Source organism: Pinus tabuliformis, chromosome 7 (genome assembly GCF_031772625.1).
Source record: "Pinus tabuliformis cultivar Carrire ecotype Pingquan chromosome 7, CPIR1, whole genome shotgun sequence".
Taxonomy (NCBI): Eukaryota; Viridiplantae; Streptophyta; class Pinopsida; order Pinales; family Pinaceae; genus Pinus; species Pinus tabuliformis.
In genome coordinates, this window is record NC_142293.1 from 1,735,546,986 (window position 1) to 1,735,691,164 (window position 144,179).

At 40.8% G+C, this 144,179-nt stretch overlaps 1 pseudogene; it reads right to left on the reverse strand.

Moving 5' to 3' along the window:
- Positions 1-26,416: 26,416 nt before the first annotated feature.
- On the reverse strand, positions 26,417-88,024 carry LOC149255280 (very-long-chain aldehyde decarbonylase GL1-1 pseudogene; annotated as a pseudogene).
- Between the last annotated feature and the right edge of the window lie 56,155 nt (positions 88,025-144,179).

Here is a 144,179-nt window from a genome sequence, read left to right on the forward strand (position 1 = left end):
AGGAGGGGTAGTGTCAACAACAGACAAGGGCAGTCAGAAGGCACCCCCTAAGACGGCCCCGGACGAACCACCAGTAATAGGCACGGATCCGCCTTTGAAGTGGCCAGTGACATCAGAGCGGTTGAAACCATGCAAGAAGGCAAAGGCATCTAAAACAGACAGTGGAGTGACCACGTTAATTGAAGGAGACCTAACTGACATCGAGAACACCGTTTGAGACGCCGCTCAGGAGGCAGTCGATGAAGCCATGTCGGAGTAGCAGATTGTATTGGGGGAACTCCACACACAGTTACACGAATTGGGAACAAGAATTGTGCCATTAGGCACTAACGCTAATCTGGGGGCCTCTAGTATCACAGCTACGGAACCATTTTTAAAAGCCCAAATGGTTCATTCTATCCCAATTCCAGCAGGAGCGTTGATCACCACATAGGCGGAGGACCGAGCTGTGATAGAACGGCTTACAAGGCTGGGACTAAATGTGGCTACTCTACCACGTGAAATTTTGCAACAACTCCATGCTAGCGCCACAATCGAACTCTGTGCCAGAGCCGGCCACGCCGATCAAGTACTCCAAGAGCAGAAGATTCGTATTGAACAACTGCACTTCCAATGGGATGAAGCAGTTACGCAGAAGCAATAGGTGGAACAAGTAGTAGCAGAAGCCTACTCGAGTGCCCGTGAGCTAGTGATTGTGGTGGAATTTCCTATTGAGGCATAAATCCATCAATTGGCTACTAGGTTCCGAGATGCAGAGGAGACCGTGCGGATCCAGCTGGAGCTCAGCTCGCAGATCGTGGACTTAAAACTATAGGGTCCACCATGTTACACAAAAATATCGTCACCATGATTATTTGCAAAATATCGTCACCATGATTATTTGCAGTCAGTATGGGTCTATCATCACTTGTACTGTCCTCCTAAGCAAGTCTTAGACCTCAGCTCTTCAAGTCAAGCTTTGAAAATGAGAGAAAGACATTGAAAATCAACGAAACTCTGGTTCCGCACTTTCTCTCACTGTTTCCTGCGGTCCCACACCTTCTGTTTACAAAAATTGTGGACCTGCCCACTCTATCCCTAAAGGTGTGGGTGCGGACCCCTGTGAAAGTCAAAAAGGCGCAAGTTTATTATAAAAAACTCACTTTGGGTTAATTCTAGATGATTCTAGAAGGAATTTTGACGTGGATTGGCCGCTCTTAGGTGGTTCATGCATCCCAAAAGAGAAGGAGCTAATCCCTTGATGAGAGGAGCTATCCCTTTGAAGGAGGGCTTTATCCCTTTGAAGGAGGACCTAGTAACTTCCCTCCATTGCACTATAAATTCAGGCATTGGGCTGGTTGCTAGGGAGGTTAGAAGCTGAACATTTTTGAGGGTAAATGCTGGTGAAATTAAGACTTCCTAGTTGAGCTTAAGAGGAGAGATCACATACCTTTTTGGCTTCATTGGGAAGTGAGTGAAACTTGTCAAAGTAGAGGAGACTTCTTGCTGGACCCTGGGAGGAGCTTGTACAGCGTCAAGGCACAGGTTGTAAAGTTCTTCTTCTTTTGAATTAATACAATCAAACTCATTTTTCTCAACAAGTATCTCATGTTATTTGTTTCATGAACTCCTTGACTTTCATGTTAAATATGTTTTATGATATTGGCTTTTTAGGTGCTATTTAATTTGTTTGCTTGTTTGTGTTTGTAGATTCGCTACAAAGGAGCTCATTTGGATCGAAGGAGTGAGGGCATCCACAAACTTGTGTTGGACCTAAGGTAGGCCCTAAAACACTTGTTTGCCTTTGTTTATAAAAGCATATTTAGAGAAAGATAGTGTCTGGTTGGTTTGCTTGTCATTAGGTCTTCTTTAGATTCTAGGAAGGTCTATCTTGTCCACAAGATCGACTTATTCCGTGTGACAAAATGGCGACTCCGCTGGGGACTTGATTTTTTCCTTGTTTTTACTTTGACCTGAGAAACTGTATTTTTGTTTCTGTTTTTGGCTTGTTGTGTGTAAAATTGGGTAGAGTTTGTAGATCTAGGGTTCCTTTTCGTTTTTCATAGCTTTGGGAGAGGACCGCACCCTAGCCTTTTGACACAGTGCGTACTTATCCGCACCTTTTCTTTTAGCACAGAGCGGGACCGCACCTGTGTTAACTGTGGGCCTACGGACCCTATCAAAATTTTGAAAAACCTAAGATTTCCTCTGTTAGTTAGCTTAGTTTTTGTTTAGAAGTTATTATCTACTACCCAGACCTGCATATAACCTGTCAGAAGCTTTCCTTAGGTTGATTTCATTAGTGTTAGGGTTTTAGGTGAAATTCCTAGGAGTTTTGCTTGTTGGGCTTGTTTTTCATTTTGGTCTTGTAGTGGCTGTGAGCTTAGAAGCTGTAGGGACCTCAGATCACCTTGGTATCTACTAGCCTTCTTATGAGTCTGACCATTTATGAAATCTCCCCTTGTTGAGGAATCCGCTTTGAGTTCTCTCTTTACAAAACTTCGAAAAGCTTGTGTTTAAAAGTTCGGATTTTCATTTTTAATAAGAAAACAAAATTGGTTGTTCTTGACTGATTTGTGATTCTACATAAATTGGTCCTTAGCTTACATCTAGCTAAGTAAAACATCCTTAAAAAATACATCTTGTAGGCTTTGACTTCAAATAGGTTTTTATAGTTTATAGATCTCAAAGTTAGTCATTTACATAGTTTTAAGTGTTTTATAAAAAATAAAAAATAAAATCTCTTTTGAAAAAAGTTTGTTTTTTGTAGTGGTTGAGTGCTTTGAAACGAAAAAGGGAAATTTTTGTGAAATAACTAGTTGTCTCGTTTTGAGTGCATTGGAAAGAACAAAATCTCTTCTTTTAATTTGTTTGATTAAGAAAGATTTGTGTTTACAAAGTATTTGCATTCTCAAACTCTTTCTTAGTTTAGGAGTTCATCGAAGAGAAAAGATTGTTTAAATCATCTTAGGTGCATTTTTAGTGATTTTGAGTCGAGTCTTCATACCACGAGTTTCATCTCCGCACCTTTTGACTTAAACAAAAACCAATAAAAAATAACGCTTAAAGTAAAATTCATCTAGTAAAATTTTTATTTCTAGGGCTCTGATACACCAACTTAGCTTAGGCTAGTGTCTTGGAGTAGGAGAGTAATTAACTCTCCAAGACAGTAAAAACAAAACAAGTAGCTGTATATTGTGGTAGGGAAGAAATCCAATTGTTGCATTTATGCTCTGGGAAAGCTCTTCCTAAAGGAGAAGCACGAGATCGTGTCCGAACCAGTGTGGGAATCAATCCTTCCTCATTGGGAATGACACCAGATATTCACATATTAAAAACGGTAAACCTCGGATTAACCATTGTTGAGGAGCCTGGGGTCACTTGTTGGTAAACCTTGGATTATGTCAAGGAGCCTTCAAGGGGATTGAGCTTGCTACTCTACCCTTGCGTGCGTGTCGGATCGTAGACTGTTCCCCTAGGTATATTTGTTTCAGTTGGTAACCTTAGTGGCCATATTCTTTAGGATTCTTCTTGAGGTGACAGTGGTGGGAAGATCCCACTGTACCTGGAGCAGACGTCGGCTAGACTCACTTGGATTTTCTGGGGGGTTCTCTTCACTCGAGACGGTTAAGTGGAGGAACTTGTGCCAGTCTATTCATTAAGCAGGTTGCTGGGGTAACTGTTCCAATCGCCATTTCTGTATTGAACTCTGCGACGTTGGATTTCATCACCAACTAGTGTTTTCAGTACTGAAAGTTACTGTTTGTGTGTGTTTGATCTCCTAGATTCTTTAGGCGTGTGATTCAAATTTGTTTGGTTCTTTAGAGGCTTTAGGTGGTTTTCATTGAGATTTTACTTTGTTTGCGTGTGAAGTAGTTAAAATTTTAACCGTGGCTGAATTACTGAGGAAGTCCCGTAGACTTTGGGGCCAACCTCCTGAGTTTTCACCGAGCCAGCTTGAAGGCTTGAAAGTCCTCGTAATTCCTAGAGACAGTAGAATTGGGTCACCTGAAGAAGGAGAGTCTTATTTGGTAGTACATCCCGATTTTCAAGCATTAGTAGCAGATTATAATCCACTGTCAGTGTCTGTTTCTGAAGTTACTGGTAGATTTTCATCTACTAGTGATATAGGTGAGGAACCTGAAATATCTGAGCCTGAAAGTGAATTTGCAGCTACTCCGACATCGGGGTTTGCTTCTCCAGCTTCTAGTGGTCCTGGTTCACCCAGGGTAGAAAGAGTAATCACCCAAGATCTTCCTTCTGGACTTATAGCTATTGAAGAACTTGCTACTCCGGAAGAAGAAGTAGGCATCTCTATCCCTGAAAATCAACCTGTTATTGAACTAATGGAGCGTGAATCAATTTTTTACAGTCCACCTAGGAGTAGTACTTGGTATCTTTCTTTGACTAATTTCTTAGAAAACCCAGGGTTAAGTTTTTCACCACCTCGTGTTCCTTATCACCCAACACCTAGAGGTTATTATCCTCCGTTAAATATGTCAAGACAGTCATCCATGTTTACTCAATTGCCCGAATCCTTATTGTACGGCGGTCCTTCTGTTCCCTCTGGGTATCAGTCACTTTCTGGTACTTTTTCGGGAGCATCTCCTCAACCCATTGAGCAGGGGTTATTAACTGGAAGCAATGGTACTAAGCCATTGAGCGTAGAATACATTTTCATGATGTCAGGTTCTATTCCCAATCCTCAACCTCAAGGTGGCCAGTTACCGCCTGGGGGGCAGCCTCAATTATCGCCTGGGGGGCAACCTCAAGGTACCCAATTTGCATCTATGGGGCAACCTCAAGGACAGTACATACCTACGGGATAGTACGTTCCTCAAGGTCAACCCCGGACTCAATATGTACCCCATGGTCAACCCCAGTATCAATTTATACCTCAAGGTCAACCCCAGTATCAGTACGTGCCTCAAGGGTATCAACCCCAAGGTCAGTACTCGAACCAAGGTTTCCAACTACCCTCCGATCCAACGTATGTTCAAGGAATGGGAAATGTACCTTTAAATTATCAATCCTACCCTCAACCCAGTTATGGTCCTCAATATTCTCAACTTGTTATGGGTCCGTACCCCGAAATGAATATAGTGTGGGATCCATCGCAAACTCAACAAGTGTTGCAGCCAAATGTATAGTTGTCATCTCAAACTGGACAACCCTTAGTTTCTGGTACACCCCAGCAACCAGTCTAGTCTAACATTCAAACTTCTGTACCTTCGGTAGTTTCTCAGTCTGGGCCTAGTACGCCTTGTACTCCGCCTCAAATGACTGCTACAACTGCCACAACATCTGTTCAATCTACCCCACCTACTTCTGGAGTATCGACAACTCCGGTTTCTACTGTTACTATATCTACTCCTCAGACATCTTTACCACCATCTGGATCTACGATTCAAACTTCGGTTCAGATGCATGTAGGAAAACCTGGTTCAAGTTGGTTGTCACAAGTGAACCACAATTTACTTATCAACCGTACCAGGGACAGTACCAATTCGGTCCTGCTGTGCAGCAGCCAGTCTATCAGTATCAACCGTACCCTCGGTACACTTATCAACAACCTCAGCAACCCCAGTACGGTCCGATTAATCCTGGTTTTCTGGGAGGATACAATATCCCAAATGTAATTCCTATTCCTAGTTATCCTAGATATCCTCCTCCTGGGGCTGGTCTCATGACCCAGAGTTTTAGGGACCCTAATCGTCAGTTACCATTTATTGCAACTTTGGACTTGCCTGACTTGTCACGCCTAACGAACGATCCCATTAATTATCTTCCGTTTTGGCCGCCAATGCCGAATAAGTTGCCTAGTGACATTCCTAAGTTTGAAGGTAAATCAGGAGAGGACCCGTCGAACCATGTGATGACTTACCATCTCTGGTGTGCGTCTAACTCATTTCAGATGATTCAATCCATCTAAGACTTTTCCAACGCACTCTAATTGGTCTCGGGGCCAAGTGGTACATTGAGTTACTGCGAGGCACTTTTTATAATTTTAGTCAGTTAGCTACCTCATTTTTAACTCATTTTCAGTTGCCAGTCTGATATGACAATGGCACGGAATTGGTAACTTCATTAAAACAATCGACGTCCACTTACATTTCAGATCATATTCATGAGTGGAGACGTCGATGGCGTTTAGTGAAGGTTTTTATTCCAGATCAGATCTTGGCTGAGTAGTTTGTAAAATCTTTGTTGCCAAAGATCATTGAAGATGTAGCTAAAGCCGAAGTTGTTACTGAGGAGCAAGTAATTGCTCAAGCACAGTACCTTGACTTGGTCTATACTCAGTCAGGTACGTTACACGAGAAAATCCCCGATCTTCCCAAGCAAAATCAAATCGTTGCAGCTCCTTCGGGATCTCATGCCTCCGATGGTATGATTGGTACAGTTAACACCAAAAGTAAGAAGAAGTCTTCCAAGAATTCTTCTCCTATCATAACCTTGCCTGATTCCCCAACAGGAAATTCTTCTGCAGAGATTTCCGCTGATATTCACGTTGTAGAGTCATCTACAGCCAAATCAAAATCCGGTGGGAAGAAGAAAGGAAAGAAGAAGAATAAAATGGACAAAAATTCAAAGGCGAAACCTGAAAAATCGGAATCCAATGATGAAAAGTGCAAACCTTGTTATCCTTGTCTCATTTGTGACGATGAACATTTTACAAGAGACTGCCCTCTTCGTGCAGAGGTTGCGAAGATTGTCAAAGGTTCCCAAACTCCTGCTGTTTTGAAGGATCCTTTTCCAGCTCAAGACAGTAAGATGATAGGTTCTTCCTCGAGTGCCAATGAAGAACCCATCCTGATGATGTCCCATGTTAGGATTGCGACTCGATCGCAAGATTATGGTAGTAAAAGTCCTATTGATGGTAAAGAAGCAGAATCTTCTCATTCTAATCCATCAACCTCAGCTCCCGGTTCTGATCCACTACAGATCGAGAAACCTAATCCAGACTTGGTAATCAAACTGCCCGCCAGGGGTATACTTCGAAAGTCAGCTTTCAATCCACATGCGAGAGCGGCTCAGAACTATAACATTGTTGAGGATTTAGCTGTTTCACCCTCAGCAATGTCGGCTTTGGAAGTGCTGCAATCATGTCCAGCACAGTGTAAATTACTTTTGTCGGCTATAGGAGCTGTTGACGTTCAGGACTCGAACCTAATAATTTTCGATCTAGAAAATAGTACACCGCGTTTGCCTCATCAAATGGCTTTCCAAATTCCAGTGATAGTAAAAAATAGGCCTATTCATCGGACTGTAATTGATGAGGGAGCCTCAACGTGTATTATGTCGATACAGTGTTGGAGATCACTTGGTTCTCCTTCGCTAAATCAATCCCCGACGATTCTAAAGACCTTTGATGGCCGTGGGTTTCATCCTTTTGGCATTCTATAGGATTTACCTATAGCGGTTGAAGGAAAAACCATTAATCTAGATGTGGAGGTGGTTGATGCCCCTCTAGATTACAACCTTCTCTTGGGTCGAAGTTGGTCTTACGCTATGACAGCGGACGTTTCATCGGTCTTTCGGGTTATAAATTTTCCTCATAATGGAAAGATCGTAACAATAGACCAGCTGTCTTACTTTTCATCCGACCCAGCCTCTTCTAAAAGTATTCAACATGTCGGTAAAACGACTATCCCGTATAAGGATGTTGGAGTAGGACTAGTTAAAGATCCCGGTTTACTGGGAACTTTTCCTTTTCCTCCAATCAACACATCGTCTTCAGTTGCAACCATTCATATGATTACATCAGACACCATTGCTTATGATGATCCTTGGATCATTCCTTCTCAATCTGAGATAGACTCATTTGGTGATGTCATGCCTTTGAGTCCATATGAAATTGCGTATGAGGCCGTGCAATCATTTACCGACCCATCTTCAACCGAAATTGACTTCATGAATGTGGTCTGTGAGGAATCACTTTTCACATCAAGCTTGGATTTAATCACGTTTTCTGAACTTGTTCACTCTGATGAACAAATTCGTGAAATCCTATGTGTAGATGATTTACCATGGGAAGATCTCCATCACAGATCTTCGTTTTTACCCGAGAATGATCGTTTTGAAAATGATTTTTCATCAATTTTTACAACTAAATATTTCAAGGAACCTGAGAATCCAATGAAACATCCCGATTCTGAGTTAAATTTGGGGAACATCTCTCGAACTATTCCTATTGACATTTCGGTTAAGCCTGGAATTGTTGAGAACATTCATATAGGTGCCTCGTGTACAGATAACGAAATTCAAATATATAAGGCCCTATTTCAAGAATTCCGCAATGTGTTTGCCTGGTGCTATGAGGAAATGCCAGGAATTGATCCCGCGATTGTTGTTCATGAGATCAAGACTTACCCGGACGCTAAACCCGTCCGACAACGTTTGCGTCAGATTCACCCAAGAAAAGCTGCTGCAATTAAAGCACAAGTTGAAAAATTACTCAAAGCAGGTTTCATTTATCCGATCCCATTAACGGATTGGGTATCGAATATTGTTCCGGTTAAAAAAAAGCAGGGAAAAATAAGAATATGCATCGATTATAGGGACATTAATTGAGCCTGTCCAAAGGACAATTACTCAACTCCCTATATCAATCAAATCATTGATGATTGTGCCGACAGTGAAATATTCTCCTTCATGGATGGTTTTTCCGAATACAATCAAATCAATATTCTACCTGCCGATCAACCAAAAACGGCTTTCATTTGTCCATGGGGGACATTTGCTTATTGCAAGTTACCTTTCGGGCTCAAGAATACCGGAGCAACTTTTCAAAGGGCCATGTCTTATGCATTTCATGACATCAAGCACATTGTGCAACCCTATCTCGATGACTTGCCTGCTCATTCATTACATCGAGCTGATCACCTTGTCCATTTACGAGCAATCTTTATGAGGTGTAGGCATTATCAGATTTGGTTGAACCCACACAAATGTGTCTTCTGTATAGAAACTGGTCGATTGCTGGGGTTTGTAGTTTCGAAAGCTAGCATTCGCGTCGATCCCTCGAAAGTCGAAGCAATTGTCAAATTGCCTCCTCCTTTGAGTCTTCGCCAACTCCAAAGTTTGCAAGGGAAAGCAAAATTTTTACGACGATTCATTCCTAACTACACCGAGGTTACAAAGGGTTTTACTCGGTTGTTGAAATAGAATACTCCATTCTATTGGGATGAGATAGCTCAGAAATCTTTTGATGCACTTAAACACGCGTTTACCCATGCACCGTTATTGCATCCTCCCAACTACAACCAAGATTACTTCTTGTATCTCGCCGCCTCTCATTCCACCATTGGGATGGTCTTAGTTCAGGAAGATGAATTCGAAACTGAGCATGTGATATATTACCTTAGTCGAACCTTAAATCCAACTGAGCTAAAATACTCACATGTGGAGAAATTGGCATTGGCAGCTGTTCAAGCTGTCCAACGTTTTCGTCACTACATTTTACTATGTAAAACTACAGTAATTTTGGATTGCAACCCTATGATCTACATTTTTACCAAGAAATTGCTATGGGGCAAGTACTCTAAATGGATTGTTATCCTGCAGGAGTTCGACTTGGAATTTGAGAAATCTAAGTCTAAGAAATCTTTAGTCTTTGTGGAGTTAATGTGTGACTTCCCGCGTACTGATACGGAAACTGTGGCGGAGGAGCCCATTGTGGACGAATCCTTGTTTCTAATCAGTACTTTAGATCCGTGGTATGGGGATATCATCGTTTATCTCCAGACCCAATCCTTTCGGCCAGAAATTTCAAGGTCAGAACGTCGGAAAATACGATTCCAGTCCCAACAATACAGGATTATTGGAGATACTCTTTATCGTCATGGGGCAGACTCTGTTTTTCGACGTTGCTTAACTCACGAGGAAGCTGAAAGGGTTTTAAATGACTGTCACTCTGGAGCGTGTGGCGGTCATATGTCTAGGTATGCCACAGCCCAAAAGATATTGCGCGTTGGCTACTTCTGGCCGTCTTTTTTTAAAGATTGTATTCCTGCGGTCCGAAAATGCCACAACTGCCAAATATTTGATCGAAAGATGCGCGCTCCACCTGCTCCTCTCCACCCTATAATTGCCGTTGGTCCTTTTGCAAAATGGGGTATCAATTTTATTACATGTAACCCTCACTCGGTCGGGGGGCATGCATATATCATCCTTGCGGTAGATTATTTTACCAAGTGGGCCAAGGCGATGCCTACATTTGAGGCAGACGGCAAGACAACTGCAATTTTCATGTTCAATCATATAATTGCTAGGTTTGGTGTCCCGCAAGCGATAATCACTGATCATGGGCGTCATTTTTGAAACATTATGATGACTGAACTTACAGGCCAGCTTGGTTTACGTCACGATAGTTCAACCCCTTATTATCCACAAGCTAACGGTCTGGTTGAATCCATCAACAAAGTTGTAGTCATCATGATCCGACGTATCATTGGGATTCATCGGTCAAATTGGCAAAACATGCTATTTCAGCGCTTTGTGTGTACCGAAATTCAGTAAAAACATCAACAGGGTTCACTCCTTTTCAACTAGTCTATGGTCTGGAAGCTGTGTTACCCATTGAATGTGAAATCCCGTCACTGCAAATGGCCATCGAGTTACTTCCAGCCACTTCCAAAGAGGAAAAGCGTTTGTTATACTTGGCTCAACTAGATGAGAATCGACATGATGCTGCATTGGCGATCGAAACTCACACAAAACGTATGAAAGCTCAGTATGATCAAAATGTGACCCCTCGAAATTTTTCGGAAGGAGATCTAGTCTTAGTTTACGATCAAGCTAATGATAAATTAGGCACTGGAAAATTCGTTCCTATGTGGCATGGTCCCTATGTTGTCAAGCGAAAGCTAGCAAAAGGGGCCTATGAATTGGTAGACTTTGATTGGGACTCTTTAGGTAAACCCAGAAATGGTCTTTACTTGAAGAGGTATTATGCTTAAAGAATGGGTATGGAGATTTTTAATTAGGATAGTTTCTTTCTAGCTGGTGTGTTTTAGTTTAAACATTGTGCTTAGCTTATAGAGTGCTTTTTCGTCATTATTCCTTCTTATCTTGGTTTTACTCTTGATATTGCAGATGTTGATGCCTCTCCAAACATACATTGGTTTCGCTGATGGTGCTTGTCGTAATACACGGAACATTTCTTCCGCGGCTTGGGTTATCTATTCGCCCTCTGATGAGTTAGTATCTATGCATGGGGTAAGCCTCGGTCAAACAACGAACAACATTGCCGAGTATAGTGCAATGATTGAGTTATTATCTGAATCTATTTCATTTGGGATTTGGAGTTTGATAGTGATGTTAGATTTTGAACTCGTTGTATTACAACTTAATAGAGTGTATGCCATTAGAAATCCAGTATTATTAAGATTATTTTTGAGAGTGCGTCTCTTGGAACGTGAATTTGATTATATTGAATATCAGCATATTCCAAGATCTTTAAATACATTAGCAAATGCAGTTGCTTCTCGAATGTTAAGTAGACATTTGCAATAATCATACATGTAGATTTAAAACCATTCCATAACATGATTTACAAGATAAGCCGGTAATAGTGATATATATATATATAGGAGTGTGTCAAAAAACACATCGTCCTCAGTCATAGGTGAAAAACACCTTATGATCGGCAAAAATGATAAGTACAAAAAACAAAAATGTCATATGTGCTCACAATAGGCGATCATCCTATCACTAGTGATGATCTCGATAAGAAACCACTGCACGGGCCACCTTGCAAAGAAACCTCCTAAAAGGTCCTGGGACCCCAATCACATAGCACTGAAGTCGACGAGGAATGTCATCTATAGTGGTCTCCGGAATATCTCCTGTCAAGCGCTCGAGATGACCCTCCAACTCGGCCAAAACCTCTGCTGATTCGTCCTGTGGGGCTAGCGCGGCTGCAACTGGTTGTTTCCTCTCGTAAGGCCGGAGAGCGGCTGGTCGCTGTGGACCCACATCTGCATTTGAAACTTTTGCTATTATTTTTTAGATGATGGAAAAATAATAAAAGAATTTAAATAGGAAAAATGTTGAAAATGATTTTACCTGAGTCATCCCACTGCTCTCCAGTGGAAGAGTCATGTCTGGGTCACCACGAAAATCTACCCCAGCGTAAGGGAAGTCCTGAATAGAAAAGACCTGGTTTTCCAACCATTGGAAATACTCAGGTTTGAATCGAGCAACCTCTGTCCTCTCATCCGAGTGACGGGCTATAACTGCGACCCATCGCATCAGTTTGGGGTCTCGAGGAAGCCCAGCTCGAACAGTAAGGTGCTGCGGGATCAACATGGGAACGCTCTCCAGACCAAAACTCACAACCAAAACCCCATAACCAAAGGTCTTTAGTTGCCCGTTCTTCGCCCTGGTCAGTTGGCCTTTCACATTGGCCAACACAGCATCGCACCAGTTGAAGATGGTGCCTCGAAAAAAATCAACTGCCATACGCAACTGAGATCCGGTGGCAATATGTAATGCGGCACTTCCGCAAAGGCTGGTGACAGTAAACGCAATCACCATGAGTTCGGGACGGGATATGTTTTTTATGTCTATCCCTTTGTCTCTAGCCTGGCTATTACAGAACTCTAGCCGGAGGCTATCGACAGACTGGCCACCTGGCCTAGCCCCAAACAGAGTCAATTCTTCGCCTCTCTTAGGCAAACTAGTCAAGAAATGTATGTCTGCCGGCTCGATTTCGAGATGGTGGCTGCCAATGAAGAAGCACTGGTCCTGTATGCTCCATTTGTCAACCAGCCACTGTAAGAAATCCACCTTACCCCTCATGCCAGGAATGGCCCAGAATTTGTACAAGCCGCATGCCCTCAAAGCATCAAGTGAAGGTTGATGGTTCCATGCGGTAGCATCCATGTCCTCATGCTCTCGTTCATGCCAATTTAGCATGATGTACTCTCTGCATCAAGTAAAAAGATAAATTAAAATGCTAGAAATTATTTTTTTTGGTCCAATTTTGAGAACTTTTGGGTTAAAAACCCTTGCGGCGGGGACTGCATCCTCCAGGTTAGACACAGTGCGTGGGACCGCACCTTGTCTACATGGAAGGTGTGGACCCTTGACTTTTTCCCAATCGAGAAAAAGTCGGGGTCCGCAGGCCAGCAGTGGTACACTTGCGGGCCCCCACGCGCTGGTTTTAAGCCTAAAAACCCTCCAAAAAATAAAATGAAAGACTAAAACAAGAAATGAAACGGTTAAAAATGAAGAGTAGGATGATGTGGATTACCTGGAGAAGGCGGCGCTCGATTCCGACGGTTGGATTTTCCGCAATCTTCATGGGAAGTTTTATGAACAAAATCACTATTTTCTCACCCAAAACTCAAACAGTAAAAATGAATTGACGAAGGCCCTTTTTATAAGTTTTTTGAGTAAATAAATTGCAAGTTTGTTTATGTTTCACTTTGAAAAGGTATTTTTGTGACATTTTTATCCATTTCAAACAGGTATGAGTAATGTTTTCATTTTGTTCAGGATAATGGATTATTCAGGCGAAATCTATCATTTTCGACAGAAAAAACATTTAGAGTCACCTTTAAGCTCTTTTTTGACTCCTGAAACATGAAAAGATTGCCGAGTTTTTTTTTTAAACTCGTTAAAATGGAATTAAAAGATGGTCCACTTACAGCTCTTTTCCGACCATAAAAACATGAAAAGATTGCCGGATTTTTTTCGTTTCAAATTCGATATTGGTTATAAAACGACGTGTCGTTGAACATTTTTTTACTTTTTCGGGTCAAGGGCACTAATGACGAAAAGTACTCCTTGTTCATAAAAGATCAAGCGGTTCTCTCAAGTATTATTTTATACTTTTTCGGGCTTGGGAGACACAAATTTACGAAAAAGGTCAACCCTGGAGTTTTCTTAAGTTTTTTCAGACTCTCTAAAATTGAAAAACGCCGAGTTTCTCCTATACTGGACTTGTTAAAATTTCACAGTAAAGGACCTGTTCAATTACAAACAGGAACAAATCACTCCTTCTTAGGGTTCGAATTTAAACTAAGTTGGACTCATCCGAAGGATGAGCTTATAATCAAGCAAATGTTATCCTCCTCAAGCTTGTCAAAAATAAAGAGTTACTTGCCAGAAATGGTGGGGGAAAAGAGAGAAAAATGAGCCTGTTTGTCATACTTTGTAACCACTTTTGAACACGACACTTTTATTCACCTGGGTTGGGAAATCCTTTGCCTAACAGTTGATCAAACCACATTGAAATTCTTCAGCCGGTTTCTGGGTATTAACTTTGGGTTAATTTTCACCAAGCCATCTGTCGTTTCGTTATGTGTTCAAGAGGTCACTGCCAATAAGCCATTCATCTGCAAAATATCTATCATCCATATTGACCATCCCTGAGTCAGTCCTTGCAACTAAATTTCTTCAACTTGATCTATGATTTCGTGTTGTAGGCTTGCCTGCGATGGATTGCTTTCTATCGACTTCAGCTCATTATCTAGAAAGATGATCTAGAAATCGTCAGTACCTTGGGATCTGCATGCCTCAATGGCAGGTTTCTCGCCTTTGGCGACAGGTTGCATCATTGACCTTTGATCAAAGGATTCCGTGACATGTTCGACATCAACACATTTATTCACATCTCATGGATTGTACTGGGTACTTTGAGAGCCATTGACATCACTGGTGGTTTCTCTCACACTTGTTAACAGTTTACATCATTGACTGCTAATCAAGTGGTTTCTACCATGTTCGACATCAACACATTCATTCGCATGGATAGAATCGTACTGTTTCGGGAAGTAGAAATGAAGACCCTGGATCTAGTTTCCAAAATCCAAGCTGCGAGGAATTTTGTATTCATTATATAATGGACTATTCATAAACAGATGGCTGCGCCCATACTGTGTCCACATGAGTCTATACTTGTGATGTTTTACAAGATCATTCCTGTATCAGAGCAGTAGTTAGTTTTCTAAGTTAGTTTTGATCTGAGTATGGGAATGCCTACCTCAGCGATGATATGATCTCATATATATATCTTGCATTGAATGTTTTTACAGGTTCCAACCGAGCTCTCCACAAGATGATCCTCGAAATGATAAAGTACTTCACTCTTCCTAAATGATAAATGAAATCCTCATCTACTACAGACTTCGCACTTTAGGGGGCAATCTGTTACACAAAAATATCGTCACCATGATTATTTGCAGTCAGTATGGGTCTATCATCACTTGTACTGTCCTCCTAAGCAAGTCTTAGACCTCAGCTCTTCAAGTCAAGCTTTGAAAATGAGAGGAAGACATTGAAAATCAATGAAACTTTGGTTTCGCACTTTCTTTTACTGTTACCTGCGGTCCTGCACCTTCTGTTTACAAAAACTGTGGACCTGCTCGCTCTGTCCCTAAAGGTGTGGGTGCGGACCCCTGTGAAAGTCAAAAAGGCGCAAGTCTATTATAAAAAACTCACTTTGGGTTAATTCTAGATGATTCTATAAGGAATTTTGACGTGGATTGGCCGCTCTTAGGTGGTTCATGCATCCCAAAAGAGAAGGAGATAATCCCTTGATTAGAGGAGCTATCCCTTCGAAGGAGGGCTTTATCCCTTTGAAGGAGGACCTAGTAACTTCCCTCCATTGCACTATAAATTCAGGCATTGGGCTGGTTGCTGGGGAGGTTAGAAGCTGAACATTTTTTAGGGTAAATGTAGGTGAAATTAAGACTTCCTAGTTGAGCTTAAGAGGAGAGATCACATACCTTTTTGGCTTCATTGGGAAGTGAGTGAAACTTGTCAAAGTAGAGGAGACTTCTTGCTGGACCCTGGGAGGAGCTTGTACAGCGTCAAGGCACAGGTTGTAAAGTTCTTCTCCTTTTGAATTAATACAATCAAACTCATTTTTCTCAAAAAGTATCTCATGTTATTTGCTTCATGAACTCCTTGACTTTCATGTTAAATATGTTTTATGATATTGGCTTTTCAGGTGCTATTTAATTTGTTTGCTTGTTTGTGTTTGCAGATTCGCGACGAAGGAGCTCATTTGGATCGAAGGAGTGAGGGCATGCACAAACTTGCGTTCGACCTAAAGTAGGCCCTAAAACACTTGTTTGCCTTTGTTTATAAAATCATATTTAGAGAAAGATAGTGTCTAGTTGGTTTGCTTGTCATTAGGTCTTCTTTAGATTCCAGGAAGGTCTATCTTGTCTGCAAGATCGACTTATTCCGTTTGACACACCACCAACGCCACCAGAGATCCTAGAGCAATGCAGGAACATTATTACTATGGGGCACGCGATGCTCACATGTTCAATGGTGGAATGTACCGAGCTGCTAACTCAGTCGATTGTTATGCTCACCGCCCTTCAGGAGGATCCAACACTTCACTGATTGGAAACTGAGGCCCGGGAGCTCCAGAAAGCTTACGATCAGCTCAGAGGAACCGTGCAGACCATTTCTATTACGCAACACTTGGCTAAGGTGTGAGAGGCACAGGGCCTGAAAATCCAAGCTGATACTACAAGACAAAAGGAAGCAGTGGTTAAAGCCCGTCTCCAGCCGTGGATGGATGAGGCATTTGCAGTTTCAACCATCGTAGAGTGCAAGGTAGCCCACATGCAGGCTAAGTATGCCACTATGGAAATAACAGTGACAGGGAATAAGGTGTCGGCGACACACGTGGAATAGATGCAGCGCATGACAGAAGAGTTTGCTGCTAGCACAAGCGATGCACAAAAGCTGCTGACCGATCTCCACGCAAAGTTGGACACACCAGCTGAGTGACTCGAGATGAGTCACGATGATTGTGTTGGGGGACTGTTGGGTAGCGGAAGCCCTGTGCAATAGGTATGGGGCGCGAAGCCCACAATTTTGGGTAAGAGTAGGGTAAAGACTTCGCGAGATGCGCGGAGCGTGAGTTGTAATAAGTCAAAGTCAAAAGGGTAGTCCGCCCAAAAATAATGTAAAGAAATGTAAGTTGAGTCGGCCCGCCCGTGGATCGCAGGCCATAGAAAGGTATAAATAGAGCAAGGCTCTATGGGTAGAATATCTAAGTCTTTGGTATGATTTTGAGATCTAATATGTAATGGGTGTCTGAGAAGAAGCATTCTAAAAGAGTCTATAAGTCCGAGTCAGGGGTTTGGGTAGGAGGTAGAGACTCTGCAGCTGTGTGCGCAGAGGCCTGGAAGAGTCTACAGTTGTGTGTGCGGACCCCTGTAGCTGAGTGCACAGGGCAGATCTGGATGTAAGTGTGATAAGTGGAAATAAAGATAAGTTTCTTCTGAATTCTGTGTTGAATCTGAATTATCACGAATCTGGCATTTTGTATGGTTAATAAGATTGTTTGATTTATGTGCACTGCTTATTGAATACTTGTGAATCTGGGTTTAAATCTTAATCTACGAACTGAATAAAAGTGATAAATGTTTGCTTAAATACCACTTTAAAGTAGATCCGGGTTGCAGTACTTCCTCCTATAGATTAGATCTGTAGACTGCGCATTAATAGACAATAAAAGGCATTCCAGATTTGCACAAATACAATGCGGTGCAAAGTTGCAGAATGGGGCACGAAGCCTCCAAACCACATCTAGACATCCCAAGGGTGTGGAAACCTGGTTCCAGCACCCTCCCTTGCTACCTCGAGCGAGACCTCAGTCCGCACTTCGCGAGCTGTTGCCGAAATGGCCGGTAGCTGTAGGATTTGCTTGGCTAAATAATTCTTCCAAACCTGGGTCAGGCCCATATAAGCCAATAAAACCTATACTCTGAGGTGCTAGAAAATTATATATTACAGAGCAATGGAACACATAAAATATTGCAGAAATATAAACACAGGAAACATATAAAACAAGAGAGACACAGATATATGTGGTTCACCCAATTTGGTCTACGTCCACGGAGAAATAGCCAGTCCTTCCTTTTATATTATCCAGAAAACTGAAGAGATACAACCTAGAACAGATCCACTATAATTCCCTCTTCTCTCTTGCTCAATCTCCTCTCTCTTCTCGCTCTGAATACAAATCTACATAGATGCAATACAATTCCCTCATATATAGCAAGGGGTTTCCTTCTAGGGAAAAAAAACCCTAAATTAAACATAACTTCTACCGTTAGATCTCTACCTAATGAAAGACCCAGATTGACTACAAAATTACAACATTCTACAAGGCAATTGTACCCCCCTGCAACGTATATTTTACAGGCAACATTGCCGCCACATTACGAATGGAGGTCCAATGTGGCGATACCTCTAAATAAAGAAGATAATTAGGCTCCACACCCAACATGAGGCCCAAATTGGGCTCTTCCTTTTCACATACATGATGATGCCTTTGACAAAGCTATAGGAGTAGATCTGGGCCAGATAGATGACAAGCTACCTTATGTCATTTACTTCATCAACAAAAATATGTCCAAAGTCGAGTTGAAGTACACAGTGAGTGAAAAGGAGCTCCTAGTTGTTGTCCATTTCTTGAATAAATTTAGACATTACATTACTGGTTACCAGAACTTTGTACATACTGACCATGCCGCCATTAAATATTTGATGAAAAAACCTGATGTGAATGCTCAAATTATTATATGGTTACTTTTGTTACAATAGTTTGATCTAAATATTATTGATAAGCGTGGCAAAGAAAATGTAGTTGCCGATTTTTTGTCCAGTTTGGCTTTGCCTGCAGGTGAGGAAGGAATGGTTGATGACCAATTGCCAGATGAGCATTTATTCACCATTTTAGTTATCTCACTGTGGTTTTCTAACATAGCCAACTAATTAGTAGTTGCGCAGTTCCCTCCAAATCTGTCCTCCAAGGAAAAGAGTAGAATTATAAGGAAAATCACCCCATTCACTTGGATTGGGGGAAATATCTTCAAGTTGGGCCCATATCAAATTCTGATAAGATGTGTTAGTGAGGAGGAAGATTTTGACATCCTTCTGGCTGTCATGATTGGACTTGCAGCCAAAAGGACAACCTTCAAGGGACTACAAGCTGGCTATTAATGGCCCACTCTCCACCAAGATGCAAGAAGGTATACCAGCCAGTGTGATCAGTGTCAAAGAATGGGGAAAGATACTCCTAGGGATGAAATGCCTTTGCAAACTCAAGTGACTTTTGATCCATTTGATAAGTGGGGCATGGATTTCATTGGTCCCATTAAACCTCCATCAGGACATAAAAAGTACATCATTGTGTGAACTGACTACTTAACAAAGTGGGTTGAAACCAAAGCTGTTAAGGTACCCACAGAAGAGAAAGTGGCTGAGTTCTTGAGGGAGAGTGTGTTTTACAAGTTTGGATACCCTAGAGAGCTAGTCACTAATCAGGGCACTCAATTCACCTCAGACATGATTGAGAATCTGTTAAGCCAGCGTAAGATCAAGCACATGAAGTCCACTTCTTACCACCCTCAGGCCGGTGGACAAGTAGAAGTCACCAACAGTGCATTGGAAAGCATTCTGACAAAAGTGGTTAGCAGCAATAGGAAGGATTGGGTTGATACAGTAGTGGAGGCCACTTGGGCCTACAATACAACTTGGAAGACAACCACTAGCTTCACCCCTTATGATTTGGCCTATGGGAAGAAGGCTATGCTCTCCATTGAGTTTGACTAAAACACTTTAAGGATGGAAACACAATTGGATCTAGATGTTACAAGGCCACAAAAAGAGAGGCTGCTCCACCTAAAATGGTTGGATGAATTTAGGATGTAGGCCCTCCTACACACAGAGGTGACTCAAGTACAAAGAAAGGTTTGGCATGACAAAAATATCAAAGACAAATTTTTTCAAGAAGGCGATTGGGCTCTACTGTATGACTCCAAGTTCAAATATTTCAAAGGCAATTTGATGACCAGATGGTTGGGCCCATATGTGATAGAAAAGTGCCATGACAATGAGGTTGTTCAGATAATAACCATTGATGAAGAAGGTATCCCATTTCTTGTCAATGGGTATAGGTTGAAAGTCTACAAAAAGCCTTTGTCAAAGAAGGAGTTCATCAGTAGTATTAGTAAGGTAGTAGTGATTGAAGTAGTCTCGGCTTCCACCTCACCAAGTTCTTGGGGACCGATGAATATTTGAAAAAAGAAAGTAAGAAAAAGACAATAAGAGACCTAGGTGAAAACCTCCATGAGGCACCTGAGGCCGACTCTTAGGTTGAAAACCTCCTTGAGGCAGTGAAAGAGTTTAAAATCAAGAGGAAAAATAGAGAAATAAAAGACCCCTGGGTGAAAACCTCCTTTGAGGCGCCTAGGGCAGGAAACCAGGATGAAAACCTCCTTTAAGGCAACCTGGTTTTCTTTTAAAAAACAAAAATAGGGAGAGAAAAAGCAGGAAAACAATGGAAGGGATGTCAAACCTTCCCACTCATAACAATTTTGTTTTTTGCAGCTTTTCAAGAAGACAATGGATAGAGAGATCAGAGGGAAGAAAGCCATGAATAACCCCATGTTTTTATTCATCCATTTCATTTCCTCCATGAACCCCATGTTCATTCATTCATACTCATCTCCAACAATAGAAAATCCAAATTTCAGGAAATTCTGTGACTTCTACAGGATTTCCTGTAGTTACTATAGGAGTTTCCTATAGTACTACAGGAAGTCTTGAAAATCTATAGGAAAGGAAGTTCGATTGAAGAATTATGATGCAAACTTGTTTTGGATAAAAAAATGAGGCCGTTGACTTCACCACATCTCAACTAACACCCTTCATTACCATGTCACCCTCTGTGTCCATCAAAACAATCTACTTAAAATAAGAAATGTAAAAAAAATGAAAAGAAGACAAAGAAAAAATAAACAAAGAAATATCAAAGGGGAATAAAACTAGCAGCATACCTCACCTACTGCTCCATGTCCACACCTTCCACTCACTGCAATATCTATTCACCCTCCAAGCAAAGAAAGGCCACAAAAATTCAAAAAAAGGGTAGTGAGAGGATTTCCTGTAGTAGTACTACAGGAAACCCTGTAGTAGCCTATTTTGAAGCAACAATAGGCTCCAAGCCTAACCTTCAGCACCCATGCATTGGAAGAGGAGAAGCACAACTGTAGGCACTATGGAACCTCTCAAAATATCAGCAACAATAAAGGAAGCCAACACCTGCACATCAACAAGAAGACAACCTATCAGTAGAATAAAATCAACAAAAAAAAGAGAGCAACAAAGAAGATGTACCTGACCCATGAGCATCATAGAAGAGCCACCATCCAACATGCATCAAAAATTCAATGAGAGCCATAGGTATGTCACCTCATCCACACTCTGTCATAATTACAAATATGATTAAAAATGTAGGAAAATGTAGAAAGTTGGTTTTATAAGCAAGGTTGGTCAGTTAACTTGGCCACCCTCAGCCCGATAACAAAAGGTTAAAGTGCTAGTCAACTGGACACGCGGCAAGGTCACATCAAAGGGAATAAATTGGAAAGGTGTGTTGGACAATTTAATTGCTTTCATTAAATTATCAACCAGGGAAACTCGTAAGCTTGTGATGGTGCCAGCAAAATATATGCAGGAGTAGGCAACTAACTCTATGTCTAACTAAATTATTTACGATTCAATATAATATGCAAGGGAAGAGGCTCCTAATTAAGGAGGTCCTGGTTGTCCTTCCCTACAGTATCATAGAGAAATCATTGATTACATAAAACCAGAAACTTGAAATAAAGACAAGAGAATGAACTTTAATTGTTATTCAGATTCAAATAGAGAGAAAGACTAACTTAGTCCCTTGATTGTCCCTCATATACTAATCCAAACTAAACTAAGATTCATTCATAAGCATAAGAAATGAAATAACTTGAAACATAAAAGCAAAAGAATGGATTTCAATTATCATGCAAATCAAATGGAGAGAGAGAGAGCCTAACTTAGACCCTTGGATATCCCCTCATATGCTGATAAGATTTTAATTTAAAACTCGTTCATCAATCACAAACAAATCCTCAAACATCTAAGCAATGAAATAAGATCTATTATGAAATAAAATGTTCCTTTGATCCTTTTAGAGTGATCTCAATTCTCCTAAGAACAAAGTGACAAGTTATTCCATAAATTCATATACTACATTAACACAATTTATATCTAAAACTATATAATGGAAATTTATGTAAAATGAAGCTTTATTCTATTCCATCATAAGTTGGATACATGCTCCAAGAGTCCTCCCTTTGGAATGAAGGAGGTACTCCTATTTATACAATGGGATGAGATAACAAACTCATAATGATGATCCACTAATCTCTCTTTAGTTCCATACATTTCTCAACCATCTAGACACATAACCCTATCCTCCATGATCTCCTCCATGAGATCCATGATCTTCTCCATGAGATCATGATCTTTTCCATGAGGCTTATCTTATCAAATTCGAATTTGATCATTCAAGGCCACATAAAGATGCCCTGGAAGCTTCCTTTGTACCTACACATGTCAACAAACGCATTCTAATTGTTAGGTATAAGTATAAGCATATTATTTTCTAAAGTTTAACCATAAATCCACTTTAAAATGTTAAGAATTAATAAACTTTGGAAAAGCATAGTTATAACCCAATAATGAGGTAAATGTAATGATGTGGAGGTGGAATGGAGGTGACATGAAGGTAAAATGTGAAGATATTGGTGAATAATGGAGTGAGAATAAGGACAATTTTGAAGCCCAACATACCCCCAAACTGAAGGTATTGCATGTCCTCATGCAATCTATTACATTACTTTTTGGTACTTGAGCTTTGGCTTAAACTCTACATGGTATCATTTACTTAACTTTTGCAAAGCGTTATTTTGATGAACTACAACTTGGTTGGTTCTTGTGTTTCAACCATATTTTGTTTGTTGCATTCAATGTATGATCTGTGCATATTGATAATGTGATTTTTATTGCAGGGTATTTTTGTTGGAATGCATCATGGTTGGTTCTTGTGTAACAACCATGATTGTGTTGGCATCCAATTAACTTTTAAATACTTTTGACAAAGCCATTTGTATGCTCATGTAATAGTGAATATATTTTGAAGGTAAGTGGGGTTTAGAATGTGATATATGAATGTGGATGTTATATGAATGTGACAAAGTATGTATGTAAATGTATCCTTCCCCTTAAATGGATGGTTTGGGCAGTTATGTGAAATGAGGAAAGGAAGTGAAGTTTTTCCAAAAATTATTATTCTAACTTTTCAAGGAATTTAATGGTTAAAAGTTAGAAAATATCATACCTTAACTTACCCTTCCAAAAATGGATGAGAGTTGTGCACGTGTGGCTGCAAAAAAGGTTGTTCATAGTCTTCTTTACTTGGTCGTGAAAATGGTGGATGAAATCGAAAAAGTGAATCTTTTATTGTTGCTGCATCTGCTGTTGAATCTGTTTTTGGATCTTCTACTGAATGTTCGAAATCTGCTGCTAAATGCGGCTGAAAATGTATAAGTCTTGGAAGATATACAAAATATAGAAGTTACATTTCCCCCCCCAGCCTTATTTATTGACTTGTCCTCAAGTGATGACAAACTAAAAAACAATGAAAGGAAATTGGCTTCATCTGCTACAAAATATGGGTCTTCAAGTCTTCAACGCTCGATGGCACAAATATTACTATGTGATTAAATGTGTCGATGTCGAACATAGCAAGAAGTTGTTGACTTAGTGGCCATTAATGAATGCCCCTAGCCAACACAAGAGCTCCCAACATTGATTCCAATGGGAGTCAGGATACCTAACACATCTTTGTAGGTACGAATAAATTTTTCATGGTCGAGTCACCTACAAGATCCAATGAACAAGGGATATTAATGTACTCCCATTGTTCATTGGCAAGAGTACTTGCCATTAAGGCATGCAAGCCTCTAGGTGTTTTTTCAATGATACTTAGACTCTAGGACTTTGACTCAAGCAGGGTTTTATTGGCACAAATGAAGGGGAATGGTAATGACCAGGAAAATGGCAATAAGCTTGTAAGGAATGGATGTAAGGAAATGCATGGTGTATGAATAAGAACTCTTGCTGTGAAAAATGGATATGGAAATGTCATGCTTACAATTTGTGGAATTCAAAATGTTTTTCAGAAAGGGAGGTGCAAGGTAGTGGTTGTGGAGATGGATTTGTCTTCAGAATTTTTCATGAATTTAGTCTTTGGAAGACTAATTGTCGTCACAATGCAATCTCCTTAATGATCACTTTATTATCCTGTAACCTGTAAAAAAAACTTGGCAGAAAGAAAACATAAGTGTGTTCAAGAAGAATTGCGCATTTCCTTCATGATTCTTACGCAAAAATTTCATACCAAATAAAATAGATTTAAGAAAAATCAAAGTGTTGAAAGTAACTCAATTCATGATATCAATTTCAATCCATTCTTAAAAACAACCATGAAAAATAATACTCCCTGTCAGATAACTCATGAAATGTGCTCGGCAAAAATATTGACATTAGAAATATCTGTTGTGTTCCTCATATTAGAATGTCACATAAAAGAATTTAATTGAAAGATGTGATGAGTTAATACTAATCTTATCGAAACAAGAATCCTCCAATGTTTCATAAATCGATGTTGGAATTTGTTTCCAAGTATTCCATTTTATTTTTTATTTTCAAATCTGTGTGAATTTTGTGAATTTTTATTTTTCTATTATGTTTTTTTTTTTTTTAAACAAAAAATTAAAAAAAAAGAAGAAAATATTAAAGTAATAAATAAATGAAAACAATTTTTATTTTTTTTAATATGTTGATTTTATTTATTTATTTAGATTTTTTTAAAACAATAAATTAAAAAAACATAAATTTTTTTTAATTTATTATTTAAGTTGAGATTTTTTTAAATTGTAAAATCAACAAAATTTTATTTATTAAAACCTAATAAAGAAAAATTCTAAAAATAAACTATAACTAAAAAAAAAATGGGAATCTAAATAGGCATATATCGTATGCCTGGGATTTTATTCTTACTGAGATTAGTCTTCCCTTTCATCGACAGAAAGTGTCGAGCGAATGCGTGGAAATGGTGGCAACCAACCCATCAGAACTGACGCGCCTTTTAATGTTCATGATTTTCCTCATGTGACCTTGTCCTGTAGAGACTTCATCAGAAAACAAGTAATCTAGTCTATGAGAAAACAATTTGATAGTTCCAGTTTCATTTGCTAACATAGAAAACATGACTTAGCAAAATCGCTGTCAAGATCTGGACCAACTATTGAATAAGACTGCATAATCCAATAGAACCCCAACACCAATCCAGTACCAGTATGCATATGGAAATAAACCCCGAGATTTGAGCAATAGTACTCCTAAAGTCTCATTACCAACACGCTTATGCCACGAATGCCCCAGAAATTCATTCACGCTAACAGCATTCTGACTACGCCTTTTCTCTCTGGACATTTAAAGCTGAGAGATTCAAAGAAGCCGAGCACGTCTTCTCGAGGTCCTTGATACACAATTTGACCTTCCGATAGAAGAATAATGTCATCAAACAATTCGAATGTTTCGGGAGCAGGCTGCAAGAGCAAGATGACGGTGGTGCCATCTAATGCATGCACGGATTGACGCAGGTACCTAATAATCTGGAAAGTTGTGGAGCTGTCTAAACCCGTAGATATATCGTCCATAATATATATTCTCTGATCTCCTCAGTTCTCCAGAGGCCTGCGTTCTGTGAAGAAGGCAGACAAACAGAATATCTATTATCACCCTCTTTCCCACACAATCTCAGATCTAATGTACTCTACTCTACAGCATCATCTTCTCCCTGTGGCCTCACGGGACTGAAAGCAGGGCTTCTCAGAGACCGCAATCTGAAAAAAAACAAGGAGAATGAGAGCGATTGTGCTCATCAATCAACTCCTCGCTATAAAGAAAACATGCATGTGAAATGAATGCTCATACATCGAATTAGCCCACATCTTGCGAAAAGTTCGTTGCCACTGGCATATGGTGATTCAAAGGCATGCAATATATCAGGCATACACACAATAAAATCAATCAACAGCGCAAAACAAAATCGGCTATACCAACACATCCAAAAGAAATTCATATCTTCGGCGCTGGCAACTATGACTCTGCCTCCTCTGTTTTATAAATTCCATTTTGATTTGCAAAAATATGCATGCGAGCCCATACTAATAACGTGTTATGCATGCAACAAAATAGAGTTAGATTACTGCGCTGTTTCCATAGTGTTTATGCCACGATACATGCGACTATACCTATGAATCTTATCGCCAAGCCGCATATTTGTTAAACTCATGTCATCTGATCCTTAGAGTTATTGCTTCTGGAGTTTTTCGGCGTTTTTACCTGGCTATTGCCGAGCGCTGAGGAGTGTTAAATGGCGCTCTGAATCCCTGTGACTGCGTTTGGCTGACTGGTGGCAAGAGCAGGTGCGTTAGTCATTAAATATCAGCAATGTTTCAACACGACTCATGGTTTGCTAGCTAAGTAAATCCCGCCATTACCTGAGTTATCCCGCGATTTCAGGATCACTTTGCATTGTATTCGGGCGTTTTACCTTCTTATTTCTCCACAGACCGGCTTCAGTTTCTTCTTTGCTTGCGACTGTGCAGCTCTCAACACAACACTCTGAGCTGTTTGGCACTTCTTGAGCAAATGGTATGAAATACTGGAATCCAAATCTTGGAACGATCCAAGTCTGATGGAGTCGGCCTTTCAATCTGTGACCTGTGTTGACGAATGGTTTAGCCCATACCCACATTGCCAAAGCAAAAGGTATGACCACGGGCCACAGAGGGAGGAGAAACCACCATGTTGCGAAAGGTGTCGAGCAGAATCCCCGAAGCAAAAACATACATGAAGTGATGAAAGCACGTCTACAATATGAGCTAGGAAAACGTAGTCTGGCACTTCCTCCACTTGTCCTACACTCATAGAGCGATGTACATCCCATGATTTTGAGTTGAGTGTATGCCCTAGATAATCGTAAAGGGGCATAAAAAGGCAAAAATTGGTGTCCATTTCAGTGTGATGCAGAGTATGATACGAAGGAGTATATATAAGATATTTGAGTGGGGGTAGCCAACGGAAGATCGTATCTGGCACGATTTCCACATTGTTGTGGCCCATATATCTGAGAAAATCAAATAACAAACAGTAAAGGTAGATCATGCCCATTGATGCACCTCCCATCCATGAGGCTCCCACCATGGGAACTGCCATGATGATCGTCAGCCCAAAATGCTCTAGAAAGGTAGTCGTCCCAGCTGTTTGAGGCTGCAAAACCATCGCAGCGTGATGTAGGGAATGATACCGCTGGAAGAGGATATCCTTGTGAAACGCACGATGTACCCAATAATACAAGGCCTCGGCTGGCCCCATGTGCAAAATCGCAAGGAAAATCAGCCCTCCTGCGTTCCACGCAGGCATGTCACAGAGAAATGGTAAGAAATGATGCGCCGCAGTAGCCATGAACGCCTGCAACAAGAGAAAATTGTCCCAGTCCCATTCTCGGTCCATTTGATCGAACTCCGCATCTTTTTTTTTTTTTAATTTTATATTTTGCAGAGAGGCAGTACATGTTGGAGTAAGTGGCCCAGAGTTGGTAGGTAACATATCTGAGAAACATAAGCAATAGGATGTGCAAGCACCAATTATCAGCCTCATTGCCCCCATACACGTTGGTGTGCACAGCTTTGGCAATGAGGGGACCATACACGATGTAAGGCAACACACTGTGAAAATTTCAAGAATTTTGTTCTACTTTTATTTTTTTGATGAGAGATGCAGGCAAGTCTACGAGTACCACAACAACAAGATCAACTGCCATGCAAACGATTTTCAAATAAACCGAGATTCCTACACCTCAGGCTATCATTGCAAGTTTTTATTCAAACACATCATTTTGCCCACAATCGAAATTTATTCAAGCAAAATTATCGAGATATAATTTTATAGTTTAAAATTCGTATTTGCTTGAGAAAAACAGCTCTCAGGCATCCAAGAAGCTGAAGGCCGGTAACAACAGGGTTTTAGCGGGATCAAGTAAGAGGAAACGTGCAGAGGACGGTTTTGTGAAGCCCTCTCAGTGAGCAGCTAAGAAGAACAGAAGAAAAAAAATGAAATTGAACCTATCTCTAAATGGTTAGTTTTGAAAAAGAATTTTTTTTTAATAATAATATATATATGATATATATTATTATTATGTGGGAAATTTTTTTGTTTAAACCAAAATTAAAACTAAATTTTATTTAAACTTTTTAAGATGATTTTTTTTTTTTTGGTTCATTCACAAAATTTTTATTGTCATATCAGGGATCAATTTTCCAGCAAGAGTATTTTATTTGAACTAAATCAATGGATTTTCAGATCTTCCTGATAAGAGAGCATACTAATCGCTTGATTTTTTTTTATTTATGCAGGGGGGTTGTAAAAAGACTGAATTTAAAACTAGCTAAATACTAAAACATCAGAAAACTCAAACTTGAACTCCTTTGTGAAGATCCTGCTGTCACCAGGTTTCACAAGTTAGTTTTTCTAAAGAAAAATACTAGTACTAAATTAAATTCCTAATGCCTGATCCCTTAGCACCATCCTCGGAAACGGCGCCAAAATGTTGGGCAATTTAATTGCTTAAATTGCTTTCATTAAATTATCAACCAAGGAAACTCGTAAGCTTGTGATGGTGCCAGCAAAATATATGCAGGAGTAGGCAACTAACTCTATGTCTAACTAAATTATTTACGATTCAATATAATATGCAAGGGAAGTGGCTCCTAATTAAGGAGGTCCTGGTTGTCCTTCCCTATAGTATCATAGAGAAATCATTGATTACATAAAACCAGAAACTTGAAATAAAGACAAGAGAATGAACTTTAATTGTTGTTCAGATTCAAATAGAGAGAAAGACTAACTTAGTCCCTTGATTGTCCCTCATATACTAATCCAAACTAAACTAAGATTCATTCATAAGCATAAGAAATGAAATAACTTGAAACATAAAAGCAAAAGAATGAATTTCAATTATCATGCAAATCAAATGGAGAGAGAGAGAGCCTAACTTAGACCCTTGGCTATCCCCTCATATGCTGATAAGATTTTAATTTAAAACTCATTCATCAATCACAAACAAATCCTCAAACATCTAAGAAATGAAATAAGATCTATTATGAAACAAAATGTTCCTTTGATCCTTTTAGAGTGAGCTCAATTCTCCTAAGAACAAAGTGACAAGTTATTCCATAAATTCATATACTACATTAACACAATTTATATCTAAAACTATATAATGGAAATTTATGTAAAATGAAGCTTTATTCTATTCCATCATAAGTTGGATACATGCTCCAAGATTCCTCCCTTTGGAATGGAGGAGGTACTCCTATTTATACAATGGGATGAGATAACAAACTCATAATGATGATCCACTAATCTCTCTTTAGTTCCATACATTTCTCAACCATCTAGACACATAACCCTATCCTCCATGATCTCCTCCATGAGGTCCATGATCTTCTCCATGAGATCATGATTTTTTCATGAGGCTTATCTTATCAAATTCGAATTTGATCATTCAAGGCCACATAAAGATGCCCTGGAAGCTTCCTTTGTACCTACACATGTGAACAAACTCATTCTAATTGTTAGGTATAAGTATAAGCATATTATTTTCTAAAGTTTAACCATAAATCCACTTTAAAATGTTAAGAATTAATAAACTTTGGAAAAGCATAGTTATAACCCAATAATGAGGTAAATGTAATGATGTGGAGGTGGAATGGAGGTGACATGAAGGTAAAATGTGAAGATATTGGTGAATAATGGAGTGAGAATAAGGACAATTTTGAAGCCCAACAAGGTGGTCAAGTTACATTGAACAGGAGAGGGTGATGATTACAAGGAGGAGTTGCTTATAAATAATAGTGGGACCAATCGTCCAAAAGGAGATATACGTACTCAGCCAACCAACACATCGCTCAATCAAATCGACCATAAATAGAAATATTCCCTGACTTTCATGCAAGATATTGTTCATTTTGAGATTTTGAGAGTTGGGACCACCTAGAGGATCCATCAAAAGGAAAAGCTAGTCTCGACCATCCTACAGTGAGCACCTATAGGAAAACTACAAGAAATAGGGAGAATTGTCGAAAATGTTGTGAGGGGGTACCTAGGGCCGAATTATACAATAATTATCCTCAACTAAGGCATTGCAGTGAAAGGTAGGTGCCATATCCTCTATGATTTCATTTGTAAAGGGAAAAAGAAAAGAAATTGTCATTTCTTCTAGTGATTACAATGTGCATAAAGATAGGTAGAATTGCGTGGTGAATTGTGTAGAGTAAATGGAGAATTGTAGCCATCACCCTCCTAAACTCTAAACCCTCATCACCTGGGGAATCTCTTAAGCTATAGCCACCAAAAATTCATACAAACATATTGACAGAGAGAAAATATGACAAGGGGTTTCAACAGAAGGGAGCCCACCAGAACAACTAGAATACATCAACGTCCTCCTGTGGTAGAAATATTTACAAGGAATCAATGGTTGGGATTCTTTGAGCTACATAGGGGATATGATGATGATATAGCTCGAGAATTTGCAATGTCACTCATACCTCTAGATAGTGAGGGGATTGTCAGTGACAATTACCCCTGAAAGCATTAACATGATCACTACACTTCCTCTAGGGTTACAATGGAGAAAAGAGGGTAAAGATAGCAACACTCTTGCCAAGAAGAACTTTTTATTGGAAGGAGAGGAACCAATTGAGGACAAAAATGGGATTAGAAGGGGGAGAATTCCATATCCTTGGGATAAAGTAAGCTATCACATTCTCAAGTATATTTCTTGTGAGGGTAGGCTTAATATAGTCTATGGTTATGCATTTAGACTCCTCCATGAGTTGAGATTTGGAGAAGTGTTACCTCCTCATATAAGACTTAGCGTGCCTTACTTTTTGTTACAATCAATAATATACATGAGCATCAAAGTACAATAAGGGAAGCATCAACAACTAGCACATCATGGACTTATAAGGCTCATACTAGAAGATGCCCTAAACAACTTAAGAATTCCTATTATGTGGTAAACATGTGCAGACATGAACATAGAAGATGTAATTCAAGCCATTGACTATGAAAGAGACCCTACTTCTAGTGTTGAAGAAGAGGGGGAAGAGCCTAAAGAAGAGGAAGAAGAGCAAAAAGAGCTTGGAGAAGAGGAAGAAGATCCTGAAGAAGAGAAGCATGAAGAAGAAGAAGACGAACCAGAGGAAGAAGAGGAAATAGAAATAAACGAGACAGAGGATGAAAAGGATAGTAGGGAAGAAGCACAAAAGAAGGGATCAAGTCATGAAAGACATAGAAAGGAAGGAGAGGAATCCCCAAGAGTGTCTCTTGAGCCCATAGAGAAGGAGGTAATTGCTATGTTAACTGTTCTAAGTACACCTATAAAATAAAAAGGAAAAAGGTAGAGGTAGACTCCCCTATACTTAAGAATAAGGAGGAGCACCAGGATAAAACAAGGGATACCTCAAACACCTACCAAGACTCCTATAATAATTGAGAACTCACCAAAATAATAAGAGAAATTAGTCCATCTAGGAATGAGGGGTGAAGATGGCACATCACAACAGGCTTCCCCAAGGTCACCAATCACTTATGTTAGGAGTTCCGTCACTAGGTCAACGTCAGCAAAAAAAATTTAAAGAACCTTTGACCCATTTTCAAAAAGGGAAAGGCCTCCTACAGGAAACACAGACAGACCTACAGGAAACATAGAGAGACCTATAGGAAAGACAAATAGTCCTACAGGAAACCTTGTCAAAACTACATGAAACACAAAAAGAGGAGCAGGAAGGATAGCAGGGGAAAAGGGAAGGAAAAGAATAGCAACACAAGTACAAGGGGAGACAAAAACTCAAAAGACAGTAAAGGGAGAGTCCTAGGAGCTACAAAAACCTAGCCCATAGCCAAACCTCAGCTCCTATTACAGATTCATTGAGGGAGGCAGAGTAATACCACAAAATTTTTCCATCCCTCTATTCTATGAGCTTGAAAAGGAGATAGAAAGGACACATCATTGGATGAAAATCACTAAATAAAAAAGTGTAGAGGATGTGGGCCATATGGAAGAAAAGCTGCTAGAAATGGGCAAAGAGTTGAGTAGGATAAGAGATAGGGAAAGAGTGATGAAATATCAATTAGAGGCTGAGAACACATGACTGAGGAGGAAAGTATAGCAAAAAGAGAGCCAATTGGAAACTATGGCAAGTCTCTCCATGGAGGCACTCCAATGCAGGTTGCTAAAAAAATCATATGCATTATACCTCAAAGAACAGTGGACGCAGTTTTAGATAGAAACCCTATCACAACGAGGAAATGTGCCTTTCCAAGACTATAGGTAGTTAATTGACCTCTGTGACCAAATAACCTTGGAGGAAAGGGGCACAATATCTGAATTCTACCTACATAACTTGGCCCTAATAGATTTGAATGTGTGGGACCCCAATCCAAATCTAGGGGACTTAAAATTTATGGCCTTGGAATCATGGATGAATTTGAGGAGGCCAGGGTTAAGGAAGTAAAAAGTGTATCAGAAAGAGAAGAAACATAACCCATTTACATTAGAGCAGAACAAATAAACTCCATGGCTATTATTAGCACCCAAAACCTCACCGTCAATGATACCCATCTTGCACCAAGATACCTAGCTACACAAGAGCAATAATTCACTCATTTTGAGGACACTTTGAGATTGCTAAGGGATGAAAGCTAACAAGCATCTCAAAGGAGATGGCACACCCGACCCAACAACCTAAAGATTAGGGAGTATCATTCCCATGAAAGAATAAGGGATACACTAGAAAGGACCCCACTGTATACGAAAGCATTGCAGAGATTCAAGGTAAACTGGATTGGCTTGAAACTCAGTCCACCATTGCTCTTGGGTATGCTAGAAGGGAGAAAGGAAGAAGAAGAAAGAAAGCAGTGGGAGGAAATAGAGAAGCATGCATGATTTTATCCACAAGAGGAGGATACTGCAACAGAAGCCTAGAATGTCAGGGAGGCCACCAAAGCAATGAAAGACATGGACATAGATTGAGTTTCTTAGAGGATGAGAAAAACTTTCAGTATGGGGTGATGATGAGGCTCATCAATGGGTAAATTTTATGGACCTTAATGCCACTCTCCAGCATATTAAAATCAATTTTTCTCACATTTCTTTACATGTTCTGGTATATTTTTGTTAATGAGAAGGGTAAAGATGAAATGTCACATCTTGTGGTCTAATATTCATTGATTGTAGGTTTTGGAGAAAGTTTTGGCTAATTAAAGTGCAGGAACTCGAAGTAGACAAGAAACAGGGATTTTAGGAGATTGGATCTCCCTCCTTAACTCCTCACTCATTCGAAGAGTCCTCCACCAGATCTCATCAGCTCAAAATTACAGGTAGAGGAGCCATGAAGATCATTGGTGTTATCGGGAAATCTAGTGTCTATTCAGAGCTGCTAGTCCCACTAAGATGGGTAGCTATCTTAGAAACAAACAGATTAAAGTCACTTGTTTTTCCTTTATGAGAGAGAGATGAGAAAGAAGCATAGAGTACCAACTTTAGTCTTCCGCTTGGCTCCTTGCTTGTTTCCTTTCCCCTTTGACAGAACCTCACCACTGCTTCCATACTTGTCCAGCTTCAAAGAGCACCTGTAGATTCAAAGCAACATAATACCATCAAAGCATAGATATCTTTCATTGTAAACAACATAGGACTAGATATATATTGACCATATAAATGCATATAACAACACAATGTTCAGAGATACACAAGAATATGGAGGAAAACTCAAATAGCTTTATTAGTAAAAGTCATAGAAGAGAGGATTACAACCACTAGGTCTAACGCAGCACCATCCTCCCAGCTTGAAAGCCCTCTTCAACTCACACAAAGCAAGATCACCCAACAATGTCTTCAAAGTGAAACCAGCAACACCTCTTTGCAGATTACCAAATTCCAACCTTTGGATCTCTTGGATGAGGGATCCATTTATAGATATTTGCAGGGGGGTGAGTTAGCTTCTGGGATTTTGATTAGTGTCATCTCTCTGATAGTTCTTAGTTCCACATGGAGATTTTAGATCTCTTACTCATCCCTGGGTGAACTCAAAGAGGCAAGTGTCAAATGAGCAGTTTCTAGAAGATTCTATGGGTTTCCACCTAGCAAACTGCTTGTGCCATTTGTCTGCGCTCTCTCATCGCACGCTATGAAAGGGCTTTCCAGTATGCATCGCACTTTTTGCATGTGACAGGTGAGATGCATCGCACATTTAGCACTGGGCATTCTGTATGGTCCTACTTTGACCAGTTCTAAGTAGCTTTTCATGGAGAACTTCTGGGAGATGATGTAATTAGCTAGCCTTGCTCCTTTAGGGTATGAAACAACACTTTTAGGGACTTAGAAGCCCTTGGTTTATGGACATATGTGATTGGGGTTGCAGTGCCCAAATATTTCTATAACAATTGCCCCCTAAAGCATGAGGTCGTTAATCTTTTGATGTCGGGTGAATTGCTTTATAATGAGGATCTGAGGTTTTTCGCACTGGAAGGTGACCTATAATAAGTTACAATACAATATATTATCTTCATAATATTTTCGTGATTTAGCTGAGGCGAGCATTCCCATGCTCAGCTTGATAAATTCATTTTCATGTACATAGGATAGACAACTATCTGTGTGCAGACTGATGATTCTAGTAGAGCCATCATCCCTTACTTTGGATGATTATCTGTGCAGCAATGATGTACATTCAATGTCTTTATTTTCCTGATTATATCGCAGCCCAGATGGATGAAACTAGATCCGGGGTCTTCAAAACTCGTTCAATCTTCACTCGAAAGTACAAGTCTATCCATGTGAAAATATGTTTTGATGTCGAACATGGAAGGACATCGCCTGATTACCAGCCAATGATGTAAGCTGTTAACAGACGCGAGAGGAATCACTGATGATGATGATGAACCTCAAGGTACTGCAGTACAATTTACGTGGTGTGAATACATGAGTTGATGTCGAACACCATGCAAAATCTTTCGGTCGAAGGCCATTAGTGTAAACCTATCACCGGAAGTGAGAAACTTGCCATTGAGGCATGCAAGCTTCAAAGTACTGGAAGGGTTGTCCCTAGGTCGGCTTCTTGGATAATGAGCTGATGTCAACAAGAAGTGACCCATCATAGGAGGGCATTAACGGATCCCACATCTACGACACAGAATGGAGCAAATGATTTTTTAGAGGTGAAAACGATCTGATGATACAAGGTTCAGGATGGCAGTCATGAAAGAATGAAGCGTGAAGGTATTGTAGCGGATGAGACACAAGCTGGGTAGGTGAATTCTTTGAGTGACTTCTCTTGAACATATCAGTGACATTGAAATGGATTGGTAGCATTAACCCCAAAAGTGGATGGTACAATGGACCAATGGTGATATGACCAGTGAACAGAATAACCCAACCTGACTCAATCATGGTGATGGAGTGAAAGTGTCATGTTCAAGAGCAACTTGCTACCAATAAAGTTTCTTCAAGTTTTCTTCCCAATTTTCCCTAGTCATTTCTGACTAGTACCTCTTTATTTTTGTCAAGCTTGAGAAGGATAACATATGCTTGTTCTATAATTTTCCCTTCGGGCAAACCTGTCGCTATGTTTTAACGAGCCTAGCAACAGTGAAACTCATTCTTGTCTGAATGGACAAGTTTGTCGCTATTGTTTTAACGAGTTTAACAACAAGGATAACTCGGTCCTTTTCAATTTTAGAGAGTCTGAAAAGAGACGGAAAGAAGACTCCAATATTACTTTTTCGTAGCATAACCCCTTAAGTCTGAAAAAGTATAAAACAATGCGAAAGGGATGACTTTTCGATAGTTTTAACAAGCCGAAGAAGACAAACGCTCGATCTTTTTGTGTAATAATCCCTTAGGTCTAAAAAGATTAAAATCTAGAGGAGGGATAGCACTTCCAATCACTTTAACGAGCTGGAGAGGCCAATCGCTCGGCAATCTTTTCATATTTTATGAGTCAGATGAAAAGAGCTTAAAGGAGACTCGTTTTTTGAGGAACGAGTGATGTTTTTAGATAGCAGCTGGTTCCAGGTAAGTTTTGGAACTTTCCAATCACGGAAGTGTAAAAAGGTGGCTAATAGGATCACTCGTCGCAGCTGTTCCTCAAAAAGGGGTAAACAAGCAAATGGGGGCGAATGATCGGCAACAACAGAGTGGAGGTGATGGTAAGAACACGACCAAGGCTCAAAAGACGATGATAATGCATTCACAATGGTTATTTACTAGAGGTGGGTTCATTTTTTAATGAGCTTAAAGTCTGGTGGAACATATGCTCATTGCTAGGTTTAATTTTTAACGAGCTTGAACTTCACGTAAAACTGCTCGTGATAATGGTCATTGATATTTGATTCACCATTGACACTATGTTCTTTTGATGGTCATACTACCTGTTCAATTGCTCCATCAAACTAATTAGAAATGAGGACATATGCTCGAAAAATGAGTTAAAAATCTAATACCCTACTTAAATTACGTGAAAAGTAACTTAAAAATAGCTTTTTACCCCTCATTTTACCATTTCATTCGGAGTTGTGATTGTTGGAGCTCTGGAGGAGTTTCCCCTTTTGATTTTCACCAGCTGATTCTAAGAGATTCTATGGACGATTTTCGGTGTCGTCTGGACCAGGTAGGAGCTAAACCTAAGCTCTTCAATTGCATTCTTTCCTTTTTGAATTCTGAGCATGTTTTCCTTCTTTTCTAGGCCCCTCGGGTTTGAAAATTTTGTTCTGCCCCCATCACACTTAGTGTATATCGAAAGGTGCGATGCATGTTAAGCTATCCACTAGCCAGAATGTATTCATCACACTATGTACCTAGCCAGGGTGCGATGGGCGCAAGGAAGAAAACTTTTGCACTGATTTTTCATGGAAATTTTGCCTGTTTTTTGCCAAATCAGGGTCCTGACTCTTCTCTTGTTTGTTTTTCAGAGATTCATCACAGAAAAATGGTCGTTATATGGCATGAAAGTGAGCATGAAGAAGAGGACATGGTTGCCCTACATGATCCAGGTATGGTTGCTGTATTGCGGAACTGTGGCTTGCTCAAGTTCTTTCGCATTTCTAGCATGAGGCAACAATCATTTGTTGCAATATTTCCTCGATGCATGGGATCCTACCAACCAAGTGTTCTAGATCAGAGGCAAATCCATCCCCATGAATATTGAGGACATCTACTTTTTGACCGGTTTATCGAGGCGTGGTGCCCCTCTCTCACTTTCAGGTTTTGCTGATGGGGGTGAATCCGTGAGGGATTATATTCGCCGATACTATAGGGAAGGATCTCAGCCATACAGGGACGGTAAGATCAGCATCCGAGATGTCACTGACCAGCCTTTGAGGACCATTTTATTTACCTTTGCTAGATTGTCTAGCAGCGCGGCCCTTCACTTCGCCAACAGGTCCTATATGCAGTATGCCTTGGAATGCCTCAAACCCAAGGTATTCAACTGGTGTGATGCAGTACTTCCAGTTATCAAAGAACAACTCACCAAAGTGAAAAACAGAAGATCCAAGAACTTTTTCTATGGTTTTATTCTAACTTCTTTCACCTTGGAGAAGATCCCATTGATGCAGCCACAGTACATTTCACTTGGCCTACCACCACCGGCTGAGCCATGGATGCAGAGATGGATCAACCTTATGGCTAGACATGTTGGTCAACTGCAAGTTTCATTCTCTGATGCCTTCTTTGAGTGGTTCAACTATCAGCATATGGTTTATGCTGAGTATCCATATGCTGGGATGGATTTTCGGGGTGACCCGGATTTGCTGCTGCCGGCTGGCGAGCAGTGGGGTGCCATAGGTAAAAATTTCTGACCATATCTCTGTTTATTGTTCATATAATGTTCTTGTGCTTTTTAAATGTTTATCAAGACTAATCAAAACTCATGTGATTGTGCAGACATTGGGCCAGTGCGACCAGTAGCGCGTCTGAGAGGAGCAGCTGTCGTTTCAGCAGGAGAGGCTGTAGGGAGGGCCATTCCTCGTGACCTAGATGTATCCGAGACTCTTGCAGTGTTGTAGGAGCAGATCGAGGGTATCACCCTTGGTATTCCGGATGTGAGGACCGATGAGCTTCCTCTGAGATTATAGCGCCATAACATTGGCATGCCGAGTCGATGGACCAGGCTTTTATGCATGATTGCATAGGCGGTGACTAGTTATCACGAGCACCATCAGACTAGGGTGCCCCCTTGCATTTTGAAGTTTTGGGTCATATGACTGATTTTTCCTGGACACAGAACACTATGTACAAACTATAAACAGCTATATATATATATATATATATATATATATATATATATATAGATATATATTTTATTTTCAGAGCTTTATTTTGGTTAAGTTATATTATCCTGATGCAGTTTATTGATAAAATGATTTTCTTTTACAAATGTTGTAAATGTCTATCTAACACATAATTTGCTAATGAATCGGTTAATGTGTTTAAGTTTCTAGAAATATGTTGATATTGAATAGAGTCAAACTACCTTTCCAAAATCTTGACCCTTAGGAACATACGATAGATGGCTGGATTCCGAACGGAATAGATGCCTGTAAGCTGTAGAATTACAAGCTGTGAGTCTAGCCTAACGATAAGTCGGCGTATGCCATGCGCGATGTCATCAGAGAGGAGTTCTATCAACGTGCTATATTCAGCGATGTTGTTTGTTGATTGACCAATACACACCCCTCTAAAACTCACTAACTTGCCGCTTAGATCAAAGATTGCCCAAGTTGCAGAAGATAGGTTCCACGTACTACGACTCACCCCATCGGCATATCCAACAAATGATTCCAATGGGTTCGAAATATATAACAAAATGCAAAAGTGGATCACCTAATCAAAATGATCACTCTTAACGAAAACAAAAATGTAACAAAAGCATATGAAGAATTTACCATGCTAAGTCAAGCATAGTAACGCTTAAGGTACAACCCGTTTCGGGGTTGCGACAATGGAATCCCGTCATAATCTACTAGCTCGTAGGCTCCTTTTGTTAATACATGTTTAAAAATATAGGGACCCATCCATAAAGACTTGAACGTACCTGCTCCCAATTTATCAGATTCCTGATCATAGAGCAAGACCAAGTCACCTTCTGAGAAAACACGGGGTTTGACATTCTGCTCAAATTGCGCTTTGAATCGTTTCTTATGTGCTTCGTTAGCCAAGGCGGCGTCACGACGAGTTTCATCTAGTTGGATTAATTCTAAGAAATGAGCTTCTTCCTCTGAAGTTCCAAGGAGGAGGTCAACCGCGAGCTTGAGAGATGAAATCTCACACTGAACTGGTAAGATTGCTTCCAAGCGATACACTAGTTGAAAGGGTGTAAACCCGATCGCATTTCTCACCGATGTCCGATATGCCCACAAAGCTGAGTACAGGATTAGGTGCCAACTCCATTGATGGACTCCAATCATCCTTTGCAGCATGCGTTTCAGGACTTTGTTGATCATTTCAACTTGCCTGTTCGCTTGTGAATAATACAGAGTAGAGTTGTCGTGGGACAGTCCTAATTTGGCTGCCAATTCAACCGTCATGTGATTGCGGAAATATGATCCATGATATATGAATATAGCTTGTGGGACGCCGAACCTAGTGACTACATGATTGAAAAAAAAAAGAGCGGACGTTTCGCCACTATTGTTTAATGTAGGCAGCGCCTCGGCCCATTTTGTAAAATAGTCAACTGCAACTATGATATACCCATGCCCCCCAGGTGAGGTGGGGTTACATTGCATGAAATCTATGCCCCATTTGGCAAATGGCCCAACAACAACTATTGGTTGCAGAGGTGTGGGTGGTATTCTGGTTTTGCGGCCGAAGATTTGACAAGCATGGAAACTTCTAATTGCAGTTATGCAATCTTTGAACATTGTTGGCCAGAAGTATCCTGCTCATAAAATATTTTGTGTCGTAGCATAACCAGATTGATGCCCCCCACATGCGCCTGAATGACAATCATTCAGGACTTTTTCGGCCTCCTCATGGGTGAGGCACCTTCGCAGAACAATATCGACACCATGACGGTATAGTGTATCACCGATAATCATGTAGTCTTTTGCTTGGTATCGAGTACGTCGTTGTTCTGAGCGAGAGGTATTAGACCTATATGTTTGGGTTTGGAGATATTATATCTCCATACCATGGATCGCTTGAGGATATTAGAAACAAAGATTCATCCACGATTGTTGCTTTGGATGTTGAATCATTGGACAATGATGGGAAATCACATAGTAACTCTGCAAAAACTAGAGCTTTCTTTGATTTGGATTTTACGAATTCCAGATCAAACTCTTGCAATATTGCTATCCATTTTGAATATTTTCCCCCAAGCAATTGTCGCGACAAGATGTAGGTCATGGGGTTGCAATCTGACAAAATGGTAGTTTTTTGAAAGAGGACATAGTGTCGGAATCTCTGTATTGCTTGAATAGCTGCGAGAGCCAGCTTTTCAACATATGAGTACTTGCTTTCTGTTTCATTTAAGTTTCTACTTAAATAATAAATAGGATGTTTGATTCCATTGTCTTCTTGAACTAAAACCATTGCGATGGTTGTATCTGCTACAGCCAGATACAGGTTAAAGTCTCTTTGATAACCAGGAGCGTACATTATTGATGCTTTTATTAGGGATTCCTTTAGAGCATCAAAGGAAGCTTGCGTGACTTGATCCCAATTGAAGGGTACTTCTTTTTTCAAGAGACGCATATAACCTTTAGCAAGTTCAGAATAATTTGGAATGAACCTCCTCAGAAAGTTTGCTTTCCCTTGGAGTTTCTGAATTTGAAGCAAATTTGAAGGTGGAGGCAAATCAATGATTGCCTGAACCTTGCATGGGTCGAGACGAATTCCGTCCTTCGAAACTACAAAGCCAAGTAAATGACCAGAACCAACGAAAAACACACACTTGTGTGGAATGAGTCTTATTTTGTAGTGTCGGCAATGCAGAAATATTGCTCTCAAATGCTACAGATGATCGGTCCACTTCCGCAAGTGAGCCAGAAGATCATCGAGGTATGGTTAAACGATGTTCTTGATGTCATGGAAGGCATAATTCATTGCCCTCTGAAAAGTTCCCCCTGTGTTATTTAAACCAAAAGGTAGCTTATAGTACGTGAATGTGCCTCGCGGACAGATAAATGCAGTCTTTAACTGGTCCTGTGGGCGGATATTTATTTGATTATACCCGGAAAATACATCCATAAATGAAAATATTTCGCATCCAACACATTCATCAATTATCTTGTCGATGAAGGGTGTAGGGTAGTTTTCCTTTGGACAAGCTTGGTTTACATCCCTATAATCGATGCACACTCTAATTGTTCCTTGTTTTTTCATCACAGGAACAATGTTCGATACCCAATCAATTAGCAGAACTGGTTAAATGAAACCAACATGGAGAATTTTTTCAACTTCTGCTTTAATGGCAATGGCTTTCTTTGGGTGCACCTGCCGAAGTCGTTGTCTTACTGGTTTGACATCTGGATACATCTTAATTTCGTGTTCAACTATGCTCGAGTCAATGCTTGGAATTTGTTCATATGACCATGCAAAGACATCTCTAAACTCATGAAAGAGAGCGTAATATATTTCCAGTTCTGAAGAAGAACAAGATTTGTCAACATGAATATTTTCTACAACATTTGGTTTTGTCGAGATATTTATGGCGATAGTTTCTTCAATATTGGATAGATTTCGCTCGGAATCCACTGTATTGACAGTATTTGATAGAAAATCAAAAACTGATGGATGATTAAGGTTGCTGGAGTAATCTTCGTTGTAATCTGGAAGATGGGAACGATGGTGGTAATATTACCATGGTGACCCCTATATGTTCATTGATTGAACAATGCCTTCATCTGTAGAATGTACATGCGACCAAGGATCTGAAGAGGTACCATACTCCCTAGACCTATCTACCTAAACGCTTGATGAGCGTTCATTGGGGTTTTCATCCCATGCCGAGAACATTGATTGCTACAATATTTATATTGGGCTTGGAGGCAACACCTGGTGACGATCCATGCTAATATTGTTTTCGGACATCTTCTGAATGGAAGATACCATAATGCAGGTTCCCACTGTTGCCACTTCCGCCAGGTCGTCTGGAGGCGATAGGGCAAAAGTACCCATCAATGTAGGGTCTTTTAGTAGGCCTACTCTAATATTTTGAAGCAATTGAGAGCTTCTGTGGATCATCAGAATGCTTCCTGTAACTTGCAAACTGTTGGGGAGGAATGTCTGTTGATCGACGATTGTAATTCCCCCTTGGAAGGGAAATGCAATCTTTCTGAAGTATGTCAACACGATGGCAGCCATAGCATAAATCTAGGGCCTTCCCAGTAGGATGTTGTAATCGAGGTTTCCATCGATAACTTCCACATCAATTTCTACTATTTTTCCCCCCAGTTCGACTTGCAAGTTACTTAAAATCCCGTATGGAGTGTATGTTCATCCATCAAATGCTTTTAACATCGTCGACGATCGTGACAAGGGTGGTGAGCCTAAAGTTTTCTAGTTGACATAATGCATATAGATGCCCCCTCATCAATAATTGTTCGATGAACAGTTTTGTTGAGGGATTTCACTTGAATGAGGAAAGCGAGCTTAGATAGTAACTGCGGGTCATATCCTTTATGATTAAAGGCCGCAAGATTGGAATCCGCTGGGTCAATCCCACCTATTGTTGATAATAAAGCTTGCTTTTGGGAGGGGCAATTTTGCAATACCTCAAGTGTCGACATAGCGGACGGAGATTGGGCCAGGTCCTCTACTATATTATAATTATGTGCCGCTCTAGCACGAGGATTAAATTTTGATTTGTGTACTACTCCCTTTGGCGGCTTTATCGTTAGCTCAGGAATGATGGGTGGCACAACTTCGGTTAAAGTTGTTGTCGAACTACTAGGTTGATCAGTAGCCTTGTTGTTCGATAGCTATGGATTCCCGTAATATTTATTCCTTATCGACATCAAAGCATCATTTTGCTGTTTTGAAATGGATAGCATAAGGACTTGGGATGGGGAAGCATTATCACTAGCAACCAGATTGGTTCCTGGGTTTGGAAACGGATCAGTCAATACTGCTGAGGTTTTTGAATTCTTAAAGAATTTCTTAACTTTGGCTTTATATGGATAATCTCTCGTCCAATGATCCTCATCGCATGTGAGGCATCGCTGAGTGGGTTTCTTTTGCCCAGAAGGGTTTACAGAAGATTTTTCAGGAGACGAATCCTCCTCTTTCTTCTTTTTGTTCTTCCCTTTCTTCTTGCCCCTTGGTTTCTTTGGTTCTTTCCCTTTGTCATTCGACACGACATTAACCTCCGAGGCAAGAATTTCTTCATTTGCATTTTGATCAGAAGTCTTACGGGATTTCTTAAATGTAGCCTTTGTCGATTTCATGCTCGTCGTACCTATCACGCCATTGCTGGCATGAGAGTCTTTGTTTGATTTAGGAGGAGGAGACACAGAAAAATCTGGTATGGGAGCATCGGGGATTTTGTTGTAGAGCGTTCTAGACTGAGTATAGATCAAGTCTAGATATTGCACACGAGCAATAACCTGCTCTTCAATGACGAGCCTTCCCTTTGCCACATCTTTTGTAATAGAAGGTAACAATGACTTAATAAACCATTCAGCTAGCAGCTGATCAGGAACATATGTTTTCACCATTCTATGACGACATCGCCATTCATGAATATGATCGAATATGTGAGTGGCTGTCGTTTGCTTGAAATTGGTAAGAAGCTCTGTTCTTGTTTCATACCTTATTGGTAATTGAAAATGGGTTAAAAGGGTTGTGGCAAGGGCGCTGAAGTTATAGAATGAAGCTCTAGGCAACTTGATATACCATTTTACTGCCGGACCAGTTAACTTTCGCTGAAAAAGGCGAAGCTGAATTGAATCATCATTGAGAGTGTTGGATGAACACCACAGATGAAAGGCCATCACATGATTCGATGGGTCTTCACCCAGATTTCCATTAAATTTAGGAATATCTGACGGAAGTTTATGAGGAATCGCTGGCCACCAAGGGGCATAAGCGATTAGATTGTTCGTTAGCCGATTTAGATCTAGTAACTCTAGAGTCGACACGAAGGGCAACTGTTGATTCAGGTTCGGCAAAGCGTACCCAGGAGAAGATGGGATCACCTGAGCAGTGGGTCTTTGCATACCAGCATAATGCATTTGATGTTGGTAACTTTGATAAGGTGGTTGGGCATAACTAGTTTGAGACCATTGGTTATAACCGTTTTGAATATACGGCTACCGATTACCTGCAAAATTTTGCTGCTCAGGTCCTTGGTAAGCTTGTTGGAATTGCAGTTGTTGATATTGCACCAACCATGGTTGTGAAACCATTTGCTATTTCCCGATACTGGACATTTGACCAAGATGATGGGTAATAATACCCGTTTGAGCCTGTGTCGCTCTAGTTAAGGAGCCACTAACTGGCAATTGCGGTTGTGTCGCGGAGACAAGAGGCTATTGTACAACAACTTGAGAAACTTGAGGTTGGCATATAACAGGCAATGCTTGTACTTGCGACACCGTCACAATAGTTGGTGTAGTGGGGATGTTCGACACAGGGAGACTCGGTTGCATTGAGTATACAACTCTTGGTTGTTGAGGCAGTATTGGCATCCAACCACTGGATGTGATTCCAATTTGACCTGAATTCGGTTGTGAACTCTCATATGGCAGCAATCTAGTGCTCAAGGGAATGATTGGCCTTTGGAGACTAGACTGCCCAAATTGATGTTGTGAAGGATCAATTTGTTGAGATTCAACATAAGAGATTCCAGATACTATTCCGGATGAACAAACGGGAATAGACCATACTGTCGAAATAGTCCCTGGGTGGACTCCTTCTAGCGGTTGAGAGCTAGTTGGGACAGATGGTATACTAGCAAACATCGTCGGAGTGGTGGCAGGAGGTTCTGCTACTGCTGTATCGGACGAGATAGTCCTAGATGTCGATGGTTGTCTAAACATATTGAGTCTATCCAAAAGACTTCCCAATGCTTCTACAGGAACTTGCGATGAAGGGGTATTAACTTCTGAAGTAGAAGGATATGGGTGGATCTCAGTCCCAAAATGCAATGGAGTACTGGATGGAAGATCCTTCGTAATCTCTTTTATGCAATCAATCCAAGTGGAAGAGGCCGACCATCAGGTCCGTAAAATATTTCTGGTGCCGAATAAGGTATATATTCTACAGCGACAGATGTTAGAGGGGTAACACCTTTTGAATCAACCCTGGATGGAGCTGGTTGAGGAATAGAAGTGTTTACTATTACACTAGGATCAGTTCTAATGTCCTCTTGTAACTACAAAACTTCTTCTGTAGAGGCAGGGACTCTAGAAATGGTTGGAGTAACTAGAGTCTCAGAGGATGTTGAAACACAAGTTTCAAGCAAACCAGGAGACTTTGACCTAGTTAAACGAGTTCGCTTGACCCGAAATGGTTTGGTTTCCGGAGTCAAAGACGGTTGACTCGTCAGTCTCCATGAACGATGGGGTTTTGATTGAATTTCTTCCACGATTACAGATTTGTTTGATCAACTCAAAATAAGAGTGGAAAATGTTATTCCGTATTAAATGAATTTTAGACACTTTGACACAACTTTCTTTTTCACTTTTTAAGAGTCGAGAAAAAGCTAAAGATGACTCTAGTCACCTTCGATTTTTAATGAGCCTGAAGTGAAAAGTGCTCAGATGGACCTTTTCCTTTAAGGAGTCTAAAAAGGAACGAAAGATACAACTCTGGAAATTTAGACAGAGGGATTACCAAACCAATCGCAAAACTGCAGAATAATTTTTATGGTACGGCAATCAATCTTCCGGAATGCTGTGTTTAGTGCATTGCGATCGATAGGGCAGCAGACACGGCTTCCTAAGAATAAAGGATATAGCCTATTGTGGTCTCCCAATATATACTCTACGGTACGTGGGAGCACAAGTCCGTACTGGCACTTATCGTCTCAAAGAGGAGGAATCACCCAACCTACGATGAAAGCGACAGTTACCAGGCTTTACAACACCGGAATACGTCTCTAGCCTAGACTTTTAGATGTTGTGCGTTAGGTTCCAAAACGTTTTTATGTTCATTAAATTTATTTTATAGTTGATCTTTCTTAAGAAATTTTCCTTTTAGGTTCACCACGTGATTGTTGACGGGAAAAGTGTCTACTCAGAACGCCCCTATCCCACTAAGGTGTGACAGTACCTTAGCAACAAACAAGGAAAACTATTTTCATATTCTTCTTTATGAACTGTAAATGAAGAGGAATAGGATGAACCAACCTGTGTCTTGCGCTAGTCCTTTGATCCAATCTCTCTCCTCTTTGACAGCTTCCAGCTACCTGCTCCCTTACTTGCCCAGCTTCACCAAGTTCCTGCAAGATCACAGAAGAGGAAAACTACACAAAGACATAGATTTACCTTCATAAATAGCTTAGGGTCAGATTTAAGCTAAACATGCAAATATAACAAAACATCATTGATACACAAGCATGTAGGAGAAACTCAAATAGTTTTATTGATATAACAAGAAGGTCCAGGAGGAGTTACAACCGATGATTCCTGATCCAGCATCAACCCCCCAGCAAAGGAATCCCCTCTTCACCTCCAACAAAGCATAAATCACCCAATGCACTGATCTCTATCTCAAAACCAACAACAATTCTCTGCAAAGTACAAAATTCCAGCTTCTGGATCTCTGGGATGAGGGATCCATATATAGATGTATGCAAAGAGGATGAGTCAGCTTATGATTTGACTTTTTGCCTCTCTCTGTCAGTTCTTGCTTCCACTTGGAGACTGAGAGCCTCTTACTCATCCTTGGTCGAACTCAGTGAGGCAAGTGTCATTGGGGAAGATTCTGGAAGCTTCCATTGTCTGTCCACCTCGTGGAATGACACTGCCATTTGTCATTTCCCGCTCAGTGCACCCTGGTAGTGCATTTAGGTGCGTTGCAACGCACCTAGCTAGTGTACTGGGGTGCTATGCAACGCAGCTAGTGAGTGGAGCAACTAAAATGATCCTGATTTGACTGATTCTGAGCAGTTTCTGGTGGAGAACTTCTGGGAGAAGCTGTAATTGGTTGACCTTGTTCCTCTAGGGGTAGGAACAACACTTTTAGGGACTTAGGATCCCTTGGATTATGGACATTTCATGCTTAGAGCTGTAAGGCACAAAAATGTCTATAACAGTTGCCCCCTAAAGTATGAGGCCGTTTATCGGGTGAAATGCTTTATTAGGAGGATCCGAAGTTCTTTCAATGCTGGGAGGAGACCTGTAATAAGATACAATACAATACATTATCTTCATACTGTTTTCATGATCTAGCTGAGGTGGGCATTCCCATGCTCAGCTTTGTAAACTCATTTTTATGTACACAGGACAGACAATCGTCTGATGGTAGACTGATGATTCTGATGAAGTCATCATCCTTTTGGTAGGATGACTATCTGTGCTGCAATGCTGTACATGTCAATGTTTTTATTTTTCCTGAATATATATCGCAGCCCGGATGGATGAAACTAGATCCGGGGTCTTCAATCTCGTCCGATCTTCACTCGAAGTACAAGTCGATCCATGTGAGAAATGTTTTGAAGTCGAACATGGAAAGACATCACTTGATTACCAGTCGATGATGTAAATTGTTAACAAGCGTGAGAGGAATCACCGATAATGATGATGACCCTCAAGGTACTGCAGTACAATTCACGTGGTGTGAATAAAGGACTTGGCGTCGAACACCACGCAAAATCTTTCGGTCGAAGGTCATTGATGTATACCTGTCGCCGGAAGTGAGAAACTTGCCATTGAGGCATGCAAGCTTCAAAGTACTGAATGGGGTGTTCCTATATCAACTTCTTGGATAATGAGCTGATGTCGACAAGAAGCAATCCATCAAAGGAGGGCCTTGATGAATCCCACATCAATGACGCGGAACGAAAAAAATGATTTTGATGGAGGTGAAAACAATCTAATGATATATGGTTCAGGATGGCGGTCATGAAGGAATGAAGTATAATGTATGGTAGTGGATGGGACATGGGTGACTTCTCTGGATGACTTCTCTTGAACATGTCGGCGACACTTATGTGATGGATTGGTAGCATTTACCCCAAATGTGGATGGTATGGCGAGACCATGGTGATGTGACCGGTGAATGAAACAACCCAACTCGACTTAGCCATAGAGTGGAAGTGTCATGTTCAAGAGCGACTTGCTACCAATAAAGATTCTTTGAGTTTCTTCCCAATTTTTCCCCGGTCATTGCTGACTAGTACCTCTTTATTTTTGTCAAGCTTGAGGAGGATAACATATGCTTGTTCTATAATTTGCCCTTCGGGCAAACCCATCGCTATGTTTTAACGAGCTTAGCGATAGTGAAACTCGTTCTCGTCTAAAGACAAGTTTGTCGCTATTAATCTTTTTAACGAGTTTAACGACAAAGATAACTCGGTTCTTTTCATTTTTAGAGAGTCTGAAAAGGTACGTAAAGGTAACTCCCAAATTCCTTTTTCGTCATCTAATCCCTTAAGTCCGAAAAAGTATAAAACAATACAGAAGGGATGAATTTTCGATAGTTTTAGCAAGCCGAACAACACAAGCGCTCGATCTTTTTGTGTAATAATCCCTCAGGTCCAAAAAGATTAAAATCTAGAGGAGGGATAGCACTTTTGGTCGCTTTAACGAGCTGGAAGGCCAAAACTCGGCAATCTTTTCATATTTTATGAGTCAGTTGAAAAGAGCTTAAAGAAGACTCGTCTTTTGAGGAACGAGTGATAAAATGGGTAGCAGTTGGTTCCAGGTAAGAGTTGGAATTTTCCAATCACGGCAGTGTCACAAGGATGGCTAGTGAAATCACTCTACACAGCTGTTCCTCAAAATGGGTAAACAATCAAATGGAGGTGAATGATCGGCCAATGGAAAAGTGGAGGTGACGGTGCAAACACGACCAAGGCTTTGATGGCTGAAATCTTCATTCACGGTGGTTATTTATCGGGGAATACTTCATTTTTTAATGAGCTTAAACGCGGGTGGAAACACTTGGTCATGTCTTATGTTTATTTTTTAACGAGCTTGAACTATGTGCTAAAACTGCTCGATTAATCCAGTCATATGATAAGAATGTCTCATATAAAACGGCAACTTTTAGATTTTTGCCCCACATCCTTTCTTTATGCAAGTTAGGAAACGACTAATCCAAAAAAACAAATAAATAACCGCTCTTTGCTTGCACTCCAAAAGGTTTGCATGCCCCCAGGTATAAAGCAGAGTTTTGAGGTCTCCCTCTATTCGAGCTGACAAAACATTCGTTTTATCAGGAAGGGTCACCCTTTATTCGAGCTGACAAAACATTCGTTTTATCAGGAAGGGTACTACCTCTTACAGGTTACCCAAAGATTGTTCTATTTACGGCGTAAACAAAACACTTCTCTGGTGATGTCTACCAAGATAAACAAAGGTGAGTGGCGGTGCTCGCCACTTACATAACTTTGACAAGAGAACCTTGTTCTAGAATAACCCCTTTTCCAATCACGGATGGGGTACAGACTAGTCATATTCTCCCGCGGAAACCTACATTATACCCGAAGTTTTCCTGCCGAAGCAGACTAGGGTGCATGGCCCCTGGGTTTCAGTCATATCCCTCCGAATTACTCGCGCTCATCGGGAGGACGGACTGGAGATTGAGACATTTCTTGCGTGAAGAGACCATTTAGGGATGGTGTATGACTATTTGCGATGCGTGATCCGGGAAATGAAAGCTGGTCCACGAGCTTGACCACTCTTCCTTCGTGCGGAAAACACATTACTCTAAAGAGTGAGGAGACGATGGCTCCCATGCAATAAATATAGTCTCGTCCAAGGAGTAGGTTATAATCCAAGGGTCCTTGAACAACCATTACGTTCATTTGAACTGTCTTCCTTCTCAATGTTATGGGCACATTGGGAAGGATCCCTAAAGGTCGATTGGTTCCTTTATCAAATCCCGTCAGATTTCTCATGTCAGGCAAAAGCGATGGCGAACCAAGCACTTTCCAAGCAGTAGAGGAAAGGATACTCACAGAAGCCCCCTCATCTATGATGGTACCAGCCATAACCATTCTATATATTTGAATGATAATTCGGAATGGTATGATTTCTGGTAAACGGGGTGTGCCTAGTTGATTCCAGTCGAAGGAGACAACTAGGTTGCTTGGAGGTGGGACCGAGTAGACGGCCGGGTATGGCTCTGACGAACTTCCCTCCTGCGGTAAGGGAATGGGTAGATTGCCCCCATGTTCGTGGGAGTCTGTGTTGATGAAGAGAATTTGGACGGTGTCATCCTTGTTCTCTTCAGTGACTGTATCATCCGAAGATAAAACCTCTGAAGGCAAGACCGGGTCAACTGCCGCCTCGACCTTTTGAATTTCGTCTGGTCTGGATTCAGATGGTTTATCTTCGATGATAGGCGCTTCAGCCGACCACTTGAGTGGGCCAGCTGGATTCTCAACTAGCGACGGACTCGGCAAGAGTTTTTAATATCCAGGAGGAAGTCGTAACGGTGAAACCGGACGATCATCCAAGACTCTTTTCGCTTCGTCTGAGAAGGGACAATGGTGGATGACATGATTGCCTTTGCACAGTTTACAGGGAAATCTAGCTTTCCCTTTTTGTCCTGGGGCTTCACTTTCACTAGTTGACGGTGTGCCTTCAACATGATCATCAGAGGTTGATGACACCGGATTGTGCAAACGAGGAGACCAGTCCCTTAGTATCCAAGGGATGCAAGGACAATCTCTGTGAAAGTGGTCTCCTTTGCAAATGACACATGGTGATTTAGGCCTGGTCGGTGCAGTGTGTGGATTTTCGTTAGACGACACTCGTTTTCCCCCATTCGCCTTTGGCTCCTTCTTCTTCTTCTCTTTCTTCTTCTTCTCCTTCTTCTCCTTAGGAACTTGACTTTTGGCTTTGCCAGCCCCATCAAGCAAAGAGGAAGGAGGAGAGGAAGAATTAGAGGAAGTAGAGGGTTGGTGGGCAACTCTGGACTCGTCTAATTGCTGATTCGATTGTTCAGGAATAGTGGTGTTCTGAACGACATTGGTTGAGAAGAGCCATACTGGCAAGCCAATTGTCAGTCCTGGAAGCGACAATGTGGCCATATGGGGTGCACCAACATCTCCCCAAGAGGCGAAGGGACTAGGATTTCCACCAAGGGGAATTCCTTGGTTGGTAGACTCCATTTTCTCAACCTAAGATCAACGTAGGAAAAGGGTATGAATATTCCGTTTAAAATAAATTTTAAGACGCTTGGACACAACTTGTTTTCTCAATTTTAAAGAGTCGAGAAAAAACAAAAGATGACTCTAGTCTCCTTCGATTTTTAATGAGCCTGAAGTGACAAGTGCTCAGATGGACCTTTTCCGTTAAGGAGTCTAAAAAGGAACGAAAGGGACTGCTCTGGAGATCTAGGTAGAGGGAGTAACAAACCAATTGGAAAACTACAGAATACTTTTTACGGTACGGCAGTCAATCTTCCCGAATGTTGTGTTCGGTGCATTGCGATCAGTAGGGCGGCCGACACGGCTTCCTATGGATAAAAGGTTTTAAGCCTATAGGGGTCTCCCAATATATACTCGACGGTACGTGGGAGCATAAGCCCATACTGGAACTTATCGTCTCAAAGTGGAGGAATCACCCAACCATCAGTGAGGACAACAGTTACCAGGCTTTATGACGCCGGAATACGTCTCTAGCCTAGACCTCTAAATGTTGTGCGTTAAGTTCCAATGCGTTGTTAGATTCATTCAGTTTATTTTAAGTTGATCTTTCTTAGAAGTTTGCCTTTTGGGATCACCACGAGATGTAGATGTAATTCCTAAAATGTTGAGATTGCAACAAGATGATGGAGCTTAGTGAAAAGAGTCGCCTTCATTAAGTGGGCCCGCAGGCTATTTTTGGCGCAAGTCTATTTTTAGACTATGTCTATTTTTAGACATATGGATCATGTCTATGTTTATGGATGATTGATCAAGTTGGGAAAAATAGATGGACTTCTATTTTTGATGAAAGTGTGAGTGATCACAGTGTGAGTGATCAAGTCTATTTTTAGACTGGCTGTCAAAAATAGAAAAGTCAAATATTATTATCTCACAATAATATTTGGACTATAAACTTAATCTTATTCTCTTGGAGCACTTCAGTTTGAGCTACGGAAGTGGCACATGCAGCTGTCGGAAGGAAATTCGTTTTTCTTATGAGTCAGTTGAGTTGTTGCATGCATGACTTCAGTTAGAACTCAAGTGAGTTGAGTTTAGTGGACTGGAGGTACAGTTGATGGAGTTGTGTTCAGTTTAACTTAGTTAAACTGGTTGTAGTTAGTCTAACTGCAGATAGACTAATGATGAGTTGTTAAACTAATTATTAACTCATAATACAACTAAATAATACATCAGCTAACTCAGTTGCATGTCAGTGCATGTTCAGTTCAACAGGGACAGGTGGTAGAGAATCAGATTGCTATCAGTTGTGACTATAGTTGTGCACCAGATCTTGCACAATCAAAGGATTGAGTATGCCAATGAGTTTGCTCACGTATTTGGCCCACATTTTAGCCTTTGCTCATGTCCACAAAGAATGAGTGACTATTTTGCAGGTGAAAATCGAGTTTGGGAAGGAATTCTCATCAGTTCTTGAGCAGGTATTGAGCAGTGGAGGCAGGCAAGCAGTGGAAGAGATTTGGAGATCAGATCTGAGCTGTAGTGTGTGTAACAGAGGTGGAGATACTTGTGAGAAGTATTATGCTGTGTAATGTTACATGACTCAATCATTAATATACAGATAGTGTGGGGTTTTTAGCGAGATGCTTTCCCCGTGATACATACTGTGTTAATGTGTGAATGCTCTTGATGTTTTATTGTTATTGATGCTGCTATATTCTTGATCAACGTAGAGGAGCTTATGTATTGTGTATGTTTTCCGCATTAGTACATGATCAGGATAATCTCCATTGAATATGTGTTAAATTATTCAAAATTTCTACATGGTATCAGAGCTAGATAATTGTAGAAAAAATTTCTACATGGTATCCGAGCAGCTTGATTTGTAGAAGAGATTTTTACAGGATATCAAGCGAGGGTTGATCGGAAGCAGTTTAGTTGGTTGCTGGTGGAATTCGAATTTGCAGCAGTGTTTTCTTGGTGACAACGCAGCAATGTCTTTCAATGGATTGCGACTGGAGTATGCTCTTGAGGGCAGCTCAAACTATATTGCATGGAAGGATAGGATGGAGGCAGTATTGGATGATAACGGGCTGAAGGAATTCATAGATACGGATATCCCAAAGCCTACTGATGCTACTCAAGCTGATGCTTGGCAAAAGAAGATCGCAAAATGTCGAAGAATTCTGTTGGAGGGCGTGAAGGATCACATTGTGTCCAGCCTCAATGGAAAGGCTACTCCATATTTGATGTGGAAATCATTAACAGAATTATTCCAAAGCAAGAGCGATCAGAGGAAGCTGGCGCTCAAAGATAAACTCAGAAACATCAAATGCGAGAAGGGAGACAGTATTCCCAAGTATCTCACGAAGTTCACTCAGTGTCGAGATGAGCTGGGAAGTGTGGGGGTTACTGTCGATGATGAGGACTTGGTGAGCTTGGCTCTCCTTGGTCTTCCGAAGAGTTGGCATTCCTATCAGGACTCTGTCAATGGTCGGGAGAAGTTGCCAGGATGGGAAAGACTATGGTCAGATCTTGTGCAGGAGGAGATCAGGCGGAGTACTAGGGACGGATCTTCGTCAAAGGGAGCTGATGAAGAGAATTGTGCTTTGGCTGCCAAAGCAAAGAAAGGGAAGAGCAAGAAAGCTTCTCAGTCTGGTGCGAAAGGCAAGAAGCAGGATATGTCCAAGGTGAAGTGTTTTCACTGTCACCAGCATGGACACTATGCCACAAATTGTCCGCAGAAGAAGAAGAACAAGCAAGCTGCTGGATCTGCAGGGGGAGAGGCTTTAGCTTCTCAGTTTGAGCTTGATTTTTCATTGATCGCATGCTTGGTTTCAAGTGTGATGGGATCAGTGTGGTTTCTGGACAGTGGTGCGTCTTTTCACATGACGGGAGATAGAGATTTGTTCTCTGATCTGGAGGACAAAGATCTTGGAGTGCACATCAAGATGGGCGATGATGGTAGATACAGTGCGACTGGTATCGGTACCATTTCCTTTGAGAGGGAGTCTGGTAAACCCTTTGTATTGAAGGAAGTCATGCATGTTCCAGGATTGAAGAAGAATCTCATCTCAGTGGCGATGTTAGAAGACAAGGGGTATGATGTTGTTTTCAGCGAGGGAAAGGCCTTCCTGCGCAGCAAGACAACTGGTGAGACCCGGAAGATAGGGGTTCAAGTGAGGAACCTTTATCAATTGCATGTAGATGGATGCACAGCTATGGCAGGCAAGGCAGAAGGATTGGTGAGCTGGGATGATGGCGAGTTGTGGCACAGGAGATTGGGTCACCTTCACCATGGAGCCTTGAAGATACTGCAGCAGATCACTACAGGGCTTCCTAAAGGCACACTTGCGCAGTCAGATCAATGCAAGGGGTGTACTTTGGGGAAGTTTGTGAAAGCCACCTTTCACGAGAAGGATAGTCGCGCCACGACGATCCTTGAGAGAATTCACACAGACGTGTGTGGACCTTTCTCAGTTGCTTCGACAGAAAAACACAGGTATTATGTGATTTTTGTTGATGATTTCTCTCGTAAGTGCTGGATCTTCTTCATGCAGAAGAAGAGCGAGACATATTCAAAGTTCTGTGAATTCAAAGCATTGGTCGAGAAGGAGTCGGGGAAGAAGGTGAAGGCTCTTAGGAGCGATAATGGTGGTGAATACATCTCGGACGAGTTCAAGGATTTCTGCAAGGCAGAAGGGATTCGTAGAGAGCTCATAGCTCCCCATAACCCACAGCAGAACGGGGTAGCTGAGCAGAAGAATAGAACGATTGTGGGTGCTGCACGGGCAATGTTGCATGATCAGGGCCTACCCCTTCACTTGTGGGCGGAAGCATGCAATACAGCAGTTTATGTGCAGAACCGTTGTCCTCATAGGATACTTGGCATGAGTACACCCGAGGAGGCTTATTCTGGTAAGAAGCCTGATCTTTCTCATTTGAGGATTTTTGGTGCTAACGTTTACATGCATGTGACGAAGGATGCCAGAAAGAAGTTGGAACCGACTGTAGAGGTTGGGATATTTGTGGGGTACACTGATACGCCCCACAACTATCATGTTTATTTGCCAGATAGTGGTAAAACTGTTGTGCGACGGGATATAAAATTTCAGGAGGAGAAAGCCATGAAGTGTTCGCTTGAGAGGGAGCTACACTTGCATGCAGATGAGGAGCTATTAGTTCCTAAGGATGAGCTTCAGGACGTGGATCAGCCACAGGACGAGGTTCATGGAGTGGAAGAGACCACTCATGCAGCGCCAACCATCAGAGCGCGAAAGCGCTTGACAAAAGCTGAGCGACTGGCTCAAGATGCAGAGAAAGTTGTAGGACCACCTACAGCCCAACACAGGCAGAGACAGTCACCTGATTGGTACACTGGATACATGGCTCTTATGAGCAAGTTTGTTGTGACTGAGCCATCCTATTTCGAGGAAGCTGTGGAGGATCCCGCATGGGTAGACGCCATGGTGGAAGAGTATGATTCTATTGTCAGAAACAGTGCATGGGAGATTGTTCCTAGACCGGAAGGGAAATCAGTGGTAGGTTCGAGATGGATCTACAAAGTTAAGCAGGCAGCTGACGGGAGTGTGGAGGAGTACAAGGCAAGATTTGTTGCCCGAGGCTTTTCACAGATTGAGGGGATCGATTATGAGGAGACCTTTGCACCTGTCGCAAGGTATTCTTCCATACGGACGATTCTTGCTCTCTCAGCGCAGATGGGATGGCACATTCATCAGATGGATGTGAAGACTGCGTTCCTCAATGGAGTCATTGAGGAGGAGGTGTACATTGAGCAACCCGAAGGCTTTGAAGTCTTCAGCAGCGAGTCGCATGTGTGCAGGCTCAAGAGAGCGCTGTATGGGTTGAAGCAAGCACCACGTGCTTGGTACACATGGATAGACAGCTATTTCACAGGACTTGGATTCTCCAAGAGCGAGGCAGATCCGAACCTATACCAGATTGTGGTGGAGGGTAAGTTGCTTATCATTGTACTGTATGTTAATGATTTGATTCTAACGGGTGATGAGCTGTTGACATTGTCATGCAAGAAGGATCTTGCTACAGAGTTTGAGATGAAGGATTTGGGCCTCCTTCACTATTTCCTAGGATTGGAAATATGGCAGCGCAGTGGTGGACTGTTTGTTTCTCAGGGCAAGTATGCTCGGGAGATACTGGAGAAGTTCAACATGCATGGCTGCAAGCCTGTTGATACTCCTCTTCCTGGAGGTTGGAGGAAGGAGGATGCCACTTCGGGAGAAGAAGTGGATGCCACTGTTTATCGACAGTTGGTGGGGTCGCTGATGTATTTGGTCAATACACGACCTGATATATGCTATGCAGTTAACCAGCTTTCACAAGCTATGGTTAAGCCTACCAAGCTCTTCTGGAAGGCGGGCAAGCATGTATTGCGCTACTTGAGAGGCACATCGGGATATGGTTTGTGGTACAGACAGGAGGATGAGGTGAAGCTATGTGGCTTCACGGATGCAGATTGGGCAGGGAGCCCAACAGACAGAAAGAGCACATCAGGAGGGGTCTTCAGTATCGGATCGACAGCAGTTTCTTGGTACAGCAGGAAGCAGAGATCCTTGGCACTCAGTTCAGCGGAGGCCAAGTATATGGCAGCAAGTTTGGCTGCATGCGAGGCTATATGGATGAGGAAGATCCTGGTTGGTTTGTTCGGTTCTCATTTGGATCCTACTGTGATTTACTGTGAGAACCAGAGTTGCATTAAACTCTCGGCTAATCCTGTATTTCATGATAGATCTAAACATATTGACATCAGGTACCATCATATCAGAGATTGTGTGCAGCGGAGGATCATGTTACTTTCGTACATTCCAACGGAGGATCAGGATGCTGATATTCTGACGAAGGCTCTCACCAGGAGCAAATTCGAGTACCACCGAGGCAGGATAGGGGTTGCTGATAATCCATATCTTGTCGAGAGGGAGTGTTGAGATTGCAACAAGATGATGGAGCTTAGTGAAAAGAGTCGCCTTCACTAAGTGGGCCCGCAGGCTATTTTTGGCGCAAGTCTATTTTTAGACTATGTCTATTTTTAGACATATGGATCATGTCTATGTTTATGGATGATTGATCAAGTTGGGAAAAATAGATGGACTTCTATTTTTGATGAAAGTGTGAGTGATCACAGTGTGAGTGATCAAGTCTATTTTTAGACTGGCTGTCAAAAATAGAAAAGTCAAATATTATTATCTCACAATAATATTTGGACTATAAACTTAATCTTATTCTCTTGGAGCACTTCAGTTTGAGCTACGAAAGTGGCACATGCACCTGTCAGAAGGAAATTCGTTTTTCTTATGAGTCATTTGAGTTGTTGCATGCATGACTTCAGTTAGAACTCAAGTGAGTTGAGTTTAGTGGACTGGAGGTACAGTTGATGGAGTTGTGTTCAGTTTAACTTAGTTAAACTGGTTGTAGTTAGTCTAACTGCAGATAGACTAATGATGAGTTGTTAAACTAATTATTAACTCATAATACAACTAAAGAATACATCAGTTAACTCAGTTGCATGTCAGTGCATGTTCAGTTCAACAGGGACAGGTGGTAGAGAATCAGATTGCTATCAATTATGACTATAGTTGTGCACCAGATCTTGCACAATCAAAGGATTGAGTATGCCAATGAGTTTGCTCACGTATTTGGCCCACATTTTAGCCTTTGCTCACGTCCACAAAGAATGAGTGACTATTTTGCAGGTGAAAATCGAGTTTGGGAAGAAATTCTCATCAGTTCTTGAGCAGGTATTGAGCAGTGGAGGCAGGCAAGCAGTGGAAGAGATTTGGAGATCAGATCTGAGCTGTATTGTGTGTAACAGAGGTGGAGATACTTGTGAGAAGTATTATGCTGTGTAATGTTACATGACTCAATCTTTAATATACAGATAGTGTGGGGTTTTTAGCGAGATGCTTTCCCCGTGATACATACTGTGTTAATGTGTGAATGCTCTTGATGTTTTATTGTTATTGATGCTGCTATATTCTTGATCAACGTAGAGGAGCTTATGTATTGTGTATGTTTTCCGCATTAGTACATGATCAGGATAATCTCCATTGAATATGTGTTAAATTATTCAAAATTTCTACATAAAATGCAATCTAAAGATGATAAGCAAGCTTTTATCTCTTTTCAACAATGAAAATCCTAGCTACAAGGGGAAAAGAAAGACACAATCTTTTCTCAAAGAGCAAAGAGCACACTGTAAATGCACTTTTCCTAAATCAAGCCAAACAGACTATCAATATGCAAATGCACATATGCATGTATTTGTTTTCACTTTCTTAATATTGATGCCTAAAAAGAAAGTTGATGTACGAATCTGAATTTGCTTTCAAGTGACAAACACAAACACGCTTCTTTTCGAAATCAAAAAGGTAGAGAAGATTACGACACTTTATGATTTTGAAATAAACACTCGTTTCGACACTAGAAAGAGACAAATTCAAACCAAAGGCAAAAGTAAAAGCATAATCAACTGTCAACAGCAAACAAACTTTCTCCTAAGATCAAAATCAACACTTACGACAGATCTAAATCCAAGGACGACAGTATGACTATTCTACTCTTTCAATGGAAAACTGTAAATGATGTAACAAATACACAAAGAACATCTACAGTCTTTTTGTACAAAGGAGGCGGAATTAAGGCAAAGAAAAGGGGTTTTTAAACAGATACACACTGATCACGGGCTGCAAAATCAGAGACAAAACTGAAAAAATGAAGCAAAGAACCTCAGCTGCACAGGGCTAGGCTGATCAACGCACCTGTTACACAGAGAAACTGAATTGCAGCGCAGGTAGCCCTCTCGGGAATTGCGTTGAAATGTAGAATCTCTTCACAGTGCCTACGCTGGGGCAGAAACGAGACTTCTATCCGGGTTCTGGGTCACGGTTTGCAGTTTAATCTATGCATTTTGGCCGAGTAAAAGCAATCAGTAATGCACAATCAGAGGGTGGATTTAAAGGAGGTCTAAGAGCTATCACAAAGGGTAATCAGATCATTTGTGAATCTGTTGCTCAAATCATAAACAAATCTAGTGAGTGGACTGAAGTAGCAGGTGTCTACTTTGCATTTGATAATGGCAAATGTAGTTCGATTGCTACTTCTGTGTTTATGAAACAAACAACAAGAGAAACACAAACAAACTAACTAGACACAATCCCCAGTGGAGTCGCCATTTTGTTGACGGGAAAAGTGTCTACTCAGAACGCCCCTATCCCACTAAGGTGTGACAATACCTTAGCAACAAACAAGGAAAACTATTTTCGTATTCTTCTTTATGAACTGTAAATGAAGAGGAATAGGATGAACCAACCTGTGTCTTACGCTAGTCCTTTGATCCAATCTCTCTCCTCTTTGACAGCTTCCAGCTACCTGCTTCCTTACTTTCCCAGCTTCACCAAGTTCCTGCAAGATCACAGAAGAGGAAAACTACACAAAGACATAGATTTACCTTCATAAATAGCTTAGGATCAGATTTAAGCTAAACATGCAAATATAACAAAACATCATTGATACACAAGCATGTAGGAGAAACTCAAATAGTTTTATTGATATAACAAGAAGGTCCAGGAGGAGTTACAACCGATGATTCCTGATCCAACATCAACCCCCCAGCAAAGGAATCCCCTCTTCACCTCCAACAAAGCATAAATCACCCAATGCACTGATCTCTATCTCAAAACCAACAACAATTCTTTGCAAAGTACAAAATTCCAGCCTCTGGATCTCTGGGATGAGGGATCCATATATAGATGTATGCAAAGAGGATGAGTCAGCTTATGATTTGACTTGTGGCCTCTCTCTGTCAGTTCTTGCTTCCACTTGGAGACTGAGAGCCTCTTACTCATCCTTGGTCGAACTCAGTGAGGCAAGTGTCATTGGGGAAGATTCTGGAAGCTTCCATTGTCTGTCCACCTCACGGAATGACACTGCCATTTGTCATTTCCTGCTCAACGCACCCTGGTAGTGCATTTAGGTGCGTTGCAATGCATCTAGCTAGTGTACTGGGGTGCTATGCAACGCAGCTAGCGAGTGGAGCAGCTGAAATGATCTTGATTTGACTGATTCTGAGCAGTTTCTGGTGGAGAACTTCTGGGAGAAGCTGTAATTGGTTGACCTTGTTCCTCTAGGGGTAGGAACAACACTTTTAGGGACTTAGGATCCCTTGGATTATGGACATTTCATGCTTAGAGCTGTAAGGCACAAAAATGTCTATAACAGTGATGTAGATATACAATTCCTAAAATCCAATCTAAGATGATAAATAGTCGTTTAATCTTCTTTTTGCAATGAAAATCCTAGCTACTAAGGAAATAGAAATGAAATCCTTTCAACATAGAGCAGAGAGCACACACTAGATGCACTGTCCTAAATCAAAATCAACAAGCAGCCTAAATGCAAATGCACGTGCATGTATTTGTTTTCCGCTTTCTTATTGTGTGAATGACAAAAAGAATGCTAAATACAAATCTAAATTATTTCTTCTTTCAAAGCGACAGTACTAATGATTTTCTTTTCAAAAAATGACAGGAAGGCAAGACTATACTTTGCGATTTTGAATTGAAAACTGCTTTCGTCACTTGAAATACTACTAATTCAGATCAAATACAAGAGTAACAGTACAATCGACCATCAAGAACGGTAAGATTCTTTTCTTTGACTAAAAACGACACTTGTGACACTTCCAAATCAAAAGACACAATTCGATTAAGCTACTTCTTTGTAAAAGAGAACTGTAAATGGTGCACAATACATAAAAACATTCACATTTGTTTGTACAATAGAGGTTGGATGATGCAAAGAAGGGGGTTTCAACAGTGGTCTACTAATCATAGACAGCAAAACTCCTGAATAAAACTGAAGAGAGTGAAGAAAAAACCAAAATCTGGAGGCAGATCTAGTCTTGTCTGATCCTCGCACCTATAACACAGGGAAACAAGGATGCATCCCACCTACTTCACATGGGAGGTGCGATGCATCCAGATTTCCTAAAGGAGAGGGTGCGATTGTCAAGGAATGGGACTTTAACTTGGTTTTTGGTCACAGTTTACAGTTCAGTCCAGGGATTTAGGCCGAGCAAATGATAGTGAGTAACTACAAATCATAGGGCTGATCTAATGAGGTTACTCAAGCTACCTCTAGGGCACTTAGGACGTTTGCAAGTCAATTTTTCAGCTCATAAACAAACCTGGAGATTGACTAAAGCAGCGTTGATCTACTTTGCACTTGAATAGAAAATGCAGTTCGAAGGCTAGCTGGCTTGACTTCAGGCTCCATCTGTGGTTTATGAATCAAACAAATAGAGACAAGCAATCAAACTAATCACTCCCCAGTGGAGTCGCGATTTTGTTATCGGGAAATCTAGTGTTTATTCAGAGCTGCTAGTCCCACTAAGATGGGTAGCTATCTTAGAAACAAATAGATTAAAGTCACTTGTTTTTCCTTTACGAGAGAGAGATGAGAAAGAAGCAGAGAGTACCAACCTCAGTCTTCTGCTTGGCTCCTTGCTTGTTTCCTTTCCCCTTTGACAGAACCTCTCCACTACTTCCTTTCTTGTCCAGCTTCAAAGAGCACCTGTAGATTCACATCAGCATAATACCATCAAAGCATAGAGATCTTTCACCGTAGACAATATAGGACCAGATATATATTGACCATATAAATGCATATAACAACACAATGTTCAGAGATACACAAGAATATGGAGGAAAACTCAAATAGATTTATTAGTAAAAGTCGTAGAAGAGAGGATTACAACCACTTGGTCTAACCCAACACCATCCTCCCAGCTTGAAAGCCCTCTTCAGCTCACACAAAGCAAGATCACCCAACAATGTCTTCAAAGAGAAACCAACAACACCTCTTTGCAAATTACCAAATTCCAACGTTTGGATCTCTTGGATGAGGGATCCATTTATAGATATTTGCAGGGGGTGAGTCAGCTTCTAGGATTTTGATTAGTGTCATCCCTCTAATAGTTCTTAGTTCCACATGGAGATTTTAGATCTCTTACTCATCCCTGGGTGAACTTAGAGAGGCAAGTGTCAAATGAGCAGTTTCTAGAGGATTCTCTGGGTTTCCACCTAGAAAACGGCTTGTGCCATTTGTCTGCTCTCGCTCATCGCACCCTATGAAAGGGATTTCTAGTATGCATCACACTTTTTTCATGTGGCAAGTGAGATGCATCACACCTTTAGCACTGGGTAGTCTATATGGTCCTGCTTTGACCAGTTCTGAGTAGCTTTTCATGGAGAACTTCTGGGAGATGATGTAATCAGCTGGCCTTACTCCTTTAGGGTATGAAACAACACTTTTAGGGACTTAGAATCCCTTGGTTTATGGACATATTTGATTGTGGTTGCAGTTCCCAAATATGTCTATAACAGTTGGCAACCAAACCAGTGATAGTTGAAGACCAATTGATATCAATTTTGGGAGTCAAGCCTCCCTAAATTTAAGGAAGTTGTTGGTAGCTTCAGTTGTATAAATAAGAAGTTTTGGAGCCTCATTAGGATTGGACTTTTTTTGTTTAGCCAAGAGGCATTTTCGAGCTAAGACATTGTGACTAATGACTCTTGTGTATTTTTTATAGTTTAATGAAAATGAGAAGCATTCCCTTGATCCAACACTGAGTTGATTCAGAGGGCTGAAGCTCTTGGGTTAGGGCCCAACCCTGGCAATAGAGGTTCCTGTTTTTGTACATGTATGCTTAGATTACATTCATAGTTAGCTGCGGAATTGATTTTGGTTTTTTTAATTTGCAAGTATTTAGATGATTAATTAGTTTGCTTCCATTTGTGGATAGTTAGATCAGTGGTATCATAGTGACAGAAGACACTCCAGAAAAGCTGGTGATTATGGCTTTCACCTCATCTCCTTTATGGGATCATGACTTGAGGGTTCCATTCACACAACCCAAAATTTTTTTCTTGCTTTACTGCATGATCTAGGGTTTCTTGACGAGTAGGTCATTGTATTTGAGTTACTTAGGATGATTTACAATTGTCATTTTTTATCTCTTAAGTTTTTCATTGGTTTCAAAGAACTTCCATTCATGAACTTAGCCACTAGATAGTAATAAATATGTTTTCTTCCATTTAACAAATCTTTTCCATGCGTAGATGAATTTGTGCATAAATGAAGACAAGAATGTATGTTGCTACAGGAGCTTCTAATTTCCAAGGAGACCTCATCTTAGTTGCCTCATCCAAGCCTTTTCCACCCATGTTTCTAAATCCCACTAAACCCTAAATCTAAATTCTTGTTTTGTAAGAAAAATTTCCATTTCCATTGAGAAAATCTAACCATATTGAAGCATCTTACTGAGACTTGGATAGTGTTCGCCCCCTCCATGCATTATTTTATCATCAGATATCTTTCCCACACTTCATTCTACCTTCCCTACCATCTCCTAATATTTCAACCTGTTTCCTGTAGTAAAATAAGGCATCCTGTAGTAGAACTAGGACATCCTGTAATAGTACTACATGAAACACTGTAGCAGCCTACTTTAAGCCCTAATTTAGAAAAAATTTCATCTGAACTTGGATTAAGCCTCTCCTTGGCTTCCATACCCTTGAGACTAGTCCATACCTCTTCCTCCATACCTGTCTCCCCTGCCAAAGAACATGTGAAGATTAGCATTTTCATTCATAAAATTAAAACATAAAAATTGTATTTTTCTGCAATTCCTAAATTAGAACATGCATGCAACAGTCATAATACTTGTTAGATCATATTCCATGCTGAATTAGTCTAGATCATCACAGGTCATAAACAAGTTTAAGCTAGGTTTCTTTTGCAAGAAAAATGTGTCAATGAGTAGTTAAAGCATTTCATGTCACTTTACAAGCATCTTCCAGTTCATTCTTTCATTCCTTAAAGTAGGCAGCATTCCTTTTCTTTCATTAAGGATAATTTTTCCTTCTCCATTTGGTAGTCAGACTTCTTCTAGTCAATAGAAGACTGGTTTGAGAAACCCTAGTGGTCTATCACCCCAATCGAAAAGTGGCAAGAGTATACCATTACATCTACTGTGTATACAACACTGTCACCTCCATGTTTGTACAAACCTTGGGTTGATGAAGTAAATTTGCTAGCCCCAGGAGTTCCAACATTATTGCTGCAATACTAGTGCTCATAAAGGGTATTTTCCATAGTCTTTGTATTCATCAATTGAATATCTATAAGAATAATTTCTGATTGGGATTTCTTCTCAAAGAGTGAGAGGGTTTGACCCTGGCTTACAAGCCTACATACTATGTCACTTGTCTTCTATTATTTATTTGGTAATTATCTTGATGAAAATAACACAATAATAACATAATGAATATAATATTATAATTTAAGAAGTAAAAGTATATCACAAGCAATTATCAAGAAGATAAATCTCCTAACTATTGATGCCCTAGATTTATCAACATGGTATCCGAGCTTAGGTTCTAAAGTCAAAAAGGGGCATCTAATCAAGAAGACATAGAAGAATCAAGTTTCAAAGAAGGATCAAAGAAAGTAAGAGGACACGAAGTGAGAGATCAATATCTTCATCATACTGAAACCCTAGATCAAATAAATCTACTCTAACAAGAAGTCTTGAAATCATATTCAAGAAGGAAGAAAGAAGAAAGACACAAACCTTAGAAGCATTTCCAAGATCATATAAAGAAGGATAGAACATTCAAGAAGGATAATGAAGAAAAACCTCTCTCAATCTTTCAAGTAATATTTTATCAACATCAAGATTAAGGAGGAAGTAAGCAACAAATACTAAAGTAAGCTTATGACTTCATTTGATACTATCAAAATGTATTTTTATAAGGAAAGAAACAAACTAGTTGGGGTTGCAAACTTCCTTTCGTGGAAGAAAAGAACACACCTAAATCTCATTGAGAATGAAGTCATGGACCACATCAAAGGGTCAATAAATAAACCTCCCAAAGAAGATACTCAAGCACATTCTAGATTCATGAAGGGGCAAGTGAGAGCCCAAAGTATTCTTATAGAATCCATCAAAGACTCTCTCATCCCACATGTATCAAAATTAGACACTGCAAAAGCTATATATGAAAAAATTGGTAGAGTTATTTTTTGTAAGTACCGTTGGAGAAGTAATCTCTCTAAGGAAAAAACTCTACAAATTGAAGATTTCAAGGGAAGAAGGAGTAACCTCATATTTTATGAGGATTTTTGAAATAAGAGATCAACATCAAGATCTGGGTGAAATAATTTCTAACAAAGAAATGATCACTATAGTAATGAATGCAATACCAGAGGAATGGGGAAAATTCACTTCAATTATCTACGAGAAGGAAGAAGCCACTCCTTTTCAATATCTATGGTCATTGTGGAAGATCAAAGGAATGAGACCAAAGGCAAAATCGGATGTAGGAACAAATGAGCAGACTCAAGCATATACTACTATGTCAAGAAGAAAGAAAAGTTTGGAAAATTTGGTCCTAAAAAAAAGAATAAGGACATGGCTAAATTAAAATGCTATGGGTTTCAATAATATGGGCACTACCGAAGAGATTGTTGTTGGGTGTCCAAAATGTCTTCAAAATGACATCCACTTTCACCTTTATCACCATCATTTCACTCACATGTGACATCTCCATAACCATATAACCTTTCATTAGCCACCGTTTTCATAAATATATGGGTTAGGATCCTTATTTACCAAATTTATTTATTTAATGTGTTTAAAGTGAATTTATGATTAAAAACTAGGAAATTAACATAGTTTCGTGTATCTATATATGTGGCTTGAGTTTCATGACATGTGTAGGTCATTTGGAAGCTTCCAAGGCACCCTTATGTGGCCTCCAATGCTCAAATTCGAATTCCCCTCAAAGGAAATTTGGATATGTGTCCTATTTGGATTGTAACTCTATGAAGTGTCTCATCATTTCCTATTTGGATTAGAACTCTATGAGACACCTAGGGGATATGTGTCTCATTATGAGCTAGTTGGTTGTAACTATATGATATTTTACTGGAACTTCATTATATAGGGTAGCTTGTTATGTTTTTGTATAAATAGGAGAGCCTTTTCCTTTGAAAGGCATGTGTAAAGTTGGGGAAATGCTCATGTTTTGAATATAGAATTTGGATTTGGCACCATGCTCATGAGTGATGTTCACTTTGATTTGGTTATGCTTGTATTTGAAGCCTCTAAACTTTCCATTGCTCATGCTTTTGGATTGGCCATCTATAATGTGTGAGAATTTTTTTTTTTTATAGATTAAGATTTATTTATTTCATATCTTTTCCTGTGTGAGAGGTTAAGAGTGATTGTTTTTATTGCTTTCATAGATTAAGATTTATTTATTTCATATCTTTTCTTGTGTGAGAGGTTAAGAGTGATTGCTTTTATTTTCTTTCATAGATTAAGATTTATTTCTTTCATATCTTTTCCTGTGTGAGAGGTTAAGAGTGATTGTTTTTATTTGCTTTCATATCTAGAGGTTAAGAATCATTGTTTCTGCTTTCATTTCATATCATGTGGTTTTGATTATTCATTTCATAGGATCCTGATTTGATAATGCACACATGATCCCTTAGAGTAGATTTCATTTCAAGCAATTTCATTTTTGAAAGAGTGGTGTGCTTTTCAATTCTCGCAAGTGTGGTAGATTAAGAATTAAATACCTGCAAGTGTGGTAGATTAAGATTTCAATTCCAAACACTATACAATAATTTCCTTTGAATCGATTGTTGAATTAGAATAGATGAATTTGGTTTATCGTTATTTGGTTTAGTAGTTAGATTGATCTAAATTGGAAGTTAATTTCTAGCATATATAGTGCACGCATGCTTCGCAAGTTTTATGAAACCCCTAGGTTGACAATTAAATGATAGGCAATCACTTTGCCCCAACATTTTGACGCCGTTGCCGGGGAAGTTTGCATAGGAACTAGCTTTCAGTCTAGAGTTCATATTTTTCATTTTTTTTCTAGATGCATGATTAAATCATGTAGATGCATAAATGCTTTAGCTATATATCATTTTTATAAAAATATATATAAAATGCGATATTAACCATTTATGGACAAAGGATCTAGAATGCAGCCCAAAGACTACATTGAGGAATGGTATCAAGAAGCAGTTATGCCACAATGTTTGTGGATTCTTCAAGTGATCCTTGCAGCAAATTGAAAGGTCAAGTCGATTTTGCATATCCTTACAAACAATCAAGTACATTTTTCAAGTTGGGATATGAGCATTTCAAAAATTCTAATCTGTAAATGGCTTCATTGGAAGCATGAATATACTTAAAAAATAAAAATAAAAATAGTTTTTAGATAGGTAGGAAAATAAAAATAATTTTTTATAGTTTTAGGATGAATTTGATGTTTTGTGGTGCAGTAAGAACCACCCATCTACTAACCCTTGGTAGGAAAAATTTGCAATAAAACAAATGGTTGAGAACAAGGAGCGCAAGTGAATATCGCAAACGATAATTTAAGGTATGAGATCAAGCCTTTTCATTTTATTTTTTGCATAATTTATAGAGGAATCGATTGATAAAATCTTGACTATTCTAACAAAATAAAAAAATCTCAAGTATGCTCTCCTCTTGCACTTCGTGTGACCTGGAGGATCAGAAAAATATTTTTTTTGTTAGTATACAAAATGCAATTATGCAGTTAATATTTGTTTAATCATTTCATTTGATTTAGTTTTACAATAAACTTAAAAAAAAAATAAAAAATAAAAAATAAAAATAAAAAATAAAAAATAAAAAATAAAAAATAAAAATTGTTTTGTTTAATGAAATATATGTATATTTTAAATTTTTTTTGAAATCATAACATATATAATTTTATTAACAAATCAATTAAAAAAAAACCAACAAAAATAAATAAATAAAATAAAGAAACAACCAATGGCAATCCCCAATTCCAGTTTCCGCTGCGGCCTTGATAGAAAACCTGCAAGAACATTTTTAAAAATCAATTGTGAAAATTTTAGAATTCAACTTTTAATCATTGGTATTTGTTGTTGCAATCGATTGATTAAAATGATGAATGATTTCGGGTTTGAATCCCAGTTGGAGCATGGCTGCAATCAGGTCAACGCTCATCACTGCCTATGTGTACGCACTATTCTCCCTATGCTTCGTTAGGTTAGAAGGAAAAGTTGGCTCCCTGCCTATTCAACTGATGAAAGATCTATGGTGTGACCAGATCCTTTTTCTATGATTTAGATTCTTTATAGAACCAAGAAATTTTGGTCTTGTATTAAAGATATTTCATAAGAATCCCATAAGCTAGCTTTCGATTTCCACTAGCATTAGAAACCGTTACCTTCATGTCATACAATATTTAGATCTATCGACCAACCTTTCAATTGGGAAATTAAATTCTTCAACCTTTGATCTAACCTTCAATGTAGCCATGGCAGATAACTCGCCTTACCCGTAATTAAGAAATTCCAGTGAACCAGTGATTTAGCGATTCCAACAAACCAGTGATCCAATGATTCTAGCAAACCAACAATCCCGTGATCTAACCGATCCAACGTTTCAAAAATATGATTTGATCCATGCACCTGGTAATCGTGATCCACCAGTGTGCCTGCTAATCCATATACCTGGTAGAGAAAATATGTAAGAATTGAAAAACGTCAAATTTTAAACGCAATTTCCGGCCAAATGAAAACGAATTTCGAAAAAACGAGACATGGGTTTTTCTCAAGATAGGTTGAGTTAGATAACCCAGAAACGGTTTCCTCAATTTCTCAATCGATTGAGATAAATATAGGATTCTTCGGGACACTGTGTCACTGACTACGTGAGAAACAAATGGATTTGAAATTAATACACAGAGACAGCAGTGCGGCCATCAAATCCGATTATTGGGACGCTATGGTGGTTTGAGGAAACACGATTGTGATTATTTGTCACTAAATCCATGGATTCACTGCGACAGAGGAGAAACGTGTAACAAGGAGCGACAAAGGAGGGATTTGCCTTGAGATTGCACTGAGGAAGCTGTTTGACGCTGGTGGAATAATATGGATTCGATCCGACTCTGTGAGAAGGTTGTGACTTTAAGCTACTGTTTGCTATGCAGTGATGAAAATTTGTTTGATCTCACCAACTATCATGTGCTTGTTTGCTGTTGAATCTTTTGTTGCTGGCTGAGATTGTAATTCTACAGTATCTCGACATTATTGGGGTACAGGTGCATGCTTTTGGGTCACCACATGCGTGGACTGGAATACAGATTACAGCTTAGCTGTGATGTGGGAATAGCTTGAACCAAAAATGCTTGTGTGTTGATCAACAATATAAGCACTGAATTGCAGGAAGAAGAGTGTTTGCCTTGAGGAGCTTATTGTCAGAACAGAGAATTTTAGATGATGTAAGATTGAGAAACTATACACCACCAATATTAGGCATGAATTTGTTTTTCTCTTGGTTGTATGTACGATTTCACCTACCACACTTTGTATCTCTGGAAATTTTGACGATGCATTATTTTTTTTAGTGCCACCATTGAGGATTTTCTACTTATTGTTTCCACTGCTGCAAATTCAGAATGGACACTGGGGTTAAAACTTATGTTCTTTTGTTTTTCATAATGTGTATTTTGCAACAGTGCTTCACCATCTATATTTAGTATGGTGATGCCAGGGTTTTAGATGTAAATTACATTATTGTGAAAGAGAATATAGTTTAGTTCGGGCAAAAAAAAATAAAAATAAAAAAATTTGCTAATAAGAGGCATTGCAATTATCACTGGATTTTGGCTCCAATAAACCACAACATTGTTTCTTGCTCTTTGAATTCATTTTTGGTTATTTACTGACTTGGGTTATTTGTTCAGGATTTTAGCTACAGAAACTGTGCACATTCTGTAGCTGATTCCATTCTGTAGCTAATCGACAATTCTGTAGCTGAACAACGATTCTGTAGCTAATCGACAATTCTGCAGCTGGAAAACAATTATGTAACTATGCATTTAACTCAATGATTTATTTTTCAAACAATGCATTCTAACCATTTCATATGCTTACATCATCTTTCACTGAAGCATCATGTTCCCATGCCATATTTTACATGACAATTTTCATTGTTTAATAAAAATTTCAAAACAATCTAACTTTCTCCTACAAACTCAAAATTCGATGATTCAAGCATCGTTGGAAAGATCTCGACAAGATCTACAAAATGAGGAAGTTATTATCATATTTTGAAATAATAACGAATGAAGAAATTGCTGAAAAGAAACAACAGGTAACTTGAGGCACTACTTTCGACACACGTATAAACTCTTTTGGTTTGCTTTCATGAACTTGTTTTATAGTACCAATTCTTATTTTTTTATGTAAATTTCATTAACAGAGAGATTGATCACCTCTCTATTTTGATAACCTTACAATCCATTGGAGAAGAAGTACTAGTTTTTTGCAGGTTCCAGGAGGAAAAACATATGACCATAAGCAAATAGTGTCTCTTAAAGACCACATTTATTTCACAAGAAAATGATCAGAGCAGCAACAGAGGTGAAACATCAATGCATGAGCACATGCTAATGCATATAAGATCTAGCATTGCAAGCCTTTCAGATGCCAGTGTTTCCATTGCATCCATACTCCTTCAGTCAATAAAACCTTCATCTCATTTCCTTTGTAGTTGCATTGCATTTCACTTAGTTAGTTAATAAAATTCTCATCTCATATTTTCCTGCCTTGCTTTCACTAACTCATAACCCATTTTCATAAAGACATTCAGCTTGCTTACATGCTGATTTTCCTTTTACTTTCCATTCACTAGTCATTTTCCTTTCCGTTAAATAAACCTTGATCCATTGCAAAATTTTCCATTCATAGTCCTTCAAAATCATTATTTCATGCTCGCGTTAGATGATGGAGGATTCCTTAAGGCCTTCCTTCTAACAAGCCTTGGCCTATCGACATCGACACATTATCTAGGTCCAAGGCTAGAGTCCTCATTAATACCTTGAGGCTTGTATGCCTTAATGACAGGCTCTCTCACCAACAATCATGGGAATACATCATTGTACCTTGATCATTGGATCTTGCAAGTGGCTTGACATCGGCTCACTTATTCACACTTCGCAAGATGTACTTAGGTACCTTGGCACTCGTTGACATTAATGGTGAGTTTGCCTCGCATTGGTTAATGACATTCATCAATGGTCAGTAATCCAATGACCTCTCTTCATGCTCAACACCGACACATCTATTCACATGACTAGAGCTATACCATCAGTTTTATAGCGGTTTAAGACTATATCATTTCAACATTTTGCAGCAGATACAACAAGTTTAGCATCAGAAATAAAAGATCCACTTCACAACCTCATCCACCATTTATGCAACCAAGAAGTAGATGAGTTCTACATTCCATGATCCAGAAGCAGCCACACTCTTCAATTTCCATAACTCAAGCACATCGAAGGTAAGTGAAGGTATGTGGTTTTCTAATTTTTAGTCATACAATTCCTTAAAATACTAAAATTGTAACTTTGAGAAATTCATCACTTCCTCTTTCACATTGTTATACTTTTAGTTGGGGGGAAGGGACATCATTTCATATTCATATATCATACACCATCACACATTTTCATTTCATCTTGACATACTTGTCCTAATCAATTATGATTGCATTATGGTTCAAAAAGTTATATGATTTGCAAATAATGTCTAGATTAAAAGCACACTATATGGCTGATCTTAAAAATGCATTCTTAAATATGTTCAATAAATCTTGCCGCAACAAAAAGAAACAAGGTATTGAAACACAAGCACCAATACCAATTAGAATTTGGTTGAAACACAAGAACCAACCAAACATGTTGCAATTCAATGTATGACAAGGAATACTTTGCAAAAAATAAAAATAAAAGTTGTCAAATGCAAATTTTAAGGACATATGATATAAGCCAAGCTCATTCAAAAGCAAAGTCGTTGCAAGAAAATTAAAGAATTAATGCAATATTTGCATGAGGACATGCAATTACTCTAGTTTGGGGGTATGTTGGGCCTCCAAAATGTCTTCAAAATGACATCCACTTTCACCTTTATCTCCATCATTTCACTCACATGTTACATCTCCATAACCATATAACCTTTCATTAGCCACCATTTTCATAAATATATGGGTTAGGATCCTTATTTACCAAAGTTATTTATTTAATGTGTTTAAAGTGAATTTATGATTAAAAACTAGGAAATTAACATAGTTTCATGTATCCATATATGTGGCTTGAGTTTCATGACATGTGTAGGTCATTTAGAAGCTTCCAAGGCACCCTTATGTGGCCTCCAATGCTCAAATTCGAATTCCCTTCAAAGGAAATTTGGATATGTGTCCTATTTGGATTGTAACTCTATGAGGTGTCTCATCATTTCCTATTTGGATTAGAACTCTATGAGACACCTGGGCGATATGTGTCTCATTATGAGCTATTTGGTTGTAACTATATGAGATTTTAGTGGAACTTCATTAAATAGGGTAGCTTCTTCTGTTTTTGTATAAATAGGAGAGTCTTTTCCTTTCAAAGGCATGTGTAAAGTTGGGGAAATTTTCATATTTTGAATATAGAATTTGGATTTGGCATCATGTTCATGAGTGATGTTCACTTTGATTTGGTTATGCTTGTATTTGGAGCCTCTCAACTTTACATCCCTCATGCTTTTGGATTGGCCATCTATAATGTGTGAGATTTATTGTTTTTCATAGATTAAGATTTATTGCTTTCATAGGTTACGATTTATTTATTTCATATCTTTTCCTGTGTGAGAGGTTAAGAGTGATTGTTTTTATTGCTTTCATAGATTAATATTTATTTATTTCATATATTTTCCTATGTGAGAGGTTAAGAGTGATTGTTTTTATTTGCTTTCATAGATTAAGATTTATTTCTTTCACATCTTTTCTTGTGTGCGAGTTTAAGAGTGATTGTTTTTATTTTCTTTCATATCTAGAGGTTAAGAATCATTGTTTTTGCTTTCATTTCATATCATGTGGTTTTGATTATTCATTTCATACGATCCTAATTTGATAATGCACACATGATCCCTTAGAGTAGATTTCATTTCATGCAATTTCATTTTTGAAAGAGTGATGTGCTTTTCAATTCTCGCAAGTGTGGTAGATTAAGACTTCAATTCCTACAAGTGTGGTAGATTAAGATTTCAATTCCAAACACTGTACAATAATTTCTTTTGAATTTGTTGTTGAATTAGAATAGGTGAATTTGGTTTATCGTTATTTGGTTTAGTAATTAGATTGATCTAAATTGGAAGTTAATTTCTAACATATATAGTGCACGCACACTTTGCAAGTTTCACGAAACTCCTGGGTTGACAATTAAATGATAGGCAATCACTTTTCCCCAACAATTGTCCTAAGATTAAAAGGGACAATAACAAGAGGAATAAGGAAGAATCCCATATTATCGAAGAAGTAGAAGAGCTTGAGCCAAAGAAGCCTGAGAAGGAGGAAGTGAAAGATCTCTACTATGACTAAGAGAATATCCTTCACTAAATGGTACTCTTCTGTTGTATTATAGATAAGAAGCTTTGAAAATAAGATAGTGTGCATCATACTATAGAATGACATCATGGTATAAGCATTAGAAGTAAGAGCTTGTGACATATGTAATATGATGAATGCATGTAACAAAACCTATGGAAGTCAACTATGTAGGATATAGCTCTTGGTAAAACTCATTAGAAGCTCAAGTGATACTTATGAAGAAGGAAGAAGTCATCTAGAAAAAGGGTTATCATACATCTGTCAAAATGTAACATTTGTAGGATAAGATATGCAACATACTCAAGATTCTCTGATGGAATCTTCATTGTAAGATTCATTGATTAAGAGTAAAAATAAGTGGTTCTTCAAGAATTCCAATCTTGTGTAGTTCATAGAATGATGGTATGATAACATGAAAGTGAAGCAGATCAAGGGAATGAAGTCTCCTCATTCAAAGGAAACTGTTGCAGGGAAGTCTAGATGATTCAAATGAAATATGAGGTATGTATGCTTACATTTGATATTATGGAAGTCTTGTCATATGGTTGCATAAAATAGAGATCACTGAGGCATGATCAAATAAAGGATCTCATCTCTCAAAGGGATGAAAGAATTCATGGTTCACATATTTAATTAGATGAAATCAACATAATATGTCCTCATATGGGGTATGAGGTATTCGACTACAACTGAGGAACTTTGAAGCTCCTGGTAATGAAATGTGTAAAGAAACAAAGGAAGAGATCGTGGAATACACAACAATGGTAAAGACAGTCAACATCCGAAAGACCAAGAAGAATTTACTATGATATCTCCCAGAAAGATATGGAAAATCTAATGGAAGTGTGGAAAAAGATGGAGACCCTTGACAATACATATCTTTAGGAGATGGGTCAACTTATATGCATGACGTTGATGCCTACAGGAAGATGTTATGATGAAATACCATCACAGAGGTAATTACGATTTAAATGTTCATTATTTAGTATCTAGTTAGGCTTATGCAAGGCTACCAAAGGGAATAACTATGAATGCCTTTTATGAAGAACATTGTAGAAGGATGCAAGAGCCTTCCAAAAAGAAAAATATGATGAAGGTATCATAACATGAAGCTACCAGATGAATATTGACGGATCACTTTCTGATGAAAGGAATGATGAAATGACTGACTCATGGATAAAAGTGATGGATGGTCTGTGCCCTATGAAGAAGTCCCAAAAGATGAAGACTCCTTGACAAAGAAATTCATGACATCGAAGGAAGGAGTTCTTCAAGTAGCTGGTTGTCCCATATTCTCCACTAGAGGAGCTACTATAGGTCCCTATTTTGGAGGGAGTATGAAAAGTTTATTACTTTGAAGAAACTTGGAAATTCATAAGCTAAGAGGGAGCTTAGGTACATTCCTTATATAGGAATGAGTAAATTCCTTTATTGGAACAGATATGTCCTCCCTAATTGAGAGGGAGAGATAGATACATCATTCTAGTCTTCACTTGGGAATACAGAATGAGAGGATTGGGTAATCACTTGGCATCTGATACTCTTTGAGGATAAGATAGGGCATCCAAGATAAGAGTAGTTGTGAAGGACCAATATTCTTTAAGGACTAGGAATCCAAGATAAGAATAGTCCTAATAGAACACACCCTGAGAACCCATATGGGGTATGTTCCGAGAGAGACAATGATGAGAGTGTCTATAAATGATTGGTCTCACTAGAATTGAGCTCAGATCTTATGGAGAGATAAATATGTTAGTCAAGGCCTTTCTATGTCACAATGTTGGTTGATATGATGCTAAAAAAATGAGTTACCAGTCTTATTCTTCTTATGAGAAATTCTTCAAATTGATAATGACCAAGTACTATTATGAATACCTCCCTAGTTAAGAGGGAGTGTTGAAAAGTGTATCTAGGTTCGATCTTCATAATGACATGTAATTGTATTTTTTTGTATAGAGATGAAAAGAAGAAAAAGAAAATTATTGTAATGCTTGCATCATGGGTTTCATGAGCAAGAGATTTTATTTTTGAGTCAAGCCTCCCATTGAGAGCCTTTAGGAATTTTGTCATCTAGTCATAAAAGAATAAAATATTCATTTTCATGTAACGAAGTCATGCTACACTTCATATAGAGTCACAATTATCTATGTAAAGTCATCCTTCAAGACCTTGTCACTATCCCTCTTCAAGTTGGCCTAAAATGAATGAAGAAACCTAGAAGATGATGTCATCTCTCCCCCATATGATCATGTCGGCCCAAAGGACATGGGGCAATGTGTATATATAGCCACACTGAACCTCACTTGGAGGCAAGCAATTCAGTGAAGAAGAGCCTACAAGCATAAGTGCAAAGAAGGACTAGAAAAGAGAAGCGAAGGATAAAGGAAGGAGGGCGAATAAAGGGATATTTTTGGAAAGTTTGATTTGGGCTTATATACTCTCCCACGTATGAAGGTAGAAGATCTAAGGGCATATAGAGAAGGTCGAAGAACTTGTTGCTGCATTGAGGTGACCTTGTTTGGGTAAATAATATTGCAAGAGGAGGCTGAGGAGAAGTTTTATTGGTCTCTCTCTTGAAGAGACTAATCAAGAAGTGAAGAGTGTTCTAGGGTTTCTAGAATAGGGTTAACCTAAGAGACTGAGAAGAGAAGTGTGAAGAAAAGGGATCGAGATTCTCTAGGAAGCTAAGAAGAGAAATTCAAGACTCTAGAAGGAAGTCGAGAAAAGGAAGAGGAAGATCATCAAGGAGGTGAGTGACTTGGTCTTGGGAGGACTCTAGTGTTAAGGGTATTTGTCATAGCCTTGGTATTTTTCAATTGAAGATCTATAAGAAAACTTTCTGATTGGGTTTTCCTCTAAAAGAGTGAGAGGTTTTGGCCCTGGATGACAGGCCTACATACTATGTCACTTGTCTTCTATTATTTATTTTGTAATTGTCTTAATGAAAAGAACACAGTAATAACATAACAAAGAGAAGATTATAATCCAAGAAGTAAAAGTATATCACAAGGAATTATCAAGAAGAGAAATCTCTTAACTATTGATGCCCTAGATTTCTCAACAAGTCTAATGCCCAGGTAAAACCTGTCAACAAAATCCTCAAGGCAATGTTGCAATCTATGGTGAACAAGCACAAAACAAACTGGCATCACATGATATTCTTTGTGTTGTGGGCATACCATACATTGTTCAAAACATCCACAGCCTTTACTTGTTTCCACCTAGTATATTGTTGGCTTAGGGGGCCCTGACCCAAGTTCAGAGTTAGTTGCACCAACCAAAAAAACCCTACACTACTGGCCCTTTCAAAAACAACCCACGTAGTGCAGGATGTAGTCTCCCCCGAAGCAGTATGGGTGGATGATGGAACCAAGTTTCTGCATCTAGAGATTAGTGTAATGTCTTTTAGTGCCCTAGATCTATTTTCACGCATATCTATAAGCCCCTAGGGCTCGATAGTGCAACTCTATTAAAACAGTCTTCAGACCTTCGCGAAGGTCTACAATTGGCTTTCATGGACCTTTATCAATTGATTTATCCACTTACACACATCAGAGAACAATCATAGATTAGTGTTCGCACATATCTACTTAAGTTACTTAGAAGACATAACAAAATTCATCACAGTCTTTTCGAAAGTACTGAACATGTATTGCGTTCATCTATTAAGAGTTATTCAAGTGAATCGCACATCATTAGATCAATAGTTTATAAACACATTATTCATCCACAACATATATTGTAAATAGAGGTAAAAACAAATAAACAGATATACACAATATTTCTTCAGTAAAATTCTTTATTGATCTTCAGTTCAATTTTATAGACTCAAAACTACCCAGTGCACTCAGTTGCAATGGTTCGCACACTTAGCTGCAAACTCTACCTAGGCCTCTGCGCACTCAGCTGCAGAGCCTTTCTCTCCTATCTGACCCATTTCTCTATGCTATCACTTCTAAGACTCCATTCGTCCACCACATAGATTATGCCTTAGACTCTCTGAGGCACACCTATTTATAGCCTTTTACATACAATCCCCTGGTCCACGAACCATGGGTGGATCTCAAAACCAACTCAAATTTTACATAAACAAGGGTCTAAAACCCCTTTGACTCCTAACCATCTATGTGCTCTGCATCCACAAATTGCGGAGACTTTACATTACTTACAAAAAATACATCAAAACTTGGGTTATTTTAACCCCAAAACTGACCCAGGGGACCCCATCCCAATAGGCCCCCAACACAAAGATCGTGACTCTCCCTCAAGTCACTCGGCTGGTATTGCGATCGTGTTGCGAATATCCCCCATCTCCACCTAAACTACAACAATGTTGGCAGCATTTTGTGTTGCTGCCTGCTAGATCTCCTCAACTAACTTCTCTATAGATGGTCCTTCTGCGGCCAACCTCATTGTCTATTGCATCTGTTGCAAGCCCGTTAGCTTCTCCTGAATATTGGTCATGACCTAGTAAGCCTCCTCTAACCAAGGTTGTAGTCTGGCCTTAAGCAAGGCCTCCTTCTTCTGCACCGCCTCTACCTGTGCGAGGAGATGCTTCCCCTCTTGCAATTTGGCTAGGTTCTGTGCTAGTGCAATGGAGCGCACCGTTACCCTGAATTCATCATACTGCCTCTACAGCTCCTTGACCTTTGTATTGACTGTTTGCAGGTTTGGGTCTTCCTGCAGATTTGTCACCAACTACATTTCTTGCTTGAATAATTTCGAACAGTCAACGACTGTTGCATCCAGGGTGGACATTCCTTCTCTGATGGTGGCTATGTGCTGCTATCGGACCTCAAGCGAAGTCGTTGGCTCCAATTTTAAATGTAGCTTAGTTATTTTCATATTGAGTTTGAACTAAACTCGGCCAACCTCTGCCTTTTCTTCGTGCACCCCAGTGGCTAATTTTCTGATCTTCGCTTCTGGCTATGCATCCTCAGGAATATGCAGCTTAGGCACTGTTCTACATGCCTCTATGACTGTGGAATCTAGTCAGGAACTCTATGCTTGTAGCGTCTCCTTATCTTTTAAGGGCTGCATCTTCTCAGTGAACATTTGCTCGTTGTTCACTTGGTAGTCACTGATAATATTAAGAGCACGCTACTCCTAACCTCTCAATTCCTTTATCACTTCTGCATGCAGCGCATGGAGGATCTCGTTGGGGAGCACTGCTATGTTCAACCCAAAGTTCTTAATTGTGCTTAGGATGACGTGATCATCGACTGTCTTCATGCGAAGGGACCCTTCTAGTACGACAATATTTCTAAGTTCGAGGGTCCTTACCAGCTCGACTGCTTGACTCATCCCAGGTGCCAGGCTCACTTGTTCTGCACTCACTTGACCGTCATCCACCTGTATTCTATTTTCCTGGATTTGCAGCTCGTGTAGATCCTTTTGGATGCTCCCCAGTGTCTACATATACTACTGCTCGAACTGATGCAACACTTTAGTCGTAGTGTCCCTCTTTTTTTTCCCAATCTCATCAATATCACTCTCTGTCAAGACCATGAGATCACCCTGCGTCTCTTAAGAATAAACGGGGTGCTCTGCCCCCCATCTCCTTCTCCACCTTGTTCAGACAGTTCTTCCTCCTCGGTCTCTGGCGAAGGTGATTTTCCACTTCTTTCAGACTCATGCTCCTTCGGTTCTGCCTACTCCTTAGTGGCGCGTTCTTTCTCCATTCGAGCTTTTTCTGCAACTTCTTTCTTTCTTTTTGTGATTAGCTTCTGCGCATCCTGCTTAGCTTCTTCCTTTCTTTTCTGCGCTACCGAACTTCTCGTGCCCTTACTAGTTCCAACATCTAAGTCAGAGGTGGCGCGACACTCTGCTGGCCATCGCGCAATCACCTCTTGTACATCTATCTCTATCACCAAATATGGAAAGTCATGCCATTTCTATTGTCAATCCTTCCGTGCTTGAATGTAAACTCTGTGGAAGTCAACTTTGAATGCTACATAGGTTGACAGCTATGTATACAAGGTTGGGGACAACCTTGGCCACTGATTGATGGCCATGCAGAGACTCATTTCCATCAAGACCCAAAAGATATTTGTCTTTGTGATCCGCACAGGGTCCTTTGTAGCCCACAAGGAGGAAAATTGCACTGCCTCTGGTAATCCTTCTTCCAGCTAAGGAAAGTAGATATCCTCCGACAGTTCCCATGCAAGAAACATGATAGAAAACAAAAACCAAGCACAAATGGCTTGGTTTCATCCTGGTCTTCGTGATAATTTTCCAGGAAATCTTGATAGAGATACCTAGATCAGTTGAACTACATGCCCTTTGCGCATTGTGCAGCTAGGGACACTACAAGCATTGGAACTTAATCTGCACGAAACTTTCTCATTACCTTGCCTGCTAAGATTTGCGTGGCAATTTGAACTGTGGGGTCGTTTATAGAGGTGATGGAATATCCTCGCACCTTCTTCACGAGGTTGAATTCTTTCTTCATTCTTTTTGCTAGATCCTTTTCCCCTATGTTTCCACCAAACTCCTTGACTAGATTCAATCCCTCATATGGTAGGTGCATGATGCTGTGAATGAGCATGTTAGTGATGGGGATAGGCCCTCCTAGCCATAAGCACCCATCGTACACCAAAGTGAGTAGTTGGCACACAAAAATTGTGTTGATAGGGGTGCAGTGATAATGGGGCACCCACAACAGATTAAGTAATCTCGAATTCTCCACACCACGGATCCATTCCACCATCTCTAATGCGGTAACCCCCGACTCTGCATAGTAGACGCGCTTCATATATTTATATGTTTCTAAGTGAGGGAACATAACATGATCTGCGAGGTCCCAATCTTCCATCTTCAGCAATGGGATCCGCACAAGCCACAAACCTACATAGGGAACCTGCTCAGGTAGCAGGGCCGTAGAAATGGAAAATTTTTCTGAGTCCGGGTCTTTTGTGACCTTCTCCTTCCCCTTGCACAGAGGGATATATTCAAGTAGCTTTGTGATGGGCTCTATTCCCTTAACATCTATATCCTCTATACCCTGGCCTTTTTCTGCCTCTAGGTCAACTACCTTCTCAAGCTGCTTATCATTATTTTTTTTATGTGCTGCAGAATGCTTCGTAAGGGATTCATGCACTAGTACTGACTTTTTCTGCTTATCCTTCTTTGGTTTAGCTATCTAGGTTTCTCTTATAGGGGTAGGCTTCAGCTTAGGTGACCTCAACACCATAGGCATAGGAGCCAGAGCTTCCATACTCAACATTTCCGGGGCAGCTCCCTTAGAGACAACATCACCACTAGTACTCATAGTTTATGCAAGGCTTGGTCCAAGCATTTTCTTGAGAATGAACTTCTGATTCAACTCCAATAGCTTAGAAAATGTAGGACTCGCAACTAAATCCTCCCAATACGATTGGTTCATAGGCGACAAACAACAAAACTCAACAAAAACTCTAAGGGTACAAAGTGTTCTATGTTGGACCGACATGAATAATTTATAGGGGTTTTTGAATTTGAATCTAGCCATTCCCCCCAAATTTTGACAAGTAATGTTGTTTCGGTAGCAGATCTTCAAATATTTTTACCTTAAATCCCGCCAACCCGCTCCTCTTAACCATCTTCTGGATGTCAAGTCATGAACAGTGACTCCAACAGTCACTTTTTTGTTATGCTGGGTGGCACCTCCCTCCATAGCGCAACTTCCTGCACGCAGCTTTACAGGTTGCACCTTCATCATCTTCCGCACAACCCGCTTTCTGCATAGTCCTCCAACCCTTGCAGTGTAGTTTATAGTCTCGCTCTCCCTTGCAATTGTCTATAGCAATAAGACTGTCGTGCCATCATATAGTCATTGCACAGGATCGCCTGTATACAACTTCAATTGGCTTCCATTCACTCTTCCTAGAAAAGGTTCTCCATTCAGCTTTGTGAGTTGAACTGTGCCTCTGACAGTAATCTCTTTGATAATATGTGGCCCCAGCCAATGCATCAGAAACTTACCCAGAAATTTAGTGAACTTTCTATCATATAACAAGAACAAATCATTTACCTTGAACATGAGAAGCTTGATGTGTTGATCGTGCCATGCTTTTCCAAATTCCTTCTATACTTGCTGATGGAATCCAACTAAGAATCAGTCCTCTTCAAGCTCCATCAAATGTGCGAGCTGTTCCTCCAAGTCTTTGATATTTTCCATACCTGTGAGAGTTGTTATGCCCATACTAGGCATAATATACTCCATTGGCATTATAGTTTCTACCCTATAAACCAATATGAACGGTGTCTATCCTGTCAGCTTCTTGCGAGTAGTCCTATATGCCCATAGTACTACAAGTATGCACACATCCCAGCCATTTCATTGCGCATTGTAGATCTTCATCAATGTGTTCTCCAAAATCTTGTTGAAGGCTTCAATAGTTCCATTGGCATGTGAGTGATATGGTGTACTCTTCTGATTGTAGACTTGGAATTCCTCTGTTAATATGCCGGTGGTTTCATTCAGAAAGTGTGTACCTCTATCACTCATCAACACTTTCGGGCAGCCAAATCTAGTTAATACATAAACAAAAAATTTGCTACTGTAACCCCTGTACAATCCTTAACCGGTTGTGCCTCTACCCATCTGATTAAATACTTCGTCGCAATGATGAGATAGTGCGCACCAGTTTTATTCCCTAGGGGCTGAATTGGCCCAACAAAATCAATCACCCATTTTTCAAATGGATGTAATGATATTTGAGGTTGTAGTGGCAACTCATCTCTTCACGCTAGTCTGCCCATTTTCTGACATGCATCGCATGACTTACAATGTGCCTTGGAATCCTTGTGTAGCATAGGCCAACATAGCCTTGCGCACAAAATCTTATGCGTAATCACCTTTCCTGCATAATTTCCTCCCGCAACCCCTCTATGAGCTTCAACGAGAATGCTATTTCTCTCAAAATATGGCACACATCTTCACAATATTTCATCTGCACCCATCTAATATAGATGTCCCGCAATCACTGAAAAGTCCACCATGCACACTACGAGTTCCTTCTTTTGCTGACCTGTATACCCTTTTGGTGTCATCCCCGTAGTCAAAAAGTGAATAATATCTACAAAATGATTGTCTGCTACGTGCACTGTGAAGTGCTGCTCATCCAACCTTTCCTCCAAATTGGTAGGCTCCTCTCCTATTTTGATCCGCAACAGATGGTTAGGTCCTACATTTAACCTTCCTGGATTCATAATTACTTCAAATTCATACTCTTAGAATAGTAGCAACCATCTGCAGATTCCCCCCCCCAACACAGGCTTATTGACTAGGTATTTCAAGGCATAATGATCTGTGTACATGTTGAAATTCCCTCCTAACAGATAGGAACTTCTATAGTGTGTACACCATGTCCAATCCTTCACGTCCGGTCATTAAGTAATTCTTCTCAGCCTTAGATAATTTCCTACTTTCGAAGGCTATAGGATGGTCCATTTCTCCTTCATCGGCTTGCTTTAACACTGCACCCAACGAAATGCAAGAGTCATTGACGTGTACATGAAATTCCTTCTTCCAATCTGGGAATACTAAGATCGGCGTGGTGACCATCTTTTCTTTCAAAACATCTAAGTTGTGCTGACATTCTTTATCCCAACATAATGATGCATCCTTCTTCATTAATTTCTCCATGGGCACGGTAATCTAAGCATATACTTTGATAAATTTTCTCTAATATCCTGTATGTCCTAGCATCACGTGCAGCTACTTAACGCTCCTTGGGGCCTCCAAATTCACTATCAAAATGATTTTTGCAGGGTCCACCATCAACCCTTGCTTGCACACCACATGACCTAGCAAAATTCTAAAGGGAACACAAAATAGGCATTTCTTCAAGTTCAGCACAATCTGAAATCTGTGACACGTATCCAACATTAGGCACAGACTTGCTACATGATGTTGCTTGGTGGGTCTTGATCTAGGTTGAGAGTTAAGTTTTCCAAAAAAATCCCTACACTATTGGCCCTTTCGGCATCAACCTACAAAGAATGGACTAAAGTTTCACCCGAAGTAGTATGGGGTGATTTCGGAACCAAGTTTCCGCAACTAGAGATGGTTGTGATGTCGTTTTATGCCCTTAACCTACCTTTATGTAGGTCGATAAGCCCTTAAGTCTTATCGATATAACTTCCTCTTACTGGCCTCTAGACCTTCGCGAAGTTCTATGTCCGTCTTTCGCGGACCTTAAACAGGTGAATCAACCAATTACGTGCCTCAGCAATCACTCCTACTTATGTATTTACCCAAATCAGCTTAAGTATCTGATAACTTACCATGCGTTAAGCTATTCTTCACGTAAATAGATATTATTACTTGCATTCTTATAACAATGTAAACCATACAAAATCGCACATCATATAGTGTTAAATCATAAACCCATCATTCATCATAACAAAAGTGCATTCGTTCATAACAAAAATAAATGGAGAAAACACAAATATTCCAGAATAATCTCTTTATTGATACTTTAGATTTGTTTACAGACTCAAGACTACCCTGCACACTCAGCTGCAGGGGTCCGCAAACTCAACTGCGGACTCTACTCTAGGCCTTTGTGCACACAGCTGTAGAGCCTCTCTTCTACTCTAAGACTCTTCACTCTTCACTTCTTAATGACGCATTATATTCATTGATCTCTTCCTTATTATTCCTTACACTCTTTAAGAAATTATATCCAGTCTTGCATTAAACCAGGAAAAGATACACAGAATTATAACAAAACTTCTCTTTATTGATTCTCCAACGGTTACAGACTTGACCCTCCCTGCACACTCAGCTGCAGGGGTCCGCGCACTCAGCTGTGGAATACTAGGCCTAGGCGCACTCAACTGCAAACTACTAGGCCTCTGTGCACTCAGCTGCAGAGCCTTCTCCTACTCTACGACCCAGACACACTTTTCACTTCAACTCAATCACTTAGACTTCTCATGCTTCTATTAGTTTCTTTTCTTCCCCTCTATCCTTAGAGCTTCACTCTATTTATACAATCCCATGGTTCACGGACCATGGGTAGGTCTATCCAGTCGAAATTACATTACAAAAACTAGTGTGGGCAACCCTGTGACTCTATTATATGTTCGCGCCCCACGCCTGCAATTCGTAGAGCTTTTACACCAAGATTTGGTCAAAATTTGTGCTTTAAGCCCCAAAACATGCCTTGGGGGGGATTCCATGCCCAACAGGCCCCCAACACAAACATCGTGACTCGCCCTCGAGTCACTCTGTCGACGCGAAGATCTTTGCCTTGAGTCCCTCCAACTGTTCTCGAACTGCGGCAAGGTCAGCAGCACACTGAGCTGCTGCTTGCTGGATTTGCTGCATACATTGTTCCAAGACCTCTGTGTTGGAAGTGCTTCTCTACATTAAGGCATGCATCCCCTGCATTTGTGTGAGCTTTCCTTCAATTTCTACTGTGATGGTGAAGGCCTCATCAATCCAAGGCTGAACGCGTGCCTTCAGGACTGCTTCCTTGTGTCATGCCGTGTCCACCTGTTCTTTCAGTGCTTTAGCCTGCTGCATCTGAGTGAGCCTCTAAGTGAGGGCCACTGTCTGCGCAGTTCCTTTGACGTTGTCATACTGCTGTTGGAGTTCTCACGCCTCTGTCTCTAAGCACTGGATGTTGGGGTCCTCTTGCAGATTTGTGAGGACCTCAAATGATTCTTCCAACATGTTGGTCCAGTCTTGCACTACACTACCAATTTCCTCCAGTCCTGCTGTGATAGCACTAGCGCATTGTTCTCTGACTTCCAGGGGGTGGATGGCGGTAACTTTAACCGCAACTCGGCGATTTGAAGGTTTAGCTCTAGTTGAACCTTTGTCATTTCTTCCTTCACCTCACGTATCCCTACTGTTAACCTGTGGATCCATGCCTATGATGGCATGTCTGCTGGGATGGCCAGCTCCGGGACGCTTTGGCAAGTGTTGTCTATTACCTCTACCAGTTGTTGATTCTACGATACCACTTCGTTGTGATGTAAGCTCAGTTTTTCCATATTGATTCTCGGCTCACTGAGGACTTGTAGTGCGTGCCTCTCCCTAGCTCGCAGCTTAGCCGTTATCCCATCTTGTGAAACATATAAGGTCTCTCACGAAAGTGTAGCTATGTTGATACTGAGACCCTTTAGTGCAATAACCATAGGCCTGTCAGCCTCATTTGTTGTCACTAGTTTCCCTTCTGGCAGCACTATGGTGTTTGTCATCCATGCACACAACATTTGTTCTACTGTCATTGAGCTGACTGCGAGGCTGGTCAAAAGGGTACCAACCTGAGGAGGGTGCACCTGCAACTCTTGTAGCTGTGCTCTGAGGGCCCCCAACACAATCTGCTTCTCTTGCATGAAATTCTGGAGGACCTCAAAGGTGACATCGCGCACCATCTCGCCGATGTCATGTAGATCACCCTCGGTTAGGGTGATCAGGTGAATTGATAACTTTGATGCCTTAACCTTCTTATGCGACCCTACCTGCTTAGCTAGGTGTTGGAGCTTTAACTGTGTTGATGCGGTTCGGGGGTCTGCGCCTTCCTCTTCTTCCTCTGCTTCCTGCCCATGTGAAGGTGACGATTGGCCCTTGTGCACCTTCGCAAATGCCTCCTGTGCTACTACTACTACTGCTGCGGCTTGTTCTTCCTCAAGTGTTGTCTATGCAGCTTCCCGTGCCGCCAGCACTTCTGATGCCACTGCTTCCTTCCTTCGCTTTTCGGCCAACTGTGCGATGTGTAGCTTGGCCTCGTCTCCTTTTGTTTGTGCCACCAACTTCTCTATCTTCGCAATATCTGGGGGGCGCCACTCCGGTGGCCATGCCTCCAGTATGTTAAAAATGACTTCATTTGTGGCTACGAAGGGTAGCTTTATCCACTGTTTGGTCGGGTCCTTGCGTGCTCTAATGTAAATGTTGTGGATGTTCGCTTTGAATTCCTCAAAACTCTGAAGGCAGTTGTAGATAGTGGGTGACAACCGTGGCTTGCGGTTGATCTCTATGAACACCCAGAATATTTCTGTCACAAATCCTCTTGTCATCTTTTATGGCCCAGAGTGAAGCATACTTCACGGCCTCTAGCAGGTCCCTGTCAATTATGGGGAATTGACTATCCTCTGGTAATTCCCCTGCCACAAGAACTATGGATAGTAGAAGCCATGCATAGTGGAACATTTTTCCCTGTTCCTGAGCTTCGCGACAATTCTCTAAAAACTCCTTGCAGAGGAACTCGGACCAATTAAACTGGACCCCCTTCATGCATTGCTTAGCCAGTGTGACCACTGACACAGGTACTTTGTCTGCGCGGCACTTGCGCATAACCTTACCAACCAGTATTTGGGTTGCCACTTTCACTGCTTTGTCACTGATGCTAGATATGGCGTAGCCCTTTTTCTTCTTCGTCAATTGTATTTTTTCTTCATGGCCTCTGCGATGACCAAGTGATTGTTCTTCCCATTCGAGATGTCCATGGGGTCCTCTCCTTTGCATGGGAGACGAGAGATGCGGTGAATCAAGTCTGCTGTGATGGGGATGGGCTCCTCCAACCACAAACACCCATCATGCACTAGGAAGAGCAACTGCCTGATGACGTAAATGGTTATTGGGGCGCGGTGGAAATTTGGAACCAAGAGAAGGTTCGATAGCCTAGCCTTTTCCACTCCGTGTAACCGCTTTCACGGCTCTAATTCTGTAACCCCCACCGCGGTGTTCTATTTGGGATTCATGAGGTGCCTGGTCTCAAGGTGAGGGAACTTCTCGTGGTTAGCGAGGTCCCAATCTTCGAATTTTATGCTCAGCACCCATCCCAGGTCCGTGCCCTAAAAAATAATGCTGTTTGGCAGGAGAGGGGTCTGGAGCGAGCTCTTGGTCTCGTCCCGGTCCTTTGGCACTTTAGCCTTCCCTTTTCCTGGGGGGACATAGGCGGGAAACTTTGTCGGGGGGTGTGTAGGCTAAGTTTTCTCCTCCATGCCCTCATCCTCATCTTCTGCGATGATTAGGTCCTCCAGGTCTTCCTCTTCTTCATTGGTCTCTATGGTGATGGTTTCCCCTTCTCCTCCATTAACATATTGGTGCGTAGTGGTTCTGCGGGGACACACATATGGGAACCATCGCTTGTTTGTCCTTCTTGGGTCTTGGCATGCGCGGTGATTTCGGGATTTCTACCACAATCCCAGCACCTTCTAGAGCATCCCCCATAGTTAGGGCCTGCATGACCTCCTCGGTAGTCATTTCAGTTATCTCCATAACATCCTTAGCTATTGCCATCGTATCTGTCTAGAAATCTAGCACTCGTGAACTCAGGGGCTCAATCAACGCTCGGCACACAATAATCAAGGCTTTGCTAAATAGCTCAATTCACAAATTACCAAGTGTTAGTTACTGGGAAGCCCTTTATAATTTATAGTGCTTTTTGAATTTGAATTCAACCGTTCCCCCCAAATCTGGTTCATTAGTGCTCTCTTGGCGGCAGATTTTCCCAAATCTTTCCCATAAATTGCGTCTTAAATGCCTGCCGCCCACTCCATTTGGTCTCAAGTCGAGCATCCCATCATGAATAGTGATTTCAATGGTCACTTTTTGATCAACCCGCGTGGCAGCCCAGCCCCCCGTGCGTGGTCACGGACCTTCTGACTCTTTTCTTCTGCGTGCAGCTTCAACATTGCGCAGCTTCTGGGCATAATAGTTTATAGTCTCGTGCTCTCTTTCAACTACCTAGAGTGCTAAGACTATTCTTCCTTCAGCTAGTTAGGTGGTCACACCACCCATGAAAAGTTTCATCCTATCATCCATCATGTTTCCTGGATAATACCCACCTTTTATTGTTACGGTCGGCATTACGCACTTTACCATCTACAACGCACTACCCTGGTCAATTCACTTAGTAATGTGCGGTCCAAGCCAAGGCATTAGACTGATCAATTCATGGAGATAGGTCTTAAACCTGTCATTGTGATCGTATGCATACTGCCTTATCACCTTGGTCTATTTGCTGAGAAAATCTTCCCTTATCTAGTCCTCCAGCTTCTTGAATTTCGTGTCCACCAGAGCGTTTTTCTTCCTTAATCGTACCCTTTCTTCTTCAAGTTCTTGGAGTCTAAAATTTCCCTGTTGGATTTCTTCTTCCAAGGTTCCATGAACCATTGTATCTACCGGTGCTATCATGCACGGTAAAAGCTCTCCAAGTACTATAGGGCTTATAGTGGTTGCTTCATACACCAGCCTTGGTAGTGCCTGTGCGATCAGGTTCTTGTACGTGGTCCTATAAGCCCATAGAACCACTAGTACACACAGGTCCCAGTCAGTCCACTTCACCTTGTGGACCTTGTTCAGCACTTCGCGTAATTTGTTAAAAGCTTCTGCATGGATATTATTCTGCGCACTTGGTCTTTCCATACTTCATGGTCCCAACCAGAGGGGTTGTTCGCGTCATTGCCTTACCTGCAGCTACTTACTGATCGTGTCTCCTACTGCGAGGACGGTGTGCATTTGTGCAAGTTTCACACCATATGCTTGTACCACATGGATAGGTGGGTGTGTGGGATGATTCGTCTGATAATTTTGTCTGTTAATCACATCAGAGGCTTCCCAAACCACATGTGCATCATCTTTCTGCATTCCCGCTAGTCCTCAAAACTTCATTGGTGCATACCCCACCATCTTGCAGGCATAGCTCACACTACCCATTTCAGAGCGTCAAAACGCTGCTGTTCCGGTACTTCTCTTTCAAATTTGTTCAGGAAGTCATCCACCTCGCTCAACCAGTCATACGTAGGCAGATCTCTTAACTTTGTTGCTACGCAGTGCAGCGACCTTGTCATCATGTTATAGTTGTCATCATGTTTGATGTGCAGAAGCTTTCGCGCTCCCCCGCACCCCCCCCGCGTGGAGGGGTGTACAAAAATTCCTGGGGTATACATCCGGCTGAAACAAAGACCTCTGAACAATCATGCTCCACACACAACAATCTCCCACTTGGAGAATGATTGTAGCAACTCCATCGCTGCTTCATTTGCTAGACAATGACTCCTCTATGGACCTGGCTGTTTCTCATCTTCATCGTCATCCTTGAAGACCAATTGAAACTGAGCATGTTCTCAGTTTCTCCCTGGTTACAACTTTTGTTAGCATATCTGCAGGATTCTGGCTAGTGTGTATCTTTTCCAGCTTCAACTCTCCATCTTCCAACACTGATCATATGAAATGATACTTGAGCTGTATGTGTTTAGTCCTGGAATGAAATGCTGAGTTCTTTGCAAGATGAATGGCACTTTGGCTATCACTGTATAACGTGCCCATATCATGCTTCTTACCCAACTCACCCATAAACCTTTGTAACCAAATACATATCCTGTAGTGCTCCTCCTGTTATCTCTGTCACCTGCCATATCTACATCAACATATCCTTGTAGGGAGATGTTTGAACCACCAAAGCATAATGCTTGATTTGTGGTACCTTTCAAATATCTGAGAATCCATTTCACTGCCATCCAATGTTCCTTTCCTGGATTGTTCATGTACCTGCTTACAACTCCCACTGCATGTGCAATATTGGTCCTTGTGCATACCATTGCATACATTAAGCTTCCAACTACTGATGCATATGGAACTTTAGACATATAATCCATGTCTTCTTGGGTCTTTGGGCACATTTCCTTGCTAAGTTTGAAATGGCTAGCAAAAGGTGTACTAACTGGTTTTGCATTGTGCATGTTAAATCTTTTCAACACCTTTTGTATGTACTCATTCTGAGACAATGTTAATTTACGATTTTTCCTGTCTCTAGTTATTCCCATACCAAGGATTTGTTTTGCAGCTCCCAAATCCTTCATTGCAAATGAATTTGCCAATTTTCTTTTGAGCACATTTATTTCCTGCATGTTAGATCCTGCACCAAGCATGTCATCTACATACAATAACAATATAATATAGCTGCCATCATTTTGCTTTTCCAAATAAACACAATGATCAAAGTGACATCTAGTATAACCTTGTTCAGACATAAACTTGTCAAATTTTAGATACCACTGCCTTGGAGCCTGTTTTAAGCCATACAAGCTCTTCTTCAACCTGCACACTAGTTTCTCCTTCCCTTTCACCTCATATCCTTGTGGCAGCTGCATATATATCTCTTCCTCCAAATCCCCATGGAGAAAGGTTATCTTTACATCTAACTGCTCAAGATGCAAATCTTCAGCTGCTACAAGACTTAAAATAGTTCTGATTGAAGTCATTTTAACAACAGGAGAAAATATTTCATCAAAATCAATACCTTTCTTTTGTGCAAACCCCTTCACCACAAGTCTAGCTTTATACCTCTATTTTCCTCCATCTTCTTCCTTCAGCCTGTAAACCCATTTATTTTGCAATGCTGTTTTACCTGCAGGCAACCTGACTAAGTCCCAAGTCTGGTTATGTGCTAAGGAGTCCATCTCTTTGTTACACTAAAAAATGTCACCTTGACTACTTACAGTTAGTATGGCTCAAATCAACAGTCATGCTACCCTCTTAGGCAAGTCTCATGCCTCTGTTATCCATCTCAAACTCAAAGAAGAGAGAAAGTCTTGTAAAAACTATGTTTATCTCTGGGGTCGCAGGTTCTCTCTAGCCTTACCTGCGGGGACGCTGACCATGTTCACAAAATCTGCGTCCATGGACGCTCTGTATGTTAAGGGACAGGTGCGTCCCTCTGTAAAAGGCAAAATGCGCGAGTTTTATCTTGAAAAAGTTACTTGTGGTTACTTCTAGAACATTCTAGAGGTCGGTTTGATGAAATGGATGCGCCTCCAGTTGGTTCATGTATCTCTATTAAGGGGGAACTTATCCCATCAATAAGGGAGCTATCCCACCCAAAGAGGGGGATGATCCCATTGATAGTGGACCTGAATAACCTCTTTACAGCACTATAAATAAAGGCATTGAGCCAGAAGGAGAAGAGGTTGGAGCTATACATTTTCTTTGGGTAAATGCTGCAGGATTTAGGTCTTCCATTAGAGCCTTTGTGAGGAGAGATTGTCTTCACTTGATTCTACTTGGGAGAGGGTGAGCTTTGTCAAAGTAGAGGAAAACCCTTGATGGACCCTGGGAGGAACTTGCACAACACCAAGGCCAGGTTGTAAGAGTTTCTTTGTTTCGTTATTAATACAAACTGGTTTATTTTTCTCAATAGCTTGTGTTAATGAGTTATTTCATGTGTTCCTTGGTCTGCATGTTGAATATATGTTTTATTATATGAAATGCAAGTGCTTGGTAATTGTTTGATTGTTTGTGGTTGCAGGAATTGACTTGAAGGAGGAGCTCATCCGGATCGTCAAGAACGGACTTCAACAACAGCGTTTTGGAATAAGGTAAGCCTAAACACTTGTAGTTTTCATGTTGTAAAAGGTGTATTTAGAGAAAGATCACTCCATTTTGTCTTGTTTGTCATTAGAATGTCTTAGACTTCTAGGAAGGTCAGTCGTGTCCGCACCCTTGACAAATTCCGTGTGACAAATTGGCGACTCCGCTGGGGAATCCATTAATGAGAGAGTCTTTTCCTTTATATGAACTTTGCTTTGAGAAAATCATTTTTATTTTCTGGTTTTTGACTGTGAGAATTAGTATTTGGGTGGCTTAGCTTTAGATTTAGTTAGATTTGGTTTTTCTTCATTTTTCCAGAAGGACGCACCCTCTGAGTACTGCACAGTGCGTCTTTGGACGCGCTGTTGCCGTCTGCACAGAGCGGGGCCGCACCTGTGACAACGGGTTGCCTGCGTCTTCCTGTAAACTTTAAGAAAATTCCATTTTTGCTTTAAATTGCTTTTAGATTTTGTTTTTCCTTAGTGTTTTCTGCCCAGATCCTTTAGTACCCTGTCAAGAATTTTCACCTGAACTAGTTTTGTGAGCTTTGAGTGTTTTAGTGGTTTTCAACGAAGTTTAGACCTAGGGTTTGATTTTTGGAAAGGCTTTGTAGTGACTTTGATAGTAGAAAGTTGTCCAGCCTTAGATCTCTCTGGTTAGTCAACCTTCTTAGAAGTCGGGCCTGTCGTAAAGTCTCCTTTTGTGAGCAACTTGCCATTTGAGTTGTTTTGGGTCAAATTTCGAATTGCTTGTTTATAAAGTATTGATTTCCATTTTACAAAAAGAACAAAAAGATTAGAGTTTTGTTTTGGCTAGTTTTTGGTTCTGCAATAAGCTAGTCCTTGATTTGATTGTGATCAAGTAAAACACCTTAGAAATAATCATTGTTAGTTTTGGCCTCGTTAAGATTGCTTAGAGTAAATTTGCCTTTAGTTTGCTTATGAGTGCATTTTCATAGATTTTAAGAGTTGTTAAGATTGATTTTTGGTTATATTAGATTTATTTGCTTTATTAAAAGAAAAATACAAAAACATCTTCTTAAAAAGTCTTGTTTCAAGTAGCTTTTTGTTTTCGAAAGAAGAAAAGAGTTTTTTCGTGCATGTAAAGAGAGGTTATGTTTTTATGCTTGGAAAAGACAAACGAATTGTTTCTTTGATTGTCTTCAATTAAGAAGTTGCTTTTATAAAGATTGCATTCTCTCAACTTTTTAGTTAAGCAATTCATCGAAAAAGTAAAGTAGTGGATAAATCATTCTAGGTGCATTTTGTAGTGGTTTCGAGTCGAGTCAACACACCACTGGTTTCACTTCCATCACCTTTTGACTTAAGAAACAACCTTAAAAGTAACGCTTAAATTAAAATCAATCTAGTAATCTTTATTTTTCTAGGGCTCTGAAGCACCAACATAGCTTAGGCTAGGGTCTTGGAGTAGGTGAGTACTTAACTCTCCAAGACTACAAAACCAAACAGATAGTCTATCTTGAGTAGAACAAATCCAATTGTTTCAGTTACATTCTGGGAAAGCTCCTCTTAAAGGAGAAGCACGAGCTCGTGTCCGAACCAGTGAGGGGATCATTCCTCCCTCGTTGGGAACGACGCCAGGCAGTACGTATTACAAACGGTAAACCTCGGATTAACCATTGTCGAGGAGCCAGGGGTCACTTATCGGTAAACCTTGGATTGTTGTCAAGGAGCCGGTAAGGGGATTGGAGCTTGCTACTCTGCCCTTGCGTGCTGTCGGAGTTTAGACTGTTCCCCCAGGTGTAATTGTTGTGATTGGTAACCTTAGTGGCCATAATATCTAGGATTCTACCCAAGGTGACGGTGGAGGGAAGGTCCCACTGTACCTGGAGCAGACGTCGGTTATACTCACTTGGATTTTCTGGGGGGTTCGCTTCACTTCGAGACGGTTAAAGTGGAGGAACTTGGTCCAGTCTATTCATTAAGCAGGTTGCCGGGGTAACTGTTCCACCCACCATTTCTGTACTGAATCCTGCGAGGTTGGGCCTAATCACCAACTAGCGCTTTTGGTCCGGAAGACTACTGTTTGTGTGTGGTTTGACGCTCTAGATTATTTAGGCGTGTGCTTCAAATTTGTTTGCTTCTTTAGAAGACTTTAGGTGGTTTGATTTGAAATTTTTACTTTGTTTTCGTGTGTTGTAGTTAAAATCTTTAATTGTGGCGGAATTACCGAGACAGTCCCGTAGACTTCGGGGCAAGTCTCCTGAGATTGTTACCGGAATAGATTTGTTAAGAAAACTCCGTAAATCGCGGGGTGAATCTCCTGAAGACATTCCGGGTCATTTAGAAGGGTTAAAGGTCCTTGTAACTCCTCCTAGTGGCAGTAGAGTAGGATCACCTGAAGAAGGAGAATTTTCCTTGGTAGTCCATCCAGATTACCAAAGTTTAGAAACAGGTTACAATCCCGAAGCTGTTACAGTTTCCGAGCTTGCTGGTAGTTTTTCATCTGCCAGTGAAACAGGCGAAGAACCTGAAATTTCCGAACCTGTTACTCCAACTCCTAGTGTTCCTGATTCACCAAGAATAGAAAGAATTATCACCGAAAATCTTCCTGTTGGATTAATTGCTATAGAAGAACTTGTTCCAGAGGAAGAAATAGGCGTTTCTGATTCTGAAGATCTAATTACCCTTGATCTAAGGGAGCGTGAATCCATCTTTTACAGTCCTCCTAGAAGTGAATCTTGGTACCTTGCATTAACCAATTTTTTAGACAACTCAGTAGGTTTTTCTACACCTCGTACTCCGGTTCCACCTAGAGGAATTCATTCTCCTGTAAATATGTCTGGTCAGTCATCTGTGTTTTCACAAAGTCCTGAATCATTTTTACATGGCGGTCCTTCTGTTCCTACTGGGTATCAATCACTTTCTGGTACCTTTGCGGGAGCATCTCCTCAACCCGTTGATCATGGGTTATTAGTTGGAAACAGTGGTAATGTACCATTGAGTATAGGTGACGTTTATATGATGTCAGGTTCAACTCCCATTAACCAACCTCAAGGTGGCCAATTACCGCCTGGGGGGCAACCTTCGTTAATGCCTGGGGGGCAACCTCAAGGTACTTCATTCGTGACTGGGGGGCAACCTCAAGGGTATCAACCCCAAGGGTATCAACCCCAGCCTCAATATGTACCCCAAAGTCAACCTCAGTATCAATATCAACCTCAAGGATGGCAACCTCAAGGATGGCAACCCCAAGGGTATCAACCCCAAGGGTATCAACCTCAAGGATACCAACCTCAAGGTCAAGGTCAACCCCAGTATTCGTATTTACCTCAAGGTTATCAACCTACGGGTCAATACCCTGGTCAAGGTTATCAACCACCTCAAGGGCAATCATATGGGACTGCACCTTACAGTTATCAACCCTATCCTCAATACGGCTATGGATCTCAGTATCCTCAACCTGTTACGAGTCAATACCCTGGAATGTTAACATGGGATCCGTCACAGGGTCAACAGATGTCGCAACCAAGTATACAGTCGGTACCTCAAGCAGGACAACCTGCAGTTCCTGGTCCACCCCAGCAACCGCAACCTGTCCAGTCAAGTGTTCAGACCCCTGTAACTTCGTAGTTACTCAGCCGCCAATTGCACCTGGTACTCCACCTCACACGGCTGCAGCAACTACCGCTTCATCTACCATGCTTACTTCTGGAGTATCGGCAGCTCCGGTTTCTACTGTCCCTGTAACCACTCCTCAGACATCTGTACCGTTGTCTGGACCCACGGTTCAAACCACAGTCCAGATGCCTGCAGGCCAACCTGGTACAAGTACGGTTGTTACTACTCAACCTCAATTTGTTCAACCTCCGTACCAGGGACAGTATCAACCTGGGCAAGCTGCCCAACAACCGGTTTACCAGTATCAACCGTATCCTGGGTACACTTATCAACCACCTCAGCAACCCCAGTACGGTCCGGTTAATCCTGGTTTTCCAGGAGGATATAATATCCCAAATGCGACTCCTGTTCCTAGTTATCCTGGATATCCTCCTCCTGGGGCTGGTATTGTGACTCAGAGTTTTAGAGATCCTAACCGGCAGTTACCGTTTATTGCGACTTTAGATTTACCCGACTTGACGCGCCTAACGAACGATCCAATTCAATATCTTCAGTTCTGGCCGCCAATGCCAAATAAGTTGCCCAGCGATATACCCAAGTTCGAAGGTAAGTCTGGAGAGGATCCGTCTAATCACGTGATGACTTACCACCTCTGGTGTGCATCAAATTCCATCTCAGATGATTCCATCCGCTTACGTCTTTTCCAGCGTACACTCATTGGTCTCGCAGCCAAGTGGTACATTGAGTTACCACGGGCCTCTTTTTACAACTTTAGCCAGTTAGCTACCTCGTTCTTAACTCATTTTCAGTTACCAGTCAGATACGATAATGGTACAGAATTATTAACTTCGCTAAAACAATCGACATCCACGTACATTTCTGATCACATCCATGAGTGGAGACGTCGAAGGAGATTAGTGAAAGTTTTTATCCCGGACCAAATCTTAGCTGAATGGTTTGTCAAATCATTATTACCAAGAATTACTGAAGATGTAGCTAAGGCCGGAGTAGTTACTGAGGAGCAAGTCATTGCTCAGGCACAATACCTTGACTTAGTTTACACTCAGTCGGGTACGTTACACGAGAAAATTCCGGATCTTCCAAAGTCAAACCAAATCGCTGCTGCTCCTTCGGGATCTCATGCCGCTGATGGTATGATTGGTATCGTGACTACGAAGAGTAAGAAGAAGTCTTCCAAGACCTCCAATACTCCAATTATCACTTTGCCTGATTCTCCGACAGGAGAGTCTTCTCCTCCTGAACTTACCGCCGACATTCACGCTGTAGAGTCATCTACGGCCAAATCAAAAAACGGTGGAAAGAAGAAAGGAAAGAAGAAGGCTAAAGCAGACAAGGCTCCAAAGGAGAAAACGGAAAAGTCGGAAACCAATGACGAAAAACGCAAACCTCGATATCCTTGTCTTATTTGTGAAGAAGATCATTTTACGAGAGACTGCCCTCATCGGGCCGAGGTAGTGAAAATAGTCAAAGGTTCTCCCACTCCTGCTGTGTTAAAAAATCCATTTCCAGAGCAGGAGAATAAGATGATAGGTTCTTCTTCGAATGCCAGTGAAGAACCCATTTTGATGATGTCTCATGTCAGGATTGCGACTCGATCGCAAGATTATGGTAGTAAGGCTCCTGTTGATGGTAAGGAAGCAGAATCTTCTCACTCTAACCCATCAACCTCAGCTCCTGGTTCCGATCCACTACAGATCGAAAAACCTAACCCAGACTTAGTGATTAAGCCGCCCGCCAAGGGTGTACTTCGAAGGTCTGCTTTCAATCCACATGCGAGAGCAGCCCAGAATTACAACATTGTTGAAGACTTAGCTGTTTCACCTTCAGCAATGTCGGCACTCGAAGTGCTGCAATCATGTCCAGCGCAACGAAAATTGCTTTTGTCGGCTATTGGAGCTGTCGATGTTCAGGACCCGAACCTAATGATCTTTGATCTAGAAAGTAGTACACCGCGTCTCCCCCATCAAATGGCTTTCCAAATTCCAGTGATAGTCAAAAACAGGCCTATTCATCGGACTGTGATTGATGAGGGAGCTTCTACGTGTATTATGTCGATTCAATGTTGGAGATCGCTTGGTTCTCCTTCGTTGAACCAATCCCCCACCATCCTTAAGGCCTTTGATGGCCGTGGGTTCCGTCCGTTTGGTATTCTACAAGAATTGCCTATAGGGGTCGAAGGTAAAACCGTTAGTCTGGATGTGGAAGTGGTTGATGCCCCTCTAGACTACAACCTTCTTTTGGGTCGAAGTTGGTCATATGCTATGACAGCGGTCGTTTCATCGGTCTTCAGAGTCATTAAGTTTCCACATAACGGTAAGATCGTGACTATTGATCAGCTGACATACTTTTCATCCGACCCAACCTCTTCAGAAACTATCCAGCATGTTGGTAAAACGACAATCCCTTATAGGGACATTGGTGTAGGTTTAGTTAAGGATTCCGGTTTACTGGGAACTTTTCCTCTCCCTCCACTCAATGCAGACCCTTCGTTTGCAACAATTCATATGATCACGTCAGAAAACATTATTTATGATGATCCTTGGTATGTTCCCTCTGACTCTGAGCTAGACTCACTCGGTGATGTTATGCCGTTGAGTCCGTATGAGATTGCTTATGAAGCTCTTATGTCTTTTACCGACTTTCATTCAACCGAAACCGACCAAATGAATGTGGTCAGTGAAGAGTCACTTTTCACCTCACCCTTAGAACGGATAACGTTTCCCGAAGAAGTGTCATCTGACGAACAACTTCGCGAAATCCTAAGTGTAGATGATCTACCATGGGAAGATCTCCATCACAGATCTTCGTTTTTACCTAAGGATGATGCATTTGAAAATGATTTTTCATCTATCTTTACCGCTGAATATGTCAAAGACGCTCAGGATCCAACGAAACATTCTGATTCAGAGCTGAATTTAGGGAATATTTCTCGTACTATTCCCATTGATATTTCAGTGAAGCCCGGAATCGAGGAGAACATTCATATAGGTGCCGCATGTACTGAAGAAGAAATCCAAACTTACAAGGCCCTATTCCAAGAATTCCGCGACGTGTTTGCCTGGTCTTACGAGGAAATGCCGGGAATTGATCCTGCCATTGTTGTTCATGAAATCAAAACCTACCCGGATGCTAAACCCATTCGGCAACGGTTGCGTCAGATTCACCCTCGAAAAGCGGCTGCGATTAAAGCAGAAGTCGAAAAGCTGTTGAAAGCAGGTTTCATTTATCCGATCCCGTTAACGGATTGGGTATCGAATATTGTTCCCGTCAATAAAAAACAAGGAACAATAAGAATCTGTATCGACTATAGGGATATCAATCGAGCTTGTCCAAAAGACAACTATCCTACGCCTTATATCGATCAAATTATTGATGATTGTGCCGGAAGTGAGATGTTTTCCTTCATGGATGGTTTCTCAGGCTATAATCAAATCAATATTCTACCTGCCGATCAACCAAAAACGGCATTCATTTGTCCATGGGGGACATTTGCTTATTGCAAATTACCTTTTGGACTTAAGAATGCCGGGGCCACTTTTCAACGGGCAATGTCTTATGCATTTCATGACATCAAGCACATTGTGCAACCCTATCTCGATGATTTGCCTGCTCATTCTTTACAACGAGCTGATCACCTTGTCCACCTACGAGCAATCTTTATGAGGTGTAGGCATTATCGAATTCGGTTGAATCCCCACAAGTGTGTTTTCTGTATAGAAACAGGTCGATTGCTGGGATTTGTTGTTTCAAAAGCCGGCATTCGCGTCGATCCCTCGAAAGTCGAGGCTATCATCAAATTGCCTCCTCCTTCGAGTTTGCGCCAACTCCAAAGTTTGCAAGGGAAAGCGAACTTTTTACGCCGATTCATCCCAAACTACGCCGAGGTCACTAAAGGTTTTACACGGTTGTTGAAACAGAACGCACAATTCTTTTGGGACGAGATTGCCCAACAATCTTTTGATGCATTAAAACACGCGTTGACCCATGCACCGTTATTGCATCCTCCCAACTACAACCAGGACTACTTCTTATACCTCGCAGCTTCGCATTCCACCATTGGAATGGTGTTAGTTCAAGAAGATGAATTCAAAGCAGAGCATGTGATATATTATCTTAGTAGAACCTTAAATCCCACTGAGTTAAAATATTCGCATGTGGAGAAATTGGCCCTGGCAGCCGTTCAAGCTGTCCAGCGTTTTCGTCACTACATTCTTCTCCGCAAGACTACAGTTATTTCGGATTGCAACCCTATGATTTATATTTTGACAAAACAACTGCTAGGGGGCAAGTACTCTAAATGGATTGTTATCCTGCAAGAGTTCGACTTGGAGTTCGAGAAGTCCAAGTCTAAGAAATCTTTAGTTTTTGCGGAATTGATGTGTGATTTCCCGAGTGCTGACACAGAGACTGTGGCAGAGGAGTCCATTGCGGACGAATCTTTGTTTCTTATTAGCACTTTAGATCCGTGGTATGGGGATATAATCATCTATCTCCAAACCCAAACCTTTCGGCCTGAAGCTTCCAAGGAAGACCGTCGAAAAATTCGGTTTCGATCCCAGCAATACAGAATTATTGGAGATACACTTTATCGCCGGGGGGCAGACTTAGTTTTTCGACGTTGTTTAACTCACGAAGAGGCTGAGAGAGTTTTGAATGATTGTCACTCTGGAGCATGTGGCGGTCATATGTCTGGGTATGCCACAGCTCAGAAGGTGTTGCGCGCTGGCTATTTCTGGCCGTCTATGTTTAAAGATTGTATCCTTGCTGTCAGAACATGCCACAACTGTCAAGTGTTTGATCGAAAGATGCGCGCTCCACCTGCTCCTCTCCACCCTATAATTGCCGCTGGTCCATTCGCCAAATGGGGCATTGACTTTATTACTTGTAACCCTCACTCGGCCGGGGGGCATGCGTATATCATCCTCGCGGTTGATTATTTTACAAAATGGGCCGAGGCGATGCCTACATTCGACGCAAGCGGCAAGACAGCTGCAGTTTTCGTATTCAATCATATCATAACTAGGTTTGGTGTCCCACAAGCAATCATTACTGACCATGGGAGCCATTTTCGAAACGTCATGATGACTGAGCTTACAAGCCAGCTTGGTTTGCGCCACGATAGCTCTACTCCTTATTATCCGCAAGCCAACGGTTTGGTTGAGTCAATCAACAAAGTTCTAGTCATCATGATTCGACGGATCATTGGTATCCATCGAACGAATTGGCATAACATGTTATTTTCGGCGCTATGGGCATATCGAACTTCAGTGAAAAATTCAACAGGTTTCACCCCTTTCCAGCTAGTTTATGGCTTAGAAGCTGTGTTACCTATTGAATGCGAAATCCCATCACTTCAAATGGCTGTCGAATTACTTCCAGCTACTTCCGAAGAGGAGAAACGGTTATTATACTTGGCTAAATTAGATGAGACTCGACGTGACGCTACTTTAGCTATCGAGACTCACGCGAAACGAATGAAAGCTCAGTACGATAAAAATGTAACCCCTCGAAGTTTTTCGGAAGGAGACCTAGTACTATTATATGATCAAGCTAACGATAAGCTAGGTGCCGGAAAATTCGTTCCCATGTGGCATGGGCCCTACATTGTAAAGCGAAAGCTAGCAAAAGGGGCTTATGAGTTAGTTGATTTTGATGGGGACTCTTTGGGTAAACCCAGAAATGGACTTTACCTAAAGAGGTATTATGCTTAAAATGATGGGTATGGAGAAATTTTTAGATAGGTTAGATTTCCTTTCTAGCTAGCAAGTGTGTTAGTTTAGTCAGTGTGCTTAGCTTAGCGAGTGTGGTTTTTCGTCATTATTCTGGCTTATCTTGGTTTTACTCTTGATATTGTAGATGTCGACGCCTCTCCAAACATACATTGGATTTGCTGATGGTGCTTGTCGTAATACACGGAATATCTCTTCCGCAGCTTGGGTTATCTATTCGCCCTCTGACGAGTTAGTTTCTATGCATGGGGTAAGCCTCGGTCAAACAACGAATAACATTGCAGAATACAGTGCAGTGGTTGAATTATTATCCGAATCTATTTCATTTGGAATTCGACGTTTGATAGTGAGGTTAGATTCTGAACTTGTTGTATTACAGCTTAATAGAGTTTATGCCATTAGAAATCCTGTGTTATTAAGGTTGTTTTTGAGAGTGCGTCTCTTGGAACGTGAATTTGATTACATTGAATATCAACATATTCCAAGGTCTTTGAATACATTAGCAGATGCAATTGCTTCTCGAATGTTGGACAGACATTTACGATAATCATGCAAGTAAATTTAAAAACATTTCATCACATATGTTAAACAAGATAAGCCGGTAATAGTGATATATATAGATAGAAGTGTGTCAAAAAATATATACATCGTCTTCGATCATAGGTTTAAAACACCTTATGATCGGCAAAATGATAGTACAAAAAGTCAAAAATGTCACATGTGACTACAAAAGTGACTAGTCAATCACTGGTGGTGCTCTCTGTACGACACCACTGCGCGGGCTACCTTACGCAAAAATCTCCTAAACGGTCCAGGGACCGCGACTACGAAGCGCTGAAGCCTGATAGGAATGTCGTCCATAGTAGTCTCAGGTATATCTGCCGTGAGACGCTCTAGATCATGCTCCAACTCAGCTAGTACTTCTGCTGTCGCATCCTGTGGGGCCGGTACCGGTGCAGCTGGATGTAGTCTATCATAAGGCCGGAGGTTGGCTGGACGCTGTGGACCAACATCTGCATTTTGAAAAAGTTTACTATTAGTTTTGAGACGATATATATAAAAAAAATACAAAAATACATAACTAGAAAACTTGTGAAAATAAAAAGTACCTCTGTCGTCCCATTGTTCTCCCTGTGGAAGAACCATGTCCGGATCACCTCTGAAATCCATTCCGGCATACGGAAAGTCCTGTATCACAAAAAGCTGGCCCTCTAACCAGTCAAAATAACTATCTGAGAATCGAACTACTGTCGCGCCCTCGTCAGGATGCCGGGCCATCACCGCAACCCATCGTATCAGCTTTGGCTGCTGGGGACCCAAGATATCAACAGTGAGTTGCTGAGGGATCAGCATTGGAATTCTCTCCAAGGCAAAGCTCACGACTATAGGCCCATATCCAAAAGTCTTTAGTCGTCCGTTCTTTGCCTTGGTCAGTTGGCTCTTCATATGAGCCGACACAGCTTCACACCAGTTGAAAATGGTGCCTTGGTAACAGTCAATTGCCATCCGCATTTGGGATCCGGAAGCAATGTGTAAAGCGGCCGCGCCGCAAATTCTGGTAACCGTGAACGCTATGACTTTGAGTTCCGGTAGAGTGATGTGTTTTATCTCTATGCCTTTTGAATGGTGAGCCCCACGTGTGCACCAATCCTCGCGGAGACTATCAAGGGATTGGCCACCCGGCCTAGTCCCCGCAAGACTGAGTTGCTCACCTCTGTTTGGCAAGCCAGTGAGAAAGTATACATCCGAGGGCTCTATCTCGAGCTGGTGCCCTCCTATGTAAAAGCATTGTTCTTGTACGTTCCATCGCTCAACCAGCCATTCCAAGAATCTTACCTGGCCCCTCATGCCCGGTATGGTCCAATATTTGTATAATCCGCATGCTCTTAGGGCATCCAGGGAAGGTTGATGATTTATTGCAGCTTCATCTTCCTCTACATGCTCTCTTTCTCTCCAGTCTAACATGATTAATGCCCTGCATATCAAAAATAGCAATTAGAAATTGATTTGGGAATTTTTGGTGGTTTTTTGAGAGAGTTGGGGTTTTGAAATGCGCGTTTCTCGGAGGACGCACCCCGGCTTTGTAGCACAGGGCGCCCGGACGCAGCTGGCCTGAAGGCGGGCTGCGTCTTCCGACCGTTTTCCCGTATGAGAAAAAGTCGGGGGACGCAGGTCACCCGAAGGGCACCTGCGTCCGCCGAGAGGCGCATTCCAAAACCAAAACCCCCCAAAAAATGAAACTAAGACCTAAAAATTAATTCTAAACGGATAGAAATGCAGAGTAGGATGTGTAAAATACCTGGATGAGACGGCGTTCGATTCCGACGGTCAGATTTTCCGCAGCGACCACGGGAAGTTTCTTGTCAAAAGCTCCTTTTTCAACCTCAACAGTGAAACGGTAAAAATGACATGGTAAAAGGTCTTTTTATAGGTTTTTTGGATGAATTAGTTCATTTTTTACCATGAAAAGATGTTTTTGAATGTATTTTTGCCTATTTTAAACAGGTATGAGTAATGTGTTGCTTTTGTGCAGGACAAAGGGATTTCGAGGGAAATTGTAATTTTTCACAAACAAAAATATCAGAGTCATCTTTTAAGCCCTTTTCTGACTCCTAAAACATGAAAAGATCGCCGAGTGTTTCTTTTTCACTCGTTAAAACGGAATTAAAAGACGGTCCCCTTTTAGCTCTTTTCTGACCGCAAAATCAGGAAAAGATTGCCGGGTTTTTGTCGTTTCGAACTCGATAAGGAAATAAAACGACGTGTCCTTGATCGCTTTTTACTTTTCAGGTCAACGACACTATTATGAAAGTACTCCTTGGTCGCAAGATCAAGCGGTTCCCCCAGGTATTATTTTATACTTTTTCGGGCTTGAGGGACACAAATATACGAAAAAGTTCAACGTGGAGTCTCCTTTAGTTTTTTCAGACTCTCTAAAAATGAAAAACGCCGAGTTTCTCCTATACTGGGCTCGTTAAACTTTTACAGTAGAGGACCTGTTCAATTACAAACAGGAACGAACCACTCCTTCCTAGGGTTCGAATTTAAACTAGGTTGGACTCGTCCGAAGGATGAGCTTATAATCAAGCATATGTTATCCTCCTCAAGCTTGTTAAAAATAAAGAGGTACTTGCCAGAAATGGTGGGGGAAAAGAGAGAAGAATGAACCTGTTTGTCACCTTTTGTCTCAGAAGAAACTTTATTACCACTCTTGAACACGACACTTTTCATTCACCTGGGTTGGGAAATCTTTTACCTCACAGTTGACCAAATCACTTTGAAAGTCTTTAACCGGGTTTCGGGGATTAACTTTGAGTTATTCGTCACCAAGCCATCTGTTGTGTCGTTATGTGTTCAAGAGGTCTGCAAGCAAAAACTTTCATCTGCAAAATACTTGTCATCCATTTGACCATCCCTGAGTCAGTCCTTACAGCAACATTTCTTCAACTTGAACAATGATTTCGTGTTGCGGGCTTGCCTGCAACGGGTCGCTTTCTATCGACATCGACACATTATCTAGAAAGATGACTTAGGAATCGACAGTACCTTGAAGTCTGCATGCATCAATGGCAGGTTTCTCGCCTTTGACGTCAGTTTACATCATTGACTTTCGATCAAAGGATTCCGTGAAGTGTTCGACATCAAAACATCTATTCACATTTCACGGGTTGTGCTTGGTACTTTGAGAACCATTGACATTACTGGTGGTCTCTCTCACGCTTGTTAACAGTTTACATCATCGACTGGTAATCAAGTGGTTTCTAACATGTTCGACATCGAATCATTTAATCACATGGCTAGAATCGTACCAATTCGGGAAGTAGAAGTGAAGACCCTGGATCTAGTTTCTACCATCCAGGCTGCGAGGAGTTTTGTATTCATTATCTATGTAGACTAATCATAAACAGATGGCTGCGTCCATACTGTGTCTACAAAAGTCTATAAAAATGATGTACTGCAAGATCATTCCTGTATCAGAATAGTTAGTCCATTAGTTAAAGTTTTGAATCTGAGTATGGGAATGCCTACCTCAGTGATGATATAATCTTATCCATGTATTTTGTGTTGAAAATTGCAGGTTCCAACCAGGCCATCCACAAGACAATCCTTGAAATGATAAAGCGCTTCACCCTTCCTAGAATTACAAAACCCTACTCTATTCCAGGCTTCGCACTTTAGGGGGCAATCTGTTACACTAAAAAATGTCACCTTGACTACTTACAGTTAGTATGGCTCAAATCAACAGTCATGCTACCCTCTTAGGCAAGTCTCATGCCTCTGTTATCCATCTCAAACTCAAAGAAGAGAGAAAGTCTTGTAAAAACTATGTTTATCTCTGGGGTCGCAGGTTCTCTCTAGCCTTACCTGCGGGGACGCTGACCATGTTCACAAAATCTGCGTCCATGGACGCTCTGTATGTTAAGGGACAGGTGCGTCCCTCTGTAAAAGGCAAAATGCGCGAGTTTTATCTTGAAAAAGTTACTTGTGGTTACTTCTAGAACATTCTAGAGGTCGGTTTGATGAAATGGATGCGCCTCCAGTTGGTTCATGTATCTCTATTAAGGGGGAACTTATCCCATCAATAAGGGAGCTATCCCACCCAAAGAGGGGGATGATCCCATTGATAGTGGACCTGAATAACCTCTTTACAGCACTATAAATAAAGGCATTGAGCCAGAAGGAGAAGAGGTTGGAGCTATACATTTTCTTTGGGTAAATGCTGCAGGATTTAGGTCTTCCATTAGAGCCTTTGTGAGGAGAGATTGTCTTCACTTGATTCTACTTGGGAGAGGGTGAGCTTTGTCAAAGTAGAGGAAAACCCTTGATGGACCCTGGGAGGAACTTGCACAACACCAAGGCCAGGTTGTAAGAGTTTCTTTGTTTCGTTATTAATACAAACTGGTTTATTTTTCTCAATAGCTTGTGTTAATGAGTTATTTCATGTGTTCCTTGGTCTGCATGTTGAATATATGTTTTATTATATGAAATGCAAGTGCTTGGTAATTGTTTGATTGTTTGTGGTTGCAGGAATTGACTTGAAGGAGGAGCTCATCCGGATCGTCAAGAACGGACTTCAACAACAGCGTTTTGAAATAAGGTAAGCCTAAACACTTGTAGTTTTCATGTTGTAAAAGGTGTATTTAGAGAAAGATCACTCCATTTTGTCTTGTTTGTCATTAGAATGTCTTAGACTTCTAGGAAGGTCAGTCGTGTCCGCACCCTTGACAAATTCCGTGTGACACTCTTCTTTCATGGCTTGCTCCCACTTCTTCCTGGTTTCTACCTGCACTGCTTCTTCATAACATTCGGGTTCGCCAGAATCAGTCAACAATAAATAATATAATGAAGGAGAGTAATGTTCAGGGGGTCTACTTATCCTGGTAGATCTTCTAACACCACTTTCGGGTGTTTGGGGTGCCTGTTGCTATTGTGGTGGTTGCTGTTGTTGTGGTTGTTGATTATTATTATTTTCAGGAACCTTTACTTTTTCAGTGATTTCGTCAAGAACTGCATATTCCTTGTGTTATCTCAAAATCAGACCCTGGAAGGCTGCTGACCAGGAAGACTTCAAGTAACTGTTTCAAACCAATCTTTTGACTAAGGTTTAGCCTCCTTAGCCTGAGAGGGTTCTCTCAAAAAAGGTTATTGATTTTGATTTAAAAATAAGAGGGCTAACTCTTGTGAAATAACAGTGACAAATATGAAGGTTGGACAAGCATTACACAAGTTTCCATTGGGCCTATGGAGTCAATAAAACTTCAGCAAATAATGATACAGCCTTTACATAGAAGTCAGGGCATGTGGCATTTAAATGTTCAAAACACAACTCTTATAAAACCACAGTTCATGAATGTGTACAGGAAATCAGAGCAGCATAAGTGAATTCTGAGTGATTACACATTTATGCAACTGTAAAATAGATCAGGGATAAGCAAAACCATACATCTTGAACATAAAAACACTTTATGAATCCTGAGAAGAAAAGCAGTTTTATTATATTACTGAACTCTGTCTTTCTACATAAGCCAAAACAGTACTCTGTTTTTATAAAATCTCCAACCCTCATTACATCACTGTCTTAGCTATATATAGAATTCTTATTCTACCTAATTCGAGATTCCTCCTCCAGCATGAGGGGAATTCGATAACTGCTTTTGATGACACCTATCTGCTATTCAACTAACTATTAAATACAATAAAGTGCTTAACTGGAGTTTTAAAGAGTTCTAATTTGACTATGACTCTAACTCTATCTTCCATGTATAATGATTCCTCCTCGTTCTTTGACACCTGGTCTTCTTTCAGTTTGGCTGAGATGGCTGAGATGGGTAATCAATGCTCCATGTTGACCTTGGATGCTGACCCCTTTAACTGCATCAGTGGTGTTAGGAGATATCCCTTGCTTTTCGGTTCCAGTTTTCCACACCTTGTTCGAATATACAGCAGCATGTCTTCTAGCCCTTTAATATCCCAAAAATATAGAACACTACCATGTTCCTAATGTGTTGGAGGCTTCATCGATGGACAAGTGTGCAGGCCAAAATTCCTTGTATGCAATTCATTTAATACCCCATGAACGGTGATAAAGTGGCTTTATAAGAGAAACTTTAAACTTGAGTTAAAATATTCCACCTTTTTAAAGGTAGACCTGTCTCGATCTGAACGGCTTTGATAGCTTCATTTGGTTTCTTACATATCCTTTAGGTGTTTCCTTTTGAAAATTCCCGCCCATATTACCAAACTGTTTGTCTGCGTTAAAATCATCACCTACAGCAGTTTCGTAGCGCGCTACGAAACTGCTGAATTGTTTAAATAGCTTGCCTTTGTCCTGAGATATTTACCGCCCAGACATTTGATTGCCAAAACTCCCTTTGACCTTTGATATATATAGCAGGGATCTACATGTCCTCAAAACAATAAAACTAAGCAAAATTTGACAAAATTTGGAACAAACCTTTCTTTGAAAAGAAACTTCATTTAGCAGCTAACTGGTCTAGCTGTGCCTTCAGGTCTTTGATTTTCTTCTTCATAGCTTTATTCTCAGCTCTTAGGTGCATATTTATCTTTCTGACGAATTTGGCCTCTTTGATTGCTGGTACTGTCCATGTGTAAACATCAACTACTGAATCCAACTGGTTTTCTAGGGTTTCACTTTCTTTCCATACAGCCTTACGATAATTTGCATACCTGACTGCAGAATCCCTAGTGGCATTCTTCACCTTAGCAATCTCATGTTTAGCTGCTTCTAACTGGTTCCTTATAGCTATAATATTACCTCCTTGAGATATGATGACTGTTCTGCTTGTGTCTTTTTGCTTAATTTTCTCGGCTTCCTCTGTTCTGGGCAATTTCTCGGCCTCCTCTGTTCTGGGCAGAGTTTCCTTTACTTGCTTCCTTGTAAGAGGTCTTCTAGGTTTGAAAATGAATTCTTCACCTAGCTCATCGAACTTCAGCCTTTTTGAGGCCTTAGACTTCTTAGTACTTTCTGGTGATGACTATGTCAAATCAATATGCACTGGTTCAATTTGCTCAAACTCATTGGCCTGTAATAAATCATTCAGGCTTGCCTTAGACACTGGGCTCTCTTCAACAGCTATTTCTTTACCTTTTTCTTTATTTATTTGGCTCCTTGTCCTTACCCTTGAGACTGCTTCAGATCTGCTTTTTTCAGGTACAGTCTTCTTATCCTGAGCTTTCTCTTTTGTTGATTGCTGAGGTTGTTCTTTAATGATCAGTGGCTTCACTGGTTCTCTTAGCTGTGACTTGGTTTGTTTTTTAGCTCTGGCCTCTTTTTGGAGCTCAGCTATTGTGAGTTCTCTGACTGGTTGTTCTTTAACTGGTTGTGGAGTAAGACCAGTTTTGCTTTGGAATCCAGCCATGAAAATGAACGAATTCCAGTCTCTGCCTATCTTCTGGAGGCCATCTAAAACTAGCAACTTAATCAAACCATGATGAAATAAGGAGGTTTCACAGTCCTCTTTCCTCAGCTGCACCTTATCACACATTTTACTCAAACTGCGAAATAAGTAAAAAGGAATGTCTATGGAAACTTTCCCAGTGAAATGCAAGAGCAGTTTGAAATGATAAGAATAGACCTTATTGTATCTTCCTTCACAGGTCAAGTATTTTTGAATGCAGGTGAGAAGAAGGGCATAATGCTCCTTGACATAGTTTCTGGGCACTGCTTTTGTTAGGTCTTCATTCACATATGCCTCTTTTAAAAACTCCTTACATGGATTCATATCAAACTTAAAATTCTTAAACCATTCTTGCCGTCCTCTTGGGATCTCTGTTATAGCAGATATTGCTTCTGGAGACACTTGAACTTCCAACATAGCTATTTTTGAATTTAAACCAGTGAAGTTTAGCGCAAATTCTTTGGTTACCTGCGCATGTCCTCCTTGCAGCTTTTTACAAAATTTCCAGCACCCGACATCTTTGAATGCTTTCTTCACGCCTTCATCCCTCAATGCTATGTCTAGACCTTCAGGTTCAGTCCTCTGGCATTTACCGGATCTGTGTTCTTTTCTCTCCATTTTTCTCTTTGAAATCTTCACACACACAATGACCAACAGCTTCAGTTGAAATGGCGGTTCAGTTCTTTTTTAACTCGGCCTCGCTTGTAATCAGGCTCGCTTGAAAACAGCCTCGCTTGAAATTTCAAATACATCATCAGACAGACTTGACACTCATGCAGCACTTACGATTATCATAAAGGTCCATGCACGGTAAAATCCATTGGGAATGATATTTCTGTGCATTTCAACAGATCTATTGGTGGAGTAGTGATTAATGAGCGCTCAAACATGATACGAGAGGTACACAAACTGACATGAGAGGACACAATTGGTGACTCATCAACAGACTTGACATTTTGGGAAAGATTCGCTGCGAAATGCACGAATCCCCGATTTCGCAGCGCGGTTAGTTTAAAATTCTAATGATGCGCTGCGAAACGGCCTAATCATAACGCGCTGCGAAATTGTTAAACCATAATTGCGCTGCGAAACTGGCCAATAGGATTACGCTGCGAAATCACTAAAAGACTCGGTGACTAGGATAAGACAAGACATGGCTTATAAAACAATGATGGTGGAGGAGAACCAATAGGATTCGAGTATAGTTTGAATCAAAAACTTTTTAAAACTCCAAATCCTAAGTAAGAAATATAAAACGAAATCAACTTGACACAGACCTTTGTCATTGGACTAAGACAAACATCTATATGCATAGAGTTTTTAGTTCTAAGTGATAACACCTTGTTTTCTTTTTCTTGCTTATTTTCCTGCAACTGATTCTTATACAAGACCTTTTCATTGAATATTACATCTCTGCTCCTAATGATTTTGTGATTTTCATAATCATATAAGCGATAACCAAAATCATTAACACCATATCCAATAAAGGTACATTTCTTTGACTTTGCCTCAAGCTTTGTTCTATTTTCTTTATCAATATGGACAAATGCCTCACAACCAAAAGGCTTTAAAAAGAAGTAGTTTACCTTTTTACCTGTCCATGCTTCCTCCGAAACACCACCATCCAAGGAACTTGAAGACCGTCTGTTTATTAGATAAACAACAGTATCTACAGCATCTGCCCAAAACTATAAAGGCAATCCTGCATGCAATCTCATGCACCTTGCACACTCCATGATTGTTCTGTTCATCCTTTCTGACACACCATTTTCTTGTGGTGTTCTTTGAACTGTCTTCTCTCTACGAATTCCATGCTCTGAACAGTACCTATCAAACTCTTTGCTACAATATTCACCTCCATTGTCTGATCTAAGACACTTCAATTTCTTTCCTGTCTCAGTCTCAACCAAAGCTTTCCATTTCTTGAAAGTATCAAATACATCAGATTTATTCTTAATACAATAAATCCAAGTTTTTCTAGTTGCATCATCAATAAAAGTAACATAGTAACGAGAGCCACCGAGAGATGATACCTGAGAAGGTCCCCATACATCTGTATGCACAAGCTCTAATTTTTCATTCTTCTTTTCTTTCCCAACTCTGAGAAATATGACTCTCTTCTGTTTTCCATAAATGCAATTCTCACAAAAGTCCAAATCAACATTCTTCAAATCCGGCAACAGATTCCTTGAGTGAAGAATCTTCATCCCCTTTTCACTCAGGTGTCCGAGCCTATGATGCCATAATGCTGCATCTGCTCCTTTGGAAGTTAAAGCATTAACAGAGTTAGAAATACCATTGCATAAATACAATGTACCAACCTTTTCGCCTTTTGCTATTACTAGGGCTCCTTTGGTGACCTTCCAAGCTTTATCTGTGAAAGTTGTCACATAACCTTCACTGCCTAACTGCCCTGTTGAAATCAGATTTTTCTTTAGATCTGGAACATGCCTTACCTCCTTTAATAGCCATTGGTTTCCATTCTGCTATTTTACAAGAACCTTACCCATTCCAATGATTTTACAGGGTTTATCATCACCCAAACGAACTTGTCCAAAATCTCCTTGAACATAGTCATGAAAGTATTTCTTATCAGGTGTGGCATGGAATGAAGCCCCTGAATCTACCACCCAGGAATCAATAATATTTTCGAAAGAAAGAATCAAAGCATCTTGTAATACCTCACCTGTCACATTTGCTTCATGATTGTTTTCTTGCTATGCATCTCCTTCTTTTCCCTTCCGAGATCTACAGTCTTTCTTTAGGTGTCCTTTCTTTCCACATTTCCAGCACACTATCCCCGATCTGGACTTGCATCTACCTTTCCTTGATTTACTGCGATATCCTGAGATCTTTCCTCTTTCCATTTTTCTTCCTCTAGACTCTGCACTAAAAGCATTTCATGATGTCTCACCGGAGCTTTTCCGTCGCATTTCCTCGCTAAGGATAGCACCGACAACATCATCAAACTTTAAAGTACTAGATCCAGAAACGGAGTTACTAATGGCCATTAACAAACCATTCCAACTTTCTGGTAATGAGCACAAGAATAACAGAGCTCTAACTTCATCATCAAAGTTTACCCCTACAGAACTTAACTGGCTTGTAACTGTATTAAAATCATTTAAATGGTTTGCAACAGATCCACCTTTCGACATATTCATATTAAATAACCGTTTCATAAGAAATACCTTGTTTGAGGCCGAGGGTTTTTCATATAGTTTCGACAACGTCTGCATCAAACCCTCTGTCGTGGTTTCCTTCGAAATGTTGAAGGCGACTAACGCAGTAAGGCACAACCGTATTGTTCCGAGTGCCTTTCTATCGAGAAGGTTCCATTCTTCGTCTTTCATACCCGTCGGCATCTTTGTTTTTCCGCCCAATGGTAGGTATAGATCTTTTTGATACAGATAATCTTCCATCTGCATCTTCCACAGTGAGAAGTTTTGGCCATTAAATTTCTCGACCCTAAACTTACCATCTTCCGCCATTGCTCCCACTCGAACCAGGAACCCTTCTTTCCTGCGAGTTTATCAGCCAAATAGACCTTCGGCTCTGATACCAGTTGTTAGAAAATTATATATTACGGAGCAATGGAACACATAAAATATTGCAGAAATATAAACATAGAAAATGCACAAAACAAGAGAGACACAGATATACATGGTTCACCCAGTTTGGGCTATGTCCACCCCGAACAGCCAGTCCTTCCTTTCTATTATCTAGCAAAATGAAGAGACACAACCTACAGCAAATCCACTGTAATATCCTCTGTTTTCTCTCACAGTCTCACCTCTCTATTTCTTGCTCACAGAATACACATCTATCACACAGCCTCAAATACAATGCCCTCATACAAAGAGAGGGGTTGCCTTCTAGGGCAAAAAACCCTAAACTAAACATAAGTTCTACCGTTAGATCATCCGCCTAATGAACAGCCCAGATTGACTAGAAATTACTATACTTTTACAAGGCAATTTTACATTTATTTTTGGCTTCGGGGACAAGTCCCCCCCGCACCCCCCCCCCCCCCCGCGTGGAGGGGTGTAAAAAACTTCCTGGGGTATACATCCAGCTGAAAAAAATACCTCTGAACAATCATGCTCCACACACAATAGGATTTACCCAATCCTTCTCCTGCATTGTTATTTTGTAGATACAATCCAAGGCATCGTCGTTGTCGTAGTTGCGCACTGGCTCTGTGTAGCGCGATCCTTCTACAGGGTCTAAAGGTACCACTACGCGTAGTGACTTTTTCTCAAAGATCATCTTGCGCTTCTTTAGATTTATTACTCCATTCATGTCAGTGGCCCAATCTATTCCCAATAGTGCAGGGTAGGGATTGTTGTCATCAACAATCTCTATCACTTCGAAATCTACTAGCGTGCTCGCTCCTTCGATGTCTACTGTGATTCCCTGCAACCTCCCCATAGGTAGGATCTTTTACTGGTTCACCATTCACTGTTGGATAGGAGAACATTACAGTGCAGGCCTGCCCATGCACTCCCATGTCTGCTTTGGCAGGACATTCGCGTCCGATCCTAGATCTAGAATCACTTGGTCCATCTCATATTCCCTAATCTGCGCGGTCAATCTCATCTCCCTTCCTGTTCACGTCGTGTGCTTCCCGAGCTTCCAGACTACGCACGGTTCTCCTGGCATAGTCCTAGCGAATCTAGTTATGAGTTCTTACAGCCCCTTTATAGCCTTGTTGTTGTGCAGCAGCTTCATGCATGTCTCCAAGAACGTAGTGAGCATTGATGGGTCCAATTTCATCTCCAGTCTGTCTTTACTTCCTAAAGTGGAGGCATCAAAAAAGCTCCTCTTAGCTTCCATGAAGGTCTCCTTAGCATGCTCCAAATCAAATTCTGGCTCCTTCATTCGGGCCTTGCAAACCCAGGTACTTTATTGAGGTTACTTGCCTTTGTCATCCCCTATCATAATACCACTCTGGAGCACGATATTTACATTAGGGTCTTCCTCGCGCAGCTCAGACCTCATCATTTATAGGTTCTCAGTAGGGGGAGGTTGGAGTGCTCCTTTATCGCGCAACGTTGCTATCAAGGTTGGACAGTCCTCTATCTCATGATCAAACAATGTACAATACAAGCATGATGGCCATGTTGGATTCATACAATCGTAGGCATAATGTCCTATCCCTCTGCAATTGGAACACATTAGTTGTCCGCAACCTCTTCCTGGTCCCCCTCCACCTCGACCTAAAATCCGATGAGCGCCATCCTTATGTTTTGATACAAAGCCCATGTTTTGGCCTGAACTTTGTAGGTAGGAGTTTGATCCATCATTCGTTCATAACTTCTACAAGTGCGCTCATAATGTCCTATTGAATTGCAGAAATTACAGAACAACTGTAGGGAATTCTGCATATACTTCTGTAATAGATGGCAGTTATCTGTAGCATGCTTTCCTCCTATCTGACAAATCGCGCACCATAACGCAGGCGCCGCACTTGGTCTTGCTTGTGCCTCCGGTCTTAGTGGCATTTCCCCTCCTCTCGCAAGGTAATTCGTGAACACCAGGCAGTGGTCCTTGTCATGCCCCTGGCCCTTGCATTTTACGCACCATACCTCGTTGCATGCTTCTGGGTGAGCCGTCTTGTCTTGTTTCAAACTCTGCATCTCAAGGCACAAGTTTTTCAATTGTGCATGAATCTACTAAACTCCAAGGTTAAGATCTTGTATCAGAGTCTCATGCAATCTCATTGCGACCTCCAAAGCCTCAACTTGAGTGGTTAGCCTTTGTTGCGACAGCGTGTTTCGTAGATGTGTTAATGATGCTACAAACCATTCGCGGTGTTGCCCATCTGTTATTGTCATGTTCACTTTGCGAATTGTACACTTTAGTCTTTGATCCCACTCCCACGGGGTTTTGCCTAGTAGAATTGTGATTTCCTTGAATCTAATGATCCACTGTGCCTCCCATTTTAGCTTGATAAATTCTTTGATTAGCGTAGCTTGGATATCCGCTATCCCCGCATTCAGATTGTCATTGGAATTCTTAATGTACCAGGTCAGTGCACGATCCTACAGAGCGCTGACCAACGTCGCCTTTTTTATATTATTGTCCTTGACACCCTGTGCTTCCCATATAGCTTTTATCACGAACTAAAACTGGTCCGGATATTCATTCCATACTCCGTTGAACACTGGTAGCTTTATCGTGATGGTCATATTGCTTCGCGGTGGTGGCAGAGGTGGTATGGGCGAAGTTGGGGGTGAAGATGGTGAAACTGGTGGTGGTGTGGGTGGGGGAGGTATGCGCAGAATTTGCTACCTTATCAGATTTATCACACTTCTTGGCGAAGCCTTCGCGAGCTCTTCTTCGCCCCCTCACAGAGGTGAAATCAATGGGCTAGTTTCTAGTTCTATGCTACCTTCGTTTCTATAGATTCTCCCACTCCGTGTAGCCCCAAACATCAATTTATTCGCATAAACCATTTTTCACACAGTAGCATTTTAATCCAAGTGTTCAAATATTTAACATACTTACCTTGTGGCCCCTTGAGGAAGTGTCGTTCTACCTCGTTGTAACTAACTGAAGTATCTACCGTGAATTCAGTGATGAATCCTCCCTATGATTTGATTGACCCAGTGATCGATAGCTTATCTTCCGATGCTTCCAGTCTGTGCACCACTTCTACAGTCCACACAATAGGTTTGTCAAGTTTACACCTTCCTTGGCTATCTGCTAGCTTTGCGATGCACTCATACAACTCAGTAGGGAAGGATACAAAGAAAACTTCGTGGATCTCTGTATACAAGTAGCAATCTAACCACTCTTCCTTTGATAGTCATGGATTCCTATTTTCCTGCACTACAAACTCATGAATCGTTCTGTCCAACCACTCTTCAATTCCTTTCTTTGTCGGATTCCAGTGATATGACATCAGACATCTCTCTGTAGATCACGGTCCCACCAACGGAACCATTTGTTGGCTTGTTGGGGCCTGACCCAGGTTCGGATTTAATTAGCCAAAAAAATCCCTGTACTACTGGCCCTTTCGGCAACAGTCCATGGAGCGCAGATTGAGGTCTCACCCGAAGTAGTATGAGAGGGTTCTAGAACCAGGTTTCTGCACCCTTGAGATGTCTGAGAGGTTCGACTAGTCCTTTGTTTGTTCTTGCACGTAGGTGGCTTCGTGCACCTTCTGTTCCTCATGGCCTCATACCCTGCCTTCGTGCAACCCTAACTAAGGGTTGTGCCACGCTTTGCACTATTACCTTTATTTATCTTTTAGTATTAATTAGGAACCTTCACCTACTTAAATGTCTTAAGTTATACTTAACAATAAAAAGAATTCATACAGGTTCGCGTAGTAAATAAACAGTATACTTGCAAATTATATCCAGTCATGCATTAAACCAGGAAAAGATACACATAATTATAGAAAAACTTCTCTTTATTTATTATGCAATGGTTACAGGCGTGACCCTCCCTGTGCACTCAGTTGCAGGGGTCTACGCACTCAGCTGCAGACTATTAGGCCTCTGCGTACTCAGCTGCAGAGCCTTCTCCTACTCTACGACCCACATGCACACTTTTCACTTCGACTCAATCACTTAAACTTCTCATGCTTCTATTAGTTTCTTTTCTTCCCCTCTATCCTTAGAGCCTCACTCTATTTATACAATCCCATGGTCCACGGACCATGGGTAGGTCTATCTAGCCGACATTACATTACAAAAACTAGGGTGGACAACCCTGTGACTCTATTATACTTTCGCGCCCCGTGCCCGCAATTTGCAGAGCTTTTACAACAAGATCCGGTCAAAACTTGGGCTTTAAGCCCCAAAACATGCCCTTGGGGGGATTCCATGCCCAACATGCATCCAAAAATTTATCAACATCAGTTAAACCACCATAATAAGGAAAACTTCTTACCTCTGACGATACACAGCGCAACGATTTGGTCATCATGTTACATAGTAGCATAGACACTTCGTGTAATCAATTATGCTAGTGTTCCAATTCTTCATTTGAATCTGATGTGCAGGAGCTTTCGCGTTCCCATGAAATATGTCCATTAGCTGTCAGATTCACCCAATCTTGATCTCACATTGTTATCTTATAAATTTGGTCCAAATCATCATCACTTTCATAATCGCGGACCAGTTCTGTGTAGCGCGGTCCTTCTGCAAGGTCCAAAGGTACTACTACGTAGAGCAATTTCCTCTCAAATGACATTGTCCGCTTTTTCAAATTGATCACCCTGTTCATGTAAATATCCCATTCTATCCCAAGGAGCACGGGGTAGGGATTGTTGTCATCAACAATCTCTATCACTTCGAAATCAGCTAACGCGCTTGCGCCTTCTATATCTACTGTCACTCCCTACAATCTTCGCATGGGGATAGTATCTTGCTCATTCGCCATCCTCAATTGAATAGGAGACCACTGCACCGCAGGTCTCCCCATTCTCTCTCATGTATGTTTTGGAAAAAGATTCGCATCTGACCCAAGATACAAAATAACTTGGTCCATTTCATACTCTTCTATTCGCGAGGTGAGCCTCATCTCATGCCCTTTTCTTGCCTTATGCTTACCAATATTCCTGACCACACGCGGTCCCTCATGACTATTTTCTTTACCAGCACATTTATTGATCAACTCCTGTAATCCTTTTATGGCCTTTATTTCATGTAGGAGCTTCATGCAGGTCTCTAGAAAGATAGTAAGCATGGATGGGTACATTTCTTTAGACTACTTATCCTGACTTCCTGAGGTAGAAGCCTTAGTGAAGCTTTTCTTTGCTTCCATGAAGGTCTCTTTTGCACATACCAGATCAAGTCCAACCTCCTTCTCTGGAGCTTTGCGGACCCATTCAATTTATTTAGGATGATTTCCCTTATCTTTGCAAGTCATCATTCCACTTCACAGCACAATAGTCACATTAGGATCCTCTTAGCGGGGTTCAGCCCTCATCATCTGCATGTTCTGGGTAGGCTGCTGAGGTTGCGTCCCCTTTTCACGCATCTTAGCAGGTGCATCAGGTTTATGCACTCTTGTGTGTATTGTCCTGGTCTTCCACAATTGTAGCAAATAACTTATCCCCAACCTCTCACAGGTCCTCCTCTACCTTGGCCTCATTCGCGTCCTTGATATCCTCCTTGCGGTCCCATAGCACCTTGATTTAGAGGCCACATTTTAGTCTTCATCCAATATGCGGGCGTTCTTTCCATCATTAACTCGTAACTACGGAAATTATGCTCATCGTGACCCACTGATTTGAAAAGTTGCAGAAGAGTTGTTGTGGTCTCTGTATGAATTTATGTAGCAAGTGACAATTATCTGTCACATGTTTTCCAACTACATGACAGATAGCAGACCACAGCGCAGGCCCTGTACTTGTCCCTGCTTGATCTTCTGACCCCAGTGGCATCAACCCTCCTCCTGAAACATAATTCGCAAAGACTCTTACATTTCAAACACCAAACTTCTTTGTGCACCTTTGGCCGAGCCACTCTATCCTTCTTTAGACTTTGGAATTCTAGGCAAAGATTCTGCAACTCCGAGTGAATCTGTTGAACTCCCAAAGCAGCATCATGAATCGATGTCTCATTCAATCTCATTGCAATCTCCAGGGCTTCCACTTGGGTCCCAATCTTTTGCTTTGATAACGCAACCCTTAGATGATGCAAGAGTGAAGCCACAAGCCATTCGCAGTGTTGCACATCGTAAGATTCATGTTATCTTCACGGATATTTCATTTCAATCTCTAATCCAGCTCCCAAGGTGTCTCGCCAGGCTTCATCATGATTTCCTTGAATCCCACGGTCGATTGCACTTCAGACTTGGGTCTACTGAATTCCTTATTTAGTGCAGTCATAATATCTTCTAGGGCAGCCGTCGGGATATCAGTGTAGTACTTAATGTACCACATTAGCGCGCGCTCCTGTGAAGTAGTAACCAAGGCCACCTTCTTCATCTAATCATCTATGATGTTCCGAGCTTGCCACATGGCCTTCGCAATGAATCAAAATTGGTCCAGGTCCTCATTTCCCAAGCCTTTGAAAACGAGAAACTTTATTGTATTTGCCATATTGAACGATGGTGGAGGTGGTGGTGGTGTGGGCGAAGGTGTATATGGTGGAGGTTAAGATGGAGGTGTTGTGGGTGGATGGGGTATTCATGGGAACCCTTGCCTTATTAGCTGGAAATCTCTCTGCGGAGAAGCTTGTGCTACGCCTTCATCGTCACTTAGAGGACGCTCAGTCAGGGGGCTATATTAAGGACCCATTCTCCTTCTATCCCTGAATAAATTTTCACTTCGCATAAGCCACTTTTCACACAAGAGAATTTTAATCCAAGTATTCAAAGACCTTAAATACTTACCTCACAGTCCTTTGAAGAAGCGTCACTCTACTTCGCTGTAGGTGACTGAGGTATCAACCGCGAACTCTGTCACAAATCCTCCGATGACACGATCAATCCAATGATCTATAGTGTGCACAATCTTATCTTTAGAGGCTTCCAATCTCTACACTAGCTCAGGGGTACACACTATTGGATTGTCAAGCCTCCACCTTCCTTGTCCGTAGCCTTTCCTACATAATGTCCTCCCACAACCCCTCTATGAGCTTCAATGAGAATTTTATTTCTCTCAAAATCTGGCACATATATTCACAATATTTCATTTGCACCCATCATATATAGATGTCTCGCAATCACTGAAAAGTCTTTCATGCACACTATGAGTTCCTTCTTTTTCTGACTTGTATACCCTTCCGGTGTTATCCCCATAGTCAAAAAGTGAATAATATCGGCAAAATGATTGTCCGTTACGTGCACCACGAAGAACTGTGCATTTAGCAACCCTTCCTCCAAATTGGTAGGATCCTCTCCTATTTCGATCCACAACAGATGGTCAGGTCCTACGTTTAACATTCCTGGCTTCACAATTACTTCAAAGTCATACTCCTGAAATAGTAGCAACCATCTATGGATTCCCCCCCCCCACCCAACATAGGCTTATTGACTAGGTATTTCAAGGCAGAATGATCTGTGTACATCTTGAAATGCCCTCATAACAGATAGTGCCTGAACTTCTATAGTGCGTACACCATGGCCAACCCTTCGTGTTTGGTTGTTGAGTAATTCTTCACATCCTTTGATAATTTCCTACTTGTGAAGGCTATAGGATGGTCCATTTCTCCTTCATTGGATTGCATTAACTCTACACCCAACAAAATGCAAGAGGCATCCATGTGTACATGAAATTCCTTCTTCCAATTTGGGAATACTAAGATAAGCGCGATGAACATCTTTTCTTTCAAAACATCTAAGCTATGCTGACATTCTTCATCCCAACACAATGTTGCATCCTTCTTCAACAAATTTCTCCATGGGCACGGTAATCTGAGCATATGCTTTGAAAAAATTTCTGTAATATCTGATATGTCCTAGTGTCATAAGCAGCTGCTTAGCGCTCCTCAGGGCCTCCAGATTCACTATCACCGCGATTTTTGCAAGGTCCACCATCAACCCTTTCTTGCACACCACATGACCTAGAAAAATTCCAAAGGGAACACAAAATAGGCATTTATTCAAGTTCAGTGCAATCTGATATCTGCGACACATATCCAACATCAGACGTAGACTTTCTACATGGATGTTGGCTTAGTGGGTCCAGACCCATGTTCAGAGTTAATTTTTCCAAACAAATCCCTACACTACTCACCCTTTCGGCATCAACCCACAGAGCGCAGACTTAAATCTCACCTGAAGCAGTATGGGGGGATGCTAGAACCACGTTTTTGCACCTAGAGATGGTTGTGATGTCATTTTATTCACTTAACCTACCTTTGCGCAGGTCGATAAGCCCTTAAGGCTTATCAATATAAATTCCTCTTACCAGCCTCTAGACCTTCGTGAAGGTCTACAATTGTCATCTGTGAACCCTAAATAGGTGAATCAACCACTTACGTGCCTCTATAATCACTCCTACTTCTGTATTTACCTAGATCGACTTAAGTGTCTGATAACTTTACCATGCATTAAGATATTCTTCACGTAAATAGATATTATTACTTGTGTTCTTATAACAATGTAAACCATGCAAAATCGTGCATCAATACAATGTTAAATCATAAACCCATCATTCATCATAACAAAAGCACATTCATTCATAACAGAAATAAATGGACAAAACACAAATATTCCAGAATAATCTCTTTATTGATACTTTAGATTTTCTTACAGACTCAAGACTACCGTGTGCACTCAACTACAAGGGTCCGTGCACTCAGCTGCAGACTCTACTCTAGGCCTCTATGTACACAATTGCAGAACCTATCTTCTACTCTAAGACGCTTCGCTCTTCACTTCTTAATAACCCATTATATTCATTGATCTCTTCCTTATTATTCCTTAGACTCTCTAATACTCTATTTTTTATACAATCCCATGGTTCGCAGACCATGGGTAGGTCTATACAAGCCAACACAACTTACATAAAAGAAGGGTAAGTCCCTTTATGACACTTACTATCTACACACTCCACAACCACAACTTGAAGAGACTTTACACTTTACTTAACAAATATTGGGCTTTTTCCCCAAAATTGGCTGCAGGGGACCCTATCCCAATAATGGCGATTCACTAAACCAAACATCGTCCAATCATCAAAGTATAATTCCAATAACTTATGGATGAATTGTTTAAATGCTTCTATAACTATGCGAGAGAATATTGCAGGCGCATTCTTGAGTCCAAATGGCATCACAATATACTGGAAACAACCCCATTCCATTGCGAAGGTTGTTTTGCTCCTATCCTTTGGCACAATCTTGATCTGATGATACCCTAAAAACCCATCAGTGAATGAGTAGGTCTCATGCCCTCCAACATTGTCTAATACTTCATTGGTATACGACGTCGGGAATGGATCATGGACATAGGCATCATTAAGCTTCCTCAAATCTATGCAAATCCTTATTTCACCCTTCTGTTTCTTCTCCTGAACTACCATCGAGCTCACCCAATCACATTCCTCAACAGGTTCTATGATGCCTGCCTCCAACATCTTATCCAATTCTTGACAAACCTTTTCCTTGTATTTGGGATTAAGACGATATGATCTCTACTTAATAGGCTTCACATCCAGTTTCAGCGTAATATTCATGATGCCCAAGTCGCCTATTATTCCCTCCAAGTCTGAAAACTTGGTAGGAAAAATATCCTGGTACTGGTGAAGTAGTTAAGCAACTTTATCCACAGTGGCATCATCCCAGTAATCCCCAATATTTGCAAACTTCTGTTCTACTTCAGTACATTTACTTGCTTTGTTTTCAACAGCGTGGTGATGTCTGTGTTTTCTATTTATGGACCTTCGACTTCATGATACCCTTCTACTTTTGGTATATTAGTATTCCTTAGATCATCATTGTCTTCTTCAATAGTCACATTATAACATTCCAGTGCATGGTGCAGCTGGGTGCTCCAATCTGGATGGACCCACTTCAATGGTTCTTGCAGCATGTTGAAGATAACTTCCTTAATCTCCTATAGGGATTCATCAATGCTCACGAAGCCATCTTCAAAGCTGAAGGTCAATAAGAACCCTTCCCTTAATATATCCCACTCCATGGTGCCATGGTAGAGCTCTATCTCCAAATAACAGTTCATGGGAATTGTATCCAAAGTATGGCAAAATAAGTGTACCCATTCCAGATGCGGCTTTGTTCCATAAAATTTAGTCCATTTTGCCAGGTGATCACGTGGATCATCCTTCCCACTGTATTTCTTAATAAATCTGGTGTTAGGACACCCAAATCACAACCTCATCATCCTTCTATAATCTCACCTTCCATCAAAGCTACCCTTGTACATACCCGCGTAGCGCACAGTGCTCAATCTAATGCTTGGAAGCAGTGATATTTGGAGACTTCATGCTCAAATGCATCCAAAAAGTTATCCACATCAGTTAGCTGATCATACTAAGGTAAGTTTCTTACCTCCGACGAAACACAGCACAACGATTTTTTCATCATATTACATCGCAGCATGGATGCTTCATGTAGTCGATTCTGCCAATGTTCCAACTCTTCATTCGAATCAGAGGTGCAGGAACTCTCCCAATCCTATGCGATCCTCCCATTTGCCGTTGTGTTGATCTAGTCCTGATCTCGTGCCATTTTTTTATAGATATGATCTAGTTCATCATCACTTTCCTCATAATCATGGATCGACTCAGTGTAGCACGCCCCTTCTACAGGGTCCAATGGCATTACAACCTGAAGCAATTTACTTTCTAATGACATTGTCCTCTTCTTCAAGTTGATGACTTGATTCATATCAATAGCCCAGTCAATTCCTAGGAGCGCAAGGTATGGATTACTGTCATGAATGATTTTATCACTTCAAAGTTTGTCATTGCTCTCATACCTTCAATATCAACTGTGACTTCGTAAATCATCCCATAGGGAAGATCTTTTGTTGGTTCTCCATTCTGAGCTAGATCAAAGACCATTGCAGCACAGGTCTTCCCATTCTTTCCCATGTTTATTTTGGCAGAATGTTTGCATCGGACCCTAGATCCAAGATGACCTGGTCCATCTCATAATCTCCCATCTGTGCGGTGAGCCTCATCTCGTACCCTGTCCTTGCCTTATGTTTTCAAATTTTTCTAACTACATGTTGTCCATCAAGGGAGTTTTCTTTGCTGCCACACTTGTTTATCAGCTCCTACATGCCTTTCACAGCTTTGCTATCACGCATAAATCTCATACAGGTCTCCAAGAATGTGGTAGGGACAAAGGGAGCCACCTCTATAGGCGTGCTGGTTTCTTGTACTCTGTTCTGGCTTCCTGAGGTGGAGGCCTCAACGAATCTCTTCTTGGCTTCCCTAAAATTTTCCTTAGCGTGCTCAAGATCAAAACCAACTTCCTTTTCTAGGGTTTTGTGGACCCATCTGTCTTCTTCAGTATATTTACCTTTATCATCACCTATAGTTATTCCACTTCTTAGTACTATATTCACACTTTGATCCTCCTCGCGGGGCTCAGCTCTCATCATCTATAAGTTCTGTGTCGGTTGCTGAGGCTGTGCCTTATTTTCCTGCATCTTAGCTATCAACACTGAGCATTCTTCTATGGTATGGTAAAACTAACTGTAGTATTGACATGATGGGCATGTCTAATTCTAAGACTCCCGTGCATAGTGCCCTGGTGTTTCAGAATTGTAGCAGATAATATGTCCATGACCTTTACTAGGTCCTCCTCCTCCTCAGCCTTGTCCTCTTCCCTGATAACCTCCGCGTGCTCCTCCAGCGATCTTCTATGGGGGATGAGCTTCTACTTGCATATAGCATGTAGGTGTTCTTTCCATCATCATCTCATAGCTGCGACAGTGGCATTCATCATGGCCCACAGATTTACAGAAGTCACAAAACAATTGTTGGGGTGTCTAAACGAATTTCAGAAGCAAATGACAATTATCTGTTGTGTTTTTTCTAGCAACCTGACAAATAACACACCATAGCATAGCCCCCATGCTTGACCCTGTTGGGGCCTCTGGCTTCAGGGGGATGGGCCCCCCTCTTGTAATATAATTCGCAAATACATGACAATGGTCTTTATCATGCCCCTGGCTCTTACACTTTAGACACCAGACTTCCACGCACACCTTTGGTTTAGCCTCCTTGTCTTTATTCAAGCTTTGCAATTCCAAGTAGAGGCTTTGTAACTAGGAGTGAATCTTCTGTACCCCCAAGGTTGCATCCTGAATGGGTGTTGCATGCAACCTCATCGTAATTTCCAGGGCTTCTACCTGAGTTTCTATCTTCTGCTACGACAAAGCAATCCTCAGGTGGGGTAGAAGAGAAGCTATAAACCATTTGCGATGCTGACCAGTTGTGAGCTGCATGTTCACTTCTCAAATCACACATTTCAAACTTTGATCCAATTCCCACAATGTCTCATCAACCCTCATCATGATTTCCTTAAATCCAACTAGTGACTGTGAGTCAAACTTAGGCTTACTGAATTCTTTGTTTAAAGCAGCCTTAGTATCTGCTAGCAATGAAAGAGGTTGATCAGAAAAAAACTTGATATACCAAGTCAAGGCATGATCCTTCAAAGTAGTAACCAACTGTGCTTTCTCTATATTATCATCAGTAATCTATTGTGTGGTCCAAATAACATCCACAACAAACCAGAACTGCTTTGTATCTTCACTCCCAATGCCTTTGAAGATTGGAAGCTTCATCGTATTCACCATGGCGGATGCTGGTGGTGGAGGTGGAGGTGTGGGTGAAGGTGCATGTGGTGGGGGTGGAGGTGGAGGTGGAGTGGATGGATGAATTATTTGAGGGAACCCCTAAGTGATTAGCTTAACAAAACTTTGCGGTGGAGTTCGTTACACCCCTTTGTCATCACTTACAGGAAGGCCATTCAGAGGATTATACTTTGGTCCGGCTCTTTCTCAATCTCTACAGAATCATCCACTTCACGTAGATTCGAACATCAAGGTAATTGCATCACCCGATTTTCACACAACAACATTTTAATCCAGGTATTCAAAGATCTTAGATATTTACCTCGCGGCCCCTTCAAAAACCTTCGATCCGCTTCGTTGTAGCTGACCGAGGTATCAACCACGAACTCTGTAACAAATCCTCTTATAATTCAATCGAACCAGTGATCAACAACCGCACGATCTAGTTTTCAGACTCTTCTACTTGTCGCAGTAATTCAGGAGTCCACACTATAGAATTATCAAGCTTCCACCTTCCTTGGCTGGTTGTCAATTTAGCTAACCACTTGTAAAGTTCGATGGGAAAAGTGTAGAAGAAGGTCTCATGTATCTCCATGTACAGGTAGCTATTCAACCACTGCTCCTTTGATAGGCACGAATTATTGTTTTCCCGCACCACAAATTCGTGAATTTTTCTATCCAACCACTTTTAAATTTCATTCTTCGTCAAGTTCTAGTGATGCGACGTCACACATCTCCTTCAAGCAGATCCTAGTCTCAAAAATGGAACCATTTGTTGGCTTAGCAGGTCCTAACCCAAGTTCAGAGTTAGTTGCACCAACCAACAAAACCCTACACTATTGGCTCTTTTAGAAACAACCCACGTAGCGCAGGCTATAGTCTCACCCGAAGCAGTATGGGGGGATGCTGGAACCAATTTTCTGCATCCAGAGATAAGTTTGTTGTTTTATAGCACCCTAGATCTGCCTTCACGTAGATCTATAAGCCCCTAGGGCTCGATACTGTAGCTCTATTCAAACAGTATTCAAACCTTCGCAAAGGTCTACAATGGGCTTTCGCAGACCTTTATCAGTTGATTTATCCACTTACACGCATCAAAGAACAATCCTAGATTAGTGTTCATGTAGATCTACTTAAGTCATTTAGAAGACATAACAGAATTCATCACAGCCTTTGTGAAAGTACTTAGCATGTATTGCGTTCATCTATTAAGACTTATTCAAGTGAATCGCACATCATTATATCAATAGTTTATAAACACAATATTCAACCAATGCATATATCGTAAACAAAGGTAAACATAAATAAATAGATATACATAGTATTTCTTTGGTAAAATTCTTTATTTATCTTCAGTTCAACTTTACAGACTCAAAACTACCCTGCACACTCAGCTGCAGGGGTCCACGCACTCAACTGCAGACTCTACCTAGGCCTTCGCGCACTCAGTTGCAAATCCTTTCTCTCCTATCTGACCCTTTTCTCTGTGCTATCACTTCTAAGACTCCATTCATCCAACACATAGATTATTCCTTAGACTCTTTAATACACACCTATTTATAGCCTTTTACATACAATCCCATGGTCCGCGGACTATGGGTGAATCTTAAAACAGGCTCAACTTTTACATAAACAAGGGGATAAAACCCATTTGAATCCTAACCATCTATGTTCTCCACATCCAAAAATCATGGAGAATTTACATTACTTACAAAAAATACAACAAAACTTGGGTTATTTTAACCCCAAAACCGACCCAAGGGACCCCATCCCAACATATATGGTGTCGAAGCCATGCTCCCCATAGAGTGCAAGATCCCTACCTTACACACCTCCATCGAGCTCCTCCCATATACTTCACCCTGAGAACATCTACTCATACAACTGGAATGCGTCAACAAAAGTTGATACGAATCCCTCCAGCAAAAAAATACCATAAAAATAGAACCAAAGCCTCATTCGATCGCAATGTCACCCCTCGCACTTTCAACGAAGGAGATCTTGTACTTCAGTATGATGTTGCCAAAGAAGCCATGGGACCTGGAAAGTTTGAAAACTTATGGGAATTAACTTAAATCATAAAAAAATTCCTATTAAAAGGCACCTACATGTTGGGAGATCTCGATGAGACACGTCTCAAAGACCCTGTCAACGGGCTCTACCTTAAAAAATTATGCCATAATCCTTAGTTAAGCCTTATGATGTCGAAACATGCACCTTGACTTATGTTTATGATGATCACCTCATCATGGATGTACTTTAAAAACCCATGGGGGCTTCACTGGGTGAGAAATACCATACCATGTGGGTTCATATTGGGGGATATATATTGAGGAAAAAATGACATAATATATTGGGAGATATGTAAAGGGTAAAGGGTTTTTATATCGGAAGGTATGAAAAATGGAGATCAAAGTTAATGAAAAAATATAAAGGGGTATGAAAAATGGGGATCAAAATTAATGAAAAAATATAAAGGGGTATAAAAAATGTTAATGAAAAAATGGATACCTACGATATGTAGTGAAAGTAGGGGTATTCTAAAATGGGAAGGTGTATTGGGTTTGTATTGATATGGGGTTAAATAATGTGATTTTTAGATTTATTTTTCAATATGTAGTCAAACTAGGGGCATTGTTTAGTATGCCATGAATGAATGTGATATGTTAGAGGTTCATTGAGTGAATCCCCCATGTAAAAACCATACTCTCATCTTGTGTCACAAATGGATAATTTTGTAGCTTACCACCATGGGTTCGCCAATGGTTCTTCTTAATGGTCGAAAATTCTTGCTGCAACAACCTGGGCCATATACGCTCCTGATCAGATGATTATCCTCCAGAACGGCCTTTGTATTAGGTCAACCACTAATAATCAAGATGAATATGATGCCATCATAGACCTCTTGGAAAGTGCCTCCCAGCTATGTATCCATCACTTGCACATTTTCCTTGATTTCTAGCTCATTGTCACATATTTAAAAAAACCTTCAGGGTATGTGACCCTTTCCTTTTTTTAAAATTCCTACATGCACAATGGTTAGCATGTTGTTTTGACCATATCACATTTTCACATATACCAAGAATTGAAAATTGTATAGTTGACTGCATTGCTAATCAAATTCTAGATTGGCACACATCACATGTATATAATCATCGAGACACATGAAACATAATGAACATATCCATCAATAAAATGCAAGTACATCACATGTATAAAAGCATAACACATAACAACACATCATGAAAGATGCAAAAAATAACTCGTTTATATATACATCATCCAAAAATTTAATACATTTGTTCACAATAGCCAGGAAAATGAGTCATAAAAAAAAGGGGAGCCTCCTCATAATGGGTGCTTCCTCTGGTACATCGTCCTACATCTAGGTTCTAGGCTCATCACCTTCTGCACCACCTATGCCACCTGTGAGATGTATTCCTTTCTCCCAATGTGCTGGAACCAAAATCGGCTAAGTAGTGGCCATTGCCAATGCTACTCAACGGAAATCTAGGCACCATTCCTTGTTTGGTGCCACCATCCTCTTAATGACATCCTAACCCAATATTGCCCATCCTCCATTGGGCATTCCCATCACCAAAGTAGCTAGTTGCTCTCGCACATCCTGCTCTCTCTACTTGGTATCGTCAACCCTATGCTCGACAACCTCTACCCAGAGGGCTAAAACCTCTCCTCCCTTTGTAGGCCCCCCTATCTCTAGTTGCACCATGTAGGTTGGATGTTCCTCTCCTTTGTCATCTCTCCAACATTGCTACCCTGTAGTAGCACCGACACCACCAGGCCATAAAGGATTAGCCTCAACCAATCTACCTAAAGGGTGTCCACACAGTCCAACATCTACAAGAAAACTTGCTTCATATGATCATAATATACATCATAAACTCAAACATGTAAAAATCATAAAATGTTGAAATCATACTCATGTACCTGATGGTCCCCAATCATCACCTAGGGGCAAGCCCATCTGTGGATCTCCCCTGAAGTCCACCCCTCCATAAGGAAACTCTAGAATCAACTAAGGGTTGACCTAAAACCAACTCTCGACTATGGGTGTCCAGTACCGCCCTATCTCTCTCCCACATGCTCAGGGAGTCAAGGGCCCTGTTACAGGGAAAAGTGTCTATTTAGAACTACTCTATCCCACTAAGGTGTGACAGCTGCCTTAGAAACAAACAGAGAAAAACTACTTTTGTTTTCCCTTTATGAATTATAGATAGAGAGGAACAGAAAGACCAACCTTTGTCTTGCGTTGATCCTTCGATTCAATCCCTCTCTTCTTTGATACTCCTCAGCTACCTACTCCCTTGCACGCCCAGCTTCACAAAGTACCTGTAAGATCACAGAAGCATAGCACTATACAAAGACATGGATCTATAATCATAAACAATCTAGGATCTGATGTAAATTGACCATACAAATGTAACAAGCATCAGTGATACAAAAGCATGGAGGAAAACTCAAATAGCTTTTATTGATAAACAAGAAAAGATCCAGGAGGAGTTACAACCAGTTGTTCTGACCTAGCATCAACCTCCTAGCAAAGAAGCCCCTCTTCACCTCAAACAAAGCTTAGATCACCAACAATCTAATGTTTATCTCTAGAAACCAACAACAATTCCTTACAATATGCAAAATTCCAGCCTCTTGATCTCTGGGATGAGGGATCCATATATAGATATTTGTAAGGGGGATGAGTCAGCTTGTGATTTGATTAGTGTCTTCTCTCTGACAGTTCTTGCTTCCACTTGGAGACTGAGGGCCTCTTACTCATCCTTGGTCGAATTCAGTGAGGCAAGTGTCACAGGAGAAGATTCTGGAAGCTTCCATTGCCTTTCCACCTCGCGGAATGACACTGCCATTTGTCATTTCTCGCCCATCGCACCCCATAGAAGGGACTTTTGAAATACAATGCACCCTCACAGTGTATTTAGGTGAGATGCAACGCACTTAGCTAGTGGAGCAGCTGCAATGATCCTGTTTTGACCAATTCTGAGTAGTTTCTCATGGAGAACTTTTGGGAGAAGCTGTAATTTGTTGACCTTGTTCCTTTAGGGGTTAGAACAACACTTTTAGGGACTTAGGAGCCCTTGGTTTATGGACATTTCATGCTTGGGGTTAGGGCACAAAAATGTCTGTAACAGTTGCCCCCTAAAGTATGAGGTCGTTAACCTTTTGGTGTCGGGTGAAATGCTTTATTATGAGGATCCGAAGTTCTTTCAATGCTGGGAGGAGACATGTAATAAGATACAATACAATACATTATCTTCATAACATTTTCATGATCTAGCTGAGGCTAGCATTCCCATGCTCAGCTTTATAAATTCATTTTCATGTACATAGGACAAACAATCGTCTCAGTGTAGACTGATGATTCTGACAGAGCCATCATCCTTTTGAGTGGATGATTATCTGTGCGGAAATGATGTACATTTAATGTCTTTATTTCCATGAATATATATCGCAGCCCGGATGGATGAAACTAGATCCGGGGTCTTCAAACTCGTCCAATCTTCACTTGAAGTACAAGTCGATCCATGTGAGAAATGTTCTGAAGTCGAACATGGAAAGACATCGCTTGATTACCAGTCAATGATGTAAATTGTTAACAAGCGCGAGAGGAATCACCGATAATGATAATGACCCTCAAGGTACTACAATACAATTCACATGGTGTGAATAAAGGACTTGGTGTCGAACACTACGCAAAATCTTTCGATCGAAGGCCATTGATGTAAACCTGTCGCCAGAAGTGAGAAACTTGCCATTGAGGCATGCAAGCTTCAAAGTACTGAATGGGGTGTTCCTAAATCAACTTCTTGGATAATGAGCTGATGTCGACAAGAAGTGATCCGTCATAGGAGGGCCTTAATGAATCCCACATCAATGACACGGAACGGAGCAAATGATTTTAATGGAGGTGAAAACGATCTGGTGATATAAGGTTCAGGGTGGCGGTCATGAAAGAATGGAGTATAATGTATGGTAGTGGGTGAGACAGGTGAATTCACTGAATGACTTCTCTTGAACATATCGGCGACACTGATGTGATGGATTGGTAGCATTAACCCCAAATGTGGATGGTATGGCATGACCATGGTGATGTGACTGGTGAATGAAACAACCCAACCTGACTCGAACACGGAGTGGAAGTGTCATGTTCAAGAGCGACTTGTTACCAACAAAGTTTCTTCAAGTTTTCTTCCCAATTTTGCCCAGTCATTGCTGACCAGTACCTCTTTATTTTTGTCAAGCTTGAGGAGGATAACATATTCTTGTTCTATAATTTTCCCTTCGGGCAAACCCATCGCTATGTTTTAACGAGCCTAGCGATAGTGAAACTCGTTCTCGTCTATAGACAATCTTGTCGCTATTAATCTTTTTAACGAGTTTAACGACAAAGATAACTCGGTCCATTTCAATTTTAGAGAGTCTGAAAAGGAACGTAAAGGTAAATCCAAAATTCCTTTTTCGTCATCTAATCCCTTAAGTCCGAAAAAGTATAAAACAATACAGAAGGGATGAATTTTCGATACTTTTAACGAGCCGAAAAACAAGCGCTCGATATTTTTGTGTAATAATCCCTCAGGTCCAAAAAGATTAAAATCTAGAGGAGGGATAGCACTTCCTGTCCCTTTAACGAGCTGGAGAGGGCAATGGCTCAACAATATTTTCATATTTTATGAGTCAGTTGAAAAGAGCTTAAAGGAGACTCGTCTTTTGAGGAACGAGTGATAAAACGGGTAGTAGCTGATTCCAGGTAAGGTTTGGAATTTTCCAATCACGGTAGTGTCACAAGGATGGCTAGTGAAATCACTCTTCGTAGCTGTTCCTCAAAATGGGTAAACAATCAAATGGAGGTGAATGATCGACCAATGAAAAAGTGGAGGTGACGGTGCAAACATGACCAAGGCTTTAACGGCTGAAGTACTACATTCACGATGGTTATTTACCGAGGAATAGTTCATCTTTTAACGAGCTTAAATGCGGGGGGAAACATTTGCTCATGTCTTATGTTTATTTTTTAATGATCTTGAACTATGTGCTAAAACCGCTCGATTAATCCAGTCGTGTGATAAGAATGTCTCATATGAAACGGCAACTTTTAGAGTTTTTCCCCACATCCTTTCTTTATGCAAGTTAGGAGACGACCAATCCTACGAGTTTAAAGGGTTAGAGGTCCTACAAATTTAAAAAATAAATAGTCGCTCTTTGCTTGCACTCCAAAAGGTTTGCATGCCCCCAGGTATAAAACAGAGTTTCAAGGTTACCCCTTCTTTAGTCCGTTAAAACATTTGTTTTACCGAGAGAGGCCTACCTCTTACAGGTTACCCAAAGATTGTTCTATTCACAGCACAAACAAAACACTTCTCTGGCGATGTCTACCGAGATAAACAAAGGTGAGCGGTGATGCCCGCCAACTCACATAACTTTGACAAGAGAATCTTGTTCCAGTCCAACTCCCTCTTCCAATCACGGACGGGAGTATGGAGGTCATATTCTCTCACGGAAACCTACCCTATACCCGAAGTTTTCCTGCCGAAGCAGACCATGGTGCATGCCCCCTGGGTTTCAGTCATGTCCCCCCGAATCACTCGCGCTCATCGGGAGGACGGGCGGGAGATTGAGACATTTCTTGCATGAAAAGACCATTCAGGGATGGTATATGACTATTTGCTCTGTATGATCCGGGAAATGAAATCTGGTCTACGAGCTTGACCACTCTTCCTTCGTGTGGAAAACACATTACTCTAAAGAGTGAGGAGACAATTGCTCCCATGTAATAAATATAGTCTCATCCAAGGAGTAGATTGTAATCCAGGGGTCATTGAACTACCATTACGTTCGTGTGAACGGTTTTCCCTCTCAATGTTATGGGCACATCGGGAAGGATCCCTAACGGTCGACTGGTTCCTTTATCAAAGCCTGTTAGATTTCTCATCTCAGGCAAAAGCGATGGCGAGCCAAGCACTTTCCAAGCAGTTGAGGAAAGGATACTCATAGAAGCCCCCTCATCTATAATGGTACCAACCATAACCATTCTATATATTTGAACAATGATTCAGAATGGTACACTAGCTGGTAAACGGGGTCTGCCTAGTTGATTCCAGTCGAAGGAGACAACTAGGTTTCTTGGAGGTGGGACCGAATAGACGGCCAGGTACGACTCTGACGAACTTCCTTCCTGCGGTAAAGGAACGGGTAAATTGCCCCCATGTTCGTTGGAGTATGTGCTTATGAAAAGAATTTGGATGATGTCATCCTTGTTCTCTTCAGTGACTGTATCATCTGAAGATGGAACCTCTGAAGGCAAGACCGGGTCAACTGCCGCCTTGAACTTTTGACTTTCGTTTGGTATGGGTTCAGATGGTTTATCTTCAATGATAGATGCTTTGGCCGACCACCTGAGCAGGCCAGCCGAATTTTCAACTAGTGACGGACTCGGCAAGAGTTTTTTATATCCAGGAGGAAGTCGTAATGGTGAAACCGGACGATCGTCCAAAACTCTTTTAGCTTCGTCTAAGAAGGGACAACGGTGGACGGCATGATCGCCTTTGCACAGTTTACAAGGAAATCTATATTTTCCTTTTTGTCTTGGGGCTTCACTTTCACTAGTTGACGGTGTGTTTTCAACATGATCATCAGAGGTTGACGACACCAGGTTGTGCAAACGAGGAGACCAGTCCCTTAAGATCCGAGGGATGTAAGGACAATCTCTGTGATAGTGGTCTCCTTTGCAAATGACACATGGCGATTTAGGCCTGGTTGGTGCAGTGTGTGGATTTTCGCTAGACGACACTCGTTTTCCCCCATTCGCTTTTGGATCCTTGTTCTTCTTCTCTTTCTTCTTCTTTTCCTTCTTCTCCTTAGGTATTTGACTTTTGGCTTTACCAGCCCCATCAAGCGAAGAGGAAGGAGGAGAGGAAGAATTAGAGGAAGTAGAAGGTTGGTGGGTAACTCTGGACTCATCTAATTGCTGATTCGATTGTTCAGGAATTGTGGTGTTCTGAACGACAGCGGTTGAGAAGAGCCATACAGGTAAACCAATTGTCAGTCCTGGAAGCGACAATGTGGCCATATGGGGTGCACCAACATCTCCCCAAGAGGAGAAGGGACTAGGATTTCCTCCAAGGGGAATCCCTTGGTTGGTGGATTCCATTTTCACAACCCAAGATCAACGTAGGAAAGGGTAATGAATATTCCGTTTAAAATAAATTTTAGACGCTTTGACACAACTTGTTTTTTTAGTTTTTAAGAGTCGAGAAAAAACAAAAGATAACTCTAGTCTCCTTCGATTTTTAATGAGCCTGAAGTGACAAGTGCTCAGATGGACCTTTTCGTTAAGGAGTCTGAAAAGGAATGAAAGGGACTGCTCTGGAAGTCTAGGTAGAGGGAGTACCAAACCAATCGCAAAACTGCAGAATACTTTTTACGGTACGACAGTCAATCTTCCCGAATGTTGTGTTAAGTGCATTGCGATCGATAGGGCGGCAGACACGGCTTCCTATGGATAAAGGATTAAGCCTATTGGGGTCTCCCAAAATATACTCGACGGTACGTGGGAGCACAAGTCCATACTGGCACTTATCGTCTCAAGGTGGAGGAATCACCCAACCATCAGCGAGAACAACAGTTACCAGGCTTTACGACGCTGGAATACGTCTCTAGCCTAGACTTCTAAATGTTGTGCGTTAAGTTCCAAAGCGTTGTTAGATTCATTGAATTTATTTTAAGTTGATCTTGTTTATGAAGTTTTCCTTTCGGGTTCACCACGAGATGTAGATGTAATTCCTAAAATGCAATCTAAGATGATAAACAAACTTTTTATCTCTTTTATGCAATGAAAATCCTAGCTACTAGGGAAAAGAAAGACAAAATCTTTTCACAAAGAGCAAAGAGCACACTTTAAATGCACTTTCCTAAATCAAGCCAATCAGACTGTCTATATGCAAATGCACATGCATGTATTTGTTTTCGACTTTCTTAGTATATGGATGCTAAAAAGAAAGTTGATGCACAAATCTAAATTTCTTTTCAAGCGACAAATATCAACAAGCTTCTTTTCGAAATCAAAAAATGGAGACGATTACAACACCTTACGATTTTGAACTTGAATACTTGTTCTTGACACTAGAAAATTACAAATTCAGACCAAAAACAATAGTAACAGGATAATCGACCATCAACAGCAATCAAACTTTTTCTTACGATCAAAATCGACACTTGCAACAGATTCAAATCAAAGGACGACAGTACGACTATGCTACTTTTGCAAAGGAGAACTGTAAATGACTCAACAAACACACAAAAACATCTACAGTTATTTTGTACAAAGGAGGCGGAATAACAACAAGGAAAAGGGGTTTCAAACAAACATATACTGATCACAGGCAGCAAGATTCAGGAATAGAACTGGAAAGAATGAATCACAGAAGCCACAGCTACACAGAGCTAGTCTGATCAGTGCACCTATAACACAGAGAATCTAAAATGCAGCGCAGGTTGTCCACTTGGGAAGTGCGCTGAAATTCAGAATCTCTGAACAGTACCTACGCTGGGCCAGAAAGGAGACTCTGTTCGGGTTCCGGGTCACAGTTTGCAGTTCAGTTCTTGGGTTTTGGCCGAGTAAAAAGCAATCAGTAATGCAACAATCAGGGGTAGATCTAAGGAGGATCTAAGAGCTATCACAAGGGAAATCAGATAGTTTGTGAATCAATTATTTAAATCATAAACAAATTCGGTAGATGGATTGAAGTAGCAGTTATCTACTTTTCATTTGTTATGGCAAATGCAGTTCGAATGCTACTTGTAAGTTTATGAAACAAACAACAAAGAATGATAAACAAACAAACTAATTAGTTCCCCAGTGGAGTCGCCATTTTGTTACAGGGAAAAGTGTCTATTTAGAACTGCTCTATCCCACTAAGGTGTGACAGCTGCCTTAGAAACAAACAGATAAAAACTACTTTTGTTTTCCGTTTATGAATTATAGATAGAGAGGAACAGAAAGACCAACCTCTGTCTTGTGCTGATCCTTCGATTCGATCCCTCTCTTCTTTAATAGTCCTCAGCTACCTGCTCCCTTGCACGCCCAGCTTCACAAAGTACCTGTAAGATCACAGAAGCATAGCACTATACAAAGACATGGATCTATAATCATAAACAATCTAGGATCAGATGTAAATTGACCATACAAACGTAACAAGCATCAATGATACAAAAGCATGGAGGAAAACTCAAATAGCTTTTATTGATAAACAAGAAAAGATCCAGGAGGAGTTACAACCAGTTGTTCTGACCCAACATCAACCTCCCAGCAAAGAAGCCCCTCTTCACCTCAAACAAAGCTTAGATCACCCAACAATCTGATGTTTATCTCTAGAAACCAACAACAATTCCTTACAATATGCAAAATTCCAGCTTCTGGATCTCTGGGATGAGGGATCCATATATAGATATTTGTAAGGGGGATGAGTCAGCTTGTGATTTGATTAGTGTCTTCTCTCTGACAATTCTTGCTTCCACTTGGAGACTGAGGGCCTCTTACTCATCCTTGGTCGAATTCAGTGAGGCAAGTGTCACAGGAGAAGATTCTGGAAGCTTCCATTGCCTTTTCACCTCGCGGAATGACACTGCCATTTGTCATTTCTCGCCCATCGCACCCCACAAAAGGGAATTTTGAAATAAAACGCACCCTCACAGTGTATTTAGGTGAGATGCAACGCACTTAGCCAGTGGAGCAGCTACAATGATCCTGTTTTGACCAATTCTGAGTAGTTTCTCATGGATAACTTCTGGGAGAAGCTGTAATCTGTTGACCTTGTTCCTTTAGGGGTTAGAACAACACTTTTAGGGACTTAGGAGCCCTTGGTATATGGAAATTTCATGCTTGGGGTTAGGGCACAAAAATGTCTATAACAGGCCCCCCTCTCTAGATCTGTGGATCCCTTGGTTTCCTAGGCACCACTACTATTGCTGGTTGCAACATCACCACGCTCTTGTAGATGTTACTGCAGAGAATGTTCCCATAGTAAAATTTGCTCATCTCCCTATGGACCACCTTCAATAGTTGCATTGTCATCCTCTGATAGAGGAAGCTATCCCAATCAAAGAAGATTCCCACCTACACCATCTCCATCACTGTAGTCTAGGTCCCTGTGATCTAGTTGGGGGCTGCTAAAACCACCAAGGGAAATATCATAGCTATTGTTGCTTGCATCGCTAAATCAACAATTGATGAAATTTGAATGCTCCCCTAGTCAAATGCATCATCCCTACAGTAAGGTTCAACCCACGCTGTCAGTCTCACCCCTCGATCAGGGAGATCCATTGATAGCACCTCACATCAATTTATGAACCCTATGACAAAGTAGATGTCCACTACTGCGGTGAACATAATCTCTTTACCTCATATGTCAAAAACTTGCTTCTCAGGCTACCATCGACTAATAATGAATCACAGGAATTCCTCCTACAATCTCAACAATGGGTTATGAAGATATGTCATTAACCCTCTACTTGCAAGCTGACTGTGTACCTGCGCATCACTGGCCATGACAATGCATAGACAATCCCAATGTAGCTCTCGCCATGTCACCATCCTACACATAGCATGACCTCTAGGTGGTCAGTCATCCTTGAAAAGCAACACAAAAATAAAAAAATGAACCCCAATGCTAAAAAATATACTTTTGGAAGTCCATACATCTATTTCCAAAATCAACGCACAGTCGCGTACCTATCACTCGAATAGGCATGTGGGTGCCATAGACCTATTTCCCAAATGGTCATGCATTTAGAAAACTATAAAAAAATTTCCCATGAGGTCCCTGACATGGAATAATCATTCATATAGCACAATGTTTTCCGCAATAATCACATAGATTGCGTTACTGTTTTCTCCTTACTTGAGAGACCCTTGTGTGAAGGCCTCACGAATTTTTCCCCATACTCATGCCACTCACATGACTCTCACATAGTCACTAGTGTGGGTTTCTACGTTTTTTCCTAAAAAGGCCCATATAGGCCACCCTTGTTGGAATTATGGCTAATGTTCCATCCTTGATGGCAACCTACTTAATCAAGATGTAAACTTTGAAATCATGCAGAATGGTACAAATGTTAAAGGTGATATAGACAAAGGAGTGTCAGTTTAGAGACAGATGGATGGTAAAGGTAAAGTTTTATAAAGTATATGCGGGTCTTGAGAAGCAAAGTCACATACATAAGCATGTCTTGTTAATGACAGTCACTTACAAAATCCAAACCACGGTAATCTTGATACTAGGGTGTTGTAGTGGCTACAACCACCCTCAAAAAATTTTCCTATGATTTAATTTTGGAGGCTTCCTTTCTATTGACATGAGCTTACATTTTATTGTGATCAAGCATTTATTTTTTATTGAGACTTATCCCTTTCATATGTGCTTGTGTTTGCTTGTTTTACACTTAGTTTATATTTCTAAGTCACAATCTAACCTCCTTACTTGGCCTTACAACAATTCTAGGGTTGTCTCTAGAAACTGCACAACTCATGAGGGAGAGCCAACCTTGATGACTGGAATTGCACAATCGAGACTGGAAATTCTACCTTGAGCTAAAAAAATACACATTCATGGAAGGCAGTTGAAAACTGAGCCCAAAAATTGCAATCCATCATTGAGCTTAGAAACTACATGTACACCAAGCCAAAAAGTTGCCTAGTTCCCAGGAATTGCATAATATTTCCCTGCAATGTGCATGGAAAGTTTCTCAGAAAAGAAAAAAAAATAGAAAAAGAAATCTCTAGAAAGTAGGGATTCATCATTAGTTTCCAGAAGGTGGCACAGTCCCTATTTTTAGATATTTCTGCCAAGTGTCGCTTTTTCCTTGATTTTAGGCATGCACATCATAAATCTTGATCTGCCCAAATCTATTTAATAGATGCATATAGAGTTCATTTTTATAGTCAATCTTGGAGATCTAGCATTCTCGAGGAGATCAAGGAACCTTCAGTGGAGCTATCATTTCTATTCTAGGTGAGTTTTACTTTTTTCATCTTTTGCTAATTTTTGTCGTTCCGCTTCTATGAGTGTTTTTTTTCTTGTTACTCTTCAAGTTTGTTGGAATTTTAACTTGTATTAGCTTGTAGAAGTGTTGTTTCCATTTTTCATTTTCCTTTCATAAGTGTGGCATTGATTTTCTTTTTTTTTCATAGTGATGATCGTCATTTTGGCAACTCTCCTCACACATTTGTTTTTCCTTCCATTTGTTAAACTTATGCACTTGATTTACATTGATCCACTCACAATTAGTCAGATATATGTTTTTACTCTCATTATCTTTCATATCTTCTTGTTTCCCACACTTCCTCCAGGAAAAATCGCATTTTCCCTTGATCGATTTTCACAATGCCTAGCTGGGCATTACGCAATCCAGAAGCTCAAGCTGAGGCTTGGCCTTTGAAACTTTACAATGTGTAGTCTATCCCAGTGAATTCCCAGACTAGACTATGCATTGTGCAGTCTCAAGCCTCAGGTTGTAGCTTGGCTGTTGGGGCTGCACAATGCATAGTTCTCGTAACCAGGCCCCCTCACTTGCCTAAGAAAATTACGCAATTTTTCTCACTAGTGCACTAGTTTTTTGCCCGATCTTGATGTGAAGATATATTTACAAAATGCTAATGTTTTCTTTCCATGAGTGGCTTTTCTATCCCACAGGCACCACATTTGTTGAGAACTTCTCTCTAGTAGTCACTATTACCATGTCACCTAAGAGAATTGCTTCAAAATATATGACTAAAAGCAGTACTGGGGAAGTAGTTGAGCAAATGCCAATTAAATTTCCAGTATAATCAGAAACTCAACTGTATGTAGAAAATGACTCATATCTTACATGGTAGAAAGTAAATGAATCTTTTTCAACAAAAGACTACACAACAAATCTAGAGGACTGACAGATAGACATTAATTTCCAGAGATTAGGGCTACACAGGGTTGCATTCAGATATCTAGCCTTCCCATGTGCAGATGTCATCAATTGGATTGTCTCACATATTGATGTGAATACTATGACTTTGAACAGTTCCAGTGGATGGAGGCTTTCTACTTTTATATCAATAGATTATCAACATATGTACCATTTTCCTTAGCCATAAACACTCATGGATTCACTGTTCTATGCCACCAACAACTATGTTCTTAAGAGCTGAGGAATGTTGTTAAGAGATGAATGAAGGAGCCATCAAAGTTTTTATAGAATCCCACCAACAGATATAATACAAGGTCTCTCAAGAGGGCCTATCAACTGATGATCATCTTAGCTTGCAAAATCCATGGTCAAGAAAACAAAGATACCTTTCTGAAAGGGTGGGAAGTCCTTCTGAACTAGTTTATGAATAATGGGAAACCACTCAACTGGTCAAATTTTTTGGCTCAACAGTTAAATATCCATGTAGGTAACAACCTGAATCCTCCCAAGGGTGGGAAAGTGAGATTCCATATGTCTAAATATTTACTGGATGCAATTTGTGCACATAATGCATTCCCTGGTATGAATTGGGCTTGGTCATCTCAAGAACTTTCCATGCACATCTACTACAAGCTACTCTCGGATTGTAGCCATCGAGGGGTTATGGAGAAGCTAACTAGACACTTCCTCATTCTGTTATACAGGATGATCTTTGAAGAAGAACCATGTTGCATGTCACCTATGGAAATGGTGGCAATATCAGGTATTGGGGATTGGTTTGCTTCACCGGATGGCACCTTCCTTACAGTCTTGGGCATAGGGAAGCTGCCAGATGTTTTTCCAAGGTATGCCACCAACAAGCTTGTCATACAAGAAGTTCCATATCATCTTTCCATAGGGTTATCAGTTGCTTTTCACAGGAAGAAGAAAGCACCTCATCCAACTCTTCTTACGCAAATTGGATTTTACGAGATAAAGAACCTCAAAGTTGTGGATACTGAAGGAAAGGTGATAGAGAATTTTACATTTTGTTTGAGAATTTAATCCGTATGATCCTTGTGGTATTTGCAAGAATCACTGTGTGATAATTCACTTTTATTGGCTCAACGAGACATTTCATTAGCAGGAGGAGGATCTATGGAATAATTGTTGTAATGCTTCCAAGACCCACGAGTCGGTCAGTTTTGCAGGAACTTCACAGGTGACTCCACAAAAGGCAGTAACTCCAGAAGCAACACCAATAGAAGGGAGAAACCCGTGTAGGATAAGGGAAAGAGAAAGGTTGCTCATAGTCTAGGGGGAGAAAGAAGCCACAAGATGAAAGTAGATCCAAATGTTATGAAAGAAGCTTTAACAATTTAGTGTTGGGATAGGGTCCCCTAGGGTCAATTTTGGGGAAAAAAGCCCAAGTTCTGTCATATAAAATGTAAAGTCTCTGCAAGTTGTGGTCACGAAGCGCGTAGATAGTAAAGTGTCACAAAGGGTTTTACCCTTCTTTTGTGTAAGTTGTGTCGGATTTTATAGATCTACCCATGGTCCACGGACCATGGGATTGTATAAGTGGGAGAGTCCTAAAGAGTCTAAGGCAAGTAAGTAATGATAAAGATGAATGTATTGGGTCAGTAGGCAGAAAAATGAAGAAGTATTAGAGTAGAAGAGAGGCTCTATAGCTATGTGCACAGAGGCCTAGAGTAGAGTCTGCAGTTGAGTGTGCAGACCCATGCAACTGAGTGCACAGGAAAGTCTTGAGTCTGTAAGTAGAACTGAAGTATTAATAAAGAGATTATTCCAGAAAATCCTGTGTTTTGTCTATTTATTTCTGTTATGAATAAATGTGCTTTTATGCTGCGATGAATGATGGGTTTATGGAATAATACTATATTGATGTGTGACTTTACATTATTTATATCATTATATGAATGCAAGTAATAGTAATTGTTTACGCGAAGAATATCCTATTGCATGTTAAAGTTATCGAACACTTAAGTCAATCTGGGTAAATAAGAAATTAGGAGTAATAATAGAGACATGTAAGTGGTTGATTGACCTGTTTAGGGTCTACAAAAGACAGTCTTAGACCTTCGCAAAGGTCTAGAGGTTAGTTAAAGGAAGGTATATTGATAAGCCTTAAAGGCTTATCGATCTGTGTGAAGGTAGGTTTAGGGCATAAAATGACATCAAGCTCATCTCTGGGTGTGGAAACTTGGTTCCAACATCCCCACATACTGCGTCGGGTGAGACTTCAGTTCACGCTCTGTGGGTTGATGCCAAAAGGGCAAGTATTATAGGGATTTGTTTGGAAAACTTAACTCTAAACCTGGGTTGGGACCCACTAAGCTAGCAAATGGTTCTGCTGCTGGGACCGGGATCGACATAAAGAGATGTGTGATGCTGCATCACTGAAATCCAACTAAGAAGGAAATTTAGGAGTGGTTGGATAGAAATATCCATGAATTCGCAGTGCAAGAAAAAAAACCACGATTGATGAAAGAATAGTGGTTGGACAGGTCTTTGTACACAGAGATACATGAAATTTTCTTCTGTTCCTTCCTGATCGAACTGTACAAGTGGATTGCTAAATTGGTAGACAACCAAGGAAGGTGGAGGCTTGATGGTCCAATAGTGTGGATCTCGGAGTTAGTGCAGAGATTGGAAGCCTCTAAAGATAAGATCGTGTGCGCTATTGATCACTAGCTTGATCGTGTCATAGGAGGATTTGTGACAAAATTCGTGGTCAATACCTCAGTCAGCTACAACAAAGCAGAGCGACGCTTCTTCAAGGGATTGCGAGGTAAGTATTTTAGATCTTTGAATACTTGGATTAAGATGCTCTTGTGTGAAAATCAGGTTATGCCATTACCTTGATGTTTGGAGCTACGCGAAGTGGAAAGCTCCTTAGCGATAGAGGAAGAACATGTCCTGAATATAGCTCACTGATTGAACCTCCTCTGAGTGATGACAAAGGAGAAACACATGTTTCACCACAAAGTGTTGTCCAGTTAGTACAACAAGGGTCTCCTCAAATACCTCATCCATCCACACCACCTCCGCCTTCACCCCCACAACATACACCTTCACTCGCGCCGCCACCACCTCCGCCACTATTCGATATGTCGGATGAAGTTACCCATTTTCAAGGGCTTGGGAAATGAGGACCCGGATCAGTTTTGGTTCATTGTGAAGGCTGTGTGGATAGCCCAAAATATTACACATGATCAGATGAAGAAAGTAACATTAGTTACTTCTCTACAACATCGCGCACTGACATGGTACATTAAGTACTATACAGATAACCCGAATGCTCCATTAGCAGACATTCAGATTGTGCTGAATAAGGAATTCAGTATGCCCAAGTCTAAATCGCAATCGGTCATTGGATTCAAGGAAATCATCATGACGCCCAGTGAAACACCCTGGGAGCTAGATCAGAGATTGAAATTCCAGATCCACAAAGCTAACATGAATCTTATGGATGGGCAACATTGCAAAGGGTTTGTAGCTTTGCTCTTGCCTCACCTAAGGGTCGCCTTATCACAACAAAAGATTGGGATCCAAGTAGAAGCCCTAGAAATTGCGATGAGATTGCATGAAACGTTGATTCAAGGCACTGCTTTGGGAGTACATCAGATCCACG